General features: G+C 38.8%; 1 long non-coding RNA gene and 1 pseudogene across 1 annotated transcript; one reads left to right on the top strand and one right to left on the bottom strand.

Moving 5' to 3' along the window:
* Positions 1–75,939: 75,939 nt before the first annotated feature.
* Positions 75,940–112,813, top strand: LOC110195627 (uncharacterized). The gene is made up of 3 exons (XR_013485613.1): positions 75,940–76,081; positions 112,366–112,430; positions 112,591–112,813. It is a non-coding gene; the product is annotated as an uncharacterized LOC110195627 (long non-coding RNA).
* Positions 111,755–112,300, bottom strand: LOC110195626 (neurensin-1 pseudogene; annotated as a pseudogene).
* Positions 112,814–144,179: the final 31,366 nt, after the last annotated feature.

The following is a 144,179-nucleotide window of genomic DNA, read 5'->3' as shown; positions in this document are numbered from 1 at the left end:
ATGCTTCATTGGCTCACCTAGTATCACAGATGCTTAGTGTCTGAGGCAGGACTTGAACTTAGGTCTTTGTGACACCAATGCTAGTGCTTTATCTCCTATGCCACTCAGCAAAAAATGGAAATTGGATAGGGACAAATTTGGGTTTGGTCTCAAGAAAAACTCCCTGGACTTTCATTTTGTACCAAAATTGATGGAATGCTTCAAGAGGTAGTGGGTTCCTCCTCACTAGGAGTCTTAAAGCAGAGATTGAATAATTTCTTGTCATTAGAATTGTATAAGACATTCCCACATAGATATAGGTTAGATGACCACTTCTCAACATGTTCTAGAAGGCGGGATACATGACCTTTGAAGGCCCTTCCAACTCTAAGATTCTGTGCTTCTATGCCCACCCACATACTGAATCATCCTTTCTGCCTTCCCAAATTTCCATAGCGTCTATTGGTTAGAATCATTTTTCATATTTACTTTGTGACGGTTCTCATCGTAAAGCCTTATTTGGATGTACCCTTATTTTGATTTTCAGTTTTGCTTGCTAGACCAAATTGTATGTTTCTTCTGGACAGGGATCATATTTTATACTTTGTGTTATGCACACAGCCTGATGCGGTTCTTTGCCTAAAGTAAGCTTTCCATAAACATGTAACGAATTGTTTTTGGATAGTTCTCTGTCCTTTCTTATTCACTGCTAACATGTTCAAGTCTGGATCCCAAAATCACTGAACAAACCGGAAGGATGGGCCAAATCTGTGTAAGCATCATGTTCAATTTAACTGCTGTGCCTTTGCAAAGTTACTTTGGGGAAAAATGTAATATTTGTGCTGCTTAGCTAATAAAAATGACAGATTTGGAAAGAAAGGAGGAATTGCTACAGACCCTGGTATTTTCCACTTCAAAGACAATTATAGCTGTAGAGCAATTGATTGATGGGAAGGGTGGGTGTCGGGTGGGGAGAAACAAACAACTTAAGTGTATGTTTTACTTGCCACATTCCCCAAATGTGTTTATGCTGCTTAAATTTTCTGAACTTCTGAAAGGAATCATTTTCTTAAGAAATATGGCTCCCTCGAGGACTAGACAGCTTTCAGCCTGACTTCTATAGGAAGGTAAGAAAATCCTGTTTGCATTGACTATTTATGAGATGGGCCTTCACACTGTCAAGTGACCAAAGGCGTCTTTGCTTTTAAGATCCTGCAAATGAGAAAAGTATCATTATTTTTTAATGTAAAGAGGATGATTGTGAGTTCTGCAGTGCAATATACAACCTCTGCTGTCATGTTCTCCATGGAATGGGTATTAATGCTATTCATTTAAGAAAGTAGTAAATTTGATACTATATTTACAAGCATAATGTTTTGACACAAAAGCAATATTTTTTGGAAATAAGTCAACTGCTTGGTTGAAGAACATGATTCAATGAAAAATACCTTACTGTTTTAGTGAATCCTTTGGCTCTAGACTTGTAGGTGTAATTTTTTCCCAAGTAAAGTGGGTCTTGTTCCCATTTTTTCTCCTCAATCATGAAAGCAGCTTTTTTGTCTGTTGCTAAGGTTCCCTTCATCTGAAGTACAAGGAGAATAAAATCAAGACTTTCCAATGATCTTTAGTCAAAACTGAGCAGCTAATCTCATGGTAACTGGTGTATTCTGTAACTGGGGTTAGGGTGTGTATGAAAAGTGTGACAAAATGAGCTTTCTGTTGCTTATCTGAAATAATTCAGTTGCAATTAGGTCCTTCTTATAAAACATGAAAATTCATTCTTAATCATCCACTCTGAGCTCAGGTTAAGGAGAGTCTAGAATTGTGTTGTATTGTCTCTGGATGGTACCAGTTCCATGTTCTCCAGAGATGATTTCAACACCAGGTTACTGGCAATAAAAGTTTCTAGGAGCTGGTTGGCCTTCTCATGGGATGCACTTGTCCGATTTGTTTGAGAGTAATAAGATTATCATCACATTCCCTTTTTCTATTCCTACAGATTTTCATCATCTGAGTACTGATGTGGCCAAACACTAAACCTTTTATTCCCTTTGCCCTCTATCAGTGAGTCATTTTCTTTCTTTCTTTCTTTCTTTCTTTCTTTCTTTCTTTCTTTCTTTCTTTCTTTCTTTCTTTCTTTCTTTCTTTCTTTCTTTCTTTCTTTCTTTCTTTCTTTCTTTCTTTCTTTCTTCTTCCTTCCTTCCTTCCTTCCTTCTTCTTCTTCCTCCTTCCTTCCTTCCTTCCTTCCTTCCTTCCTTCCTTCCTTCTTCTTTCTTCTTTCTTTCTTCTTTCTTTCTTTCTTTCTTTCTTTCTTTCTTTCTTTCTTTCTTTCTTTCTTTCTTTCTTTCTTTCTATCTTTCATTTAAAAGAACTCACACATAGCAGGTGCTCACATGGTGGTCAGAAGAAGCGATAATTTTAAGGTCTCTCTGATGAACTTTTTTATCACTTGTGAGACGTGGGAGACACTGGCACAGGATTGTCTAGTATGGCATGCCTGTATCAAAGAAGGCGCCGTAGTCTATGAGCAAAACAGAATTGTGGTAGCTCAAAAGAAACATGAGATGCACAAATTTAGAGGCATCCCACTCCTAAATGGTCATATGAGCCATTTGTCCTTGACCTGTGGTAGAGCCTTCTGAGCCCATATTGGTATGATCAGGCATAGCCAGACACACTATATATTGACCCCAACATTGTGGTGTCATTTTGATACTCTTCAAGCACAAAAGACAAACAACAACAACATTCATTCAACAAGCATGCCATAGTGGAAAGAGCATGAGATTGAAAATAAGACCTCAATTCTAAAATTAGCATTGCCGCTAAATACAGCTAAGTCTCAATTAATATGAATAATGAGTACTCTGATTTTGCTGCATCTATTAGTGTTTGTACTATTCAAAGTTATAATTTTATAAAATAAGATAATTGGTTGCAGCCCAATGGAAATGTGCAGTGTGAATTTGAATAATTGTGACCATGTCATAGGATTCATTATTTGCACGATTTGGGACCTATTTTAAGCTATGGTGACCTTGAGAAAGTTCCTTATTGTTTCTGGGCCTCATTTTCTTCCTATATAAAATAAGTAAGCTGGTTAAAATTGAAGCAGATTTAGGTTTCATGCAAGGAAATACTTTCCAACAACAAAAATTCTAATAGGCCACCTGAAGAGGAAGTAACATCTCTCACTAGAGTTCTTCAAGCAAAGGCTGGCTAAGCTCTCTTTTGTAAAGGGGATTCTTGCTGAAGTGGATTGAATGGCTCAAGGTCTCTTCTGACCCTAAGGGCCTGCGATTCTGTGATTCTCACCCTACTGCACTAGGAAAGAGGGCTCAATTTGGAACCAGGAGACAAGTATAGTAGTGCTTGCTGACCAACATACATTAGGGAAATCACTTAATCTACCTGATATAGTTTCCTTGTATCTAAAGTGAAGAGATTAGACTAGACTATGTTTAAGATATCTTCTAGTTTTAAATGTATAATAATAATAATAGGAAAAAGGAGGAGGATGAGGGGGAGAAGAAAGAGGAGAAAGAAGAAGAGAAGGAGGAGAAGGAGAAGAGGAAGAGGAAGAGGAGGAGGAGGAGGAGGAGAAGAAGACAAAGAAAAAGAAGCTGCTAACATTTACATAGTGCTTATTCTGTGCCAGGCACTGTGCTAAGTGCTTTACAATTATCTCATTCAATCTTCACAACTATGGGAGGTAGGTGCTATTATTATCCCCACTTGACAGATGAGGAAACTGAGGCAGACAGAAATTAAGTGACTTTCCCATTATTACAAGCTTGTAAGTATTTGAGGTCATTTTTGAACTTAGAGCTTCCCAACTCTAGGACCAATGTTCTGTCTGCTGCACTTCCTAGCATCTTTTCTTTTTTTAATTTTTAAATTTATTTCATTTTTAATTTGTGGAATAAAACAAGCATTTCTGTAATATAGGATAATGAAAAAGATGATTATAGAAGAAAATACAAATTTATTATGTATAATCTGCTGTTCCTTTTAGATATATAATAAAGTTATCATGCAAATGTATTTTTTTCTTTTTTCTTCCCTCTCCCCCCCCTCAGATGGCTACTATGAAACACACACACACACAAACACACACATGCGAACACACACGTGTGTGCATGCGTGTGTGTATGTAAAATTATTCCATACTTTATTTATCAGTTCTTTTCCCAGATGCAAGCAGCATCTTCCTTCACATGTCCTTTGTAGTTAATTTGGTTATTTATAATAGTCAAAATGACTTATTTGCTCAAAGTTGTTTTTAAAACAATATTGCTATATCTTAAATGTGCCTTGTGCTATGCCAAGCACTGAGATAAGGATAAAAGAATTAAGGACATGATATGATCCCTGCCTTCTAGTGTCTAATAAGCTGATGAATGAGGTAAGATATATGCAAGAGATAGAGAAATAACAATGCATGATGCAAGGTCATTTGCAATTAAGAGCCAACAACAGTGGTAAAGAGGAACAGTCTCAGGAATTTAGAGAAAGGATATGCCTATGTGTCCTGGAGAGGTTGGAGAGGATCATTATCATGAAGGAGATCGCTGCCTTTTAGAAGGCACTCACATTTAGAAGAACTCACATTGGTGAGTTCATAGTCTTTCAAAGAATCACCTCCATGAAGTACATTCCAGGTCATTACTCAATTTCCCAATCTGTAAAATGAGAATATTCATAGCATTTACCTTACAGGGTTGTTACGAGGATAAAATGATATAATGTGTGAATATTTGTGTGTATGCATATATGACATTTTGTAAATCTTGAAGTACTATATAAATGTGATAATAATAATAAAAATAATAGCATTTACCTTATGAGGTTGTTATGAGGATAAGATGATGTATGGATATATGTGTATAGGTATATAACATTTTGTATACTTTAAAGCACTATGTGACTATAATAATAATAATAATAATATTTACCTTACAAGGTTGTTATGATATAAAGTGATATAATGTATAGATATGTGTATATACAGATATAACACTTTATATACCTTAAAGCACTACGTGACTATAATAATAATAACAGCATTTACAGGGATGTTATGAGGATCAAACAAGATAATGTGTGTATATATATATATATATACACACACACACAGATATATATATAGATATATAGATATCTATATATCTATATATATCTATATATCTATCTGTGTGTGTGTGTGTGTGTGTGTGTGTGTGTGTGGATACATATCAGTTTGTAAACCACAAAGCACTATATAATTGTAAATTATTATAATGGTTTTTATTACCCTTACTTTGCCACACTATTTGCGGTTTTGGAAATAGTCTTATGAAGTAACATGGGCTGGTAGCAAGAACGCTGGAGGTGGCATTAGGAAGACCTGGTTTCTCTAACTGCTGGGGGACACAGTGTGGTATGATGCCAACACCCTGGCTCTGAAAGCAAATCCTTGGCTTCAAATCCTGCCCCTGACAGTTTCTGCCTGTGTGACCTTCAGCAAGTCACTTAGCTTTCCTGGGCCTTTGTTTCCTCTGCTACAAAATGGAGGCATTGGATTAGATGGAATCTGAAGCCCTTTTCAGACTTAAACTATGATCTTACTAGCTGTGTGACCATAGTCAAATCAATTAACCTCTCTGAGCCTTGGGCTTCTCATCTTTAGGATACCTATGGTTACCCAGGGCTGTGGGGAGTCTGTAAAGTACTTCGGAAAATTTGTAACTTCCTGTAAATGAAACTATTATTTCCCACTGCCGTGTTAACCTTTATCTTGATTTCAGAATTAAGGATTTGTTGAACAAACTGTTCTTTAAATCAAGTATTTGGAAATACCTCATTTGAGTTGAGATCTATTATTTATTGTAGTGAAGGAATATTTAATACATAAATGCTTATAAGGGTAGGCAGAGCAATTTAATTTCTAGCTTTGATGGTAGAATCTGATCCAATAGGATATGAACACAATATATGTCATCAAACAGCTTAGAGACATTGGCATCAACTTCTGTGTATGTTCATTGTCTTTCTCCTTAGATTGTAAACTCCCTGAAAGCAGGGGATTCTTTTTTTCTTATTTTTATCCCTGATACCTAAAATAGTTCCTGATGCACAGTATGCACCTGATAAATGTTTATTATATTATTTTTGTGTTATGATATATATGTACTCTCTCTCTCTCTCTCTCTCTCTCTCTCTCTCTCTCTCTCTCTCTCTCTCTCTCTCTCTCTGTCTCTTTCTCTCTCTCTCTCTCTCCTCCCACCCCCGTGCACACCCACCTGCCCACACCCCATCATACACCTACATCTACAAAGTATGTGAGAGTGGAGAAGTGGAACTAAACATAATAGAAGGAAGACAAACTCTGAGTAATTTAAATACCAATGGTAGTTCAAGAAAATAGATGATGAAGCAAATATCACTATTCTTGCTAGAGTAGCAGTAAACTACAAAGTCAGAATATTGCATCCATTGCCAGAAGTGATCACAGTAATGGTGAGTTCACATATATGTATAATGAAGGTCTCTCTTGAATCTAAAATCAAAGGATATCACAGGTTATAAGGACCTTAGAAATCACTAAGCCTAGCTTTCTCATCAAATGATGAGGAAACAGATACAGAGAGGTGAAGTGATTTTGCCCAATACAACTTTTCTATAGTAGGGCATAGGTGAGAATCCTGGCTTCCTGCCTCCTGTTTCTAAAATTTGATTGTTTATTGCAAAAAACTTTAAAGAGTAATTTTATTGATACCCCTCTCATTTCTGGCAATACCTACCCCACCCCCACCCTTCACAAGAATTGAATCCTTCCTTATAACAAAACAAAATGGAATGGAATTGAGCAAAAAGAGTCAATACTGTACACAAAATTCCCTGAATTTCTGCCAAGAGGGATGATGTTTGTTCCATCCTTTGTTTTTCAGGACCACTGTTGGTTTTTAAATAACCTGAGTTTGGTTTCCTCTTCTTCATGCTTTCCTTTATATTGTCAGTCATTGTGGAAGTTGCACTTCCGGTCCTCTGTATCAGTTCACTTGAATCTCTCCAAGTTTCTCAGAATTCTTCACCTCCCTCATTTCTTCCTGCGCAATGATATATTCCATCACCTTTGTACGACACTATGCCTTCTCCAGACCTTCCCCAATTAAGACGTAGCCATTTTGTTTCCACTTTTTCGCCATCACCAAAAGTGCCACTGGAATATTTTTGGTATGCAATAGAATTTAGTTCTTGCCTTGGATCTCTTTGAGGCATACATGCTATAGTGGGATTGATGAGTCAAATGGCATGAAAACTTTAGTCATTTTCCCAATACAATTCCATATTTTAGTATACTTTTATTGTTTGATTTGTTTTGTTGGCTTAAATCAGGAGTTGGGAAGTTATGGTCTGTGGAGTATGAGTATGAAAAACAAGCAAACAAACAATCAGTGGGCTGGATTTGGCCTGTGGGGGGGTAGTTTGCTGACACCTGGTTTAAGTCATTGCAAAACAAAACATTTCAGTCTGTGATTCCTGACCTTGCAAGAATTATACTCCTAAACTCCTACACACACACACACACACACACACACACACACACACACACACACACTCATATATATATAAAATGATATGGTGGTGGAGGCCTTAAAGAGTTTTTACTTGAGCTTTTCAAGAGTGCATAACCAACTACACTTTGCCTGTACCAAAAATTAGGCCAGTTTTTAAGCTCTAGTAGCCATTAAATCATGTCAATTATTCCATAAAATAACGATAGTCTTGTAAAATTAATTGCACAAATAAGTAATAAGGAACCATCAAAGTATATTTCCCTAATCAATCTTTGGACAAAGAAACAGAACTGTCTTGGAAAGAGAGGCTGGACAGAGTGCCCTTTTGGGATGTCAGACTCAATTACCTCATCTGTCAAGTGGGTCTATCCTTTATTGGCTTTACAAGAAAAATTTTACATCGTTCCTTTTCTCAGCCCTTTTCTCTGTCTCCTGCCTCTTTCTTCCCCACCCCACCCCTGAATATATGCTCCTGAAGGGCAGGGGTGATTTCACTATTATCATTGTATCTTCAGCACCATGTGCAGTGACTGACACATGGTAGTCACGCAACTGTGGTGTTGCAGTGGCTAAGAGCACTGGATCTGGAGTCAGGAAGTCCTGAGTTCCAAATCTTATCTCAGATGCTTACTAGTTACATGGCCTTGGGTAAGTCATTTAACCTCTCTGAGTCTCAGTTTCCTCCCCTGTAAATAAGGATGATAATAACAATCAACTTCACAGGGCTGTTGTTGGGACCATGTGAGATAATATATGTAAAGTATTTTGCAATTAAAATACTATATAAGTATTGTAATAAAATACTATATAATTATAATAATACTATATAATATATACTATATAATTATAATAAAATACTATATAAATATTAGCCACTAATAATAATAATAATAATAAATAATTGAAATTGACTTGATTAATAATTAACATGTTAGGAATTTCACAGCTTGTCCACCCCTAAAAAACCAAAACCAACTCCCTGGTATTAGAATTAATGTAGGATAGCATAGTGGGTGAAAAGTGGAGTATATCAAAGGGCAGGGAGGAAGCCAAATTATAAAAGGGGACCATGGGCTGGGAGATTTATCTGCTACCAATGTGCATTAGCCACTGAGTGATTATAAAACACTCATAAGTGCTAAGTACTGGAAACCCATTCAGGGCTATACCAGCTAATACTACAAGAAGGTCTGTCTGTTTTATTATAATGCCATCTGTCAATCAATACCAACTGTCCCCCCTTTTATGTGCAATTTGGGGTGGTATGAAAGGGGGGATAATGAAAAATAATGGGATGGAATTAGCCAAATGTACATTTAAAGCGTATGAAGGCAAAGCCTTTGAATGGTGTGGAGCTATTAGGCAGTGAAAGGCTCATTGCTCGATTCATTTACAATGAGATTAAGCAGAGCACTAGAAACGCAGGCGTAAGGAACAATTGAGCTTTGGCAGGAAGATGGATGGGATGAATGAGCATATCTTTTCCATCTCTAACTTTTCTATTTCTATGGCGCAGGATGTTAGTTCATCACATACAGTCCTTGGAATATTGTTTGCTTAAGGAAAATGACTAAGTGGTTAGCAATTAAAAACCAACATCCTCCGATGTGCAAGGATATCTTGTGTACAGAACTGATCTCTACTGCTGGCTGGCTCCACTGAGTGCCTGACTCCAGAGGGCTTTGGTAGAGTGAGTTGAAGGGAAGTTTTCAATCCAGCTTTTACTTATCTTACACATGTGAGGCTGCCAAGGACCACTTTAGAAAGTGGACCACCCTAATTTCCCTCAAATGAAAGCATTTGGCTTGAATTGGGGGCACGGGAGAGAGCTCATGCGATCTTTTTTCACTTGGACCTTTACCAGACATTTGATGCCATTATTTTCTGCTTCTGGTCATTAACTATCATTCTTCACTTCACTGTAAAACTACTGAGTTATCTATCTGGAAGGTTACTGGCAACTGAACTGATATAATGCCAACTATTTGAGAGGTGGGAGAGAAAAACAGATTTTAAAGCCATTGAACATCAGTGAAAACTAATTTCTTCTTATCCGTTCCCTACATATTTGGCTTGTGACATCATTAAATGTCACCTTGTGTTCTTCTCTGGCCCCATTATTTATGGCCAGCCGAGGCGAAGGTTTACCTTTCTGTGATTGACTATGTGGGAAGAATGGCAGCTATTTTATGGAATTATTGTTTAACTGTGGTCTTTTCTGTGTATTATTTTATAGGAGTATTTCCCTCTTCAGGAAATAAAATGGCATACTGAATGCTGCCATCTGAGTTGGGCCTCACATGGTCCCCACAGCCTCCACTGAGTGAGGGAATGACATTTCATTGGGAAACATGGTCGTATGTAATTTGTTATCTCAAGGTGGCTTTGGTCTTTTAAAAACATTTATCTAGAATTGGGAATCTGAGCTAGATTTTAGGGGCTCATCTTATCTGTGTGGAGGTTCCAGAGTATATGACTAATATCCCTTGGCCCTTGGCAGAGGCCAGTGTCTCCATTAGATACTGACATGTGGCAGCAACTGGAGCTCAAGGTTTGTTTCTGCTCTTTTCCTCACTTGCAATTTTCTCTCTTAGCTCAACTGATATTCAATCCCTGTGAGTTTCCCAAACAAAGAGGAGCAATTATGGGTTCTGATTAAAAAGCCTTTCCAGCCGTGATGTGTGCACATGAAGATAAACATTTATCTGCAACTGTTCTCCTCATGCCCACGGGGGCTTAAGCTCCTCTTTGGTTTGGGCTGCACCAATATTTGCCCTGAAAATGCTTTCTTAGGGCTGGGTGATTTCAGGGTCTGCAAATGAAGATAAGGGCTGAAGGAAAGGCTGGGTTTTGAGGTGGGGGAGCTGGTTGGCAGTGATCAGCAGATAAGCTCTGTGTGATTCCCCGGTATTAGTTAAGGGGAACTGTCCTAGGAAATGATTTTTTTAGTCTTTTGTTCTCATTTTGACAGGGGATGTGGTTGCCTAGGCTAGAGCCAACCTCAGTATCATGTTTCCAAGAACACCTGTTGGGTCATGGATAGAATGACAAAAAAGTGACAACATGGGATCATTCTGGGGATGTCCCAAAAGCACCATTTGTGGATCTGTATGAGCCAGTCAGGTGGTATTAGTCTGTCAACATTCCTATCATAAACTCCTGCTACCCCTAGACCTTGCAGTATCCAAGCGGTTAATCTTCATTTAAGCTTAAAGCTTCATTTAGCTTCTTGCAAAGCTAAAAAAAAGTCATATTTTTTTCTCAGCACACAACATAATAATAGTAATATAGTCAATTCTAACATATCTCAGCCATTTAGTGGAGAAGAGTGATGGGTAACTCTAAACCATCAGTGGTTCACAAATTACTCAGTTTGCCTATGACCCCTTTTCAGCCTTGACTTTTCTATTAGTCTTCTAGATTCTAGAACATAGCTGAAGATCAGTAGAGGAAGCTTCTTGAATTTGTGGATAATTCACTCTCTGATCATTGGTTTTATACACACACATATCCATATACATGTATGTATGTATATGTGTGGTGTATGTGTATGTGTCTATGCATATACACCGACACTTTTTTATTTCTAATGGAATTCATGTTTCTTAAGAGCATGGTCAGTCTTGTTTCAGCACAACTGATGCTATGTAAATGCTTGCTGAATTGAATTGTCATAGTACCTTTTCTCCTTCCCCTGCAACCATCTCTACCATCCCTACTGCCACTGTTATAGAGAATTTCAAAATTACATTCAAGTTAAAATCCTGGCTGTGTAACTTACTGCCTGTGTTATGTGGCCTTAGACAAATCACCTCACTTCTTTGTACCTCAGTTTCTTTATTTGTAAAATGAGAGAGTTGGATAAAAGGGCATTTAAGATCCCTTCCAGTTCTGAACCTATGATTCATAGAAATATAATAGGAGTTCATATTCATATATAGCTTTAAGATTTGGGAAAGTTTATCCTTACAGTAATCCTGTGAGGTAGATAGGGCAAACATTGTTATCCTATTTTTCAGGTGGGGAAAGAGAAGTTCTGAGGGGTTCTGACTTGTCCATTACCACATAAATAGTAAGTAGCTCATGTGGGGTTTGAAAGTGGATCACTCGATCTATATTTTTCTAAAATCATCCAACTCATCATTTCTTATAGCACAGTAGCATTCCATCACAATCATATACCACAACTTGTTTAGCTGTTCCACAGTTGATGAGTATCCCCTCAATTTCCAGTTCCTTGCCACCACAAAGAGAGCTGCTGTAAATATTTTAGGACATATTGGTTCTTTTCCTTTTTCCATTATCACCTCGGGAAATAAACCCAATACTGGTATTGCTAGGTCAAAGGGTATACACCAGTTTTATAACTCTTAGGGCTCAATTCCAGATTGTTCTTCATATAATCTTTTTTTTTTTTTTTAAATGCATCAGTAAAGATGATTAGAGAGCTGGCCTCAGAGTCAGGGAGACCTGGGTTCAAATCCCAGCTTTTCCACATTTCCTGGCCATGTAACCCTGGGAAAGTCACATCTCAGTGCCCCCAGATAGCTCTCTAAGAGTATGTGGCAGAAAATTTGCCAGTCTCCACTGGGGGTTCTTGATCTTTCTTTGGTCATGGACTTCTTTGACAGTTGTTGAAACCTACGGACCCCTTCTCAGAATAACGTTTTCATATGCACACAATAAAATCTATAGGATTACAAAGGAGAACCTATTATCTTTAAATATAATCTGTCTATCCATCTATCTAGCTAGCTATCCATCTAGGTATCTAAACAAATTCATGGGTCTTAGGTTAAGAGCCCCTTCCTATAGGTAGTATCCTATGCTAATGAAATCACAGGTCAGGATCAAAAATAGATTAGGAAACTGAGGCTCAGAATGTTAAATGATTTGCCCAGGTCTCATGACTAGGAAGGGGTAGATTGAGGGAACTGAATTCTGGTCTGCTTATTAAAATCCCATGATATCTTCATAGCAGATATCTGCAGTGAGGATGAATGAGTAGTATTTATTAGCCTTGAAAGAAATAATTTATAACCCTATGTTATTTCATCTAAAACAAAAGAGAGATTCTCAAGCAAATAATATTGACTGCCCTTGTTTTACAGGAATTTTAGAAAGTTAGGATTTTAAAGATCCCTGCCTCCCTACTCATGCTGGCTTGGCTGAAGTCCTGAACATCAAAGGATGTTGAAGAGTTGTGGGAGGGGGCATGCAAGCCCTTTGTGTAAGACCTTGAGGAAAGCAATAACTGGGCTCATTCCCAGCTTCACCCCAGCTTTGTTATATAAGTGTATTATGGTCTTTTCACCTTTCTGGGACCTCAACAGCTCTGCAGCTGTAGGGGTGTTGTGGAAATGAATTTTCAACTGCTTTTGAAACCTTGAGATGAAAGATGTGCAAAAGAATGATCACAGGCATATGTGATGTTAGAATTGGATGCAGCCGTGCTTTGTGCTCAGAGATTCACAGCATCTCAGAGTGGGAAGAGACCTCATAGGCCATCCAGACAATCTGTACCACAACAAAAATCCCCTGTACAATATACCTGGCAGGTGCTAATATAGTCTTGGCTTGAAGACCTGGAATGAGAAGGAATCCACTTCCTCTCAACCTGTTCTGTCTTTGGATAACTTTAATTGATAGCAAGGTTTTTTTTCCCCCTGACGTCAAAACTAAATTTGTTTCTTTCCAATCTTCATTCATTTTCCTTTGTTCTGCTCTGCCCTCTGTGGCCCAATAGAACAGATGTTATCCACATGACAGCCTTCCAAGTACTGGAAAACACGTATCAGGTTACCCATCAGCCCTCTTGTTGCCAGGTTAAACTTTCCCAGTTCCTTTAGCTGATCCTACTATGGAATGATCTGGAGGTCCTCCACCATCTTGGTTATTCTTCTATGGATACTCTACTGTTTATCAGGCATTTAACTTCTATGGACCTCAGTTTCCTTATCTATAAAATGAGGTAGTTACACTATATGACCTCTAAGGTTACTTACAGCTCCTAGATCTGTGATCCTATGAAGAATTATAAGAGCTCACACTGATACAATATTTTAAGATTTGCAAAGTTTTATCTTCACAGAAACGGATAATGCAAATGTTATCCTGTTTTTCAGATGAAGACCCTAAAGCTTTGAAGGACTGTCCTGACAGGTAGTCTTGAGCCTACCTTTGTTTCCCTCTTTTAGTTTTGCTTTCTGGGTTAAATTCCCCTCCTTTTCTCCCTTGATCACTTTCTCTCAACATAGATAGCCCAGGAAACTAACAAGTACACTTCTCTTTGACGTCATCTCTGTCTATTTTCCTGTCTGTCTGCCTATCATCTCTCTGTCTATCTGTCCATCTCTTTTGCCAGTTCTTTGTTTCCCCTCTATCTTCTACATGTGACCCAGGTAGGAAGATAGATAGCCAATAAGAAATGATCAGCAGGCTAATAATAATGGTGATGATGATGATGGTGGTGGTGATAATTTAGATAGTGCTTTAAGATTTGTAAAGTGCCTTATGCTTATTATCTCATTTTATTTTCAAAGCAAACCTGGAAGATAGATGCTATTATTGTTTAGATAGCTAGATGGATAGATAGATAGATAGATAGACTATATTTAAAGATAATAAGCTTTCCTTTGTAATCCCATGGATTTTATTTTATGCATATGAAAACATATTTCTGAGAAGGGGTCTTTAGGCTTCAACAAACTGCCAAAGAAGTCCATGATCAAAGAAAGAACAAGGACCTCCAATGGAGATTGGTCAATTTTCTGCCACTTATATTCTTAGAGAGCCATCTGGGGGCACTGAGATGAGACCATTTTATCAATGAGGAAAATAAGGCAGACAGAGGTTAAGTGACTTGCCCAGGGTCACATGGCCAATAAATTTCTGAAGCAGAATTGGAACTTAGGCTGACTGACAGAAGCTTCATGAGCCTTCTTTTTAAGTGGGAGAAAGATTTTCCTTAGCCTAGAATCCCATTCTTTGAGTCTTGCCATTCCTCTGTTGTGTGTGTGTGTATGTGCGTGTGTGTGTGTGTGTGTGTGTGTGTGTGTGTTTTAAGAACCATGCTCTACATACCTCTCTGTGTTACCTTTATCTCACTGAAGATATATTACACAATGTAAAGAATCATAAAATTTTAAAGCTGGGAGGGACCTTTGAGATTATCTCATTCAAGCACCTCTCTTCTTCCCGCTCAATTTCCAGGTGAGACAGCTGAGATTCAGAGCAGTAAAGTGAATAACCTCAGGTTGCACAGCTCATTAGTGGCAGAGCCAGGTATAGAATCTGGTACCAGCTAGCCCCTTTTCCCTGTTACACTCCACTGCTCTACTAAATAATGATGGCCTGCCCTGGGAACACAATGTAAATTATAAGGGAATGATGTCCACAAGAAAGACTTTTGCAGGTTTCAGTTTCATGATGAAATACCCATTCTATTCAGCTCAGCAGGGTCTGAAATTTACTAAAGCCAGTTTCTTCCCCATGGAATACAACTGGAGAGGTTGAGAACAATCCATTTTTATATATACTCTAAAGCAGTGCTTTTTTTTTTTTTATAAAAATGATTTAAGACACCATTAATATGATAATGTTTCATATTCAGGACACATCCATCTACAAGGCCTGTCCTTTTGAAAGCTTAAGCCAGTTTGTAATTAAACACACTTCAGAACTATTGCTTTAATTTATCATGGAGCATCACAGGATTTGAAACTTTGACATGTGTCCCCTCCCCTTCCTACCCCTTTTCTCTCAGCCTGACCAAAGAAATATTTCCTAGAACCTTGTTCTTGCTTTAAAAAGCCTTCAAAATAATGCTCCCCAAATTACTGAATATGGGTGTTCCATCTCATGTTGATTGTTTTAGATTTGTAGATTCAAAGATTAAGAGTTGAAGGGACCTTAGAAGCTCTCTGAGCTAATCCATTAATTTTTTCAGATGAGGATATTGAGACTTAAGAGGTGATTTCTTTCTAATTGGTCTGAATAGAGTCCAAAATTGCATTTTCCCTTGTTATTTCCTCAAGAGTGTGAAAAATGAAATGGTCATTGAGGCAAGGTAAGAGTTTAACTGCCTTGGCAGAGAAAGCTTCAGATGATATTCATGTAGGTGAAATCCCCAATCATTATAGGATGGGCTAGACCAGAGGTGTCAACCTCCCTTCCTGCAAAATTCCAAGTGTAGCCTGAACTTGGTTAAAATGTAATGGGGAGATGTTTGACAAAATTTATAAAATTATAATACAACACAGATAATGTTGATTTGTGGTTTTCTTTTTCTTTTCTTTTTTTTTTTTTGGTGAGGCAATCGGGGTTAAGTGACTTGCCCAAGGTCACATAGCTAGTGAGTGTAATGTGTCTGAGGTCAGATTTGAACTCAGGTCCTCCTGACTCCAAGGCTAGTGCTCTATCCACTGCGCCCCCTAGCTGCCCCTGATTTGTGGTTTTCTAAGTCAATATGCAGTTCATTGGGATCAATTTCTAATTGAGTTTGATACCACTGGACTAGATGGTCCCTTCCACTCTAAATCTGTGATTCTATTAACAACTAGATCCTGCCTTTTTGCCAAGTCTGTACCCTAATTCTCAAGTTCTTTGTCTATTTCTTCCCACTGTATAAGTGGTACGTTATGCACCACTTTCCCTCCTGTTGATCCTCATCCACATACTCAACACCATGCTTTTTTCTTGTTCTGCTTCTCAAATTTCCGCATGAGTCCCCCTTAGCATGTAGAATGCTACTCCCCCTCTTCCACCCTGCCTCCATACCCCTATGTACTTCTGCTCTGCAGGGAGAGCTAAAAGACTAAAACATTCTCCCTCCTCTAACAAGAAGAGGTACCGAATTTTACCTCTTAAAAAGTAGTAACTTAGGGGTATTCCAGTAGTGACAAACCTTTCCAATGGGTACAACTACCAGTTGACTAGGGATAGTAATATAATTTTATGGCTGTATTAACATAAAGATCATTGCTTTCATCAATATAATTAATGGATTTTGGAGATTTGTATTCAAGGTTATGGAATCTTTGGGTACCATACTCCTTTGAACCCTGCAATGCTTTTGTTTTTCCATGCACAAAATTTATGGTGACCAGATATAAGTTCAATCAATCTATAAACATGCCTACTACGTGCCAGGCACTATGATAAGTGCTAGGGATACAAAAAGAACAGAAGACAGTTCCTGCCCTCAAGGAGCTCACAATCAAATAGGGGAGACAACAAGTAAACAAACATATAAAAAGCAATTTCACTCACATCATTGGTTCTGGAGAGAATTCTAGGTAAAGCATCTTATTTTTTTCACTAGGTGCTTTAGGTGTGTTACTGTCTTCTTTGGCTTTGAGTCTTCATTGCGGAAATACAACTTTACTTAACACAGAATAAATTTCAATAGGCCATGGGACCAAGGAGGGCCCAACCCTTAGAACATGCACAGATTTTCCCTTCCTGGTAGTCCATAAAGGTCTCATACGCTATCCCCTCCTGGTTTTACTACAACATGTGAAGACTTGCTGAGACTATTTCTGGCCATGATAGTTTGAGAGGCTGGTTCTATGGTGGTGAAGAATCTTCTAAATAGTCTTCCAGAATAGCTGGAATGAGGATACATACAAAAGATGCAACACAACATTCTCTTGACCTGGCTATTTTCAATTGAAAAGGAGATGTTTGTTGTGAAATTCTGGTAGAGAGAAAGAGTGGCAGTAACTTGGCTGCCTTATTTCCTTTCCTCTCTACCATAAGTCCCAGGGCATATGATGCCTCTGTCTTTTATCTTTATTCATTCCTAAACTTAGGTGAATGAATATCTGTAGACAGAAAGTATTAAGTTATGATCTTGTGACTTTCCAAAGGTCAGAATAGCCTTCAGAGATTACTTCAGCAATCAGAATTGGTAATAGAGACCCCCAGGACCAGCAACAGTTGTAACTCAGTTTAGTGAATAGTCAGCCCTTAGAATTGCTGTGTTTGACCCAGCCTTGCAATGGATTAAACCATCAGAGGAAACGCTGAGCCCTTCAAGGAGCCAGCCCAGTTGAGCAAGGTAGTAACTCAGAGGAGTTGCTATAGAATAAAAAAAAAAATCAAAAGCATTTCTCATTGTGCACCTTCTCCACATCTCCTTCTCCTCCACACTTGCCACTGTGTTATTTGCTAGGGGGCCTATCTACTTTGCCCACCCCTAGAACTGATGATGATTATAGAACCAGGTTCCATAGCCATGTATAGGAGGAATAACAGAAAAAAAGTTCCCAATCTGATCCAATAAATATTTAGCAAAATGTTATAGGTAATGGGGATCTAAAGTCAAAGTGAATGGTAGTCTCTGCCTGCAGAATACTTACATTCTTTTCAGTAAGGTGGGTTTGGGAGAGTACACTGACTTTGAGTCTTTCTGGGCTACAGAAATGGCCAAGGATTGGGACTGATGAAAGTTAAGCCTAGGAGCCTTCCAGCTGATAGAACTGACCAGAGGTAACGTGTCCTTCAGGGGTTAGGGAATGGTGTCGGAGAGGCCATTTTGCCTTTTTCTCATGTCAGCCTAGGATTGGAACCCTCTTGTACTTTGATAATGAAAGAAGCTTCTGCATATTCACTCAACAAACATTTTAAGATCATGCTGGGTAACATGCAGTCAAATATGGGGAATGCAAAGATAAAAATGAAACAGTCTCTGTCCTCAAGGAATTTATATTTTCCTGGGAGGAAATAACATATACATAGGATTGATAAATACAGATTACAAAATTAGTATAAAGTAGTTTAAAGGAATGGGGTGTGGAGCATTGATAATTGGGCAAATCAAGAAAAGACCTCTTAATGGAGGTAATGCTTCGGTTGGAAGCCTGGAATTCTAAGACATGGAAGGGAGGAAGGAGGACGTTCTAGAAATGGGGTGTGGGAGGTAGCCTGTCTCCTCTGGGGAACAGCAGGTAGTCCAGTTTGAATAGATTGTAGAATAGATGAAGGGAAGTAATGTTAAATAAATTTGGAAAGATATGTTGGATCCAGACTGTGAAGGACTTGAAATGCCAAAGCAAGGAGTTTTTATTTTATTCTAGCCTCAATAGGGAGCCACAGATAGACACAGTGAACTTCCTTGCATATGGAAATGAATGCCTATGATGAAAGGCTCATAGGCAAGGAATTGGCATTTAGCTTTTCTTTCTGACTCACTGGCTCAAACTTGTCATCCAGGCTCTTCACTGGGTTCTCATTTCATCGCACATGGTATGGGCTGTGTAATTTCTATTTAAAAAAAATGTGAATTTCCCTTGGCTCCTTTTACTTTTCCAAAATATTTACCTGAGAATGGTCAATGTTGAATTAAGTACAGAAAATAAATCATCTGTAGGATTACATTTCCATCTCTTGACACAGTTTCATCTGTTTTAAATGCTAATGTGGCAAATTCTAGTGGCTCAGCTTTCCAGGGTACCACCTTTATATTGCATTCATGATTTTCCTTCATGGAGTAATGGCATAGACAGCTGATTCAGAAATTACAGGGCAATCATTCCCTGTAAATTGCTCGTTGAGATAGGATACCACATTCTGTATCTCCTGACTTGTATCTCTCATTAATAAAATTATATTCCATTATAAACAGCCCTGTCCTTAGCTGGGGTTAAGGAGGGTACTATAGAGTAAAGAAAGGTAAGGAAGTAAGTAGGAAGAGGATGTGATGATGTTCATTTTTAAAGGAAGATCTGTCAACAAATATTTATCAAGGGCTTACTCTGTGCCAGGCACTGTGTTAAGCGTTAGGGCTACCTATACTACAAAGAAAGGCAGTTCCTGTCCCCTCAGCATAGGAAAAACATTTATATGCAAAGAAGTAGGATCCTGGACAGGGGTGAAGTGAAAAGTGTGTTGGATTTGAGATCAGTAGATCTGGGTTCGAATCTTAACCTTGCCACTTACTATCCATGTGATCTTGTGTAAGTTACTTAACTCTCCCTTTTCTCAGTTTACTCAACTGTAAAATGAGCAGATTAGACTAGGTGACCTCTGATTCTATGTCCTTTTTTTTTTTTTAACTTTTGAGGCATCCAAGTAATGCAGTGGACAGAGTGTGAGGCTTCAAGGAAGAAAGCATTAAATTTAAATCCTGCCTCACATATTTCCTAATGGTGTGAACCTGGGCAACTCACTTAACCTCATTTGGTGATAACAGTAGCATCAACCTCCCAGAGTTATTGCAAAAATGAAATGAGATAATATTTATAAAATACCTTGCAAACTACATAAATGCTGTTGTTGTTATTCTGAAGTTTGGTTCATCTCTGAACAAGGTAAAGGTGGGAACGACCTTACTCTAGTACCTGTGCAGGATGGAACTACTTGGAAAGCAACAAATGGGAAATGTTTAAATAAAAGTTGTTACAGTTAGTTATTAAAGGTTAACAATCATTCATTCATTCAATGAGTATTTGTTGTTTACCATAGATAATATTCATTTGGTGCTTTCAGTCTGGCAAAGTGACATACACATACTATTTCATTTAATTCTCAAATGATCATGAGAGATAAGTGGTATTATTATCTTGATAATTATCATTATTATCCCCATATAGTAATCCCCATATAATAATAGCTAGCATGTGTGTATTGCTTTAAGGTTTCATTTGATCTTCATGACAGCCCTGGGAGGTATGTGCTATTGTTATGCCCACATTACAGATGAGGAAACCAAGGTCCAGAGAGGTTAAAAGACTTGCTCAGGGTCACACAGCTAAGTAAGGGACTAAAAAGCATTTTAAATCAGGTTTTTCTCATTCCAAGTCCAGAATTTTGTGCACTACTGTAGAGAAGATGATAAAAAACCAAAGATAATTATAGCAAAACTGTGACTGTCCATGGAGAGTAATATGGATTCCCTGAACCAGGGGAGGGATGGTGATGGAAAAAACTCTAGAGATATTAGATCATGAGGGAAGGTGAAATAGTATATGCCTTTGGGAGCAAACTTTTGAGTTAAGGCCAGAAGGAGAGGCTATAGAATGAAAAAGAAGTTCAGAAGCCAGGAGTCCCCTTCTTCTTGATAGGACATGAATAATGCCCAGAAAGCAGAAGCAATGTAGTCTTTATCACAAGTGGACACTTTTGGAGTAGGGCAGGAAGGAAAATGATGAGATCTAGTATAGGATAAGGAAGATGTAAGGCAGGCAGCTGGGTGGCACAGTCACTAGAGTCTTGGACCAGAAATCAGGGAACGCCTGAGTTCAAAACTTGCCTCCCACATTAACCAGCTGTGTGACCTGCCTGATAACTGGATATTGATATTTAGACTCTTCTGCCTAATAACACCTTGTTGAGGACCAAATGAAGTAATCTATGTGAAGTCCTTAGCAAACCTTAAAGAACTGTCTACATTCTATCTACTGAGATTATTGACCATATAGACCTTGATTTATCAGAACCTTCAGCTTAGGAGAAGGCAGCTGTTTATGAAGGCAAGCATGGAGAAACCTTTGTAGGCAACTGCTGGTTCCATCTGGGAATTTCCTCTCCTGCTCCTAGTCTCCCATTCCCTACCTGCCCACCTTACCTTGCCCAAGGGGAAGAGAGAGGATAGGCATAAAAAGGAGAAATAGTATATGTATAATTAGGGGTATAGAAAGCACTTAGGATAAAATGGCATGATGCTATAAATACTTTAAAACATATAGGTTCTTTTCCTTTTCCTCTTATCATCTTTGGAAACAGACCTAGTAGTGATATTACTGGATCATGTGATATATAATCATGATGGAATACTAACTACTATGCTATAAGAAGGAATGAACTTGATGATCTTAGAAAAACATCGGTAGACGTACGAAATAATGAAGATTGAAATGAGCAGAACCAAGAGAACACTGTGTACAGTAACAGCAATATTATTTTAAGAACAACTTTGAGTGACTAAGTCATTTTGACTATTATAAATACGCAAATTAACTACAAAGGACCTATGAAGGAAGATGCTGTCTGCATCCAGAGAGAGAACTGAAAAATAGAAGTATGTATGGAATGAATTTACATATATGTGTATACACATACATATACAAACACATATATATGTATGTGTGTATACACATACATATACAAACACATATATATGTATGTGTGTATATACATACACATACAAACACATATATGTGTATGTGTGTGTGTGTGTATATATATATATATATATATATATATGCATACACACCTTTGTGTCTAATGGTAGCCATCTCTAGGGTGGAGGGGAGGGGAGAAAAAAAGGAAAAAAAAGAAATGACAACTTTAATATATATATATATGTGTATATATATATATATATATATATATATATATACATATATATATATATATATATATATATATATATATATATATTTAAAAAGCTGTTCCATAATAGATTTGCAGTTTTACATGCAAATTTTTTTTCTACTCTACTGTTATGGAAATTCTTGTTTTATTTCTTAAGTTCAGAATAAAATGAATTTAAAAAAATGAAAACAAATAAAATGACATGGTGGAATATAGAAAGGTCAAGACATTTGGGGTTGAATCTTCATTCTCAGAGTCACTAAAAGGGTGAGCATGGGCAAATCACTGAACTCTTCTGGGCTGCAGTTTTCTCATCTATAAGTGAAATTTGCACTATTCATTTCAAAAGGTTGTTATTGGAAAAAAAACCCTCTGCATATCTTAAAGTGCTTTGGAAGTATAAGTTATCATCATTATTGATTTCTTCCTACTCTACCTCACCCCTGGAAAAGTAACATCCTTCGTGCAGTGGATAGAGTGCTGGATCTGGAGTCAGGAAGACCTAATTTCAAATCCTACCTCAGATACTTACTAGCTGTGGGATCTTGGGCAAGTCACTTAATCTCTATTTGCCTCAGTTTCTTCATCTGTAAAATGAGTCTAATAATAGCACTTATTTCTCAGGGTTGTGACACTAAAATGAGATAGCTGTGAAGCGCTTTGTGAAGCTCAAAGTGATATTTAAATGCTACCTATTATTATTAGTCATACTACTACTACCACCACCACTACCATTACTACTACTATGACTACTGACTACTACCACCAATTCCTTGGCTATCCTAATCATTTTTGATAAAATATTTTCACTACAATTGGCCGCAATGTTTATTTTATTTTCTTAGCAGTTGTGTTTAACTTCATGTGAAAAAAAAATTGAGTCATGGATGCAAAAAAAAAGAGAAAAATCAACCACTAATGCACAAAAATGCCTATAATAGATGAATAAATAGCATTCAGACATGACACACGAGCTTAGATATGAAACAAACTACCTCTAGTTTAGAAATGGGAATGAATTTGTACTTTCTAGAAACTCTACTTAAAATGTAGAACTGATATACAAGAAAAATTACTTTTCCAAAAAGTTTATGTTGCTAATCCTCTCTGTGGCACTTGGTCGCTCTTTTTAAATATTTTTGTATTAACATTGAAATTATCCATCTGGGTGGCTTTGGCATCTGCTTGAGTATGAGAGTCTGTTCTGATCTGTCTTCATTAACTGAGGGACTGCAGGACCAAGAATGATTGGAAAATATTAAGAGAGATCACACCCAAAGGTTATGGAAGTCTTGTAAATTTGCTGAATGTGCTACCCTAATCATATGCAAATAGTTGTGGTGTTTTTGGGTTTTTTTGGAGTGAAGTGGTAAAGAATGTGGCCATGTGTGTCATGGTGCAAGAATGGATGTGCCCTAGGGTGCTAACATCTTGGTGGAAATGCTTCCTTCCTGTGATGTCCAAAATTCTTATGTTTCTTGCATTCTTTCATCAGCCTGTACTGCTCGTTGGCGCAGTGGATGGAGCGCTGGGCTTGAAATCAGGAAGATACATCTTTGTGAGTTCAAATGCAGCCTCAGATACTCACTAGCTGTGTGACCCTGGTCAAGTCACTTGACCCTGTTTGCCCCAGTTCTTCCTCTAAAAAGAGATGGAGAAGGAAACAGCAAGCCACTCCAGTATCTTTTCTAAAAAAACCCCAAATGGGGTCAACAGAGAGTCAGCCATGACTGAAAAGCGACTCAACAAACAATAAGAACAACACTGCTCATTAACTGCGCCACTAATGCCAGAGAGCTATTTCTGTGACACTCCTCTCCCAGCTGCTCAGAACATGACAGAACAGAAGGAGCATTGTATACCAACACTAGATCTAACACTTACCACCTATGTGACCTTGGACAAGTTACTTAACCTCTATACGCCTCAACGTTCTCATCTTAGAAATGAATGAATTGGACTAAATGGCATCCGAGAGGCTTCCTGGCTTTAAAATCAGTGCTCTGTCACTTGCCAGCTGTGTGGTCTTGGATGAGTTCTATAAACTCTCTAGGCTTCTACTTCTTCCTCTGGAAAGTGAGGGGCTGGACTTGATGACCTGTGGGCTCCCTTCAGCTCTAAATGAGTGATCCTGTGATCCCCTCCCCCATATCGTGAGGGCTGGGCAGTTCACCCTCCTACTGGTATCACTGCCTGGGCAGTTGGACTGTTCTCTGAATTTCTCCCTCCCCTGCTTTAAATAGAATTAATTGTCCCAGATTAAAAAGAAATTTCTAGTTCCAACTCAAAAGATGACCAAATTCTTATTCTCATCAATGACAAACGCTGCATTTGAGAGAGCTTTTATTCCAAAATAGCCCTTTACTGTGAATTAAGAGCTCTGGGCTTCAGCGCAGTTACTAACTAGCTGAATTACCTCAGGTAAGCCATTTACACTCCCTTTTTGATGTCAATTACATTGGCAATATGAAGGGATTGGGGCATATGACTACTACTGGTCCTTCTGTCTCTGACATCTGGTCATTCTATGATTCAGATAACCATGACACAGTCTCAGTCCTTAATATGTGCAAGATACCGTTCTGGGTGTTGTGGTATAAACAGAGTTGAATAGCACATAGCTTCTGCCTCCAAAGAGTTGACAATCTACTTACAATTCAGTTTGATAAGCCTGTATTAACCATCTAATATGAACAAAGCACTGAGAATCCCAAAACAAAAACCTATTTATAGTCACTACCCTCAGAAAGCTTAAACAGTAATCAAGGAAGATAACATGTAATAGAAAATGATGATAGAAGGTAGAATTTAATGAGGGCAAAAAAAGATACAGAGGAAGGTCCATAAGAACTTATAGTCAATAGTTAATAAACATTTATTAAACTCCTGTGATGCACCAGACACTATGTTAAATGCTGGGGATACAAAACAGAAAGAGAAAAGAACTTGTGAGGGGAGAGAGATCACTTTAGTCATGCAAAAAGATAACTAAAAATGCAAAGTAACTAAGGAGAAGGAAGAATGAGTGTGGCAGATGTGAATTAAACACCATAGAGAGGTATAGTTAAACTAGTACTGAAATGAGAGTTGGGAGAGCTGAGTTGTGCTTCTGTCTCTGTCATTAAAAAGCTATGTAACTTGCCCAAAGACTAAGCCAAGCCTACCAGCTGTTAGTCAGCCTACCTTACCTGTCAGTCCATCTCCCAATTCAATGGGTCCACAAGTCCAGCTTTCCATCTCCTCTACCACAAAGGAGGCCTTGAGCTAAGGCGTGTCAACTCAGTTATTGGACAAAAATTTCATATGGAGGAAGAACACAAGTAAGTTAATGCTTGTGAATTGTCTAAAAATGGCATCATTCTTAACAGCCTCTGGCCCCTTTTCTGTTATTTTCATTGTGAAAGCAGAACACATGATGTAGGACTTAGCATAATTTTGGATTTTTCTTTGTTTCATGTGTTTCTGTGGCCAAGTGGTCAACCTATTGATGAAGAACAAAATATATGGTTATTCATATGTCAATAGAAAGACATCAAGTGGAAATAAAATAGGAGTAATCATATTATCCAATTGTGACTTATATAACAGAGTTGGAGTAGGGGAGTGAACAGCTTTGTTCACTATTCCCATTTACTGCCCCCCAAACTATGGATTCAGATCCTAGATGAATTTCCTAGTATACATTCTTCTTAGTTCTAGGAAGTTGTATGAAAAGATCTGCAATATACATGCACAAATACACATATATATGCATATATACATATATGTATATACATGTATACACACCACACACACACATATTCCCCCCCACCCCCAGATGAGCCCACAGCCAGAGACAGTGCTCTTACAAATTACCCTAGTGTTAAATCTCTGTCTCTTTTCTCTGGGGATTCTGCCCCCTTGATTATCTCTTTTTTATAGCATTTCCAAAAAGTAGACCTAGATTAGCAAATGACGTAAACTCTGCTGATAAAGATAGAATAAATATTTATAAAAAGAAAGGTAAGCCCACTTTCCTTATAAATAGAGGTGAAGGACACAGACTTCCAGAGGGTTTCTCAAGGGGAGAAAGGACATACAGAATTATTGCCCTGGGATCTGTAATCCATGGGGTTTCAGCCCATACCTTCTGTCCCAATACTCCTTGTTCTTGATCAGTGTGGGAGCCTTGCTATGAGAGTCTTGGCACCACTCCTTGTGAAGGCTGCCTCTGCCCACACGTCAGCCTTCCCAGCTCCAAGATGCTTCTTAGTTTCCCTGCTCTGGCTCTGTGCTTTTCCAAAATTTATCACATTCTATTGTCTGAATTAAATTCTTGTCCAGGCTTCTGTCCTCTCCTTTCCTACCTTTCCTGTCCTATCCCACCCTATCCTATCCTACCCTGTCATATCCCACACTGTCCTGTTCTTTCTTGATATTATTTTAAGCTTATCCAATATCTTTCCAATTTCTGGCCCTACCAGTATTTTTTAAGTAATGCCACCTCCCTCACTTTTTTGGAATCATTGCATCAGGTGATGGAATTTCTAAAGATGAGTGTGTATGCCTATATGTGAAGCGTCTTTTGACTGTATTAAATTGGAGCCCTGTGTCCTGGACTTTTGCTGAGCTTAGCTCCTCATGATTGGATATTAGGGGGGAAATCAATAAGGAAGATTTATCTTGCAAAATAACAGAATGCTTTGAAAAATGCTTTGCACCTAGAGACCAGTGGGGAATATCTAATGGAACATATGGTACAGTCCACTTTTTTTTTTCATCGACTTTGTATGAAGTCATTTATAAGGGTTTAGCAAGTTCAAAAGGATTTTAAAGAGCTTTAAAATAATTTTGAAATTGATTAATTTTTTTAAAAAATCAACAAGTAGGGTGATAGTTGTTTTGAGCCTATATACTTTATGGTATATAACAAATATATCTGACAAGAGACTTGCATAATTATTTTGTTGCCTGCATCTTACACTGAAGTCATTTTCCCTTCTATTTATTTGGAAGACTTTAAATCTAAAAATGTGAAGGTACTTTTTACATTAGAGAAAAATGGGTAGACAGAGATATAATAAATAATGGTAATCTGCTATTTAGAGACATCTTAAGTGCATACATAGTTTCGAATGGAGGAAAATTTGACAGAAAATAGCATTAGGAGAAAATAAATATGAAACATACAGGCAAGTCAAGGCTACCTTTGAGATGTCTGACAATTTTGTTTCTTTCCTGAGGCACCATTCTCAGATTAGAAAAGGGTCTTGCAACCTCAGAAAGGAAAATCACCAACCAGCTCAAAGCCCTTTAGCATAGATTCTCCCCAACCATCTGGGCTCCCTTATGGGTCCAGTAGGCAGAAAGTCAACTTTCTGCTCCTTTGCACAGTTTCTATTTTCCACCTTTAGACTAATGTGAAAGTCTTTCTGTTGTCATGGAGAGAGAACTGAGGGTGCCTTTGATAGAGGATTGTTCATTTCTACTAATGACTCCTAATTATTAGTCCCCTGGTATGTGTAGAAATGGGAAATAATGAGCATGTATACCTAAATTGACTAATAAAATCCCCTCAAATATTACAAAGGAAAAAAGAAGGGTCTCTCTAGTTCACTTCCCTTGTGGTATGATAGCACTGTGACTAGTGGAAATCAGAAAATCCATTAATTTATTCAATTAATAAACATTTATTAAGTCTCTACTCTGAATAAGGGTCTCTGTTGAGCAGAGCTGTAACTTGGAATTCTGGTGCTCAGGGGCAAATTCAGTATGTTGTAGTTAAGAGAAGTTGTGGCCTGCCCGCAAAGTATATGACTCTTACTGTCATACTCATGATGAAAACCCCCAACTCCTAATTCCCAGGACACTTGGTGGGGTATGGTGATGTGGGAAGGCAGATCTTAGGAGAGGGGGGGACACTTAGGGATCCAGCCACAAGATATGGAACAAAAGAGGGACCCCTTAAGGGTGGAGCCAAGAGATACGGTCTCAGCAGAAAACAGTGAGGTGGGAGGTGGTCAAGATAGGAGGCCACAGAAAGGAAGAAGCGTGCTTCAAGATCATAAGATCGTAGACTTATAGGTGGAATTGACTTTACAGGCCTTCAAGTCCAGCCCTCTAATTTTACAGGTGGAAAAACTGAGGCAGAGAGACTCAGTGACTTGCCCAGGGTCAAACATCTGCCAGTGCTCTGGGCCAAAATCCCACTTAAACCATAGCATTGATGTTAACTCCTGGGGGCATGGAGGAAGGGGCAGCGGATGCTACTAGCATTCTAATGGAGCTCATTAAATAACTATTATACATAGGGTGTAGGGCTAGACTGAAATCTAATTTCAAGCAAAAAAAAACATCTGGGCCTCAGTTATTCCATCTGACAGCATTTATTTAAGGCCTGATTATTGTCTTCCCTCTAGCTTGGAAGCTCCTAGAGGGAGAGGACCATGTTTTTACATCCATTTATACATCCAGTTTTATCTAGAACCATGAACAAATGGATGCAAAAACATAGTACTCTCCCTCAAGGAGCTTCCAAGCTAGAGGCAAGTTAGATTATGCAGAAAGGATTATTTATAAGGTTCTAGGGTAATCCAGACAAAGTGAGGAATGAGTCATGAAGTCCTGGAGGCCTGCAGAGGCTGGGAAAGACTTCATTGAAAACACTGAGCTGGATCCTGAAGGAAGAGCAGAATTTAGGAGTGAAGAGAAGAGAAGGAAATTTCAGGGAGGGAGGGAGGGGTCCCTGTGAGAAAAGGCCCAATAATATTAATGCAGGAACCATTGGGACAGTGAATGGAGCACTGGGCCTGGAGTCAGGAAGACCTGAGTTCCAATGTGTCCTCAGACACTGACCAGCTGTGTGACCCTGAAACTGAGTTCACTGGAGAAGGAAATGGCAAGCCGCTCTTGTATCTTTTCCAAAAATACCCCGTGAACAGTATGGTCCATGGGGACATAAAGAGTAAAACATGGAGAAACAACAATGGTTACATTTACATAATGCTTTTAGGTTCTAAAGGGATATGTATGTATATATACATATACTCATTTAAGCATTCACAGGACTATTTAGGCAATTGGTGTGAAGTTGGTATGATGGTAAGATTATTCCCATTTTATAGGTGAGGAGACGGGTTTTGAGATTTGGTGATGGCCACATGGCTAAGCAAATGTTAGGGTCAGGATTTGAATTCAGGTCTCCCTGACTCCAAGTTCACCAGTCTATCCACTATATTATCTTGTCTTGTGCAAGTGAGGATATGCATAGTATATAGTTGCTCATTGTGGTCGACATTTATATAATATTTCAAGGTGTGCAAAACCATTTAAATTCATTAAGCAAATAGGCACCTTCACTAGAGCAGAAAGAGAGATCCTGTAGGTTACTAGTGGGAGGTAAAATTACGGGGGCCAAATATTAGGGCCTTGAATACTAGGCTTGAGATTAGACTTTTCCCACGTAAGAACTGAGAAGCCAGTGAAAGCTACTGAGCAATTTCTCTAAGCAAAATGGGCACAGTCTGCTCCAGAGCCAATCACTTCAGACAATCTGGGATTCAGCTTTCTGGGACTTTTAATGCTAGCAATGATTGTCAGGTGACTGAATCATTTGTAACCTTTAACAAGAGGATTCAGTGAAGAATTGGCTGGCCTAATTAAAGGAGAATGGAAGTCATCTCCTTTTTTTTTTTATCTCACACCTGAGATTTCTTTTCTGAAATTTACATGTGTAAGCCTTTGACAACTCCCGAAGGGGTTTATGGTTTGCCCCAAAAGATAGAATCAATTTTATTGACAATTAGTCGCCTATTCATTAAAGACTCATTTTGGGTTTTAGATTTGACTGTATTGGTGTAAGAATCTCAACTTGGTCTCCAGGACTGTTTCAGAGAGTGATAGCATTGTCTGTATATAACCTTGAGCAAAATTACGCCTAGCTCTTAAGGGGAACACAAAAGAAAGAAGTAGCTGGAACCGAAGATTCTTAACATTTCTCCCTCCCTATTTTATAATGGGATCTGAAGGGCTGATTCATTTCGAAGAGACAGGCAGCACTTTGGGCCACAATTGCAGAAGGTTTTGTGGGAAAGAGTCTTTGTACAGGCTGGTAGCCAATTTAGAAAGGGTTCCAAGGCATTGATTTTCAAACGTCAAAAGGTTATTTGTTTATGGTTTTCGATTCTTTCTGAAATCCATGTTCTCCGCATAATGCAGCTTTTTGTGACTCCCATATATGGGCCAGAGACAAGTTGTCTCTGGCAGAAATTTCTCATTATAGAACATTAAAAGGGGAAAAACATCTCAGAAGTGAAAAGGAAAATTCTAGTTGTAGGTAACTGGCCTAATATCACTGCTTTAGTTTTATGAGATGTAAAGTTGAAATTTAAAACAATTCAAACTACAAAAAAAACCCCCACCGTATATGAGTAAATGAGTTTAGGGAAAACTGGGTGAAATTACTTAGGGCTTTACAATCAGTGTCTATATGTATGTACTCATGCCATATCAGCAATTATTTTTTAATATTGTATATTTAATACCTCTCATCAACAAAGCATTCAAATAAGTAAAAAAAAAACACATACAAAAATAAACTCCAAGTTGTTTTCTAATTTGTTAGAGAAAAAAAAGAATAGATATATTAACTTTAATAAAGTAATAGCAATAACATCATATTTGGTTCTATGTCTTCATTTCTCTTCTTCTTCTGAGTACATTATCAGATTTTATTGCTAGTATTGTATATTTTTAGGTCCCAAAACCCCTTACTTCAAGGGTTCTTTCTCATTTTCCTTGCTGAAATTTGCCTCCACCCAGTCAATATCAGTGTTGATCACTCTCTCCTCTTTGTTACTCTCTTCCCACTTGGTTTTCAGGACATCACTATCTCCTGGTTCTCCTCCTACCTATCTGACCATTTCTGCTCTGTCTCCTTTCCTGATCATACCCTCTATCAGTAGGTTTCCCTCAGGGTTCCATCCCTTGGGTTCTTTTCTCCCTCTATACTACTTCACTTGGTGATCTCATGAGCTCCCATGGATTTAGTTACCATCTTTTTGCTGATGATTCTCAAATCTAACTTTCCTACCCTAATCTCTCTCCTGACCCACAATCTTGTGCCTTTCAGACATCTGGAACTAGATATCCAACAGACATCTTAAACTCAGTTTGTCCAAAACAGAACTCATTATCTTTCTCTCTAAACTTTCCCCTGCTTCTGTTTTCTGTAAGGGGCAACACCATATTCTCAGTCCTTCTGGCTAGCAACCTAGGAGTCATCCTGTATCACCCCTTTATTCAAGCTGTTGCCAAGGCTTGCAGATTTCACCTTTTCAACATATCTTGAATACTCTCACTTCTTTCCTTTGATACTGTCACCACTTTATTAGATTGTAAACTCCATGAGGGCAGGGCTTGTTTTTTTTTTCTTTTTGTATCTGAAGTGCTTAGCACAGTGCCTGGCACACAGTAGGTACTTAATAAATGCTTATCGCATTGAATAATGCAGGCCCTCATTAGTTCACACCTGGATTATTGCAATAGCCTGCTGGTTGGTCTGTGTATCTCCAATCCATTCTCCATTCAGCCTCTAAAGTGATCTTCCTAAAATGGCAGATCTGACCACGTCACTCACTTCCCTACTCAGTAGACTACAGTGAGTTTCCATTGCTTCCAGAAACAAATATAATATACTGAAACTACTGAACAGTAGACAAGATGCTGACCTCTCTGTGCTTCATTTTCTTCATCTGTAAAATAAGATTTGATGGTCTCTAAGGTCCCTTCTACCTCTCTGTTATAGTCCAATGATCCTCCTCTCCAACTTGACCAAGAGTAGTCAATAGCTCCATTTACAAGCACACATGCTTACAAGGCTAAGATTATGAATAATTTACAAATTCATAGAATCATGTATCTAGCACTGTAAGCAATCCTGGAGGTCATCCAGTTTAAACCCTCATTTTACAGATGAAAAATGAAATTAGTGGATGGTTAATGACATGCCTTTGAATGCAAAGAAAGTAACAATATCGCAGGAGGATCAAGAGTTCTCCATAGACTACCTAGTCTCAGTCATAATACAACTCTGGGTATATCTCCAGTGGAGGGTGCTCAAGGTTTGCTTCCCACCTTTGAGGTCCTTTCTGCCACACTTTTGCACAATGTTGCTTATTTCCTGAAGGTCTCCTCTCCGCTCTAAGCAGGCATTACTGGTCAATGTTCTCCACTCTTGCTCTCTGTCTCCCCCAAATGTCCTTCCTGACATTCTACAGCTTCTTGCAACTGGAGATCCTTCCATTCTTCTTCCCTTTGCAGCCCTACTTCCTGTAGCTCTCCTTGTTGAAGTTCTTCTTGGTTGGTTCCCTTTCCATCAACTCTCCTCAGCTCTCAGGGTACTCTTGTTTTCCCTTCAGGTCAGATCATTCTATTCTAAGGTATGCTATTCTCAGATTCTAGCAAGTAGCACTCATTACCTGTCCAGTGGACCCTTGCTTATAGGGAAGAAATCTCCTGCATGTTTATAACCTGCAAAGATTACTAAAGTATGTCTATAACATATATTAATAGATGTATGTATAAGCATATAGCTATTTGAAGTGTTGAACTACACATATGTACGCAGTATTATAGTTTTAGAGATGGAAGGGAACTTAAAGGACAGCTAGTTCATTTGCAGATGAGGAACTGAGGCAAAGAAAGAATTGATTTTGCCAGGGTCATATATCTAGTAAAAGTCAGAGGTGGGATTTGAACCCCAGTCTTCTTGGCTGCCAGTCTAGACTTTTATCTAGTATGCCATACTATTTCTTTAGCACGTGGTCCCCATATCCTCAGGCATATTACATAATTTTTGTTTTTCCTGAGAGTTTAAGAGGATACTCTTTCCTTTCATCTCCCAAATCAACCTTGGTCTACAACCTTGTGGAGACTCATGGTGACTCATCACCATTTGATTCTACTCTCTTCTAGCATCCAGAAAGCATATTCCCTACTCATTTGAACACTTTCTGTGGTGTCTAAGGGTTCTGAAGTAGTGACCTGTCTCTCTCTGTTCCTCTGTCCCACATCTTTCCCCTTTGCAGCTAGCCTCTGTTACTCAAATTGGAAGATGGTGCTGCCACTGGCTCTTTTGGGCACAGGAAGTCTCCCATTTGAGAGAGGAGAAATCTGTAGTTCCCCTACCCTACAAAGCCACAATCAATGTGTATATCCAGGTTGCCACATTTAAACTCAATAGTCATATAATATCTATTACAATAATGGATGGGTCATATTGGTACTGTCAATTCCCTTTCTTCTGATTGGCACACGTGGTCTCAAACTAAAGTCAGTGTTCTAAGCACTTTAGGTCTTCTCATGGTTACTTTTAGGATGAACACGCTTCTTGCCTTCCTCTGTTGATCATCTCTCCTCTTCCTCATTTCTTTTCTTCATATTTAACCACTTCAAAATTTTTCTTCCAAAGCTCAAAGTGGGAGGTTAGATTTGATACCCTCTAAGGTTCCTTCCAAGTGTAAGAATCCCCAACTCCAGAGCATCACATTCTCACCACCTCAAGCTTTCCTGAAAATAATAATGTGGAAATGCTTAACTTGTTATCTCTTCTAAATAACCAGTTTCTTAAAATCATATAATTTTAGAGTTGGAAGGAGCTTGGTGGCCATAAAGTCAACCCAGTATATTCAAAAGAGTCTTCACTATAACATACTAAACAAATGCTCATCCAGCCTTTGCTTAAAGACCTCCAGAGAGATGTAGCTTGTTACCTCCTGAGATAACCCATTCCATTTTTTCCATAATTCTAATTGCTGAAAAGGTTCCCCCTTTAATGTAGGCCTCTTTACAACTTCCAGCAATGACTTTTACCTTATGGGGCTAAATAGGAGAAGTCTAATCCTTAAAGATAACTATCATGTCCCTCTGCTCCCCTCCTCCCAGTCATCTCTTTTCCAGGTAAAGTATCCTCAGTTTTCCCCTCAAAATGTTGCTGTGATGGTAGGGAGGGGGAAGAGCAAAGTGAGGGACTAGAGAAGCATGGAGGGTAGGTTGATGAAGTATCAGTAGAGAAATGTTCTAGGTGGATAGAGGGATCACTCTTATAGCTGAATGCTAGATCCCTCCCTGGGATCATTCTTTATATCCTCAAAAGACCTATACTTGGATTATTGGGATTCCAGCCCTCTATCTTTGGTATCAGTTAGTCTCAAGGTTCTCTGGGACCCTAAGATACCCTAGCTCAGCTGATCTGGTCAAGAAATAGAAACCTTTCTTCCTTAATCTTGATGAGACATCAGCTGAGATAAAATAAAATTCCTTCATAATTCAAGAGAGAAATAACATGAAACAAGAACTGAGGCAACACTTACGTGGTTAAGTTTGATTTAAACCTTTCTGATGATGGCTATTAGTCCCAAGGTAGTCCCACTTTTCACCCCTCAATTCATCTCTACTCACATCATCAGCCACCCTTCCAAAAATGGTATGAGAGAGAGCAAAGAAATTCAGAATACTACTTCTTGCCTCCACTAATTTGACAATTGAGTTGCTAAATTCCTAATGGTTAATACTAGGCCAGGGAAGTCTAGGTCTTACCTTCTCTAAGGGTGCATTAGGAATCTGGGACATTAACTTTTATAGGATCTTGAATGGAAAGAGACATTAGAGATTATTAGCCCACCCCCTTCATTTTATATATATGAAAACAGAGCTCTAGTGAGAAGTGACTTGTCTAAAGCCATACAGGTAGTAAGTAGTGTATCCAGATATCACTGCCATCTCAATTTATTTTCCACTGTACCATGTTGTCTTTCATTACACGTCAAACATCCTGGCAAACAGCCAGGTACCCTGCTGGTGGCCTGAGGTGCATGAGGAGCAGAAGGGAAAGAGGAAAATGCAGAAGGGGGAAAGTCATGCTTTCATAATTTCAACTGCTTCTATTCTGGGCTATACTTTTCTTTTGGAGTTGATGAGGGGACCAGGTTTATTATCACACCTCAGTTCTCCCTTTATACATTACATCTCCAAAGTGCCTTTGTGTAAAACAGATAAAATCATCTTCTTGGTGATTCACATTAATGTCATTTATAAAATGTTGTGGGATAGACTGCAGTACTTAGTAGACTGTAATAAAGTTGTATCTCTATTGATTAATGTTTAATTAAATGCACAATTACAAGGCATTTGTGTCTTATTACATGCATTTAGGAAACTACAAACTCTTCCCTACCTGCTGTCAGAGCCCCAGGAGAAAATATGAACCACCTCTTCCCTTAGATATTTCCAGAAGCAGACTCCAGTAATTTGAATAAACCCAGCCAGATATCCTGGAGGAGACTACCATGAACCAGGAGACAATTAGAGTGAGAGTGGACTGCTCTCCTAGTCTCCAGATGTTGAAGAAATGCTGATAGAGGTGGAAGAAGCACTTCCTACATGTTGGGCAACATAGCATAAGATGGTAATGTTAGGATGAGTCAACGTGGAATTGAGCAGAGGCATCCACTTATAAGATACAAGGGGAAATAGTTCCAGTAGGATGATGCTAGGACTTATGGGTGTTGGATAAAGATCATTGAGATTACTATATAAAAGAAAGCTTTGAAGATGGAGAAGAATCATACTGTGGGCTGAATGTGATCACAATAGAGCTGTCCAATACGCAGGTTGAAATGTGACAAAGGAACTTGGGAAAGAAAAGATGGCTTAATATATAGATCTAGTAGTTATCTGCATAGAGATGGTTGTGTAACCCATATAAGTTGATGATATCACCTAGGGAGGGTGTGGAGAGATAGGAAAGCTGAGAGCAGAGGGCTGGAGTACCCCATCATGGATGATGGTCATCAAAAGAATACTAAGAAGGTTTATACAGAGAGGCAGGAGAACCAGAAAAGATAAGCATTGTGAAAATCCAGAGAAAAGAAAGTTCCCAGGAGAAGGAAGTGAACCACAGCTTAATGTAGTTCAGAGAGGTCAAGAAGGAAGAGAAATGAAAAAAGGTCGTTATAATTTAGACACAAATAAATCTTTATTTACCTTGTAGAGAAATTTTGATTTGGCAATGGGAATAGAATATAGTTTGCAAGAAATTGAGAAGTGAGTGGGAGCTAAGAAAATGGATTTAAGTGTAGGCATTTTTCCCCCCTAGGAGTTTGTACATGAAAGAGGAAGAAAGATATGACATGATAATTTGAAGGCATGGTAAAGCCAAATAAAGGCTTTTAAGAATAGGGGAGATCAAGATATATTCAAAGGTTAGAGCTAGAGTAGATGATTGAAAAGGCAAGCTCCCAGAAGAGATGAGAAGCAATGTGATCAAGGGCATAAGAAGAGGAGTTATCATTGATAAGGAGAAGAGATGCCTCTTTCTCTGAGGCTGAGGCAAGGGAGGAGAAAACAGGGTATAGCATTGAATTGTAGAACTGGGGAAGATATGAGGCTCAAGTCTGGAACAGATTCTGTGGAGAGTGCAATAGAGATTTAATGATAAAGCAAGACTGAAGATCTGCTTGCAGCAGTGAGAGTCTAGTTAAGATTAAACAACCAATTTGTAGTGGACTCAGGGTGGTGGTGTGACTTCATATGTTTAGGTAGTATGTGAGCAGGAGAAGAAAAGGTTAATGGTCAGGGCAATCTAGAGTTGAGGTTGAGAAAGAGATCAGCAGTGATAGGACAAAAGAGAAAGGGACTCAAGGATGGAGTATAGTATAAGATTCAACCTGTTACTATAAGGTCAAGATTCTGTTGGAAGGAAAATGAGGCCAGGGTAGAGGTAACGGCTTGGAAAAGCAGGGAAAGGTGGAGTGATTGGATGTTATGGTGAGTAGAATGGAGAGTAGATTTAGTGTGGACAAGGGACAAGAAGAAATGGAAAGCTATGGGGCAGGTAGAGGAATTTCAGAGTTATGGATTATGGAGGTGGAACACTGGAAGGTAATGGAGATATCTGGAATATGACCATACCTATGTGTAGTTTTAATGGCATAAACGTGCAGATCATAAGGACTGATGAACTAGAAAGCAAGGGTATTTGAGGGCATAATAACATGCAAATTGAGGTCCCCAAGTATAATAGCAGGAGCTAGGGTATGGAGAAAGACTCATGTACTGAAGTCCTTTAAGAAAGGTAAGAGAATGTCTAGCAGGTGCTACCACCAGAATTGAGGATTGGTTAATTAATTTTTCTGGATAGAATCAATCTTAAAGGGGAAAAAGTTGCTAATTATGAGTTCCTGCATGTGTATGTGTGTGTGTATGTGTGTGTGTGTGTGTGTGTGTATACATCAATATACATGCATACATATACATACATGTATATACTTGTATATTTACATATATAAAGTTTATAATGGATATTATTATTTTGTAGAAGTAAGAAGATTGAAAAAGAAATATCAAGTCAGGTGAAATTAAATGGAGGGGAGAACATTATAAGTGTTCACCCAATCCCAATTTGTTGAATCTACAGTGTTTTGTTTATATGGGGGGGCAGGGCAAGTGTTTACTCTATACATTCATTGAATTAACAGTGGATAAATCAAGGAGACAAGTATTTAATAAACACCTACTATGTGCTAGGCATTGTGTTAAGTTCTGGGGATACAAAGAAATGCAAAACAATTCTTGTTCTCTCAAGTAACTTACAGTCTAATGGCAGTTATATATGAATAAGATATAGACAGGATAAATTGAGGATAATCAATGGAGGGAAGGCACTAGCATTAAGAAAGTCCAGGAGAAAGTTTCATCATTCCACATTTCTTGATGGACAGGAAGATGTAGATTCCTTCCCAAAATGTGAAAGTTGAGATCCTGGGGACATTTCTTGACTTTTATTTATAAAACCACAGAATTTTAGGACTTTTAGAATTTTAGGAGAACACAGAGAAGAGCAAATCTCACTTCATAGTTAGGGAACTGAGACTCATAAAGGTCACAGGACTTCATCAAGGTCATACAGATATCTCCTAACCAGAGCTGTAACTAAGGTAAGAACACTGGGGCTTTGTATCAGTGTGCCAATATTTAGTAAGCACACTTCCTTCATATGGAGATTCTTTGTCCTGACATGCCTTATGTTCCATGATACCAGTCATAATGAGCCATTCTCTCCTGAGGACTCACTTTACTTCACTGCCATATCTGCTTTTAGGAGGAAAATGCCTCTTCCACTCCTGTTGGCTCCTCTAAGGATTTGTGGGTTCTAGAGATGGGGCCTAGTCTCTCCATGGGCCCAAAGCATCCCCTCTTTGAGAAGACTGCAGTTGACTGGATTGTCATCTGTGCCCTACCTCAGCTTTAGTGCTTAACTGAATTTTTCGTGGCACCACCTCAATTGTCCCCGCCCTAGTTACAGCTCTCACCTTGACTCCCATTCCAGCATCCTTTTCTGTATAGCATGCCTGCTTCCCTATCAGTCCTTCAAAATTAAGGAGCTAAATGACTACTTGCAGCCCCATAGCAATTCACCTCCATGAGCATGGCTAGGTATGGGGTGAAGGGAGGAGAAAAAGCTACATGGTAATTAAAAGCCTCTATTTTTCTGTGTCAAAGAAGATGCATTGGGACCTTGGCAGAATACTTTAACCCTGTTGAAGTTAATTAGGTCCACAATATTTAAAGTTTATTCCTTTACTTTGGAGGACTTGTTCAAAGTGATTTTGACCTTTGATAGGAAGGGATTCCTGTGCTCATATTAAAAGTAAGCTATTTTTTTCCACATATATTCTGTCCCTTGGTAAAAACCAAGTTGTTGTGGAAAATCTTACATCTCTTAATGGTTGAGAGAAAATTCCCTCTTCAGGCTTATGCTTCTTATTCTGCCTCCTTTTTTAAAAAATCGTTTTAATGGATAACTTTATTCCTGGCTCTGACCTTGTGACTCAGCCTTGATTCAAGGGGGGAAACCACACGATGCTGGTGACTGGTACAGTGCAAGAGAGCCATCACCACACTTCAGTTCTGGAATATTTTTTGGTTTGTTTTATTGATGACATTTGTTTCTTATACCATGGTTATTCCTAGATAGTACCCTACTTCATTTTCCATTATTATACTCCCCATTCCCCCTTCACAACACCTTGAATTGTTACAGAAAAAAAAGTTAAGCTGACCAACAAAATTGCCATGTTTGACAGTGTATATGCAGCTTTCCCAACCCATAAAAGTAGCTCCAATCCCAGCCCCTCTACAGGGAGGAGGACACTGCATTTCATCATCTATCCTCTGGGACCAAGACGATAGTTACATTTAATATGAGTTCATCTGCCTTTTAGCATTATTTTCACGTACATCATTGTAGTAAAGTCATAGAAATATTCACTAAACACCTGCTATGCCCAAGACATTGTGCTAGGGGAAACAGACCAAAGGAAAAATAGCTGAAGAAGTTACATCATATGGGGTGGGGGTGGGGAGAGAGGATGCATATACACAAATGCATGCAACCCAACACAAAGCAATTTCAAAGGAAAGAGCAAGTAAGCAACTGGAAGGATTGGTTGGAAAGGTCCCGTGGAAGAGGAGTCTCAATTCTGTTTCAAAGAAGGCTAGGATGCTAGTCATCATGTCTAATAATCCATTGATTTTCCTTCTTTGTTCTGAATCTGTTGACACAATCTTCTTGGAGTACCGTTGTGAAAAGCAAAGCTATTCACCCTGGAGAGCTCTAGTCCTGCATCCCTGGAGGGCAGTTAGGCATGGACTCAAATTCCAAGTAAGTCCCAAAGAGATGATGTCACCTGGTTATTAGTTTATTGGACACTGCGTTGGCTTCTCAGAGAGGGGGACATTAGTAGAAGATAACACATTTAACATGGGGCTAAGCTCTTTTCCCTCTTTGAATCTAGATTGGCTTCCTAGCAGAGGTGAAATTCCATTTCTTCTTTTAGTGAGATGAACAAACTCTCTTTCTGACCTTCCATATCAAATCTCTTTAGTGCCTAGGGAAGTATTCAATTCAATTTAATTCAACAGATGGCTATTTGCTAGCTATTTTAATTGATTTAATGAATACCTACTTTAGCTTTTAATAGCTATTTTAAGTGATTAAAGCTTAAAGCTGCACTAAGACTTTTGGAACACCCTGTATATACATACATATACACACATACATGCACACATCAATACATATGTACACATATACACAAACATGGAAACATACATGCAAACAAATATTCATAAATTCATATGTACGTACTGCATATTTAGAGTGGTGGCCTAGAAGGGCTAGTTTGGTTTGGAAAGTTGGTAAATAGAGGGAGAGGAAAATTGATTGACATATTCTTTCCCGGGGCAAGGACAGAGTTGATTTTATTCCAGTTGGGTATAAGTGTGGGTGTGGCAAGGGTTCTGGTAAGAAGATGTGAAGGGAGTAAAATGAAGCATGGCTAGAGCCAGGCGTGGTTGTAGTGACTGATTATTGTTTTTGGTGCTCAGTCATGCCTGACTCATCGTGACCCCATGGCCATAGCATGCAGTATGCTTCTATCTTCCACTATTTCTTGAAGTGTATCCAAGTTCATGTTCTTAATTTTCATGACTATCTATCCATCACATCCTCTGTCATCCCCTTTTCCTTTTGGCTTTGATTTTTCCCAACATCAATGTCTTTTCCAATGAGTCTTGTCTTTTCATCGTATATTCAAAATGTTTAAGCTTCAGCTTTAGTATTTGATCTTCCAGTGAATTAATTTCTCTAAGTATTGACTAATTTCAGCTCCTTGCTATCCAAGGGACTCTCAAAAGTCTTCTCAAGCACTGCAATTTGATAGTGTTGATTCTGCGGTATTCAGCTTTCCTTGTAGTCCAGTTTGCACAACCATACATTACTACTGGAAAAGTCATAGTAGTTACTGAGGCAGCCCCCCAGTCATGGCAGTGGAGCTCCAAGGCAGGAATTGGGAATGAAGCTGGGTCAGCCCTCCACGGCATGGTTTCTGGTCCAGGCAACACAACTTGCAATGGAGAAGATGCCCAGCAAGTGAAGTCAGTCATGTTTGGAGGACTGGAGCTACCTGGCAAGAAGAAGACTGTTCCTAATGTCAGGGAATTTACATTCTACTAGGAGGTATATACTTCTAGATAAGGATGATACAAGATCACCTTGAAGTTTTCTTCAAGGTCTCAGTCTACTAGGAAAAGAACTTGCATCCATGGCAACATAATTCAACTTTTTAATTTTCCAGGACTGAAGATAATTGGCTCCTTAGAGACCTAAATACTTATACTCTCAACACAGAAGTCAGAGACAATATCTGCTAGTTATCAACAGATCAGCTCCCTTTTGGAGTTGGGGAAAAAATTAAAAAAATTAAAAAAAAAACAGAAAAAAAAGTTTGCATGTAGCATTTTGCAAGAGAGGCCCATTAGGAACCTAAAATGCTTTACAGACCAGACCCAACTCTTCTTATCTTTGCCTGCCAGGTGAGTCAGGCAAAGGTTTGTGTGGAATGTGGGATCAGACAATGAAACCCATTGAAATGCAGTGGAAAACAACCCAGGCTGTTTGTCTAGAATCACAGTCTGTTTCATACCCATTGCTTCTATGGTCATCAGGAAGCATTTAAGTGAAGACAATGTTGACTTTGTCGTGAAAGCTGTGGCTTCTAATCTGGGTTCCCTGGTTGACTTGTTTTGGGCTTCTGATAAATCTGTGTTCCCTGATCCCAAAAGTGGAGTAAAATACCTATTATAGAGAATAACTCTCAGTCTTGTGATGAGGAATTATTATAAGATTAGCTTCATAAGGGTCAAGGAGTTTGTGAAAAGATTAGTATGGAAAATACATGGAACAGGAATGTGGAAAATAATCTACATATTGGTTTACCTCATATAAGGAAATAACGTTAGAAAACACAGGAGCAAGGGACAGCGGGGTGGCGCAGTGGATAGAGCACCGGCCCTAGAGTCAGGGGGACCTGAGTTCAAATCTGGACTCAGACACTTAACACTTACTACCTGTGTGACCCTGGGCAAGTCACTTAACCACATTGCCTAGCCAAAAAAAAAAAAAAGAGAAAAAAATAAGAAAACACAGGAGCAGAGATTGGAATGGGAGGAAACATGGCACAGAGAATGATGGATTTAAAATAAGATGGGTTCCACTTGTGTGGCCTTGGGTAAGTTATTTAACCTTTGTCAACCTTCATTTCCTCATGTTTAAAATGGAAGAGTCAGGCTAGATGACCTCAAATGTTCCCTTTGGCTCTAAAATTATGATTCTGTAACTCGTGAGTTTTTTTTTCAAATCTAAATATATGATTTTGTGATGCTATATGTGGAAGGAAAAAGCAGTGAGAAACCCTTTCCAACACTAATAGCCTCCACTTGCAGGCCTCTGGTGAGGGAAAAGTATCTACCACCCCACCCTGATCACCCATTGCATTTTGAGGTCCCTGTAATTGTTAGGATGCTTCTTCCTGTCATCAGACCTAAATCTATCTCTCTGTAATTTCCACCCCTTTTTCCTGTTCTGCCCTCTGGGGCCAAGCTGAATAAGTTGAATCCCTGTTCCATTGCAGCAGCCCTTCAACTATGTAAAGGCACAATTATATACTAGTCTTTAGAGTTTTTTTAAAAGATGTTTTTATTGTTAAATAATCATTTTGACTTCTCTTATGGAATGATTCAAAAGGAACCATAGGGAGTCAGAAAGCCCTGAGTGCAAATATTCCTTTAGACCCTTTTTAAAAGCTGTGTGACTCTGAATAAGTCACTTAGCCTCAGTTTTCTTATCTGTCATATGAGGGAGTTGGACAAAATTCTCTAGAAGGTTCCTTCCAAAGAACCTTATTCAGCTTCAAAGTCTGTCAGCTTTCAAGATTTGGTAACATTTATGCAGTATGTTGTAGCCAATAGGAGGCTGAACTTGGAGACAGGTTCACCTCTTACCTCTGCTGCTTACTTGGAGTGCTGACTGTGAGCACTTCTCTCTACCTCAGTTTCCTCATCTGTAAAACCATGTCCCAGAGTGGTTGTGAGGCTCAAATGAGATTGCATATCAAAAGTATTTTGTAAAATTTTAGGTGCTAAATGAATATCAGTCAATTCTAGAATTGACCTAAAGATAAATACTTTTTTCTGGAGTTGGGTGCACTGGAATGAAAATGGTTGTTCAAAGCTGACTCTTTCAGGTAAGCTTCTGTTTTAAATTACATTCTATTTTTTTCCAATTAATAAACATTTATTTTTCTGTCTCTCTCACTTGAAAAAAAAGAAAGAAAAGAAAAACCAAACATTTGGAACAAAAATGCCAGCTAAGAGTCTTAGGTGAGGCCATATTAATCAATTTGCCCTGTCTAAATTATTTGTGAGCTCACTCATTCTTTGGTGGGATTTGAGTGGTAGAATCTTAAGATTCCTAAATAGGGCCAAGTGGCAGCCGGGTGCTCTTCAGGCCACTCCTCACTTTCTTGGACTTTCTCTCCATTTCCCCCTGTTAGAGTAACTTCATCTCCCTCCCTCCCATCCTCCATTCCCTGATTTTCAGTGTTTTTTTTTTTCCTTCTGCGTTGTATTCCCCCCATAGAATGTAAGCTTTTTGAGGACAGGAGCTACCTTTCTTCTTTCATTTGTATTTCCAGTGCTTAGCACCATGCCTGGTACACAGTAAGCGCTTAACAAAAGCTTATTGACTTGACTTGGGTAAAGAGCTAGACTCAGCTGAGTGTGTGATGCATGCTCCTGGGGAGGCTGAATCTGATGCATTGTTAGAGGTTGGTCATTCTGAGCTAAAGTTGATGAAGTATTCACACTGAGTTCAGGGCCAATGTGATGAGCCCCCAGGAGTGGTAAACCTGCCCACAGCAAAAAACAGAGCAGGTAAAAGCTGTAGGGCTGCTCAGCAGGGGGCCGTGTCCATGAGTAACCACTGTATTTCTACCCTGAGTGATATAACGAGATGCAATCTCTGGAAGAAAAAAAAAAAGAGAAGTACTGGCCTCAGGAATTTCAAGTCTTGACTCAGATATGCATTGGTTATGTGACCCTGGGTAAGTCATTTCAAATTTCATTGCTCTAGGCAACCCCCTAAGACTTGAAATTGTCGAGGCATTACCTGTTTGCAGTGGTGGATGGGAATTTCCTCCCAGAGATTTCCTTAGACCAATAAAATAATAAATCTGGTTGTAAAAAGTACAAATATGTAGAAGTGTAAATAGGACTGGATCTTGAGCCACACTGCTATAGGCTGGGTAGGAGTTCAGGCTGGTGACTTGGTCAAAATTTCCTTAAGGCCTAGAGATGTGAAAGATGACCTCCTCTCCCTAAATATTAAACCAGCTGCTTACTTCTTCCCGAGCCCCTCTGCCTAAGTACCAGCCCTAGATGGCAGGAGCATGTGGGCAACCTATTTTAGCAGAGAGCCATGACTTCCCCCACCGGCTGTGGGGAATCTGCTGGCTTCAGGGACAGCAGCTGCTAGTATTGTTATGTCCCAAGTGGCAGAGGTCTTTATTTTCTCTTTTCTGTCTTTCTCCCCTCCAGCCCCCCTCTATCCCCCTGTCCTGTTGTGTCAGAAGGACTCTTTCCCCCCTTTACAACCAGGTCATTGCTGACAGCAGCCTGCTCCCAGGCTGCCCAATACCGGCTTCTCCAAGTGACCCTTTTGTTTGCTTCAGGTCACTGGGGCAACCTTTCCCACGGGAAGCCAGAGAGATTGCTCATTACCATGAGTTGGCCTTGTGGGGAAAGGGAGCAGAGAGGCTGCTGGAGAGAAGGCTGTGAACAATGTTAACCGACCTTTAGAGCCGTCAGCTCCAGGACAGCTCTTTCAGCGTTCAGGCTGCAGAAGCCAAGTCCTTGCCAAGTTATTTAAATCTTAAAAATTCAGTCATTAAATAGGCCAGTTATTATGCCAGATTACAGGCTACAGAGGGAAGACCTTATGTCTCTCTTCCTCCCACCCCAACCTTGCTCCATCCTTTCCCTCCTCTACCCAAACTTCCTTGTGAAGGCATTGCCATACTTTGGTCACATGGGCTTGAAACCTTGGAGTCCATTTTGCGTCTGACCTCTTCCTCATACCCCAATGCTAATCACTTGCTATGTTTTATTTATTCTACTTCTATATCCCTGTCTTTCCACTTACACAGTCACTACCTCAGGTCAGGTCCAAATCACCCCTCACTGTGACTATTCTAATTACTTCCTAATTGCTTTTCCTACCTCCCTATTCAAACCCATTTTTAGAGTTCCAGATCAATAAATCAACAAGCATTATTTAAATATCTATCTTGTGCCATACGTTGTGCTAGCAGCTGGGGATACAGAGATAAAAAAAAAAGATGAAACAGTGCCTGCCCTCAGGGTATTTACAGTCTATCTGTTCAGTTCATGTGTATATATTCATCTATTTAGAACATATACGCAGTAAATGTAAGATCATTTTTAGAGGGAAGTCAGTAGGAGCTGGGAGTGGCATCAGGGGCATCAGAAGGCTTCCTGGAGAAGGTGGCTCTTGAACTAAGTCTTGAAGGATACAAATGATTCTAAGATGTGAAGGTGAGGTGGGAATGCATTCCAGGCACTAGGAATACAAAAGCATGTGGATAGGAGTGGGAGTGTCATATGTGAGTAACAGTAAGAAAGCCAGAAAATTTGGCTGGATCATAGCATAATGTATCTCAAGACTGGTAGATTGGGGTCTCAGTTTATAAAGGGATTTAAATTTCAAGCAGAATAATTTTTGTTTTCTTCTAGAGGCAATCTGGAGCCACTGGAGTTATTGAGTAGATGAGTAACAGTCAGATATATGCTTTGGGAAAATCAGCACAGAGAATGAATCAGAGCAGGCAGAGCCTGGTATTAAAACCATTTAGGTCTATTACAACCACTCACATGGGAGTTGGAAGCAATATCAGAGGCCACGTAGAGTAGGAGGAAATGGTATTGTGCATGGCATAAGCTAAATTTTGAAGTGGATTAGGTTTATATTCATGGCTCTGAGCCTCCGCCTCCAGGTACCAGGTACTCTACTTTAGATGCAGAATATTAAAGTTGGAAGGAACCTTTGATATCACATAATTCAACCCTGCCAATTAGCAGACGATAAAAACTGAGTACGAAAAAGTGAAAAAATGACCTGGCATAAATTCATATAATTATGAAATGATAGAACCTGAATAAGGACTCAGGTCTCCTGATTCCTGTTTCATGGCCCTTTACTCTAAACCATATTGCTTCCTCTTCTCCCCTTGTGCCATAAATTACTGTCAGAACGGCTCCGGTGCCAACCATTTGCACATTGATCTGCATGCTAATCCATGGGTTTCCTCTCATAGAAGTGGTTGCAATCTCAATTTCACCTCTAATTTTGGAATGAAAGGGCTAGGTTGTGCAATAAACAGAGTACTGTGCCTGGAGTCAGGAAGATCTGAGTTCAAATATGACCTCAGACACTTACTAGCTGTGTGACTCTGGGCAAGTCACTTAACCTCTGTTTGTATAAGTTTCCCAATTGTAAAATGATGATCCTGATAGTACCTACCTCACAGAGATGCTGTGAGAATCAAATGAGATATCTGTAAAGTGCTTAGCACACAGTAGGTGTTTAACAAATCTTGTTTCCTCTCTATTTGCTAAAAAAAATTCTAGGCATTGTCTGGCAGGATTGTGAAGTATTTGTAAGCAAAAGGCCATCTTGACACCTCTAAAATCACCCTCTTTGGGTTGATGCCTATACAGACCAGCATCAAGTCCATCTCCTACAGGAAAACAAACAAAGAAACAAAAAAGACAGAAAGTCTGGGGTTTCTAGGCTGCCTTCAAGGATTTCTAAATTGAAGCTGTAAACATAAGAATGGTTGAAGAAATGGTCTGAGTTTCCTGAATGTATGCTTATTGAATTTTGAAAGTGTCCCCAAGTAAACCTTTGTTCTTATTTACTATTTATGTTACTGTTCATATTTAAATCTGACACTAATCTAAGACTAGTATCACAGAATCAAAGAATCTCAGAATTAGAAAGAAGCTCAGTTGTCACTTATCTCCAAGAGAATCCTGACCTGGGCCATGCAGGCTTTACTCAAAGACCTCCAATGAGGAGGAACTTTCCAAGGCATGCTATTCCGCTTTGGGACAGCCCTAACTGACAGCAAGTTTTACTTTATGCCCAATTGCATTTGCATTTTTGGGGCTTTCTCACCCATTCCTCCTGCTTTTGCCCTCTGGGGCCAAATACAACAAGGCTAATACCTCTTTCACATGCAAGATGTGAAGGTAATTGAAGACGTCTTGATATCATAGCAATTTTCTCTTCTCAAACTAAATATCCCAGCTGCCGGTAATGGATATTCATGTTCCATGGACTCAAGGCCCTTCATTATTCTGCTTGCTTCTTTCTGGACACTATGATTTTATCAATGACTTTCCTAAAATGTGTTGTCTAGAACTGAAGAGAAGAGTGCAGATGATTACTTCTTTATTTCTAGAAGCTATTCTGCTCTTAATGAAGCCCAAGGTGGAGGAGCCAAGATGGCAGATCAGAGGCAGCAATGTAGCTGAATTCTTTTAATGTTACCCTCCAAACAACTTTAAAATAATGCCTCAAATCAGATTTTGGAATAGCAGAGACAACAAGAGGTTAAGATGAGACATTTTTCTGGCCTAAGAAAACTTAGGAGGTCAGCAGGAGACGTATTTGGGTGGCGGCCTGTCCAGAATGCACATGGGAGATAGTAACAGTTGTGACAGCATCAGTAGTAGCTTTGGGACCTCTCAGACCAGAGGGGGTAAGGGGGCCAGATAACTGGTCAGAAAGAGATTACAGGGGACCATTTGCTGGCACTGGATATAACTGCATTGATTTGCAGCCCTATTGCCACACACAGTTCTGGGTTATAGTTTCAGGGCAGAGAGGAATGCTGGTGGTCAGTCACAAGGGAATATAGGTTCAAGGCAAAGAGGAGCACTAGCACTTGCGGCTGCAGAGAACCAGGGCCCTTCCTGAGTAAAACCAGAGTACAGACCAGGAAAGCAGCGAGCATAACTCCCCCAGGATCATAGCACCAAAAACTTGCTGGTCCCCAGAACTAGCTCTGAAAACAGTAGCACAAAAAAGCCTGAAGCTTGGGGGAATGCCTTCCCACCTCTATATGAACAATGCCTAGATTTAACATGAAGTTCAGATTCAAGAAATAGGCTTCAAAAAATGGGCAAACAATAACAATATCAACAACAACAAAGAATTTGCCCATAACAAGCTGCTACAGTGGCAGGGAAGACAAAGCCTTAAACTTGAAAGAAGACAATAATGTGAAAACAGCTACAAACAGAGCATCAAAGAAAAATGCCAATTGGACCAAAGCCCAACAAGAATTCCTGAAAAAGTTGAAAGAGATAAGAGTGGTAGAGGAGAAACTGGGAAAAGAAATAAGAGCAATGTAAGAAAATTATGAAAAAAAGAATTAATTTCTGCTGCCAAGGTGGCAGAGTGAGGAAGGAACCTTTTGAAGCTTTCCCAAATTCCCTGCCAAACAATTAGAAAACCATATCAGAATTTATTTAGGAGCAGGGAAGCAGCTTAGTAGCACAGCAGAAAAGGTCTGTCTCACTGGGGTGAGAGGGCAGCAAGCTCCAAGAGCAGCAGCAGCAGCAGCAGCCAGCCTCACAGCAGGGAGCCTGCAGCAAGGCTCCAAGTCTGGAGCAGTCCACCACTAAGGGCCCACCCTCCTGCATTTAAACCATCAGCCCTCTGGGCAAGTGAGCAATCTGCGCAGCTCAGCAAGGGCCCACCCCAGCAACCCCACCCCTAGCATAAGCCACCAGCAAGTGTTGGTCCCTCATTGCTGACCAATGGTGAAGTCCCACCCTGGGGCTGACCAATAGTGAGACCTCACCCCTGGGGCCAGCCAGCAGAGAGACCCTATTTCCATAGCAGCCCAGAAGCAGGGTCCCACCCTGAGGCAGATTAGCAACAAGATTACTCCTCTAGAACCAGCCACCAGAAAGACTGTGTTACCATAGTAACCCAGTAGCAAGGGTCCACCCCTGGAGCAGGCCAGTAGCTAACCAGTATACCTAGGGGAAACCAACGGGGAGGCCCCACTCACCCCCCAGCACAAGCCAGAAGGGAAGCCTACCTTCCAGTGAAACAAGCAGCTAAGCCCTGAAGCCCAGTGAAAGCCAGCAGTAAGACCCTGATACCTAGCACAAAAAGCTTGGGACAGTCAGGACCAGAGCCCACTTCACATAAAAGCACCAAATCACAAAGATGACAGAAAAAATGAGCAAAAATAAAAAGAACTTGACTATAGAAAGTTACTGTGGTGACAGGGAGGATCAAGGCATAAACTTAGAAGAGGACAATAGTGCCAAAATGGCTAAATATAAAGCCACAAAAAATGTAGTTTGTCTCAGGCCCAAAAAGAATATCTGGAAGAGCTTAAAAAGGACTTTGAAAACAAAGTAGAAAAGTCGAAGAAAAATTGGGAAAAGAAGGGAGAAAAAGCAGGAGAATTGTGAAAAAGAAAAATCAGTGCCTGGAAAGAGATAAACAAAAATTTACTGAAGAAAATTACTCACTAAAAAATAGAATTGGCCAAAAGGAAAAGGAAGTACAAAAGGAAATAATTCCTTAAAAATTAGAACTGAGTGAGTGGAAGCTAATGACTCTATATCAAGATATCATAAAACAAAATAAAAAAGTTAAAAAATACAAGAAAATGTGAAATTTTTCAGTGGAAAAAAAACTGATCTAAAAATAGATCCGGGAGAGGTAACATAAGAATTATTGGGTTACCATGATAAAAAAAAAAAAAAAGCCTGGACAGTATCTTTCAAGAAATTATCAGTGAAAACTACCATGATATATTAGGGCAAAATACAGAGGGCAAAATAGAAATTGAAAAAATCCACTGATCATTGCCTGAAAAAGATCACAAAGTGAAAACTCCCAGAAATATCATAAGCAAATTCCAGAGCTTGCAGATCAAGGAAAAAGGACTGCAAACAGCCAAAAAGAAACAATTCAGATATCACGTAGCTATAATCAGGATTGCACAGAATTTGGCAGCTTCCACATGAAAGAACCGCAGGGCTTGGAATATGATATAGTGGAATGCAAAAGAGTTAGGCACCCATCCAGCAAAATTGAATATAATCTTTTGGAGGGAAAAATGGACATTCAATGAAATAGAGGAATGCAGAGTTAGTTCAATATTAGGAAAACTATCAGCATAATTGACCATATCAATAATAAAACCAACTGAAATTATGTGATTATCTCTACACATGCAGAAAAAGCCTTTAACAAAATGCAGCTCCTGCTCCTATTAAAAACACTAGAGAACATAGGAATAAATGGAGCTTACCTTAAATGATAAGTAATATTTATCTAAAACCCTCAGCAATCATTATCTGTAGAAGGGGTGAGCTAGAAGTCTTCCCAATACAATCAAGGGTGAAGCAAGGATACCCAGTCTCACCTCTATTATTTAATACTGTACTAGAAATGTTAGCTATAGCAATAAGGGAAGAAAAGGAAATTAAAGGAACTATAATAGGCAATGAGGAAACAAAACTCTTTGCAGATTCTATGATGTTATACTTAGAAAATCGTAGAGAATCAATTAAAATACTTGAAATTATTAAAGACTTTAGCAAAGTTGCAGGATACAAAATAAACCCATATAAATCATCAGCACTTCTATATGTTACCAACAAAGTCCAGCAGCAAGAGATAAAAAGAGAAATTCCACTTAAAATAACTGTAGGCAAGATAAAATACTTGGGAGTCTGCCTCCCAAGACAAACCCAGGAACTATATGAAGACAGCTATAAAACACTTTTCACACAAGTAAAATCAGATCTAAACAATTGGAAAAATATTAATTGCTCATGGGTAGGTCAAGCCAATATAAAAAAATGACAATTCTACCTAAATTAATCTATTTATTCAGTGCCAATCCAATCAAAATATAAAAAAAATTCTAGAACTTGAAAAAATAATATAATTCATCTGGAAGAGCAAAACTCAAGAATATCAAGGGAATCAATGAAAAAAAATGTGAAAGGAGGTCTAGCTGTACCAGATCTCAAACAGTATTATAAAGTAGTAATTATCAAAGCAATCTGGTACTGGCTAAGGAGCAGAGTGGTAGATCAGTGGAATGGGTTAGGTACAAATTACATTATAGTAAATAACCATAGTAATCTGATATATGATAATTTTGGGTGCTAATTAGCTCACAGTGGATATAAATAGCAATTACTTCTGTTTTGTCCAGAAACCCTGAGGATCTTTCCCTTCCAGATTGCTTTTTTTTTTTTTTTTGGACTAGGTAAACAGGCCATTTTCTGTCTCTTTTCTTACCTAGCCTTAATCACTGAATGGGCATTACCTCAGTCAAACTGAGATCAGTTAAAGACCTTAGCCTAAAAAAGTCAAGGTTTCTCACTGCATCCAAGGCCATCTCCAGTCATCCTGATCTATACCTCACCCCTGCACCCAGGTGGCTCTGGAGGAGAAAGTGAGGCTGACTTTGCACAGCCCTCCCTCACTTAAATCCAATTCACTTGCATGTCATGGCATCATCTGCCTGATGGAATGGTCCTTCTTGAGAGTGAAGGACAAACAACAACAACTCAAAGATTCAGACTTTTTGAACAAAAACATTTGGGAAAACTACAAAACAGTTTGGCAGAAACTCAGTAGAGAGCAACATCTCACACTATATATCAAGATAAGGTCAAAATGGGTACATGATTTCCATATAAAGGGTGATACCATAGCAAATTAAGAGAGCATGCAATAGTTTATCTGTCAGATTTATGGATAAGGGAAGAATTTAGGACCAAAGAAGATATAGAGAGCATTACAAAATGTAAAATTGATAATTTTGATTATATAAAATTAAAAAGTTTTTGCACAAATAAAAGCAATGCAACCAAAATTATAAGGAAAACAGAAAACCGGGAAAACATTTTTTTTTGCAACAAGTACCTCTGATAAAGACATTATTTCTCAAATATATAGAGAACTGAGTCAGATTTATAAAAATTCAAGTCATTCCCCAATTTATAAGTGGTCAAAGGACACGAACAGGCAGTTTTCAGACAAAGAAGTTAAAGCTATCTATAGTCATATGAAAAAAATGCTCTAAATCATTAGTGATTAGAGAAACACAAATTAAAACAACCACCTCACACCTATCAGAATGGCTAATATGACAAAAAAGGAAAATGTTGGACGTTGGAGGGAATGGGGGAAAATTGGAACACTAATGCGCAGTTGGTGGAGCTGTGAGCTGATCCAACCATTTTGGAAAGCAATTTGGAGCTATGCCCAAAGAGCTATAAAACTGCATAATCTTTGATCCATCAATATCACTGCTAGGTCTATATCTAAAAAACACCCCCCCCCCCAAAAAAGGAAAAGGAACTATTTGTACAAAAAATATGTATAGCTGCTCTTTTTGTGGTGGCTAAGAATTATAAATCAATGGGATGCCCATCAATTGGGGAGTTGCTAAACAAGCTGTGGTTTGTGATTGTAATGGAATATTGTTGTGCTACAAGAACTGACAAACAGTATGATTTCATAAAAAAAAAAAACTTGGAAAGACTTACAGGAACTGATGCATAGTGAAGTGAACAGAACCAGGAGAACATTTTACATAGTAATAGCAATATTGTTCAATGAAGAACTGTGAATGACTTAGCAAATCTCAGCAGTACAATGATCCATGACAATCTCAAAGGACCAATGATGAAGCATACTATCTGCCTCCAGAGAAAGAACTGATACTGTTTGAATACAAACTGAAGCGTGCTATTTTTCATTTTTTCCCCTTTGTTTGAGTCTTCCTGTACAAAATGATTAATATGGAAATGTTTTACAAATGTTTCTAACCTATATCTGATTGCTTACCAATTGCTTACCAAGGGATAGAACTTGAAACTCAAAACTTTCAATAAAAATGTTAATATGAAAAAATAGAAAAGAGAATTAACAGCTTGGTAAAAGAGGCACAAAAAACACTAAAGAAAGAAACACCTTAAAAACAGAATTGACCTAATGTTAAAAGAATCACAGAAACTCACTGAAGAAAAGAACTCCTTAAAAATAGAACTGGGAAACTAGAAACTAATGAGATATCAAGAAAGAAAAAAAAACAAAGTCAAAAGATAAAAAAAATAATAGAAAAAAAGGGAAATAATTAATTGGAAAAACAACAGACTTGGAAAAAAAAGGTCAAGGAGAAATAACATAAGAATTTATGGACTAACTTAAAACTATGATGAAAGAAAGAATCTAGACATCATATTTCAAGAAATTATCAAGGAAAACTGCTCTGATATCTTAGGTCCAGAGAGTAAAACAGAAATCGAAAGAATCCAACAATTATCTTCTGAAAAAGATCCCAAAATGAATACCCCTAGGAATATTATAGCCAAATTCCAGAGCTCCCAGGAAAAAGAGAAAATACTTCAAGCAAAGAAACAAGCAAACAAAAACAAGCAAAGAAAATACTTTTCAAGAAAGGAAAACTTAACTATTATGGAGCCACAGTCAGGGTCACGGAAGATTTAGTAGCTTCCACATTAAAAGAGTAGAGATCTTGGAATATGATATACTGGAAGGCAAAGGATCTAGGATTACAACCAAGAATAACCTACCCAGAAAAACTGAGTATAATCCTTCAGGGGAAAAATGGACACTTAATGAAAAAGAACTTCCAAACATTCCTGATGAAAAACCAGAGCTGAATAGAAAATTTGATATTCATACACAAGACTCAAGAGAAGCATAAAATGGTTAACATGAAAGAGAAATCATAAGGGACTTAATAAGGTTAAACTGTTTACATTTTCATATGGGAAGATGATCCATCTAATTCCTAAGAACTTTATTGTTAGTAGGGCAGATAAAATGAATTTATGTAGACAGAAGTCATGGGTGTAAGTATGTTGGCATGATCTCCAAAAAATGAAGGGGTGAGAAAAAGGGATTCAGTGGGAGAAAAGGGAAGGAAGAGGTAGAATGCAGAAAAATTTTGTTACATAAAAAAGCCACGCAAAGAAGAGCTTTTAAAGTAAAGGGGGAGAGGTGGCCAGGAACCTTAAATCTCAGTCTCATCAGAATTGGTTCAAAGAGGTAACAGCATACATACACGCTTACAGGAGGCCGTGTTTAGAAGCAAAATAGACTTTTGACAAGAGACAGGAAGGAAAGAGAAAGAAGAAGAAACAGAAGAAAATGGGAGGGATGGAAAAACACAGTAACCATAACCAGGACTGCAAATAGGGTATTCTCATCAGTTGGGGAACAGTTAAGCAAGCTGTGGCATATGATTTGATGGAGTACTACAGTACTGTAAGAAATGATGAGGGTGGTGGTTTCAGAAAAAACATGGCAACATCCATATGAACTGATGCAAAGTGAAGTGAGAAAAAGTGGGAGATCATTGGGCACAGTAACAACAATGTTGTAATGATGATGTACTGTTAAAGATTTGGCTACTCTGAACAAGCCAATGATCCTAGACAAATCAAGGGACTTATGGAAAAATGCTATCAGCCACCAGAGAGAGAGCACTGATGAACTCTGAGTGCAAATTAAAGCATAATTTTCTTACTTTATTTTTCTTGCTTTTTGGGAAATATGCCTAATACAGATTGATGTTTGCATGATTTCACATGTATAATTTATATCATATTGTTTGCTTTCTCAGTGGGTGTGGGAGGGAGTGGGATGGTGGGTGAGAATTTGGAACTCAAAATTTAAAAAGAAAAGAATGTTAAAAATAAACAGAAATAAACAATAAAGCCTAAGATAGTATTAGTTTTTTTAAGAACTTCCTGCATTTAGACAATTCCTTCTCCACTTTTGGCCTGTGAAATTAATTTCTTGAACCCAAGTGTAAGATTTTCTATTTAGCTTCATTGAATATCATAGTATCAGATTAATTTCAATGCTGTTGTCTGGCAACTGTCTGGATTTTGGCACTTTCATTTTTCATGCTAGTGATGTCTTCTCCTTCCCCTACCACCCAATCCCAGTCCTAGTCCTCATTCTCTTTCCTATTCTGTCTGTGCCTAGGGCCACATATCAATATGTGTCCGAAATAAGACTTGAACCCTGGGTCTTCCTGGATCTGAGGCCAGATCTCTCTATCTCCAACATCAATCTGCCTCTTCCAAGAAATCTAAGGACAATAAAAGGGCTGTCTGACCTTTCAAATATCACTGACAGCGTTCACCAATAACATCTGCTAGTTTATTATACCTGAGTATGTGCTTCATGTCAAGAGATGACTTGAAGTCACCCAGAGCAAAGGGCTCTCTTACTATGTCTGTCCTGTCCTATGTTTGTCTGCCAATGGGCCACCAACTATTTTTAGGTTGTCCTTTTCTAGTTCAAAGGCCATTCTTCTTGGCAGAGAAAACAGAAGTGAATTGAGTTGAACAGCTGTACCTTCTCTTCTCTCAGTCATCAGTCATCATCCTCCCATCCAGCTTGGGCATAAGTCCTATCCCTTCTTTGATCTTCCCTGTTGAAACTTAAGAAAAGCTTTTATTGTCCTTAGATTTTCCAGAAGAGACAGACTGATGTTGGAAACAGAGATCTGGCCTCACATGCAAGGAAACCTGAATTCATTTCCCATTTCTGGCATATATTGACTGTGTGACCCTGGGCAAGTCACTCAACTTTTTACTGCTCTGAGCAAAAGTCTAAGACTATAAGTTTTATGGAAAAAGCTGATCCACACTGGTAGAATCAGTTTTGTTATTCAATAATTCTCTATAACCATGAAATAACAGGCTCAGTGCCTCTGGCCTTCCTTACCAGTCTAGTTCACTCTGGGCTTTAGCACTGTGGACACTATTTTTATAGCACACTGCCACATTTTGGGATCATATTCTGTTACTTGTTCTTGCTTCCATATTCTGCACAGATCTTTAAAAAAAAATCTAAGTTGATTGCCAAGTTCTCTGACACCCAATTAGTCTCTTCAGGTGATTTCCATTTGTTCCTCCTCATCAGCATGGTTTTCCTTTTAGAAACAAATGGAAAAACTTTCCCTTTATGAAATATGCATACAATATCCCAAAGCCCTACAGAGGAATTTCACACTAATAGGGCCTGGAAAAACTTTTGTTTGTTTGTTTTTATCAAGGCCTGTAATTTCATCAGAATGCGAAGCTCCTGGTCCTGCCATGAAAACAGAAAACTCCTCAAGCTTTAGCTTTAGGGGCGCAGAGCAACTGAATGATTTGAACGTGATCACAGACAGTATGTGTCATGTCAGGACTCAAATGCATGTCTTCCAAAATTAGTTAGCTATCCATTGAACCACACTGTTCCAGAGAGTTATGGAGTAGAAACAAAAGTAGAGAGAGGGTACCATTTTCCATCCAGCCACTGAATGGCTGTGCTTTAATTAGCATTTGCCCAGCTAGTGACAATTTTAATAGTTGTGCTAATGCTGCCTGGCCTGATGCTGATGTCAGCATAAGTAACCATTAATAGTGGATGCTGCAGGACACTTGATGCCAGTTAACTACAAGAAGAAGGTCCCAGGATGTATAGTATTCTCTGCTGTTTCTCATACTTGTGCTCTATCTCCCTTACTACCTACAAGAGAAAATGGGGGAAGGAGAAAGGGCTTAGCTGGTGGAGAATAAAGTGGAGGGACAAATGGGCCCTAGTCTCTCCACAAATGCCCTTGTGCTGCTGTACAATCCAAACTAGTAAACATGTGTTAGTGCCATGCTAGGTTCCAGGGACATAAGAAGAAAAAGAACATAATTGCTGTCTCAAGAAACTTATGCTCTCCTAGAATGTATGTTTTGGATGCTATCAGTCAAAAGTAAACATACTTGTGTGAGTGGAATTTAATTATAGGGCATCCAGTCTTCAGATTTTCATTCCCAAAGAAATGAACTGCCAAGGACATGGACCATGTGGGACCATGGTGTCACCAAAGTGCGTTTGTAAGTGTAAAGGACCCCAAACCAATCATCATTAACGTGTTCCAGTGGCCCACTGTTTGGAATTTGGATGGGAGCCTTTACTTGTCCTCCATGAACAACAATGTGGAAAAGTTCAGAATAGGGAGCCCAGAGATCACTAGGTGAAATGAAAGATGTTAGACACTACAGTACCATGGGGAGGGCTGGTTGAATGCTCAGTCTACTTGGCATGATTTGAAGATTACCATGGTCTTTCCTTTTTCAGAATATAACACTTATATGCCTGCCCCAAATTCCCACTATGAGTCATTCCTTGGGTTAGAGCACTGATTCTAGAAGACCCCTATTGAAACTTATGAAGGGTAGCCCTAGACCTTCATAATACCTATTGATACAGTAGCAGTGCATCTTAGGAGCATGAACCATGATTTAAAAAGTGAGAAGGAAAAGTATGGAGCTTGGCTCAATGACCAAGGTGTTCAGACTGAGATTTGGCTCCATAAAGATCCTATATAGCCATGGAGCAGCACAATTGGAGAGGGTGTCACGAAAGAAGTGAGGAAGGCCCTAAAGGAAAAAAGAGAAAGGGGCCACTGAAGGTAAATTCCTCACTTTTGAGTTTCTACTGTGGTTGGTGGGCAGAAAGGAATTCTTGGCTAATCCTTTTCCCTTTGAAAATGACTTCAGGAAGTTTGAATTGCCTCTTAAAGATGGTACTTCCTGTGACTGAGATTCCTCATCTACGGCCATAGCCTTCGCCATGATGAAGAGAAGACAACTCTGGTTCACCCTGGCTGACTGCTCATTAGAATCAATAGTTCTTTAATAAGAACTCTAAGGAAGTGCTCTAAATAGAAAACAAAATTGACAAATGTAATTGTAGCAGGTGTGTCTTAGCCAGGGTATGGCCAAATTCCTTTCCCCTGAGTAATGTCTCAGTCTAAAATCTATCCCAAGGAATTGTAGACACAACTAACAGATGTATGATACCAGAGCTTTGAGTCATGTGTGTGTGTGTGTGTGTGTGTGTGTGTGTGTGTGTGTGTGTGTGTGTATGTGTGTGTGTGTACTGGAAGGAATCTCGTCAATCTTATTGGCCATGTCTGTTCAATCATGCCACCTGCCTCCATCAATCTGCCACTTGGGGTAGGTGGTGAGGTGGGGAATGAGGGAAGAGTAAGGAAGGAAAAACAAAGTTGGGGATGGGATCAGAAAAAGAAGGTGGAAAGACCACAATGAAGTAATTTGTACCCATTCGGAAGTAAATTTTGCTTAATTATAATGTGGAGAAAGAAAGTAATTGTACTTTCCAGGTTTATTTTTTTTAAATCTTCCTGCTTTGATCCTACAGTTTAACAACCAATATTAATGTTTTACAATGTGCAAAGTGCATTCCATACATTATCTCCTTTAAGCCTCACCATAACCTGGGATATCTGTCCAATGGATGTCATTCATTCTCTCCATTTTCCAGATGAGGAAAGTGAGTCTTAGAGAGGGTAAGCAATTTGCCTACGATTGCACATCTAGTAAGTGTCAGAGGCAGAACTGTAACTGCAAAGCTGTGAATGCAGGCTTTCCTGATGCTGAGTCCAACATTCAATTATTTCATAGAGCCATTTGGGGAAGCACTATGGAGGAGACCTCTATAAAGTGGTGCTGAGAGATTCTTTAACCTATCCCCAACCCCGTAAAAAGTCTCCGTTATCTTTAGAGAAAGAACTTACATTGACCTTACACAATCTAGTCCCAACTTTCCTTTTAAAAATGCATGGCCTGCTAAAGCTACTTTCTCTCCATCCAAACTGCTTTGCCTTGTTATCTCCTTTCTTAAATCTAGCCCTTTATTCATGCTGCTACTTCCCCCTTTGAATCAGTTAATAAGTCCTAAATGCCTCCAGTCACTCTTTCTCTTAAGGGAAAAATCTTTCTTTCATCCTGATTTATCAGGGGTGCTATATAGATCTCTGCATTGGATGAGAGGCTGGGATAGATGACCTGTGAGGTTCTGTCTACTCTAGGATTCTACATTTCTAGAATTAGTTCATGCAGATTCATGTACAGAATGCTTTAACAGATAAATTCTATTATGTATGAGTAGTGACTAGATTACTGTACTTTAAGTCTTGCAGACCTGCATTCAAATCTCACCTCTGACCTTTACTGCATGAATTGGGCAAGTCTCTTAATATCTATGTGACTGAGGCAACTCAGATAAATAGATGACAGATAGGTAGACAAGTAGATAGATAGACAGATGATAAATGATGAGTAGATGGTAAGTGATAAATGGATAGATAGATGATAGACAGACAGATATGAAAGATGAAAGACATGAAACAGTTTGAACTCTGGTCACACCTAGGGATTTACCTTCTAAATATGGAATGAATCATAGAACTGTAAAATCCTGAATTGAAAGGAACTTAGAGGTTGTCTATTTCAACCTCTCATACAATATAGGAATCCATCACATAGCATGTAGCATCTCTGAAAGACTACCAGTTGGACTTTAACTGAATATTTCCATTGCTTGTCTCAGATGCAGGCTGTTCTATAGCTAGACACATCTAATTCTTAGAATATTCTTTGTAATGCTGTCTCCCTGAAACTTCTACACATTGATTCTAATTCTTTGGAACAACAGAGAAGGAGATTCTTCAAAGAAAGGAAGGAATGAAGGAAAGAAAGTAGGAAAAAAGGAATGAAGAAAGATTTAATCATAGAAATAACAATTTTGTTTTGGAGTGATTTGAATGGACAGGGTTATAGGCTTTATTTTTAAATTAAATTATTTCAATCAAGGAAAATCTATCCCTTTCACTTTGCTTCTAGTCTCTACTGAGAAGAAAAGAAAAACAAAGCCCATTTTTTTTTTCACAAACATGTGTACTAAAAACATTTTTTTTAAATTCCCATGTTGGCCATGTCTAAAAACTGTATTTCAGTTTGTACTCTGAGTCCATTATCTTTATATCAAGAGGCAGATCTCACATTTCATAATGGAGTCCCCGGCATCTGATTAGTGATTGCATTAATGGAGTTCCCAAGTCTTTCAGAATTGTTTGTCTTTAAAAAATTGCTGTTGTTACATAATTTTTTTTTTTGGTTTTACTAACTTCACTGTGCATCAGTTCATATGTCTTCCCAGGTTTCTCTGAGATTATTACCTTCATAATTTCTTACAACATAATAGTATTTCATCATGTTAATGTACAATAGTTTGTCCAGACTTTCTCCAATTGATGAGTACTCCCCAACCACTTTATAATTCTTTTCCATAGCAAAAGGAGCTAATGAAAACATTTTTTGTATTTCCTGAGTCAAAGTCTGTTCAGATTTGGATCAATTACTTTTTAAATTTACTCTTCTCCCTTTTTTCCTTTCATTCTTGTTTTCCTCTTGATTGGCATATTCTAACTGTATGTTCTTCCGTTCTCTAACCATTTTAGATAAGAATGAAGTTCAAGACTCAGCTGCTTCCTCACCCCATCCTCCTTGTTTGTATGGATTTCTTCTTGTGCATCTTTATTATGTGATATAATTTCCCCCACCTTTCCCCTCCCTCCTGTTCCTCTTCCCCATTTTTTCCATTATTCTTTTAAAATCATTGAAATATAACAGAACTACTCTCAGATCCTCTATCTATATGGACTCCCTCTTTGACCTCTGATGATGATAGGGTTCTGAAGGGACACATATGTTTGTTTGAATACAAACAGTTTATGTTAGTTTAGTTCTTAATGGTATTCATTCATTCATTTTTCAGTTCTTTGTTATTATTCGTTCAAGTTTACTTTTTATATTTCTTTTGAATCTTGTGACTGGACTTCAAAGTTTCTATGCAGCTCTTTTTCTTTCCATCATGAATGCTTGGAAAAAGAGATAGTTTTATCACATCATTCCCTATTCTGATTCCTTCAATTTCTTTTTCTTTGCTTATTGCTATTGCTAGGATTTGTTTGAAATAATGAAGAGTGAAATAAGCAGAACCAAGAGAACATTGTATTCAGTAACACCAATACTGTTTTAAGAATGGCTTTGAACAAATAGGTTATTTTGTCTATTATAAATCCCCAAATTAAGTATAAAGGACATATGAAGAAAGATGCTGTATATATCCAAAGAAAGAACTGACAAATGGAATTATGTATAAAATAGTGCATATATTTGTGTGTATATGTGTATGTAGACATATACCTATATATACATATACATACATACACACATACATACATACATACATACATACATACCTATTTGTTTCTAATGGTAGCCACCTGTAGAGCAGGGGAGAGGGAAGAAAACAAAGAAATTTACATGATAATTTTGTTGTATATTTGAGAGGATTAGCAAATTGTACATAGGAGATTTGCAGTTTCATGTATAATCATCTTTTTATTATACTATGTTATGGAAATGCTTGTTTTAGTCCATAAATTAAAAATAAAATCATGAATGCTTAGAAATCCTCTGTTTCATTAAAGGTCCATTTTCCCCTGTAGGATTATATTCATTTTAACCAAGTAAGTTATTCTTTGTTGTAAGCCTGTATCTTTTGCCTTCTAGAATATTGTATTCCAAGCTCTTTGATTCTTTAAAGTAGTGGCTACTAAATCTTATGTAATTCTCACTATGGCACTTTAGTATTTAAATCTTTTCTTTTTGTAGCATTTTTTTAAAAACCTGGAAACTCTAGATTTTGGTTATAATGTCTGTAGGAATGTTCATTTTAGGATGTCTTTTAGGTGGTTAGTGCTGGCTTTTTTTTTCTATTTTCACTTTGATCCCTGGTTCTAAGAGATGTGGGCAGTTTTCCCTTTACTTGTCTGTCACTGTTCGCAGACCTGGACCGTAAACATGACTCACTGTGATTTTTTTCTTAGATTTTTTCTATCCAGATCGGTCTAGTGCATTTTTAAGATCTGTGAGGAGGAAAGAGCTCAGCCTGAACTACTTCTTGCTATTCCACTATTTTGATTGTATATTTTTATCTAAACCTTGACTTGGCCTGGAAATTTACTTTTCTGGACCTTAGTATTGTAAACTTTGACTAAAGCGAGTTTATAGTAATGGAATCATAGGAAATAGAATGGTGGAATTGAAAGGAACCCCAAAGATGAACTAGTCTAGCTCTCACTCAAAGTATCTATAACATCCCTGACAAATGGCCATCCTGGTCATACATTTCTTTTAATCCTCTAAAGCTTCCAAACCACCCTGAGAATTGTTTTTACCTAGGGATATTATAAAACAATTTAATAAAAGGATTGTTTAAAACCTCTGAGTGATCAATTATTGGACATCTAGATGGTACGGTAGACAGATCGCTGGCCTGGAGTCAGGAAGACTTATCTTCTTGAGTTCAAATCTGGCCTTAGATACTAGCTGTGTGACCTTGGGCAAGTCACTTAACCTTGATTGCCCACTTCTCCCTGGCGTAATAGTGAATATAGTTTATTACTCTCAGAGTGGAAAAGGAACCTACTCCCATTCAGACTTTGACCCATATTGAAATTTGGGGCCAACTCTGAGGTTTACACATCTCTCCTGTTTCTGCCTCCCACTCTGAATGACCATTTCTCAGGTCTCAAATCTGTATACATGGTGCAGTGATTTATCTAGAAGTTAGGATCCTGAGATGACTCTTTGGAGGGGGCAAAGGGAGTGGGCACAAGCAAAGAGAGACGAGTTAGACAAATAGATCTCTTATACAAGCCATGGAGAATGAGAGAAAAACAGCACTGGTACCTTCTATCTCACTTCCCAACATTGATCATTTGTCTCATAAGAGAAATTTTCTCTTTATGGGTTTATGGCAGCCTGCTTTCAAGTAGGGTTGAATTATTGTGCTGATTAACCTCTGACTCTCAGCTTCCAGCAAGGTTCTGATTATACTCCTCTAAGAGTTAATGATCTTTCAGTGCTTTGAAGGTTGTACTTATCTTTGACCTGACTTTCCCCCACCCCAATCTGCAGTTAGATGGCCACATAAAAATTGCTCAACTGGATGATTCCCTTTGGCTGGTGATTGTCTGTGGGCCTGGCGCTGGTAGAGTGGCTAACCATACCCTAGTATTGCTTCCACAACAGCTGTTGGTAGTCTCTTTTCTATACAGGATGTCCCCAAAGTCTTAATGCAGGTTTAAGCTATCGAACAACTCAGAATCATTCAGGGAGAGGATCACTGACTGGATTTGTAGTCTGAAGGCCAGGGTTCAAATTTCGGCTCTGCCATTTACTTCCTTTGTGACCTTGGCCACATTGGTTTAACCTCTTGGAAGCTTCATCTGTAAAATGTAAGAAAGTTAGACAGGACTAGATCCAATAGCCCAGTTAACCCTAAGTCTGTGCACTTGATGGTTTAGGTTATTATTCTTATTTTAAAGATAAGGAAACTGGGGCTCAGAGAGAACTTATCTAATGTCATGCATGTAATTAGTGGCAGAACTGAAACTGGAATCCAAGTCCCCTGACTCCAGATTTTTAGTTCTTTTCATTATATGATGATTTGTTTAAGCATCCCAGAAAAAAGTCACCAGATCTGAAGACAGGTGGTAGGTAATATGCGAAATTAATACATATGTAAAAGGATTAATTTAAAGCTTACAAAGTGCCAGCTGAAAACATACAGAAAGATCAATTCAATTCACCAATCTTTTATTAAACTATTGTATGCCAGGAAGAGAGCTAGGTACTGGGACACAAGGACAAAAATGAAATGACGCCTGCCCTCAATGAGTCTCTGTTCTATTAAAGAAAAGCAACATGTACACAGAGAAGTAAATACAAAATATAAACAAAGCAATTTTGGGTGGGGTAGGGGAGAACACTAACAAAGGGGTCATCAGAAAAGGCCTGGTGAGGGTGGCCCTTGAGATGAGTTGTCAAAGGAGCTAGGGATTCTGAGAGGTGGCAATAAGGAGAGAAAGCATTCCAGGGATGAGAGACAGAAACAGGAAACAATAAAGACATGGAGGGCGGAAATGCAACATCATGTATGTGCATGTGGGGGTTGATAGCCTGCATTTGGTGTAACTGAGCTTTTGTTCAATTGTTTCAGTCATGTTCGACTTTTGTGTCCTAATTTGGAGTTTTCTTGGTGAAGATACTGGAGTGGTTTTGCCATTTTCTTTTCCAGCTCTTTTTGCAGTTGATGACACTGAGGCAAGCAAGATTAAGTGACTTGCCCAGGGTCACACAGCTATTGTCTAAGGCCAGATTTGAACTCAGGAAGATGAGTTTTCCTGACTCCAGGCCAGCGATCTATCCCCCATGCCACCTAGCTGCCCCATAACTGATCACTCAGAGTTTTTAAACAATCCTTTTACTAAGTTGTTTTCCAATATCCCTAAGTAAAAACAATTCTCAAGGTGGTTTGGAAGCACATAGAGTGTTAAAAGAAAATTTTTTAAAAATCTGGCAAGAAAATTAAAAACAATTAGCTAGGAGATTTCTTCAGGTCTCCAGAGTTCTTTTCAAAGTTTGAAAAATGACTTTTATGCTCCTCTTCCCCAAAAGGCCCATAGCTGGATCTTAGATCAATCTACCCGGGGGTAGCCAGGTCTGTAGCACAACTGCCTTGTGTGAAACAGTCTCACCTGTCATTGCGGCAGAAAGTGTATGTGTAGGGACAGGGATTAACTCTCTTCTCCCCAATTCTACCAGTATATCTTGGACCACCACAAGGGAACAGCAAGTCAACCAGTCTGGATGAAATGTAGATTCCATGGAGGTAGTGGGTGGGTGAGCACAATATAAGATCATTCTTTAAGTTAGATTGAAGTCAAATTGTAAAGGGCTTAACTGTGTAGAGAATGAATTTGAAAGGGGAGAGAGTAGAGTCAAGGAGGCCTATTAGGAAGCTATTGGAATAATCTATGTGAGAAATGATGAGGTCCTGAACAACAATGGTACCTGTATGAGTAGAAGGGAGGGGACATATGTAAAAGATGAGGAGGGATAATAGACTATGAAAAGTATCTGCAAATACAAGGGAATTTCAAAACATTTGAATGAGTCTTCAAGGTTAGGAGAGAAAAAAAGATTCAAATGGAGCTAGGTATTTTAGGGAGAGAAGAGCAGAGGAACAGACATTACAGAGGCCCAAGAAACTGTAAACTGGGACCTAAGCCCCAACGGAAAAAAGCAAATGAGCAGTAGTCATGAGAAGACTAAACAAATAGTCCAAAATATCTCAAAGGATGGTAGCTAGAAGGATAACTGACTTATTGAAAATTGGGCTGTAGTTTCCCTGAGAACAGAAAAAGCCAGTGTGAGGGTAGTGACATATCAAGAAAAGAGAACCTCAGTTTACCCCAGAACAACATTGAAAAAAAAAAACTCATCTGCTTTAAACAAGTTAAACCAACACAAACTTTTAAAGGATTTAAGGAAAACCACTTTCTACACAAAATGTTGACCTTAATAAGACCAAGTTTCAGTCTTTACAACTAGGAAGTAAGGGCCAATTTCCAGAAACATGCATAATTGACAGAATATAGTTGACATTTTCTCCATTTATTTGACCTCCAGGAAAAAAATGAAGGTCTTTTCTGTTTTTAGTTGCATCTTCATTTTCTCCTTTACCATTTTAGCTTTATGAGAACTTCTATTAATGAAAAATTGTGCACTATTAAAAAAAAATCCCTTCATTTTCAGGTGAGTGCAGGAAGAGCCATTACTAGGAGGGGCTGCTTGGGATTTTTCTCTGGGATGTTGAATTCAGATGGTGTTGACACTGCTTTGGTGTGTCAACAATGGAGAATCAATCCACAAGCCTTTGTTAATTACTTATTATGTGTCATGAATTATGCTAAGTACTGAAGATTCAAATACAGTAAATGAAATAATCCCTACTCCAAGGAGGTTATATTCTCTTTTTAATTAATCACCAAGAGTAGGAAGGGGGAGGGTTTAAACCTGTGATTTCATTGAAATAAGGAAATTTGTTCATCTGAAATAAGGAAAATGTGTTTATCAAGGCAGGTTGGCACCTTTTCTTGAACTCGTAGTCTTAAGTGACTCGTCAATGGCCATGCAGCCAATGTGCATCAGTGACAGAGCTTGAGCTCAGGTTTTCCTGATTCCAGGGTCAATTCTCTACCCACTATACCATGCGAACTGAATAATTGATCAAAATAGGCAGACATCAGATGAGTCAGTGGAGACGAGCTCATCACCCATTCTATCCTATACTCCTACTGCCAGCTCTGTATATTCTCCTCTGTCTTGTCCAACACTCTGTCTTCACAGTTGGTGCCCACTCAGTGTCCTGAGATCTCTGCCTCATTTCCATGTGATGATATTTTGCTCTCTCCCACCCCAAGAGTTTATTTTATTCCATTTAGCCCCGGGTACAGTTTGTGTGGTACAAAAATTCCACTGTAGTTAAGTGTAGGACTGATATTTTGGTTCTATGTTTCTAATTAGTCTGCAGGAGTTCTATCTTCAGGGGATCGATATGTGAACCATTTGGACAATATCGCTTTGTGCCTGCTGTGTAAGAAAGATAATGTACCTTTTTATCTTGAGGGAATTAAGCCACTACAGCATATATAATTATGCAAATATTTAAGCCACTTAAATGGTATTGTCAGTAAGGGAAAGGGAAATAGGAGTTTTCAAAAACAAATTCACTTTTATTACAATATGGTTGCAAGGTTACTTCTCCATGTATCTTGGCTGTGAAATAATCAATAGGACTTACTCAAACCACAGCTCTTAAAATAAACTAACATAAAACTCCAAATAATAATACTTCATATTATATAGAGCTCTATACTGTCTACTGTAAAGTTTTCATGCAGGTTGACCCCAGAACAACTAGGTGAAGGCAGTATCAGGCTGTAAGCTCTTGCAGGTCAGGGATTTTGTTATAGTGGAATTTTGTACTTCCCTAAGGACATAGCTGGTGCTTTGTGCACCCCAGGTAAATAACAACAACAACAGCAGTAATAACAATAATGATGACAATAATAATTATATTTTGTTATTTATGCCATAGTATGAGAAGAATATTGGTGACTAAAAAGAGTGGGCAGGAGTTTCTTCCAGGGAAAAACATGGGGTCATTCAAAGGATTAGGCAGTTTACCAAAGAAACCCAACCTGTTCTACTGCTATTTAATTCTGGGTCTAGCTCATTTATGATACCTTTATGATACCTTTATGATACTTTTACAATGATTGTTCAATATAGATGTACTGATAGATGAATTCTATAGGTTGTCTATCCAAATACATATATAATGTGCACAAAGACCATTCTTAATTCATAAATTAAAAAATGCATTCATTCATTTATAAATGCTTTTATTTGTTTATTAATTTATTTGTTAATTCATTTATTTGTCCAAGGGATTTTTCTTGTGCAAATAATTAGGTTGGACTCTTTGGAGTGATTGTGGATCTCATTTAGAATTCTTTGTTATTTGGGGGGGGGAGTGGAGAGGGAATTGGTTGAATCAACACAATGTCTTCCACAATAGAGGACCTCAACAGCTGAAGAGAATTGGCATTCAATTTGGACTTTGCACTGGACATCTCCTATGACAATGGCAAAGAGTCTGGTCAAATATGTATCACCTGATTTTATTTCTTCCTTGATATAAAAGCATAAAGAAACCCAAGTCACTTCTGTTGAGGCATCTTATATGATTTTGACATGCAAAGGGCAGTGTTTTATTGGAGGAGAGCCTTGAAACTGGCATTTGATGCTATCAAGTCCACTGCCCCCAAAGAATAAGCACAGGGAGACTTCCCATGTTAATCAATAAAATGGTCAAAAACCATTTATTAAGCACCTGCTATCTGCCAGGCACTGTGCTAAGTGCTGAGTATACTTCCTACAACTTTCAATTATATGAAGCTAAAAATGTGGTGTGATGCACAACACTGCTTCTGAATGTCTGCTTATTTCCTGCTCATAAATTCATTACTAATGCTCTAAATATGTATATCAATTATTCTCATAAAATTTTTGGTGGATTGATGAAAAATAGGAAAATAGGAAAATAGTTCAGTAGTTACGATATTCTTTCAGTTGTCTTTCTGTTTAATAATCGTAATATTTTTCAGTGCCTTTGGTATCCTCCATTCTTTTAGAAACCTTTGAAAATTGATCTCCATTTTGAAATTGCGCTGCCTTTGCACAGAGCTCCTGTATGTGTATTTGATCCAGTTTAACTTCTGTTCTCATTTGTTTTCTTCAGTGCCATACCAACTTCTTCGCAAAGCACATATGAGACTAAGATGACTTTGGTGACTCAATCGACCTAGGTGGAGAACAGTGTTATAAAAATCTTTATATTTGCCATGTTCATCTGTTTCTTTCCTCCTTCCAGTTTCATCCTTAAATGCTTTTTAGGTGACTTGAGTTAGTTGGGTTTTTTCCCAAGCTCTTTCTAAACATGCTTTTGCTCCCATTGCTTTTCACTTTGTGAGGTGATAGAGCACATAATCGTCCATCATCTTTCTCTGAAAGATTTTATAGATGACTTTACATTCTAAATGAGTAATACCCAGGCTTGCCAGCTCACTCCATTTGGCAAAGATATTGACTGTTTACTGAATGAGACTAGGTATATTGGATTCCTTGTTGTGGCAATTTATTTGTATCATTTACACTTCCTTCAAAAATAGTTATAATCAGTGTCAACATCTGTTCCTCCTTCCACTGATAGCTTGTTTTAATAGGTCATAGGGTTGTTTTAATTTAATTTTTTCCTCATTTTTAGTCTTTTAATTTTCAACTAATCTTGATCTTTGCTTTAAGAAGTCAGTGGTCTTGATGGTACACGGATGTTTTTGGAGTGAAATTCTCTGCCCTGTTAAAGTAGAATACATTTTTTATTACTATCTACTTTCCATGTACAGGACCTCAAAAGTCTCAAGAATATATTCATGATTTATAAGTATGTGGCTTCTGTGAAAAGGATAATCTAAAAAAAACCAAGGCAGCATCATGGAAAATAAAGGGTTATAGATTTAGAGCTAGACAGGACGTCAGAGGTCCTTGAGTAGACCCCTTCCCCCAACTCAGTTTATGGTTGAGAAAACTGAGGTTTAAAGAGGTTAAACAACTTGTCCAAGGTCATGAACAATGCAAATGTCAGAAGTAGAATCCTAACCTAAGTTTCTTGATTCTAGACCCACTGGTCTTTCCAATGTATCTATGCCCTTCTAGATATAGAAAAGAAAAGGGAAAATCAGTAGACTGTTCTATGGAGTAATAGCAAAGATCTGTTTATAAAATAGAATCTCATAACCTGTAGGAAGACTCCATTAAAAAGATCTTTAAGAGGTCAAAGCTAATAGGAGAATCATTACAAAGTAGAGATTGTGGTAGCATGGCATAAGAGAAAGAATACAGGACTAGATGCCAGAAGATCTGGGTTCTAGGCCCAGCGCTGAAATTTAGCATCCGTGTGACCTCAGGCAAGTTATTACATCCTACTGGGCATCAGTTTCATCAGCTGTGAAATCAGGGTATTGGATTGGATGATCTTTAAAGTTCTTTCCAATATGACCTTCTATAACTCTGTCTAACATTGAAGCCTTCTAATGAACTGTCTACAGCTATATCATTGTGAAGCTTCCAATTTCATGTACTCTTAGAAACTCGGCATGGTTGGGTCTGGTCAGTGCTTAGATAGAGCCTAGCAGGAATGCCTACTGCTGCTATAGCCTTGAATGTGAAATGGTGTATCTTGGTGGATAGAGGAAGACTTGTCCCCGTCCTGACTCTCATGCATTCTGGTAAATATGTCCATGCTACAAATGCTGGCACTTTCTACATTCTGAGAAAGTCATTTCCCCTCTCAGGGGTCCAGGCAGAGAATGCGAGTATCAGAGAAGTTGCAGATCAGCATCTGTGGAGGGAGTTTACCAAACCAGGGAGTTCCTTAGATGGCTGAAATCATGGGTCTCTATCGAACTATCCCTGAAACAAGCAAATAAATAGATAAATAGATGATTAATTGACTGACTGAGTTACAGAGTTAGGATAAGAATTGGCTTAAAAGATAAACCATGCACTAGAAAAGAGAAAGGGCTTGGATATAAGTGAAGGGGAAACATTGCTAATAATAGCTAACTTTTATATAGTGTCACTATATGTCAGGAACTGTACTAAGAGGTTTAAAAACATCTCATCTGATCTTCATGACCGTGGAGTACTGTTATTCCTATTTTACAGTTGAGGAAACCAAGGCATATAAAAGTTAAGTAACTGCCCAGGGACATTCAGCTAGTAATTATCTGAGGTTAGAGTTATATTCAGATCTTCTTAATGCCAGGCCCAGAGAGCCACCTAACTGTCTGCCATAACCAACGACAATATATTAATCAGATTTCCAAGACATTGATGTACCATGAAGATGTAATTTTTGTTGGTTTTGTGTGATGGTGGGAAAAGAATGATATAAGCATAGTAAATGGGTGTAATGTATAAATATCTTTTTATAATGAAAAGCCTCTGAGAATCGAACGAGTGATTACCAGGAAAGCCTTGAAATAATATGAACTGCTTTGCAGACACCTCCAAGGAATTGGCATTTGTGTGACTTTATATACCCTTCAAGAGAAAAGTTTAAATCTGCATTGAAACTTTATGATTCCCTTCCCCTGTTTGGTGGATAGGATTTATGCCTTCCCGATCCCATTCAGAGCACCATTCTCTGAGTTTCTGGCTTTGGTTCAAATCAGGTTTTATTGGTATCTGTTACTTGGTGATAAGCATTTGGATACTGTTTAAATGATGAAAATAAACCTTTAATGAGTTCACATACATTTTAGTTTGTCTCAAGGAACTCAGCTTCCTTTTTTTTTTTGTTTATTCATAAGCCTTCAGTAAAGATGCAGCAGTGTTTTGGTACAGAGGGGTCCTCTCCTGAGTCCCCTCAGCTGCTAGACCCATTCCTTTCTCCACATCTTAAAATATCTTTGTTTTCATTTTTATATAGTTTGTGTTTACTTATATGTGTACATGTTGATTCCCTTGATAGAATTTAAGCTTCCTGAGAGCAGGGACTGGTATAATTTTGTCTTTGAATCTCTAGAGCCTGACCTATGGAAGGTGTTTAATAAACACCTGTCAATCCATTGATTTTGAGTAACACAGAACAAGATAGAAAGATCAGATTTCTGCTTTGCAGAATTACAGATTGAGAGAATCACAGGACTTCAGTGCTGAAAGGGATCTCAGCAGTCAGCAGCCATCTGAGTATAGTCTGTGGTTAAAAAAAAATCCCACCCTTTGTATCATTTTTTCCGTTAGATTTTGAGCTCCTTATGGACAAGGATGTTGTTTTAGCCTTTCTTTATATCCCCAGAAATTACAGTGGGGACTTATCTTATTAGGATCTGGGATTGAGTCCCTTTCCCCATTTTACAAGTGATAAGTCAATCAAAGTAAGAAGCATCGGAGGTCTATGTTAATGACAGGATTCCAAATGAAAATCACTAGGCTTGAGACCTGAAAAACCCCAGGAAGTTCTTATATAGCCTAGAATAAAGCTCCAGGGGAATCAATAACTGAGTCCAGGCCATGTAAAACCTGGACAACCCCCTTTTACCTGGACCTCTAGTTATCTACTTGAGAGTCTAGGTATCTTGTGAGTTAGACTCCTCCGTAGGCAGCTGGTGGTACAGCTGATAAGGTAGGGGGCCTAGATTTAGGAATACCTGAGTTCAAATCAGGTCTTAAATACTTACTAGCTATATGATGCTGGGCAAGTCACTTAACCTATGTTTGCTTCAATTTTCTGAACTGTAAAATGGGAATAACAACAGCATCTATCTCATGGGATGTTTAACATACTTAGCACAAGGCCTGGCACATAGTAAATGCCACACGAATACTTATTCCTTCCTCTCTCTGGATAATAGTCCAAGAGTCCCCATCGATGTGTCTCATATCATAGCCATAGCTTACCGTAGCCATAGCCATAGCCAGTCAATAAGTATTTATTTCTTAAATGCTTAGTATGTGCCAGACACTGTGCTAAGTGTTAGAGATATAAAGAAGGGTAAAAACAGTTTCTGCATGCCCTGAAGGATCACGCATTTTAATGGGAATATACTTGGTTCATAACATACTTATATGTAAATAACTTAATAATATAACATTTCCCCCATAAATGTTAGTTCACACTCCCATGAGTACACATATACTTAGAAAGAAGAATGGACTTTCACAGGAATTATGTGTGGGACATTAACACATGGGAACACATGGGATTTGATATGTGATGAGAAGGCAAATAAAGGGAATATGTGTGACCAGAGGACCAGTGGGCCATCTTCCCTGTGATCTGCTCTCCACCAATCTTGTTTTCTAGTGCTCCTCACTGAGCACATCTTTCCCACTGTTCTTTGCCTCACTGACATATCTCAGTCAGGCACTGCTCTTCACTGTTGTTGGTTGATCAAGGACTCTCATTATTTTTAGAGTCAACCAATATCCTGAAACAAAATCCGCTAAGTATATTGTGGTTACAGTTCTTTTGCCCACTCTATTAATCATCTTCACCAGCCATTTGAGGGGTGCTGAGGTTAAAAAGTCTCTTCCCTGAAGGGGACAGGCTATCCACCTGCTCTTTTCCTCAGATATAGTCATCTATTGATGCGCTATCTTCAGGTTTACCTGTGACAACCCACCGTGTCCTGGAGGTCCTGTGATTAGTAAGCCCCTCTCCTACAGAGAAGTCTAAAGCTATCATTGATCAGGATCCATTTTCTTCAATTATCTCAACCAGAGTACTCAGGCAATAATTGGGCAGTCCTGCTCTCTTCAGCCAGTTTACACACACCTAGGCTGAGACTTGCTTTTTTCAAGTGCCCCACGCTTCTTTTGTTGACTGCTTCTCTTCTTATAAACTCTTTAATAAAATGATTATATATATGTTTATCTCCCTCAGGCCTCTCAGTTCAACTGTCACTGAGGGGCAGCTAGGTGGAACAGTGGTTAGAGTGCTGGACCTAGAGTCAGGAAGATTTGAGTTAGAATTCTGCCTCAGACTAGCTATATTACCCTGGCCAACTTTCTTAAGCTCTCCAAGCCACGGTTTCCTCATCTGCAACATGGGGATAATAATAGCACCTGCCTTTCAGGGTTATTGTAAGGGTAAAAGGATATAATATACATAAAGCTTTTATAAGTGAAAGTATTATATAAATGCTAGCTATTATTGTTATTATTACTATTACTACTTACAGTAGTCGGGAATTGATTTTAATTTTTCAAGATTTCCTAATATGTCCTCAGTTGACATAAATCTCTTTGGGCTCTTGTTCTTCTTCCTCAGAGAGAAAAGGAATTGATAGATAACTGTAGTAAGGAAAAAAAAATTAACCTCCCCCAGCATATTCTCATTTTATGTGAATAGTAAGGGCTGAATTGACCAGGTAACTTTTCTGAAAGGCTGTTGACCTTTGTCCTACTTTCCCCACCTATCCATTACAGTCTGGTCTCTCTCTTTCTCAGCTGGCTACACTTATTGTGGGAATTTTGTTAATACCCACACGGGGGGCAATTACCATTCCAGAATGGCTGGTGTAGACTAAGCAACATGGAACTTGTACTAATATTCTTAGGTTTTGAGAAGACCTATAAACTAGTTGAGGAGAGGACATCTGGAACTTAGGAGATGCTGGGGTCCACAGCTATGTGGCAGATGTAATATTAGGTATTATATTATTTCTCATATTGATTATAGGCAAAATTCAAAACATTGGATGGGTAACTGTCAATTATGCTATGGTCATGATGGCTTAGTGAAATATGACAATTTAGGATGGTGGCAGTGTTTTCCAGGAGTTGGGGGCTCAGAGCTATTCTGATTGGGTAAGTGCAGACTAATCACAATCTTTAGCTTAAGAAGATGAGTATGGTTACCTAGAGAGAGGTCATTACCCAGTCCTTTCTGAGAACCATAGAGAGCTTTTTCACAACCCTGACATTCTCTGGAATGGAGTATGCCTCACTTGTCAGGGTGAATGTGGGACATCCTAAAGCCTTTTCTTTTTGGTGAATAGGATTGTGTTAGTGACTAATAATATTCCCTAGAGGTTAAATACCTCTTTGTAACTTCTACGTATTGTTGCTCCAAATTCTGCCTTCTGGGATCAGAAAGCACAAGCCCAATCCCTCGTTCAGGTGATAGACCCTCAAACACCAGAAGTCAGCTGTGACATTTCTGTCTTCCCTTCTCTAGTCTATGACTACCCCCTAGTCTTCATGTGATCCCTGAATGGCATGAAATCAAGGTCTTTAAGTGAGTATGCTGCTGTCCCTCTACCTTGTTGCCCTTCTTTGGACACCTTCCGCATGTGTTTTCTTTTTAGACTATTGGGCCCCAAACTGAGCCCAACAGTCCTAATGTCATTTGACCAGAGCAGATTATAGCAGGAATATAGCCTCTTTGTTTCCAGAAGCTATATCTGCCTTAATGCAGTCCAAGATCTTCAGTAAGGACTGTGGATATATTTGTCATGGAAAAGAAGTACCCTCAAGATTGCTACATCCAGTCTCTTTTGCTGCTTTTGTATGAAATCCATACTCGGCTAACACTTGACTCTGCAATTCTGAAAATGATGCACAATATTTCATTATTCAGATGAACATTAGAATAGTCTACTGCTGTTTTTTGAGATTGTGCAATAAATTGGAATCTAGAATATTTGGGGGATTTTTTAAAGGAATTTATTTTTTGAGAAACATAAGCAATTTCTTACTTTCTTTGGTTGGATTTGGACAGTTGCTTGTAGAATTTTGCTAATTATAACCAAGCTGATTGGCTTACATATGCCCATGGTAAGTCTGGTTTGGACTTTGTGTTCTATTTGTGTTCTAGACCATGTGTGTGCTTGAAACCAACAAAAATAGCTATTCATTTGCTTCCATGGGAAACTGATTATTCCAAGTTTGATTTTCAGAAGCCAAAGATCTCTCTCTTAACCTTTATGTGCCTTATTGTAGCTGTTAAAACAAAAATTGGCAATGTCTTGTAAATCCCAGTTCCTACAGTGCCCTTTCCTTATTTTTGGCTCTAAATCTTACCAAAGCAAAGTGATATTACATACCAACCTGACTCTGAGATCAGAAGATTCCTGTGGAGTGTTTATTTCTCTCCAATCATAAGATGTATTGTTAATGTACACTGGGAATGGTGAAAACAAACAGACCATTTCTGAATGCCTTTTACAGTGAAAATATCTAAAGTGACTTAAAAGCCAGACTAGTAAAAATGGAACAAAGCTGCAATTATTTTCAAAAATGAGTCATACTTAAAGGAAAAGAAATTCCAAAATAGAAAATACTGATAACAGAGGGTATCTTTCCAGCTCCATGAATAATGAAGCAATGATTACATTGCCTAAGAGTGTCTGCTTAGAGTCTTAAGAGTTCTTAGTCACCCCAAACATTCAGTTTTGTTATGAAATAGAAGGGGAAAAACCAAAACATAAAGAAAAATATTCACTTGATTAGGGTAGCATAGCACATCACCTGTGTTCTGTACCTAGTATTATTTAAGAAATCATTGATTTCCCCCAAATTCCTGGAAGTGGTTAGAGCTCAGACCTATATTCTTATCTCCACATTAGGTGATACAGCAGATTGAGTGCTGGACCTGGAGTCAGGAAGACCTGTAGTCTCAGATATTTATTGTCTGTGTAACCCTGGGCAAATCTCTTAACCTCTATTCTCCTCATCTGTAAAATTAGATTAAAAATAGGACCTACTTCCCACAATTGTGAAGATCAAATGAGATAATTATTATAAAGTGCTTAGCATAGTATCTGGCACATCATAAGCTCTATGTAAATATTGGTATTATTATTTTCAAAATTCATTATGTCACATTTAATCTCAGTGTACTCTAGCACAATTTTAAAATGTCAGTAATTTCCATATGAACTCCTAGTGTGGGATGTCCCTGCACTAGTCTAGATCTCAACCTGCCTATGCCTTAATAGATAAGCCCTAGGGAATTGCCAGAACCACAAAGAGATTAAATGACTTGCCCAGGGTCCCCCTGATTATAATTGTTAGAGGGAGTTATTAACAACTATTTTGAAACTGTTGACAAACCTGAAATTATGATGTAACCAAGATTTCTAGCCAACCCTAGAGCACTTTACATGAGGCTCTCTTCATTGGTGGAGAGAATACTGACATGGTACTGTGTGAAGGGCAGGGTTGATGTGAGTCCTTTGAAGAAGAAAGGTATTTTTTTCTTTCCTCAAGAGAGACACTTGTGCTTCCAGACTCTCCTTGGGACCAAATCTAGAAAGAAGAAAGAAAAAGGCTATCTTTCATCTTTATAGGTGAGGTAGGCTCCTCAATATGTCCCTGACTTCTAGCATGCCTCCCAACAGATCCTCTGGCCTTTCTCTAAATGGATGTGAATGTGCCATCTTGAATCAAATCAGAGCTGCTGATCTTCTTTTACAGCACTTATATTCCTGCCTTGCTAGTACATTATAGCTGGTCTAGCAGGCATTGGCCACAGATGCTTAGGAGGCTTTCTTTCAAAAGACCATTTCTGTTCACATGGCAGACCCAAGCTCATGATGGAAGGAAACAAACATTTATTATGTGTCAGGCACTATGCTGTGGGGAGCTAGGTGGTACAGTGGATAGAGTTCCAGGCCTGGAGTCAAGAGGACTCCTCTTCCTAAGTTCAAATCTGGCCTCAGACACTTACTAGGTGTGTGACCCTGGTCAAGTCATCTAACCCTGTTTGGCTCAGTTTCCTCATCCATATAATGAGCTTGGAAAGGAAATGGCAAACTACTCCAGTATCTTCGCCAAGAAAACCCTAAGTTGGGTCATGAAGAGTCAGACATGACTGAAACAACTTAACAACAACAGGCTAATGACTTTACAAATATTATTTCACTTGATACTAGCAACAGAGAGGTAGGTGCTATTATTACCCTCATTTTAAAACTGAGAAAACTGGGGTGGAGCCAAGAGAAAACTGAAGTGGAGTGAAAGCAGTGACTTGCTTGAGCTCTCCCCCAAACCCCTCCAAATACCTGTAAAAATGGCTTTAAACAAATTCTAAAGCAGCAGAACCCACAAAAAGACAAAGTGAAACAAATTTCTAGCCCAAGACAACCTGGATGGTTGAATGCAAAGTTATATTGCACTGGACTGGGAGAGAAGTGCAGTTCTGTGTGGGTGCACAGGCCACTGCGAACCTGGAGCAGACCTCAGAGGACTGAATTGTGGTCAGCTTTGGCGGCTTCCAGACGTCTCAACCCACGAACACCAAAGACAACTTAGAAGGTCAGTGGGAAAAGTCTCTTTCTGTGGTGAGAAAGAAACACAGGGTCCCAGCCCCCATTCCCTGAGCTCAGCCTGGGGTGGCGGCTCCCTCCCGAGCTTCTGGCCCACAGACTGAGGAGGAATAGAGTGGATGATCAGAGGGTGATTGCAGGGATCTCTCTCCTGGTGCAGGATTCTCCTGCTTTGCCTATGCTTGGATCTGGGTCACAGTTCTGGGCGGCGGTCCTGGGGCATGGTGGAGCTTGTAGTGGCTGTGAAAAGGATATCCTCCTCACAGTGCCAAGACAGAAAAAAGTGCTTGTGGTCACTCATAGATCAGAGCACAGGCCAGGAAGGGAGTAAACACCTCACCCTTGATCATAGCACCTTGGAAGAACTGAAAATTTACAGGTCCCTAGAAGTATCTCTGAAAACAGCTTCACAAAACCCCTGAAGCTTGGGACAGTACATTTTCCACACTGGAAACAGACCCATACCTTAACAAAGAGTTTATAACTCAAGTAATTGGCCAGGATCATGAGCAACCTGAGGAAAAAGAGTCAGACTATATTATCTTACTTTGGTGACAAAGAAGATCAAAATATACAACCAGAAGAAGACAACAAAGCCAAAGCTCCTACCTCCAAAGCCTCTGAGAAAAATATGAATTGGTCCCAGGCCATGGAAGAGCTCAAAAAGGATTTTGAGAAGTAAGTAAGAGAAGTAGAGGAAAAACTGAGAGTGACACAAGAAAATCATGAAAAACAAGTCAACAGCTTGCTAAAGGAGACCAAAAAAATACTGAAGAAAATAGCACCTTAAAAAAATAGCCTAACCCAAATGGCAAAAGAGGTCCAAAAATCCAATGAGAAGAATGCCCTAGAAAGCAAAATTGGCCAAATGGAAAAGGAAGTCCAAAAGCTTGCTGAAGAAAATACTTCCTTAGAAAGTTGAATGGAGTGATTGGAAGCTAGCAACTATATGAGAAATCAAGGCACTGTAATACTAAACCAAAGGAATGAAAAAAAATAGAAGAGAATATGAAATATCTCATTAGAAAAATGATGACCTGGCAAATAGATCCAGGAGAGAGAACTTTAAAGTTGTTGGACTATCTGAAAGCCATGATCAAAAAAGAGCCTAGACATCATCTTTCAAGAAATTATCAAGGAAAACTGCCCTGATATTTTAGAACCAGAGGGCAAAATAGAAATTGAGAGTCCACCGATCACCTCCTGAAGGAGATCCCCAAAGGACAACTCCTAGGAATATTGTAGCCAAATTGCAGAATTCCCAGGTCAAGGAGAAAATATTACAAGCTGCCAGAAAGAAGCAATTCAAGTATTGTGGAAACACAGTCTGGATAACACAAGATTTAGCAGCTTCTACATTAAGGGAGGGAATGGAGTATGATATTCTGGAGGGCAAAGGAGATAGGATTACAACCAAGAATCACCTACCCAGCAAAACTGAGTAAAATCCTTCAGGGTAAAAAATGGTCATTCAATGAAATAGGGGACTCTCAAGCATTCCTGAGGAAAAGACCAGAGCCGAATATAGAATTTGTCTTTCAAATACAAGACTCAAGTGAAACATGGAAGAGGTGAACAGGAAAGAGAATTCATAAGACACTTGTTAAGGTTGATCTGTTTACATCCCAGCATGGAAAGATGATATTGGTAACTCATGAGTCCTTTGTCAGTGTTAGGGTAGTGGGAGGGAAAAAATTATGTGTATGGATAGATAGATAGATAGATAGATGGATAGAGGGCACAGGGTGAGTTGAAGATGAAGGGTGATATCTGGAAAATAAAATTAAGGGATGAGAGGATTATACTGGGAGAAAGAGAAAGGGAGAAGTAGAATGGGGTAAATTATCTCACATGAAACAGAGAAGAAAAGGCTTTTACAGGGGAGGGTAAATGGGGGAGGTGAGAGGGAATGAGTGAATCTTATTCAGGATTTGGCTTAAGGAGGGAATAACATGAACAATGGGGTATGGAAATCTATCTTACCCTACAGGAAAAAAATGGGGAAGGGAACAATAGATCAGGGGGTTGATAGAGGAGAGGTTAGATTGGGGGAGGAGATAATCAGAAGCAAACACTTCTGAAGAGGGACAGGGTCAAAAGAGAATAGAATAAATGGGGGGGTAGGATAGGATTAAGGGAAACAGGACTACTATGGAAGTGTTTTGCATGGCTACACATCTATAATCTGTATCGAGATGCTTGCCTTTTCAACGAGGGTGGGTGGGGAGGGAGGAAGGGAGAAAATTTGTAACCCAAAGTTTTAAAAACACATGTTAAAAAAAAAGAAAAAAGAAAATGCTAATTATCTTAAACATGGAAATAAAATAAAACTTTCCTCTAAAAAAAATTGAGAAAACTGAGACAAACAGAAGGTAAATGACATACATGGCTAGTAAGTATCAGAGATCAGATGTGAACACATCTTTCTGATTCCAGGCCTAGCACTCTGTCCACTGCCCCATGTAAATGCCTCGTGAGCACTTGCTCTGTCAATATTCAAACTCTTCTTATGTCTTGATATAATCTCCTCATCCTATATTCCTGAAATTTCTCTAATATTTGAATTTTATACCTGGTTCAGATTAGATTATAAACTCCTTGAATTTGAAAGCAAGGACTGTCCTTTGCCTCTTTTTGTATTCCCAGAACTTATCAGAGTGCCTGACACATAGTAGGTGCTTAATAAATACTAATTGATTGAGATAAGACCCTCATTCCAAGACAGATGGTACTTTACCAGCCTCAAGTGTTATTGGCTATAAATGTGTAACCTGAATGGCTTATAACCTGTCTTTTGGTTGAAGGCAGTTTGTTGGGTAGTGGCTTGAGATCTCCACTGGAAGTCAAGAAGAACTTATTTTGAAGTTTACCTCAGACACATTAGCCATATGACCCTTGACAAGTCAACTTTTCTTTGCCTCAATTTCTTCCTTTGTATGGTGGAAACAGTAATAGCATGCATTTCATGGGGTTAGTAATAGATTAGACCAGATTCAGAGCTGGAAAGTGTTTTAGAAGCCATCGGCTCGAAGCTCCTAATTTTACAGATGAACCATAGAGAGGGTCAGTGACTTGCCTAAGGTAACACAAGTGATAAAACTGATATTTAAAGCCAGGTCCTGTCACCTCTCATCTCAAATGCAACACACCTTCCATTGCTTCCTTCTTTGTGAGGATCAAATTTGTATTTTTAAATTATCTGTAAACTTTAAAGTTCAGTATAGATGTTATCCTATTTTTATTATATTATTATATATTATATACTATTATATTTTTATTAATGTATCATTATTTTATATTAATATGTTATTACATATTATTATATTTTGTATTTACACTTTGTGTTCTGAATGATTTGTCCTTAATACAATTGCAAGAACACATTTTCATTTGAGAGAACTTATTGGAAACTTCTGTGATACTCGCCTGTGATTGGATTAATCTGTCATGTGAAAGCTGACTGTTTCAAGACTGGAGTTTGTGCTGACTCATGCTCATGAAAGGCTATACCCAAAGTTGACTTCTTAAATCACTGTGGTCTATAAGGGACATCTGGGGAAGTGCCAGATATCTTATTCCCAGACCAGATTTATTGCAACATTGAGACTCTTTGCCAACACTATTGGTAGAGTCTGTCTGTAAGCTAGATGGTGGTAGATATATGCAATAATATTTGCTGTGGAAGGATGAAGGCTGAGCATACTATGAGCTGAAGCATGTGTATTCTTGCTGAATACACTTCACCAATGAAAAGCCTGATTTAAGCATCAGTGATTTTGCTTTTTAATGGAAACTCAAACCTTAATTGACCATCTCAGTAACCTATACTGGATCTGAAATCTGAGCCTACATGGACCATTGCACTTCTCTTACTATGATTTGAATACGTCATCTCTGCTGTCACATTTGAACATCTTGAGAGCATAACGTATAGTCAGAAAGAACAAGACTTAAAGCAAAAACACCTGGGTTTGATTGCCAACTGTACAGCTTATGAATTGTCTGACCTTAAGCACATTCCATGGTCTCTCTGGGCCTCCTGATTTATCATCTGTGGAATGGGGATATTAATATTTCATTGTCTTTTGTAAAAATCAAATGAGATGATTATTTAACCCTAAATCTTAAGGTTTACTTAAAAGTTATAATCTGAGCTCTTATTATTTTGTATTCTCTATGGAGCCTAGAGTATTGAATGCATTAGTTCAATAAATACTTGTTAGTTGAGTGATTCCTCTTGTTCTGCCTTAAATGAAAAGAAGAATTTGGTTTTGGGAAATGAAAACAACTTATTTATTTTGGATACATTTAGATGTCATTGTTACATGTAAAAAATTAGTTAATTATAATCAAGTTGATTGATTTACATATGCCAATGACATTGAATAGCTGTCAATCATCTTTTGATAAAGGCTGTGGCAAAATGAGATGATGCCTTGACTTGTCCCTGGATGGATCTTGGGGTTCAGTTTTAATGGCACCACCCAAGACCAAAAATAGGGATGACTACTATCAAAGAAGTTGCCCTTTGACCTTTCTGCACTGATGCTTTTCCAAGCTTCACCAAGCTTATCCACTGGAAAGAAACACATAGGCAATTGAGGTAAACATCTGTATCTTATGACATAGTAATAGCTAGCTTTGATATTGCATTTTGAGGTTTGCCAAGAGTTTTACATATGTTGTCTAATTTGATCTTACTATAATGTAGATAATTTTAGTGTACAAACTAGCATGTTGTATAGCTGGATGGGTAGCCCACACCATCAGTTGGTGCACTAATATAATACCTAGGAGAGACAGTGAGGATGGACAATGAACCAGGCCCAGAACGGAATAGGAGGAAGACAGTAGGCTGGTTGCATTTGGGTAATGATATGGTGCTTGTAACAATGCCAAGCGGTTGCCTGAAACAAACAAGCAAATGAATTTTTAAAAATTGCATTAAAAAAAATTCTTGTGGTGAGGTTATATGGTTATGAATTACAGGATGTCATGGTCATTGAAGCATCAAACTTGTGGGTGAACCAAAAGACAATGGAGAGATGTATTCTAGGTATAAAGAAGGTATAGTATATAAGCAGGGATGACTTACATGTAGTGGCAGGAAAGGCAGAGATGTCATGATAGGAAAAGAAGGTAAGCCAGCTGGATAACAAAAGTGGGAAATAACAGATGGACTAGCCCAGGTGTTGTACTTCAAGCCACATAAAGAGAAAGGTCAAGAGAAGGTTGCTAGCTCTTTGGATGGATCCCTTTTGGAGTATTTGTGGGAGGACACAGAAAGCAGTATTACAGAAGGAGGGGGCATAAATAGACTTGCAATCTATACTATGGGAGGGAATGCCCACATCGGTGAGATCCATTGATGTATACAATGTATTTGGGTATGTTACCAATGTAGTCTTCTGTTGCTCCATCGCTTTGGCTCATGGGTACAGCACAAAAGCCTTTAGAAGTTCTGTTCTGCTGCATCGTGCTCACCAGCAGATTCTTCTAGCAGGACTGGAGTTCTCTTGGCTGGTCCCCTTCACTTTTACAGTCTGTTCCAGGCTAAGATGATTTATATAATTCCCTCGGCTGTTAAGAGGTGCAGTGGATAGAGTGCAGGACTTAAGAGTAACAAAGACTTAAGTTCAAAGCCAGTCTTAGACACATCCTACCTGTGTAACTCTGAACAAGTTACTTAACTGCTCTGTGCCTCAGTTTCCTCATCTGTAAAATGGGGATAATAACATCACCTACCTCAAAGGGTTGCTGTGAGGGTCAAATGAAACAACATATGTAAAGTGCTTTGAAAACTTTAAGCGGACATATAACTGCTAATTGTTATTATCATCATCATTGAGTGCAGAGATTATTTACACTTTTGTCTTTGTTTTAGAGTTTAGCACAATACCTGGTACACAGTAGGTGCATAATAAATGCTTGTTGATTGATTTCTGGAGAAGCAAATTTCTTTCTTGTTCCAGGTTATCCCTCATTTTAGCTACTGGCTAAAACTGTCATCTCCCTCACCAACTCTCTTACCCTTTCCTCCCATCCCAGTTCTCATATTAGGAATCCTTTCTTCAAATGGTTGTCTCTATCCAACTTTTGATACGGAGAATAGGAACATAGAGATCAAGATGGAAGGGACCCGAGAGGCCATCTTGGGAATCTGAGGCTGATAGAGGTTAAGTGATTATACAAGTCACAGAGGCGAGAAGAGGTTGTTTAGAAGGTTTCCTGAGCTCTGGCAATTTCAATCAACAATCATAATTAAGTGCCTGTTATGGCCAGGCGTTATTCTAAGTGCTGAGGATACAGATACAAAAAAGATAGTTCCTGCCCGCAAGGAGCTTACAATTTAATGAGGGAAGACAGTGAACAAAAGAAAGCTGAAAAGTAGGGATGGGATGACCAGCAAAGATAGCCAATGCTGAGGGCACAGTGGAGAAGTGAGTCAGAGAACTCCCTGGGTAGTGTAGCCACTCGAGAAATGACGAGATGTCTGAGTTGGGCTCTCTCCATATATGGACGTTTAAAGTCATCTGTCAATCAGAAAGATAGAGGTTAGTGATGAGGGAGGGCGCCAAGGCCTGGATGATGATAATAATAACATTAGAATGAGCTTCCTGGGGCATCGTGTAAAAGTCAGAGAAGGCCCAAGATAGTGTTGTCAAATTGTATCATACTTCCTAGAATATTCTGTCCTCTCTCTCTCTCTTTTTTTTTTATCTAAGGTTTATAGAAGAGATTTTTTTTAGCTCTTTCCAGTCCTCCTTAAATTTTATTATCTATTTATTTTCTGAGGCTGAGACTCCCTAATTCACTTGGGTTAGAATTCAGTTGCTACTTATGGGCCAATCCCATTGCTAATCATCCTGGAATCTTTGACCAGCTCCATTACTGACTTCCACTGCTTCAGTCCTTCTCAGGCATCCTGTGGTCCCCGATTTTTGAGGCTCACCATATTGGTGTCAGATTAAATTCAGATGTCCAATCAATTTTACTCCTGCTGAAGCTTAGACCTCCCACACTCAGGAGATCCATCAGCCTCTACCTCGCCCAGTAGCTGGAATTACAGATGTGTGCCACCACACTGGGCCATCTCGTTGACTTTTCAACTACATGGCTCACTGCTAGTGAATTGTTCCTTAGACACTTTCTCTCTTTGGTTTTCATGACTGATTTTCTTCCAATTTCTGTTAGCTCATAATTGTTTCTTTTAATGAATATTTTTTCCTTATTCTCTCTAAAGAAGGATTGTCCCTCAAGACTCAGTCCTGAGTCTTCTCCTCTTCTCTCTAATTATTCCCTCCCTTCAAGAACTTATCTATCTTCATGACTGCCTATGACCTTTATGTTTATGATTCCAAAATCTATGACTCAAGACTTTATAGCTCTTATAACTTCAAATTTTAGCAGGCTATAGAGAAGTTGTGCAGTTCTACTTGGCAGTTCTGAGCACTGGGAGCCATGTTGACTTGGGTTTAAATCCCATCTCTGACCCTAGTGATCATGGGAATCATAGTACCTAGAACTAGACTAAGAAAACTTAGGTCCTTTAGTTGCCCCTCTTTATTTTTAAACAAATGAGGAAACTTGGGTCAGAGAGAGTTACTGATTTTCCCAAGGTCACCCAGATAGCAAGTGGCATATCCTGGTTTTGAAACCAGGACCTTTGGATTCCAAATCCAGTGATCTTTTTTTTTTTCTTGTACCACTATATAGGGAGCTGTAGAGATCTCTTTGCTCTATACATTCTATTTTAATTCAATTGAACACATATCAATTATGTAAATATTATATGCCAAGCACTGTGCTAGGTGCTGGGGATACAAAAACAGTAAAAGCAAATAAATAAAATAATCAATATTCCACATCTTCAAAAATTCTACACTTTGCTGGAGTAGTTTATCTTCTACTGGCTGCCAGATATATTGGAATTTTTTCTAGCCTTCTGTAGTTTCCTCTTCTGAAATGGGCTTTGGCAGTAGCTGAAGATTTGTTCAAGGAAAGAAAGGAAGCTGTTTCTAAAAGTGAAATAGTAGGAAGTGGCCCAAAGAAAGCCTTCCATAACTCATACAACGGATGGCTCTGTAGTACATTTAAATGAAAGAGAACCAGAGGGGCATTCTATGTGACCCAGGCTTTGCTAACCAGGAGTATCTATTTCCTGCCGACCTTCATTTGGGACCATTTATTTTAGACTGGTAATTGCTTTTTGCTTATTTTTCCTGAGTAAAAGTTACGGGTTTATGAGCAGTGTTGGTGGGTTTGATCCTCTTCAGTCATTCTCAGCTGGTACCTTTTTGTTATTAACCACACACATCTAAGGAGGAAGCTGCCTGAATGGCAAGAATACAGCTTGTGCCTGGAGGTGGGAAAGACATTAACCTGTAACCCTGGGCTTCATACAGATTATCTGGGCAATCTTGGTGTCATTTTCTCTGTGTTCTACTCAAAGGAGCTAACCAGTTTCAGACATCATGATTAAAGGCTAGCCAGCATTTGTATAGGGAAGGTAGGTGGCACAGTGTATAAAGCCCTGGACTTGAAGTCAAGACTTCTCTTCCTGGATCCAATTTTGGCCTTAGACACTCACTAGCTGTGTGATCCTGGGCAAGTCACTTAAACTTGTTTGCCTCAGTTTCCTCCTCTGTAAAATGAGCTGGAGAAGGAAATGGCAAACCACTCTAGTATGTTTGCCAAGGAAGCCCCAAATGGGGTCATGGAGAATTGGACAGGACTGAAATAAATGAACAGCAAAAAATAACATTTATAGACATTTCAAGGCTTATACATCACTTTCCTCACATAACTCCATAAATTATAAGTATTTTTACCATTTTACAAAGTGGGAAAGTGAGGCTCATGATCACATAGGGATATCAGAGGTGGGGTTTGAATAAAGGTGTACTGACTCCATGGCCAGAAAGATTTCCACTAGCCAGAGGCTCCCCAAGTGGGTGATACCACCCCCTGGGGGTGTTGGAATGATGGGGCAGTGGCAGTAGGCTTGGTTGCAGTTGGGGGGCATTGAATAAAAATAAGGGGATTGTGGAAGCATAAGGAAAGAACAGAAGAAAATTTTGAAAAGCCATTCATACATATTTCATCTGTTGTGTAGCAGAGTTAAAGTTGCAGTGATAACATTATTTTCCAAATAAACACACAAAATGCAAGTTACAACTGATCAATGAATAAGTCCTTGGACAGGTCTTAACAAGTAAGTGTTGGCAGGCAAGCATGTGGTGCATTGTCGGGAAGTCCAGCATGCATCATCAGGAATATGTGCATGTAATGACTTGTTTAAAATACAATGCTATCCAGTTACATGATGTAATAATTATCATTAAAATTTCAATGCAGGAAAAAAACTCACAAATTCACAATAATAAATTATTAAATGTAAGATTTGTCATTTAAAATATTTTGTATTTTTTTAAAATGTCACAAATTTTTTTTAAAAATTAAAGCATTAAAGAAAATAGATTTCCAGGGGTGCATGGAGTAACATTATTTTTAGAAGGGAGCAGTAGGCCAAATAAGTTTGGGAACCTCTACAATAGACCCTGTTGATGTTTGTTGTATGCTTGTCCTAGAGCATTGATTAACTCCTTGTGGTACATTAAATACATATACATACACATATAAATGCATACATACATGTGTATATATGTATATATACATGCATATTATGTATGTTTCTGATGGCTTTCTAGGGGCAGCTAGATGGTACATGGATACAGTGCCAGGACTAGAATCAGGTAGATTTGAGTTCAAATCTGGCCTTAGATGTTTATTTAACTGTGTGACCTTGGGCAAATCACTTTACCTCTGTCTACCTCAGTTTCCTCATATGTAAAATGATAATAATAATAACATCTACCTCCATGGTTGTTGTGAGGATTAAATGAGATAATCGTAAAGCACTTAGCACAGTATCTGGCACATAGAGAACACTATATAAATTTTAGCTATTATTTATTTGTTATACATTATATATGTATTTATGTATGTACATCCATCCATCTATATCTGTGTATATTGATAGGATTAGAATATGTTGATATATTGGTATGCTCTGAAATTTATATATAAAGAGAGTAAAAACACCTAATATGTGGGATATAACCCAGGGGAGAGGGACTCAAGTGGGTCAGTGATTCTTAGCTGAGGATAAGAGAATTTCTCTTCTCTATTGGCCTTCTGCCATGTCTTTTAGCTTAGCTCTGCAAAGTGGAGGCTCTGGCTGAGCTCGCCTGGAAGCCAGGCCTAGGTCTTTGGAGCTGAGTCAGGAAGAAGCTGTTGGGTTCAGGTGCATGATGAGGCCATAGGGGATGGTTATCATTGAAAGCAGGAGTTAAAACAAGGCCACAGCAGGTATAGCAGAAGGAAAAACACTCCTTATGGAGAATAGGGCAAGCAATGGTTGGCGCTGCTAGAAGCTGTTTTCCACAGCAGTGAAAGGAGTGGCTGGTAAAGGGAGGTGTGCTTGGAGCTGGTGGCCATTTTCTTTCATTCGACAGAAATGGAAGGCTCCTGATGTAGACCAATAGAGAAGATGGATTGACATGCCTATTAGAATGATAGCACACTGAAGGCAGGAGTCCAGGGTGCAAGAGGAATTGCATCCATCCAGCCAACTGGCAGAGGGACTTCAAATCTATCAGTGCCACTCATAGAGAGTATTGCTATAAGAGGATGATGCTGGTGATCCCCAAACTGACCCATGCAGTCCTGTAGAAGCCAGAGTGTACCCTAACACAAAGCTAGATTGACATCCCTACCTATTGGGACCAAGCTGCGGAGGCAGGGGAGCTCCTGTGAACAACAGTGATCTTTGTTCTGTCTTTGTTCATCTTTATGTGAGACAGGTTTTAATTCCCTTGGGTTTCCTTGTAGGGTTCAGAGCCCAAGTTGGCCCCATGTATTCAGGGAAAAGAGGGCTTTGGGAGTGGAAATCTTTTTGTTTTATTTATTTATGGGATGGGACCTGGTCTTCTCAGTTCCTAAGGGTAACCAATGTGTGATATAAATTTTCCATGGACTCTGCCAATTAGAATGTGCCTAAATTTATCAGCTGAGACTTTCCCTCTCATGATTATAACCCAAGAAGGTAGTTCAATGAACAGATAAAGCAGAGACACATTGAGCAAAACTATGCTTGGTATAATGAAGAGTATAATGATTATAGTGAGTAAGAATGGACTAGACTATGTTGGCCACAATCTGAATAACATAGGTGGAAGAGGAAACCAAACCATAAATGCTATACCTGGTCAGAAATAAGAATAATATACTTCTTGAGAGGTAGCCGTGGTATAAACAGTAAAAGGAGAGACTGAGTAGCTTTCAAAGAGGCATGAATGTGGAAGCCTTCTGATGTTGGTGAAGGAGGGCCCAGAGCTTGGAGGCCATGGGAGAAGGGGCATCAATGTGGGGGCTTTTTGCAAGTTTACAAAGGGAAGGAAGAACTTTCCTGGGTTGTAGCCTGGGGTATCCCCAGCTCTGCTTGGCTTGTAGAAAGGATGTCTTTGCCTAAACCCTGGATCCCCATGCTCCATAATCCCATTTGGAGAAGCAGATGCTGGGAGAATAAGCATGGCAACTCTAGCTGGTCAAACTCATGTCAAGGCCACACCTGGGAAAAAGAAAATGAGGAAGGGAAAGAAGAAAGGTAGGCTAGACGTCTTACATTGTGTGCTGAAGACTAGGGTGTACTATAACAACTAACGTAAACTGTATAACAGTTACCTTTTTAATCTGAATTTTGGCCTACCCTCACCTCCATCATATGTTCTTTTTGCCTTTTCTCTTAATTCTAATACCTTCTCTGTGCTGATAATTTTCTATTTATCCTGTGTATGTATGTGGTTGTTTACATGTTGTCTCCCCCATTAAACCATGAGCTCTTTGAGGGAAAGGACTGTCTTTTGCCTTTCTCTGTAGCCTCAATGCTTAGCACAATGCCTGGTACATATAGACACATAATAGCAATAATAATAACTAACATTCCCAACAATAACTATTTAAGTTCAAGGACCTAAGAGGTTAGTAGGTCATTTTCTGAGTAGTAACACAGCATTAGGAAAAGAACATTGGATTGGGAGTCAAAAAGATGTGGGCTTGAATCTCACCTTTTCTATTTATTAGACACTTAATCACAACCTCTGTGCTTCAGTTTCCTCATTTTAATCCAGTTCAAGGGACACTTGGGAGCATTATGAGCCTCATAAAGGTATGAAAATATATTAGATGACCTCTAAGGTCCCTCCCAGCTCTGTCTGATCTTTTTGCTTGACTAGCCAGCTCTTCCCTTTTCCTTTTCCTGCAATGGCTGGTAGCAGATGTTCAATAAGTAGGTGACACACTAAAATTCCCTCCTCCTGGTTCTGCACAAAATCATACCAGGCATGTTTTTGGCAACATACACCATTCACATTGTAACAACACCTGCTAGTTCTGGGGCCCGATTAAGGTCTGTCAGTATTTCCATTCTTGATGCTTTTTCCAGGGGATATAATTTGGATGAGTTCGGTTCCTCCGGTTTGTAATTTAGGACATGGGATGTCCACTCAGATATCATGGCCTTGTGATTTAAATTGGTTCTGATTATTTCCCGTTAAAAACATGCTAGCCTTTGTTTCTAATTTTGCTGCAGAAAGTTGGAGGGGGAAAAAGCATGACCTTTTGGAACAAAAGAAGCAGTAAAAGAAATCACAGCATCCAAATGCAGGATACCAGTAGGAGCAAATGTCTGCCTGAGGAGTGAGGGGATTTAGAGCAATGGGACACCGAGAATTTTAGCATATTTACTGGGGAGAAAGAAGAAGCCTGGCAAATCCCAAGGGAAGTTAGGATTCACCCCTATAGTACAGGCATAAAGAGTAATTTTAACATGAGAATTCTTCCAAACCTAGAAATATGGTACACCTCTTTCTTTCATAGTTGCATTCTTGTGAAACTCTCTTAAAATTTCCTCACATAAGATCTTATTTCACAGGGTAAAAATAATAGCTAACATTTATAGGCAGCTAGGTGGTGCAGCAGATAGAGCACTAGACTTGGAATCAGGAAATCTCATCTTGAAATCCTGAGTTCAAATCTAGCCTCAGATACTTGCTAGCTGTATGACCTTGGGCAGGTCACCTAGCCCAATTTGCCACAGTTTCCTCATCTGTAAAATGATCCGGAAAAGGCAATGGCAAGCCACTCCAGTATCTTTGCCAACAAAACCCCAAATGGGGTCATGAAGAGTCGACTGTTACTATAACACAATAACAAAAACGTTTATACAGCACTTTGAGTAGCTTTACAAATCTTCACAAATATTATCTCCTTTTATCCTAACATCCCTCTTGGGAGGTAGATGATATTATTAACCCTTTTTTAGAAATGTGGAAATTGGGGCAGACAGAGATTAAGTGACTTGCCCAAGGTCAAACATCTAGTAAGTGTCTAAAGCTGGAATTTCCCTATTCTAGGGCCACCCCTCTTCCTACCGAACCATCCAGCTTTCTAAAAACATAGATCTGGGTAGAACTGGGAGGGATCTTATAGGCCATAGCATCCAAGCAATTCATTCTATAGATGATGAAACTGAGGTGCCAGGAAGTGATGTGATTCACTTAAGGTCATAGACATATCTTTTATGATAGACATTGGAGACAGGTATCATCTAAGCATCAGAGGCAGAATTTGAACTCAGGTCCTCTTATTCCTGTACTGTATTCCCTCCTACATAAAGCATTTTTCAGCTAACAACATTGAGTGATGACTTCATCTAGTCCATACTGAAAGGAAGGATTGGGGGAGAGGTGGTGGGAGGACAGGGAGTCATAACAACTCTCCATTACGATAAGACCATTGTAGCCTCATCAGTCCCTACTGACCCCAACAGCTGAAACTTGGGGTGTCTCAGACACCCAGAGGAGGTTAGGCCTGTGGACAGTGTGGTGAAGGCAGGAGAAGGATGGGAGAGAAGAACAGATGCATAGGCCCTTTCCTAATTTCTACTTCCCTTGCTGAGGGCCCCCAGGCCAGGTGCGATGAAGATAGTTGGAACAAATGTTTCTCATTGTCTACCCCAATTCATTCTGTAAGGTAGCTTCCTTATTGGCCTGCCCTGGAATGAACAGTGCCCAGCTTTAAGTGTTTTGCCTCAGCCTTTGAAGTCTGGATGTCAGCAGAAAGGAGTGACAGAGTAAGCAGGGATCTCACCCCAAGGAGGAGATGGCCAGGAGACTTGAATTGAGGCCAAGGAAGAGATAGGCTTAGAACAGGGGTTGTTTCTGCAACTCCAGGTATGTGTATGGGTAGTTTGGGGAACTGACAGTCTCTCTCTCTCTCTCTCTCTCTCTCTCTCTCTCTCTCTCTCTCTCTCTCTCTCTCTCTCTCTCTCTCTCTCTCTCTCCCTCCCTCTCTCTCTCTCTCTGTGTCACACACACACACACACACACACACACACACACACACACACACACTCCTGTTTGAGCAGATCAGCAGCTCCCCTACCATCGGGATTCAAACCCACATCTCCTTGCAACTGTGCTTTTCTCTTTCAGCCTACCCACCTCATCCCAAGCGCCCCTCCCCTCCCCCTTCAAGGAATGTCTGCCTCCTTGCCTCACCTGGCTTAATTGTCATGAGGAGTGTTCCTTCTGCTCTGGCCTAATATTTAGTCTTGAAGTTGGATTACTATGAAGGAGGGCATGAAACACAGAGAAACATGTATGTATGTGTGGAGGTGTGGATGGTGGGGAGGGGGGATAAATGCATCTAGACCATGATCATCTTATCCTCCCCAGTTAATTCCATTTCTTATATTGAAGGGGGCACCTGTGTCAGATTTCCTTCAGGATTTTGCCTGTTTTTAATCTATAACTGGGTCATACCCTTCCCTATAGCTACCATTATTTCATTTTAGCATCATTCCTTTGTATTTTGAAAGCTTTCCTATCTTCAAGAATGCTTTTGAAAAACTGCAAATAATCCTAAAAATGGGACACATATTAATTTTTAAGGGCTTTTATATCAAATAACACCTCAGCTGACATTAGCAAGAATGGACACAAAATAATGCCTGGGGGAAGGGAATGGATACTAGGAGTAAGGATGGGTACCTGTTATTTCATTTCCCAAGGCTCAGTTTCTTCATTTGTAAAATGTGTGAGTTAGAGGGGATGTTGAAGCAGAGCTAGGGGAGGGATGTTAATTCAAATTAGCTGAAATTTTCTTTTTTTATATTATCTTAATAATTTTAAATATTTTCTTTTTTCCAATTATACATAAAAACAATTTTTAGCATTTTAAAAAAAATTTTGAATTCCAAATTGTCTCCCTCCTGTTTCCCCTCAATTGAGAAGGCAAGCAATTTGAAATAGCTTATACATGTGTGGTCATGCAAAATATATTCCCTGTTAGTCACATTGGAAAGAAAACATAGACCAAAACAAAAACAAAAAATAAGAGAAGATAAAGAAAGTAAACAAAAGGATGCTTTACTCTGCATTCAGACTCCATCAGTTCTTTTTATGGAGGTGGATAACATTTTTCATCATAAGACCTTTGGAATTATCTTGGATCAGTGTATTTCTCAGAATAGCTAAGTCATTCACAGTTGATCATCACATGATATTACTGTTACTGTGTACAATGGTCTCCTGGTTCTGCTTACTTCACTCTGCATTGGTTTGTGTAAATCTTTCCAGTTTTTTTCTGGGAGCATCTGCTCATCATTTCTTTTTCTTTTTTTTTTTTTTTGCTTTTTGCTTTTTGGTGAGGCAACTGGGGTTAATTGACTTGCCCAGAGTCACACAACTAGTAAGTGTCAAGTGTCTGAGGCCTGATGTGAACTCAGGTCCTCCTGACTCCAAGGTCAGAGTTCTGTTCACTGTGCCACTTAGCTGCCCCTGCTCATCGCTTCTATAGTATTCCATGACAATCATATACCACAACTTGTTTAGCCATTCCCCAGTTGAAGGATATACTCTCAATTTCCAAGTCTTTGCTACTGCAAAAAGAGCTACTACAAACATTTTTGTACATATAGGTCCTTTCGCCTTTCTCTTTCTTTCACTTCCTTCCTTTCACTTTCCTTCCTTCCTTCCTTCCTTCCTTCCTTCCTTCCTTCCTTCCTTCCTTCCTTCCTTCCTTCCTTCCTTCCTTCCTTCCTTCCTTCCTTCCTTCCTTCCTTCCTTTCTTTTTGGGAGTACAGACCTAGTAGTGCTATTTCTGGGTTAAAGGGTATGCAGTTTTATAGTCTTTTGGCCATATTTCCAAATTGCTCTCTAGAATGTTTGGATCAGTTCACAACTCTACCAACAGTACTTTAGTGTTCCAATTTTCCCACATCCCCTTCAACATTTGTCGTTTTCCTTTTTTGTCATATTAGCCAATTTGGTAGGTATGAGGTGGTAACTCAGAGTTGTTTTAATCTGCATTTCTCTAATCAATAGTGATTTAGGAATTTTTTCCTTATAACTATAGATAGCTTTGATTTCTTCATTTGAAAACTGCATGTTCATAGCCTTTGACCATGTATCATTTGGGAAATGATTTTCATTCTTATAAATTTGATGCTGTTTTCTATATATAGGAGAAATGAGGCCTTTTTCAGAGAAACTTGCTGTAAAAGTCTCTTCCGAAGTATGATTTCTGTGTATTTCCCTCCATCCTATTTTTTCCACTTGTCCTTCTCTATCTCCTTTCACTCTCTCCTCAAAAATGTTTTGCTTCTGATCACCACCTCCCCAAATCTACTCCCCCTTTCTATTATCCCCCTCTATGAAAGCCCCCCATTGCCTTCCACTCCTACTTCCCTGTAGGGTAAGATAGACTTCATTACCCAATTGAACCTATATGTTATTTCCTCTTCGAGCCAGTTATGATGAGAGTAAAGATTAAGCATTGTCCATCACCCCCTCAACCCTCTTCCCCTCCACTGTAAAAGCTTTCTCATCTCTTTTATGTGAGAAAATTTACCCCATTCTGCCACTCCCTTCCCCCTTCTTTCAGTATATCCCTGTTTCTCACTCCTTAATTTAATTTGATTTTTTATTTTTCATAGCATACTGTCATGGTCATCTCACACCCCTGCCCTCTATCTATGTATATTCCTTCTAACTGCTGTAGTAATGATAAAGTTCTTAGAAGTTAAGTATCATCTTCCCATGTAGGAATGCAAACAATTTAATCTTATTGAATCCTTATGATTTCTATTTCTTGTTCATCTTTTTATGCTTCTCAAGTCAATTTTTCTATTCAGCTTTGGTCTTTTTGTCAGGAATGCTAGAAAGTTTTATTAAATGTTCATTTTTTCTTCTGAATGATTATAATCAATTTTGCTGGGCAAGTGATTCTCGGTTGTGATCCTAGCTCCTTTGCCCTCTGAAATATCATATTGCAAGTGCTCTGATTCTTTAATGTAGAAGCTGTTAAATCTTGTGATATCTTGACAGTGACTCCATAATATTTGAATAGGTTTCTTTTTTCTGGATACTTTCAATATTTTTTCCTTGACCTGGGAGCTCTGGAATTTGGTTGTAATATTCCTGGAAGCTTTCATTTTGGGATCTCTTTCAGGAGGTGATTGCTGATTCAATTTCTATTTTACCCCCTGGTTCTAGTATAGCAGGGCAGTTTTCTTTGGTAATTTCTTGAAAGATGATGTTTAGGATCTTTTTTTTTTATTATGGCTTTCAGGTAGTCCAATAATTCTTAAATTATTCCTTCTCAATTGATTTTCCAAGTCAGTTGTTTTTCAATGAGATATTTCACGGTTTCTTCTATGTTTTCATTCTTTTGTTTTATTGTTTCTTGATGTCTCATAGTTATTAATTTCCACTTGCTCAATTTTGCTTTTTAAGGAATTATTTTTTTCAGTAAGCTTTTGTGCCTCTCTTTCCTTTTAACCAATTCCACTTTTTAAGGAACTTTTCTTTTCAGTGGATTTTTGTACCTCTTTTACCCTTCAGCCTATATTGTTTTTTAAGATGTTATTTTCTTCAGCATTTTTATATGCCTCTTTTACTAAGCTGTTGACTCTTTCCCCCCACCCCATGATTTTCTTGTATCACTCTCATTTCTTCTCCCAATTTCCCTCTACCTCTCTTATTTTAATTTTATAATCTTTTTTGAGCTCTTCCAGGAATTTCTTTTGGGCTGAGACCAGTTTACATTTTTCTTTGAAGCTTTGGATGTAGGTGTTTTAACTTTGTTGTGTTTTTCTGAGTTTGTGTTTTGATCTTCCTTGTCACCAGAGTGATTTTCTACAGTCAGGTTCTTTTTTTAATTGTTTTTGTTTGTTCATATTTCCAGCCTACTTCTTGACTTTTAACTTTATGTTAAAGTTGGGCCCTGCTCCCAGGGTAGATGGGGCACTGTCTGAAGCTTTACGTTTTTTAAGCTGCTGTTTTTAGAGCTAATTATGGAGGGGTCTACAAGTTTTTATTTCTTCCAAGGTGGTATGATCTAAGGACAGGTGTGGTCACTGTTCTCCTGGCCTGTGCTCTGATCTGTGAGTGATTACAGATACTCTTTTCTGCCTTGGAATTGTGATCAGGTTCTCGCTCCCCTGTGGTCATATGCTCTAGTTTCCTAGTGCTTCTACGTGGCCTGGGACTATGATCTGGAGCCATATATAGGAAATGCGACAGAGTCTTGCACCCAATGTCAGCAAAGGGTCCTTTATAATCTTCTGATTAGTTGTCTGACTGCCTTATTATCTGTAGCCTTAGAGCTGTAGAAGTTGCTGCTGCCGTTTCAGTTACCCCCAAGGTCTGCTGCAGGCTTGCCTTGGTGGGACCTGTGTTGGACTGAGCTCCGTCTCACCCAGCAAGACGGACCTTTCCTGGAGAACTTCTAAATTGTCTTGGGCCAGAAAATTATTTTACCTCATCTGTTTATTGGTTTTGCCATGCTAGAGTTTGTTTAAAGTATTATTTTAAAGTTGTTAGGAGGGGAATTTGGGACAGCTTAAGTGAGTCCCTGCTTTACTCTGCCACCTTGAGTCTGGCCTTTACCTGACACTTTCTAAAATTGTCCTCTATCATTTGTTATGGCATGATTATGTTCTATTGCATTCATAATTATCTAAGAAGTAATTTGATCCTACCCCCCCACACACTTTTACTTCCTTTTCAGAAGAGCCTCTAAGTTCCTTTCTAAATACAATGTCCTCTGATATGGACAGTGGGAAGATGCAAAAGGCAAACTATTGTAAAGTATGAGTTTTGTCTAGGAGAATGGGTAAGGAAGTTGTCTGTGATAAATTATAATTTTGTGGAAAAATCTACCTTTCTCCTTCATAGTGTATTCTTTCTGATTCTAGGATGGCTTCTCCAGCTTTGGATTGCCACAGCAATCTCTGTCTCTACATTCTACCTACCACTATGAATATTTTCTACCTGTAAACCGACCACATCTTAGACCATGTCATCTTTCTCCCATAAAATTTCTTTTTTTATTCATCTTTTTAAAAAATTCTGAACTCACCCCCATCAAAAAAAAAGAACCTGATTGTATTGTCTTCTGAACTTCATTATGTATTAGTGATTATTTTTTGCATCATTATTGCTAATTCCTCTTTGATTTGACTTCTCTTAACTGAGATAATGAAGAGGAACGACCCTTGTAATGAAAGAATACTCAAACAAAATGAATCCACACAGTGGCCACATCCAAAAATATATGTTTATACACCTTGTATTGGGAGGTAGGTAACATGTTTCATCAAAGGTCCTACAGAGATATGGTTTTTCAGGGCTTTGATCAAAGTTAAATCTTTCCAAGTTGTTTTTTTTACAATGTCATTGTCCCCAGATAAATTGTTCTCCTGGTTCTTCTCACTTCACTCTCTATCAATTCATATTATCTGGTATTCTCTGAAATATACTCTTTTGCCATTTCTTACAGTGCAGTAATATTCCATTACATTCATATATGACAATTTATTCAGCTGTTCCCCAATTGCCTGAGGCAATTTAAGGCATGCCATTAGATTCTAGTTCTTTTCTTCTTCTACCTTTTAATTCCTCCTTTAGGAACATGAGGTTTGTTTTGCATCAGACTATTTCCTCCCTAATATTTCTGCCCTTTTAATTCCCTTCCTCCCTATCCTGCTTACTTCCCTGTTGAGTTTGTTTTATTTCTATGCCAAATTGTTTGTGTGTTTGTATGTTTAACCCTCCCTTGTCCATTTAAGATAAGATTGAGATTCATCTGATGGCCACCACTGATGCCTTCCATCCCTTCTACCATGTTTTATATTCTTCTCATGGACCACATTATGAGAAATAGCAATTCCACTCCCTTTTTCCTCCTTCCTACACAAGTGCATTCCTTTTACTCTCCTTTCTTAAAATCCTGAGAACAGTAGTGATCCATTCACAGATGCTTTGGGTTTTTTTTTTTCATATTTAACTCCTACAATATCCTTTGAAGTCATTAAAGTTCTAAAGGAACATTTGTTTTTTTCTCTCCTCTTCCTCATTGGAGTATTATCATTACACTATCATGTAGCCTTTTCCCAATTGCTCAAATAAATGTACTTTTCTAGATTTCTCTGGACTGTGTTTATATTTCAAAGTTCTTAGCTCTAATATTTTCTTCAGTGCTTAAAAGTTTCATATTCTAAGATCCATGTTTTTTTCCTTGCAGGATTCTGTTCAGCTTTGCAGGGTAGGTAAGTTATTGTTAGTTATAAGCTTTTGCCTTGTTGAATTATATTCTAAGATCATCTCTGACTTTTAGTTGAAACTGCTAGGTTTGTGTACTCCTGACTGTGCCTCCTTGGTATTTGAACTCCTTCTTTTTGGAAGCTTGCGATTATTTTCTTTGACCCAGGAACTCTGGATTTTGTCTATGACATACCTGAGACATTTCCTTTTGGGACTCCTTTTAGGAACTGTTTTGTGAATTCTTTCTATCTTTACTTGGCACTCTGGTTCCAGGAGATCTTGGAAGTCTTCATTTATAATTTTTCAAAGCACAATTCAGGACTTTTTAAAAAGTCATGATTTTTAGGGTCATTCTCAAATTATTGATTCTTGACCTGTTTTCCAGGTCAGTTGTTATTTTATTTCAGTTACTATGTTATTTTGTTATTTTTTATATTTCCTTCTACTTTTCAAAAAACTGTTTTGGGTTTGTTCTAGTTGTCTCATGGAGGCATTGAATTCTGTTTGGTCTATTCTAATTTTCAGTCATTCCTTTTCTTGGGTAAGATTTGCCATTTCTAAACTACTTAATCTCCTTCTAATTCTTTCCTTAAGAGCTTTCGCTTTATTATTTTTTTAATCTCTTGCTTCATTTCTTCCAATTATTCATATCGTCTTGAGGAAAGCATTTTTTCCTTTGAGTCTCTGCTTTCAGTTGTTATGGGATTAAATTTGTGACAGATATAGGTATGGACAGATACTTATATCTATGTCTATTAGTGCTGGTTAGTTTTCTTTGATTTACTTATCTTTCCATCTTCATTCCTGGATTAGGTCTACTCCTCTGGCTGGAATTTTGAGTAGTGGTGGTCAGCCATGTGTCATATAACCCTGGTTCCCTTGGGTTGTTGTGCTGAACTCTGCTTCTTAGTCTTTAGTCCTCTCCCCCCCCCCCACTCCTGGGTCTTTGAGGTTCAGAGTACTGCATATTCAGGGCCTGCTTTGGCTTCTCAAGACACAGTGTTAGGGACTCACAGACTTTGGGCTGGGGTTTGAGCACAGCAGAACAATGATAATCATTAGCTGCCACACCCTGAAGTTCCCAAAGTTCCTACCTTGGGGCTTTCTGATCTCTTTGGGGCTTTCTCTCTTCCCAATTCTCTGGGTCTGGCACTCACTTTTGTTGAGTGGGCACCTTTCCTATTTCCCCTGGCCTTCTGGATGACATTTGTATATTTCTATGGTAGAAGTTATCGTTTTGCATTGGATTTCTTGACCAAATTGGTGAACTTCAGGGTTTGGTGGTAGAGGTGTGAAGGAGCTGGGTGAGCTACCTCCCATTCAGATGGCCATCTTGGCAGGAAGTCTTAATAACTGACACATGTCATCTTTGTGTCACCTATAATATGTTGCTCCAAATCATCTCCCTTGTGATGTGCATTTCCCATCCCTTTTCTAGAGTGTTAGGGAATACTCATCAGATTAGTGTGGGGAGCATCTACTAGCTGTTGCAGTTGTGCCCTGGAGGATCATTATTTTTCATAGACTAACAGATGACACCCCCCCAATACAAATGCAGACCCCAAAACATCCTCAAGAATTTAACAAATAAACATTTTGGTAACAGAGCCTCATCACAGACATAAAACAGTGGCCCATAAAAATCTAAGAATAGAGATTACTCTTCTGAATACTGATACCTTTTAAATTATGTAGCATGAAAATCTCCCAGATCATAGAGTCCTAGTAGAAGGAATTAAACCCATGAGAGAACAAGATGAAGCTCATACTCCTATGGATCTCGCTGCTGCTGGAGTTGTCTGGAAGGTGCTTTCTTTAAGCCTACAGAAGATAAATTTATATCCCAGCAATTTTATTCAATTACAGAAAGTAATCATTTTCTCCATCTATGTAAAACTCCATGGGACATTCAGCAGAAAAGAAAAATGGGAAAATAACAACTTGTCCTTGGACTATTGAATGTAAGAAGACTGGCAACAACTGTAATAGCAACAATCACTCCATTGAACATGATGTGAAGAAAGATCTTTTCATCACTGTGTTATTAACAGTCATAACAACTGAGAAGTAGGTTGGGATGGTAGATCAAAAGCTCTTGCTGGAGTCCGGATGACTTGGGTCATCCTGCCTCTGACATATATTGGTTGTGTGACCCCGGCTAATTCACTTAACCTTTCAGTGTCCCAGGCAACTTTCTAAGTTATAGAGAACAATTGTTTTTCTGCATTGACAAAGGGAGTTTCCTTACCCGCGAGCCCCCTGTTTGAATGAAATCCCAAATTCAAACTTAAAAAAACAGCTAGCATGTCTAGAGTGCTTGAAGTTTTGCTAAGCACTTTACAAACATCACCTTGTTTGGTTCTCACAACAAATCTGTGAGATACCGTAGGTGTTCTTAGCATCCTCATTTTAAGAGATGAAGAAGCTGAGCCAGTTGGCCAGAACACAGAGAAGCATCCAGTATGACAGAAGACTTTGCAAGCAGAGCTCCTGAGCACCAAAGGCATTATATCAATCCGTGTGTGTGTCCTTAGCTGATATGTTTCTCTTGGCGTATCCAAATGTGCCTTTAGGCTATATGTTCTAAATTGGTACATTTATAAAGGTTTCTGCCTCTCTTTATCTAGTCCTCAATACAAAATAGTATAAAACCTAGGGTTTGGGGGTTATTCTGATCCGTTTGGCAGAGCTGGACCATTTTGTTCATTCTATAGTTACCTTCCTTCTGTTCTCTATATATATGATATATACCTTTTTTTCCCTCCTCCTCCTCCTCTCTCTCTCTCTCTCTCTCTCTCTCTCTCTCTCTCTCTTTAACTACCTCCCCAGACCTTCTTGGTGGCCTAGATTGTTTTTTGTATTTTTGCCTTTCTTTGTATCTCCAGTGCAGTAATAATAGCTAACATTTATGTATTATTTTAAGGTTTACAAAGTACTTTATACATGTTATCTCATTTGATACACATACAGCCTTTTCAGTCATTCAGTTGTGTCTAATTCTTTATGACCCCATGGACCACAGCACTCCAATACTGTCTGTGGGGTTTTCTTGGCAAAGATACTAGAATAATTTGCCATTTCCTTCTCCAGTGGACTAAGGCAAACAGAGGTTAAATAACTTACCTAGGGTCACACAGCTAGTAAATGTCTGAGGTTAGATATGAATTCAGGTCTTCCTGACTCCACAGTGACTTGCCTAGTGTTACACAGCTAGTAAGTGTTGAAGGTTAAATTTGAACTCAGGTCTTCCTGACTCCAGGCCTAGTGCTCTTCCCATTGAGCCACCTAGCTACCTCTGCCTGGTACATAGCAGATGCTTAATAAATGTTTCTTATTAGTTGATTGACTGTGTGTCCTCTGGCATATCCCAAAAGAGGACAAAAAGACCTGAGTGGCTATGTCACAGGTTGGACGTTACCCTTGCAATATCATTTGTTTTTTATATCAATAAATTACAAATAGATTCTCTGGGAGCACAATGTATGCCTCTGTTCTTTAAATCACAAATCCAGTGGTTCCACTTTGTGTAAAGTATTTAGTTTTCTTTGGCTATTATGGGAATAATTTGAGTAGGGCCATGCCTATCCAGTGACACACTGGTAGATATTCTCTAGCAGTGAGTCCCATAGAGTAAAGGAAGCCTTCCTGGGATTTAATCTTTGAGTTAAGAGTTAGGAAATGAGATTGAGGCAGGAGAAAAACAACAGAAGCATTGGATGTGACAGACTCTTGGGGGAAGGGGGTAAAAGGCTATTTTTACCCACATGCAAATTAAATTAATCCAACATGATAAAGTATTTGGCATTTTAATGCAAGAATCTGAGAGGACTTTTTGACATTGATTTATGAACCCTACAGACATAAGTCATAGACAACAGCTATTTTTGGGTATTTACTTGGTGTCAAGCTTTAGGGGAAATACAAAGATGGGTTAAAAATTATCTTTGCCATCAAGGAGTTTACAGTCTAGTGAGGGTAAGAAGACATATGTATAATAAAAAATATAGATTAGTGGCAGTGTGGTATGATATGTATAAAACTGGTCTGAGAGTCAGAAATGCCTATCTAAATCCTGCTTCTGATGCATACTGGTTGTGTGTGACCTTGGGCGAATCATTTAAACTCTCAGGACCCTGGACAATTCTCTAAGATTATGTATTATAGAAAAGATACTGATGACCATTGGTAGGTAGTTTCCTCTCTTGGGAGGTTCTGTCCCTATCCCAACCTTGTGTACAGTGCACTGAGACGTTTTTGCTTAGAAGCTGGTGATCTGCTTTGATGGAGGGAATTTCCGCAAGGGAGGAGTCCCTCGTATCAATGATATCCCAGGTCCAATGCAAAAAGCAAAAGAGTGTGATGTGATAAATGCCTTAGGAAGGATATGGAGTGCTCTATGCATTTGGTAGCATGAGAGAGCCTTTACAGTTGGATTAGAGTAATGGGGGAAAATGTCAGTTGATCTGGGCAATGAAGACAAAAAGTGGACACACCTAATGTGAAAAGGAAAAGAGAAGAAATGCACAAATTGTGTTTGTGTCTAGGTAGGGTTTGGGGTATATGCATGGGAGTAGTGGAAGATAAAGGATGAAACAATGTCAGTGGGAGGTCATTAATGATAGCCTAAGGATTTTGGACTTCATTTAGCAGAAGCTAAGATTTTTGAATTGGGCAATGACTTGATCAGCATTGTGCTTCAGGAAAGTTAATTTTGTCACAGTGTGCAAGTTAGAGAAGTTGGAGGTAAAAGAGAAGTAATGAGGCTATTTAGTTCAATTCAATTTAAAAAAAGAAGAAAGAATGAAAAGAAAAGAATTAAGAAACTAGTGTGTTCCAGGCACTGTAGGTACTGGGTACCAGGAAGACAAATTTTAAAAAAAATAAATTATACCTATTTTTAAGGAACTTTTATTGTCCCTGGGTTGGTGGGGAGGGTTAATATCACAACAGTCTAGCAAGGAAATGATACAAGTCTCAACTAGAGTGGTAGAAATGGAAATGAAGAGTAACAGCAGCTATGAATGGTGTGGACAATGATGACTCTTCCTAACTATGTAGGAAATAGGAGAGGCAGTATGGTGGAATGGGTAGAGTTGGCTTCAAGCCTGGAAGATATGAGTTCTAATCCTGTGTGTGACACATATTGGCCATTTGAAACCTAGCAATGCTAGAGGAAACTCTAATATTATGAATTGCAGAAAAGGGTCTGACTTGTATTGGTAGAAGGAATTTCTTCTCCTGCGAGGTCTAGTTCTTATCCCAAATTCTTTGATAGGGAAACTGAGATGAACAGCTCTGTGTCTTCTTGATATCTATAAATAAATCTGAGACAAAGTCACCACCAAAGTGCTATTGACTGGTTAAAGTTTCTTTCTTCCCATTACGTTTTAAACGTCAAAGTGTCTGAAGCTCTCTACAACTGAACAAAGTGAAGAGAATTGTAAACGTTGCGTTGATGTGATGAAATATGTGTAATAAATGTATCCTGATCCCACCAAGCCTTAATGTACTGAGATGCTTAATGTTCATAAAATCAAGTTTTTCTTTTCTCTGCCCATTTGGAAACAGGACATGCTTTTGAAAAGGTTAAAGCTTAATAAAAACTGCTTTGTAATTGGAACGGAAAATGTAAGATTGGGAAGAGCAGTCCATATAGATTCTGAGGCTTTGCTTGTGTAATAAATTGAATAAGAGTTTATATTTTAGTAATCTGTGGGTCCTTTACAGTCAAATACATGAAATGGAATTTGGGATAGTCACCTTTAGAATGAACATCCCAACAAAAGACCATTCATTTGTATCTTCCCATTCAGCATGACTTGTCCCTCCCCACCCCACCCCCACCCAATGCATTGGAAGTCTTTCTCTGATACTTTTAATATTTTGTGGATACCTGTGCTTCACCTGAACTATATTGGTGTTTTAATAACTCGTTTTTATGACATGGCATGCTTATTTCCCTTTCTGACTATACATGGCACATTTGATGTATTTTATGCTATTTGTCTGGTGCAAGTTATCGTCTGGCAACATGTTGTAGCCGGTGTATATACTTTATGTGCCTTTCCGTTTCCTTTTGGTTCATTTGTAACTACAATTCTGCAGAGATCATAGAGTTCCACGATTTGTGTGCTTAGGACTAGAATGACACTGAAAGAATATCGATGTTAAAAATAGAGTGGACTTTTGTCTCAGGGGAAAACTTTAAATCATTTAAATCACTGATCCAATCTGTGATCCTCCCATCCAATCCAATCTGCAAGTTGCAACATAATTGGTTGCTAATACAATGTGACATAATGGCATGGCATAATCTGGATAACATTCTTCATCTACTTTGTTTTTCTTACATAGATTATCTGTCTGATCTCTTTTACAGAACAATGCAATTGACTAAAGAGGGCCAATAGTGTTCTCAAAAGTTATTTGTTCTCACTATTATTAGCAGTGGAAATAGTCTGTATGGACTCCACTTTCTATGTACTGGATGTGTTTTGTGAGAAAGTGGAAATGCATTAAAGACAATTAAGGCACAAAGAATGGCTAGCCCTGACTGAAAGCAAATATAGGTAATCTATGATCAAGGTAACACAGTTTTAAATACAATATTAGATTAATTTTTAAGATATCAGAAAGACTTAAAGATTCTAACAAAATGAAATGGATAATGGATGGTTTTAAAACAAAAATAAGGCAACCAAAGAGACATTGGCATCTCCTGACTGATTACTCTTTCATTTCTGTAAAAAATTTTTGTGAACAAATGGTCTATGCATAAACAAAACATGTCCTTGATGAAAACATTGGTAGTTATAAAGTTAGAAACTATAGAGTTGTTAAAACTTTGCCCTTAACATTCTTTGTATTTTCTCCTCAATGTCAATGATGGTCTGCTTAACTTGATCAGCAGAATGCCAGTCATTACGTGAAATAACTGCTTAATAATTCTTTCTGATTTAATAAAAATTAAGAATTAGTATACTTTAAAGCCACTTTAATCCAGCCTCCTCTAATTCATATTTTTTTTTAATAACTTGGATGGGGCAAAGCTGAAAAAAATTTACTTTTAATCTATCTAAAACAAAAACAAATGCTAAGCAATTCTCATCTACTTATATAAGCAGGTCTTGTGCTTGGCAACATTTTCTTAAATTAATTTGTTACTGTAAAATTCTGTAAAATAATGAGACTGCATTTCCTAAAATAAGATGCAGTAATTTAGCCTTTTTAAAATGCTTGTTGTCGAGCCCTCTCACTCATAAATCTGAATTAGTGAGATTTCACTATATAGACATCAGGCCAATTTACTCAGTCTCTGATTTTCATTTTCATTTTGAATAGACCTTTGGAAAGGCCCAGCCAAATTTAATTGAATTTATTCCGAAGCATTCAACTCCCAGATTACTACAGGAATTTCTACATCTTTGTATTATTTTCAAAGAACCAACAGATGATAGATGGAAGTTGATTCTGTGGATGAACTGTGTAGATTGTTTGCACAAAATGAAGATGACTATATGTTTGAAAGAGAAAATTTAAAGCTAAATAATCCATACTTCAGAACTATGTCATCTCTGACTCTGCTGTTCTTCAATTTATTTCCATGAACATTGGGGTCATTTTTCTATGCCTTTTCTTGTACGGACTGTATAGGTTCAGGCTCGGCCATTTGGTATCTGCATGATCAACTATTTTATGACATTTAAGCTTAAACAAGCTATTCCAAAGAACTGCAGTTTCATAAGACAACTAATAATTCTTCTGCCTTAATAGCTATGAAGAGCAAATGATACCTCATGAAAAATCTGGAGATGTGATTTTTCAGCATAAGAGCACATGGCTAAAAGCATGCTTTTGTTCCCATAGATAGACTCATTTTCTCTTCAGCTATCATGAAGGAAAGTTGGTAAAATAAAGCTTCTTTGTCTCATGACTGTACATCTGTTGCGTATTTTCTCTCTCCTGTCCTAGTTTTTTCCACTTCTGGCCTAATAATCATTTACACAGCTACCAGGGAGGCAGGTTCCAAGGGATTCTGACACACAGATGAAGAGGCTAGGGATGAAGTAACTGACACCAAATTCTACTTTCCGCAAATGCTTTGAGTTATAAATTGAAAAAAGGTGTTGGATTTTTCTTTTCTTTTTTTTTTTCTTTTTTGCCTTACATGTTTTTCACACTTAGGAGTTCCACAGGGTGTCAGAATATGCTATCACTTCCCCTAACCCCCCATCTCAATAATGGCTGTAGGATCTAGTACTAGGCATAGAGTCAGGAAAACAGGGTTTGAGTCCCTGGCCTCTGACACTAAATTGCAATGTGACTCTGGGACAGTCATTTAATCTCTTGGGAAAGTCATTTCATTTCTTTAGGCCTCCATTCTCTAATCTGTGAAATGATAAATTTGGATTATATGATACCACAGGTTCTCTAAGTCTATAATTCAATGATTCTGTGATATCTGCATCCCTCAGACACCAACCTCAAGCATTTATGCCTAAATCATAGATGTATAACATTTTTTTTTAAGTCGGCAAATAAATGGTTGGCCATGCTTCGTGTGTCAGGGGAGGGAATTTCTCCACTAGGAATTTCCTTACACTGATGAAATCATAGATCAGTAGCCAATAAATAGAAATTCTCCTTTAGATGTAAAGTCTGGACTCCCCTAAGAAAAAGGAGGGCTGGGGGAAATAATACTGTATGTCATATTTCCCTGTAATTTATGGGATACTTTATCTGATATGAAAGGCAGTGAAAATCTGCATAGTTATCAGGTGTCTATATACACATGCACAGACATTGGATAACAAGAACAATGAGAAGGATTGCTTAAAACAGGGAGGTTCATTGAAATGTGACTCATGACTGGAATACAGCAATGAAAGGCCATACATTATTTCACAAGGAACATATAAGATAATAGTTGGGGAGCCCAGTACACAAACAATAGATATTCCAATGAAGAAAAGTAGAAACCAGAGGGTGCAAACATAGATCATAGGATTAGGGAATTGAAAGCTGAAAGATCATCAAGTCCAATGCCCTCATTTTACAAATGAGTTAACAGAGCTCTGCCTATGGAGGCAAAGTGACTTTCCTAGGATCACGCAGCTAGTATCTATTTGAACACAGGTCTTCCTGCTTCTGAGTTCAGTATTACAGCCACTTAACCACAGTATTTTTATGAACATCGTGAGAAAGAATTTGAAGAGGGAGAAACAGGTGATATTGTGGTATGAGATCTTTGCTCAAAAGCTAGACAGATGACCAGTTTCCAGGGATGACATAGAAAGAGGATTCTTGCTGTGTATGGGTTAGAACAGATAAACTTTTTTGTTCCTTCAATGCAGAAACAGTGTGGTAGAGAGGACAGGACTGGCTTTGGAGTCAGGAATCCCTAGATGTGAATGCCACTTCAGACACCTACTAGTTGTGTGACAGTGGGGAAGTCATGTAACCCATCTGAGCTTCAGTTTCCTCATCTGAAATGGCACCCAGGCTCACCGAATGCTTTGGAGGCTTAACTGAGATACTATCTATATAATGTTTTATTGTTATTGTTGTTGTTTTCAATTGTGTATTGTTCTTTATGACCCTGATTAAAGTTTTCTTGGCAAAGGTACTGGACTGGTTTGCCATGTCCTTCTCCAGCTCATTTTCCAGATGAGGAAAACTGAGGCAAACAGAGTTAAATGATTTCCCAGGTCACACAGCTAGTAAGTGTCTAATGCCAGATTTGAAGTCAGGAAGATGAGTCTCCCTCCCTCCAGACCTGGCGCTCTATCCACTGTACCACCTAAACTTTAAAATGCAATGCAAATTACAATTTCTCTTTAAGACGAAGTCATAGACATGGCTAATATGGAAATATGTTTTGCATGACTTCACATGTGTAATTGATATCATATTGATTGCCTTCTTAATGGGCAGGGGAGGGGCTAGTGGGAGGGAAATAATTTGGAATTCAAAATTTTAAAAAAATTACAAACTAATAAATAAACAAAACAAAACAAAACAAAAAACTAAGATTGAGAGGAGTTTCCTTTTCCAGGAGTTCTCTAAACTAATAAAATCCCAGATCCAGTCCCAATCCTCATTCCATGTTATTCTAACTTTATCATTCCAGAATGTTATTACCTAAAGCAGTCTTTCCCTAGACTGGTCAAAGGTACACGTACTTCATATGTTTCTTACAGATTTTCTGGATGGGTCTCCAGTCATGTGATGCTGCTACTGCTTACCAGTCCAGACATTTTTCACATGATTCTGAATCTTAGGCTGCCTAAGTGGAAGCACCCTTCCCTGGCCTTTTTCTGCTCTTTATTTATTAATCCCAACCGCACCTCTCCATTGTCTCTATTTTATTCTAATTTCCTCATTTGATGTACCCTCTGGCATTCCCCATCCTATTAACAAACTGCACTTCCAAATGAATTTGTCTCCTCCCTTCAGAAATTACTTTGCATATATTTGCATTAAATTTTCTAATTATGTTTCAATTCTGCTGGGAGAATGTAAGCTTCCTGAGGGCAAGTACAGTTATATTTTTGTCTTAATATCTCTACCACTTAACACAGTTCCTGATAGATACTAGATCCTGAATTAATTTTTGATAAATTGAATTCAGTGATGCCATTGAGATTGACTGACAAGTGGATTAGACTCTTCTAGTTAGACTCACTCCCCCAGCCCTGAGAGGGGCAGGCATTAGATATGCTGGACCTTTGTTTACTTTCTTAGCTTTCTCTCTCCCACATCTTGTCTACTTATGTCCCTCTCTTTGATTTTCCCTGACTACATTATGTATGGGAGACTGCAGAATTATTATGGAAGAAGAGGACACTCACTGGAAGTGAGAGTAAATTCCAACTTACTAATTTTTCATTTTAGCAGCTATTTGCAAGGCAAGCCTCATGCTATAAGGGCCTGCCAGATTCAATGCCATAGGCGTCATGGCCCAGTGCCCCGACAGCAAATCTCTTTCGATGGCATTTATCAATGCACTCCCTCAGCCATGGACTCAACAATCCCTATTTCTTTCTGTAATATAGAAAGAGACGTGGCATAGAAAGTCAACCTAGAAGCCAGGAAGGCCTGTCTCTGGTACATCATGGCTGTGTGATTCCGGATTAGTCATTTAACTTCTTAATACCCCAGACCACTCTCTAAGACTATAAATTGCAGAGAAATTGCTGACTTACATCGGTTGGTAGAAGGACTTTCCTCACCTGAGAATTGCCTATGGTAATAGAATCACAGGCCCAATTCCAATCTCTAATATAAAAAGGATCCTCTCTCTCTCTCTCTCTCTCTCTCTCTCTCTCTCTCTCTCTCTCTCTCTACTTCATGCATATATATAACACATATATATGTGTACATATATTTGTATATCTTATATCTATATGTATGTACATCTATGTTGGCATCTATATCTATATTCCAATGTGTCATATTCACCAACTTTTCATTCTTTATAAAAAAGTATGTATTTTTTTTTTATCAAGCCAAGGAATTCTATATATTCCAAGGTCCTGCTACATAAAGAGTACTGAGTTGTGCCCAGGGAGTCTCTACAACTCTACAATATGAGAATATTCTAAAATCTAGCCTTAAAGAGACAATGGCATCATTATAGCAGGAGAATCAATTATTAATGTAGCACAGAAGATTTTATTCTTTTCTCGAGGCTATAGCTACCTGGGCTTATATTGTTTGATGTCCCCAGGTCCTCATAATGAAAGCTAAGGACCTCAGGCCCCTGGAGTTGGGAAATTTCAGAAACTTGTTTATGTCTATGGCATTAAAATAGGATGGTTATACTTCTTTGAAATAGCAGACAATATGATCCATATGGAGACTTTTAAAATGTTTCAATCATCTTCTGCATGAAGCCTTTCCTGATTCTCCCAATTGCTTATTTTTTCCCTCCTAAAATTCCTTGTTCTTAAATACTTTTTGTATTGTGAATGTACATTCACACATACATACATGCATACATATCTACACACATGTGCCTATGCACATACACATGCATGTGTGTATATTCATTCACTTCATATTTATGCCGTATATATGTGATATATATATATATATTATATATATAATTATATATATATATATACATATATATATATATATATATATACATATATATATATATATATATATATATATATATACTCATTCATATATTTATTTATCCATTCAAAACTAGCAATATTAAGTTGGTGGAGATTTTTGAGAGGGTACCACAGTCATCTCATCTATTTCACGGCCCAATTTAAATCCATAGATAAAATTGAAATGCAAAGGGAGGAAATGACTTCCTTGCAAGGAAAAGAAAATTTGTTGCCTATGAAGGAAAACCATTTTCAGGTTAATATCTTCATAAAGATTTCTTTTTGGAGGAAGGCTTATTGGAGGAAGTCTTTATAAAAATATGACAGTATTATTTAAACTTCTTTCAGTAGCTAAAGTCAATTATTGGGATATCTTGTCAATAGAATATAACAAGATGTGGGTTACAGATGAATCTCAAATCTATGACTTTCAATGAGTCAAGATGCAAAAGAATGACACTGGCCTGGGGAATATACACATCAGAACAAAATCCCTGGAGAAGGAAAACAAATCATATATGGTGTGCGGTAATCAATCACTTAAAGCTGGAAAGGGCCTTAAAGATTATCTAGTCCAATTCCCCCATTTTCTAGATGAATTGTACTGAGGCCTAGAGAAGTCCTCAAAGTTATCCAGTAAGTTAGTGTCAGAATAGGGAATAGAACTCCATCTAGGTGACGCCATAGTGGACAGAGTGCCAGGGCAGGTGTTCTCTTCCCGAGTTCAAATCTGGCCTTGGATACTTACTAGTTGTATAACTGGAAAAGTCACTTAACAGTTTCCCTCAGTTTCCTCATCTGTAAAATGAGCTGGAGAAAGAAATGGTAAGCCATTCCAGCATTTTTGCTAAGAAAACCTCAAATGGAGTCACGGAGGGTCGTACGCTACCGAAATGACTGAACAATAACAACTTCCTGATTACTAGTAAGTATACAGTTCTTTTATTTGTTTTTTGTTTGTTTGTTTTTTCATTTCAACTGTGATCCCTCACCAATACTATGTAGAGATATTAATATTCTTAATTTTTTGGGTCATATTGTATTGGGTGATTTTTAGCATTTTGCAAAAAAAAAAAATCCAAGGAAATATAGTATCCATAGGGTAGGGTGATAAATTTGAGTTTAATATGAGGAGCTTTATGTTAAATAATGCAATTAAAAGGTAATTCTGTAGATCAGAATAAGGAAAACCATTTTTTTCATGAATATAGTACTTGACAATAACTTACACTGTTCAGTGGGGAATAGAACTAAAATAGTACTAAGAAAAAAAATTAGAGAAAAACTAATAAAAACTGAAACCAGACCACATTATTTTCCAGTTGTACACTAACCATTAGTAAGGTTGGTCTAAAATTGTATAGCACTTTCAAAGAACACAGAAAATGACAGTGAAGTCGTGGGATGGCAAATAGTATTTCCATGGGGTCTCCTGGTTTAGTAAAGGGAAATTGCCGTTCAGTTGTTTCCATCATGTTTAGCTCTTTGTGACCCCATTTGGGGTTTTCTTGGCAAAGATACTGCAGTAGTTCACCATTTCCTTCTCTGGTTCATTTTACAGATAAGGAAACTGAAGCAAACGGGGTTAAGCGGCTTGCCCAGGGTAAACTCAGGTCTTCCTGATTCCAGGCATGCTGCTCTATTCACTGTTCTACCTAGCTATCTAGTAAAGAGAAATACATGTCATAAGGAGAAGAATGTATGTGCTCTCTGAAGCCTAAAACAAGTGGCTGTGAGTTCTGCTCTGCTTTCCCCCAGAGCTGGCTCCAGCCCAATGGTATGTAACAAGCCACATTCTTGCCGTTACCAAAAGTGATGTTCTCCCATTTAGCTGATATGTCTAAATTACAAAAGCAGGTAGGATAAAGTTTCAAGTCTCTGATAAAAATTGAACGTTATAAATTCTAGATATCTTGGTTTCTCCTTGGTATCTTGGTTTCTCCTGGGCCTGGAGATTTTGTGGTGGGTTTGATGTCTGCTATTCTGTCTTTGAACTTCTGCTGAAGGCATTTTTCTTCTTTGGGGTAACTTTTTGCAAAAGCAGACATCAATATACCTGTGGCCATGGTCTTCCCTCCAATAGAAAATAAAAGGGCTCCTGACATTTTACAGAAGTCTAGTGCTCCATTAAACTCTGTGGCCTGCGAATCCATCATTACAAAATGTCCTTCTCCAAAGACGTTGATTTGAGGGACATGGGAAAGCCCACTGTCAGAAATTACTCCTGAGATCAGGAAGACCGTGCCAGAGGTAAGTCTGACCTTCCAGACAATGGAGCTCCACCCATGAAGTGATCTCAGGATCTGAAAATCATCCCCGTGCTCCCAAATGGAAGCTGTGCAGTCCTCACAAAACCGATGCAAGCAGGATTGGACTTCATAGTGCTGATATCTTTCCTCAGGCATTTTCTGCACCTGTTTGGTGTCACAGATGTTGGGAGAAGAACTCATTTTTCTTGGCTTTGATTGCATCTTTCTCTTCCTTGTATCCACCCTTTGGATTTTCTCTTTCTCAGGGCTCATCTTTCCGAAACCTATTTCCCGAGAATCCCCAGATCCACAGGACAAGGACAGCTACAAGGTAGACTCATATCTCTTGCTGGGGTCCCCTTGCTGCGGCCACCACTCTTTCTCCCCCACCTCTTACTGTATATATTTTTACTTTACTTGTTGACACCATGATTTGATGTTATGCTGCTTACAAGTAAGCATGGCTTCATTCTTTGTGTTTGAATCCCCAGTGCCTAGAACAGTACCTGATACACAGTTGTGCCAGGAAGCAAATACTTGTTGATTGACTGACAAATTGATTCTTGAAGACACAGAAGCACTGAAGGACTTTTGGAGAGAAAGGTGAAATCATCACTGCAGGACTTGTCCGTTCTTAATGAGATTCCTCACTGGAAGCATGAATTGGCATTGTTGCATGGGTCTCATGTAGAATCTGAAATAAACTCACTCTAGGCATGCTCCAGTTCAGTTTAGCAAATATTTATTAAGTGGTATTAAATACCTTTTGTGTGTGTGCCACTGTTAGAATGGGGAGATACAAAACCAAAAATGAAGGAGTCCCTGTCTGTCCTCAAGGAACTTTCATTATGCTAGCAAAAACCAAAACAGAGAAGTAAAGATAAAATAAAAAAATAAGTAATTTGGGGGAAGGAGGCAGGCAGATTAGTAACAACTGGACAGATCGGGAAAAGCTTCTTCACATAAGAGGTGGCACCTTAGTTGAGCCTCAAAGGGAAACAGGAATTATAAAAAGTAGAGTTGAAGAGAATAGGGGACAGGTGTATCAGGCACCAAGGAGGAAGATGGAGTGTCATGTACAGAGAATGGCATATGGGACAGTTTAGTTGCAATGTGGAGATAACATTAATGACAACAGTAACGACTAGCATTTATATAGCACTTTAAAATATGCACAGTGCTTTACAAACATCTCATTTTATCCTCACAGCAGCCCCTGGGAAGTAAGTGCTATTAATTCCCCCATTTTACAAATAAGGAAACTGAGGCACACAGTGGTTAAATGATTTGCCCATAGTGACACAGTTAGCAAGTATCTGGGTCCAGATTTGAACTTGGAACTTCCTAACTTCAAGTTCAGCATTGTGTGCACTGCTCTACCAAGCTGCCATGAGAGTTTAATGGTAAGGTGGAAATATGTCTGGAAAAGTAGAGTGCAGCCAGATTGTGGAGGTCTTTCTACCTTAAGAAAATCTAGGGGCAGCTAGGTGGCGCAGTGGATAGAGCATTGGCCCAGAAGTCAGGAGGACCTGAGTTCAAATCCAGCCTCACATACATAACACTCACTAGCTGGGTGACTCTAGGCAAGTCACTTAACCCTAATTGCCTCACAAAAAAAAAATAATCTAGTATTTTAAAACTGGAATTATAAAATTAAATGAAACAAATAATAAAACAAAAATTAGGGAATGATACAATATACCTAGAATGTATTGTACTAGTAAGAGAGAGCAAAGTCCTAGGGATTAATAATAATAATAATAATAGTTGATTTTAGAATAATAATTGTTACAATAACATAGTAATAATATAATTGCAAGAAGAATAATTAGTAGTACTATAATACTAGCTAACAGTACTATAACTAACATTTTTACAAAGCTTTAAAGTTTGCAAAGCTGTCTACCTTACTGTGACCTTTGAAAAAGATATTGTAGGTATGATTTCCTCTATTTTGTAGATGAGAAAACTGAAACAGGGAAGTAAAGTGACTTGCCCAGGGTAATACAACTAGTGAGCATCAGAAATAGGATTGGAACTCAGATCTTCCTGCTTTGGAATTCAGCCCTCTGTCTACTACAAGCATGAAAGTGTTTCTTTAGGAGGCATTAACTGCCTGAAAAAAGATCCAGTGTTAAAAAACATGTAAAATTCATGTGTTGGGGAAGCCTTTTGTTTTGAAAATAATAAGAAGGGAAAATAAGTGGGCCCTAGAATTATAACAGACCATGAAACCTTGTTCATTGATTCAATGTAAAAAGTACTTGCCTTCCATTAAATGGGTTCCTATTTCATATACAAACCCTCCATTCCACTTGGGCTGCTACCTCACTATCCTATAAGTACTCTATGTTTGTTCTGATCCCTGAGTCTTTGCTTGTGTTACTTATTTCTCTTTGCTCTTCCATCTATCCAAATTTGACCCATCTTTCAAGGCCTAACTGAAATCCTACCTTGTCCATGAAGCTTTCACTGAATATTCCACTCATCCATTTTTATCTAGTTATTTTTATTTCTTTAGACATTTCCCAATTACATGTAAAAAAAAATTAACAACCACTTAAAAAATTTGAATTCCAAATTATCTCCTTCCTTCCTGTCTCTCCCCTCTCCTTGACAAGGCAAGTAATTTATTTTGATTATACATGTGAGGTCAAGCAAAACCATGTTGCAAAAGAAAACAAAAACAAAATAAGACAATAAAAATAAAGAGAGTATCAAAAAAAGTATGCTTCAATCTACATTCAGAATCTTTCAGTTCTCTCTTGGGAGGTGGATAGCATTTTATGATGGATCCTCTGGAATTGTCTCAGATCATTGTCTTGATCAGAGTAGCCAATTCTTTCATGGTCAATCATCCTTACAATACTGCTTTTACTGTGTGCAATATTCTCCTGGTTCTGCTCACTCCACTCAGCCATTATTGATATTACTCTTCTCTGAAATTCTTTAGCAAAAGATTTCACAGCTAGAACTTCTTGAAGTGTGGGACTAAATCTCATAATTCTTCTGAATTCCCCGTTGTACCTACAACAGTGTTGAATCGTTCATTCCTTTCGATTATTCTTTCACACAAGATCATAGATCAGGAATTGCAAGGCACCTCTGAGGCCATCTAGCCCAACCCTGTCATTTCATAGCTGAAGAAACTTAGCCTATGAAGGGCAAGTGGTTTGCCCATGGCCCGCAAGTAGCAAGCATCAGAGGCAGGACACAAGTCCATTTAACAAACACTTCTTAAGTACCCTTTCTGCAGTACCCTTTACTGAGCATTCATTTCTTATAGTCATAAGCTACACACGTACATATCCTCCACACAGCTGCTAAAATGACTTTCTTAAACATTGACCTGACTGTGTCAATCCTCTTCTCAAAAATCTCCCATTTAACTGTCTTGCTAACTGCTCCCCATACACAGTATTTAATGTCTGGACTTTATTTTCTTCTCACCTCTATCTCTTTAAATTGTTTTTAAAATAAAATTTTACTATTGTTTTATAGCACCTACATTTCTCAGTGTATCCCAGAGAGCCATCCCTTACAAAAAAGAAGGAAAAAAGAGGAGAAAAAGGTCATTAAAAGCAACCAATATATTGAAAAAAAATCAGACACCATTTTCAGTGTTCCAGTCATGCCAGTAAACATTTATTAAGTGCTTACTATTTATCAGGCACAGTGCTAAATGCAAGGGAAGACAGATATAAGCAGATGGAAAGACAGTCCCTTCCCTCCAAGAACATTCATTCTAATAGGAGAAGACAACACATAAAAGGGAACTAAAAAGGTGTTGAGTGTTGGGCAGTGAAGGTTCCCATCGAGGAAGCATGGTAGAGAAGGTCCTTGGGAGATGAGTCTTTAGTGCAGCCTGGAAAGGAATGAAGACATGGTTGATCTGGATTGTATCCTTAAAAGGGAGGTTCTGGTAAGAGCCAGGCAATTAGAGAGAGAGAGACAACAGGGTGAAAAGTTAACTTACAATATAGTAAGTGGTCTAGAGTCAGCTTCGAGAGTGAAGAGGTCTCTATGGCATGGTTGAGAAAGTCTTGTGGAGACCATTCCCTACCCATAGATTCCCTCCTCTACAAAGAAGGGGGTGGTGTGACAGCTTTTCTATAAAATCCTTATCTTCATCCCAATAATATCTCAGCAGTAACCTCCTACTTGAGACTTTCCTTGATTCCTTACTGTTCTTGTTGTTCATTACTTGAAATTAATTTTTACTAGTCATATTTTTACAGAATCATGGAAACACATTTTGCATTTACTTATTTGTGTACAGATAGATGTGTTCTTTTTGAGGGCAGGGCTAATTCTTTTTCATTTTTGTTTTATCTCCAGGTGCCTTATACATGCTATGTGCCTAATAAAGATCTGTTGTTGTGTTGAAAAAAATACAATTCAAACTAAAATATAGGTGTAGTGCAGATAATCTTTCAGTATCCTCATCCCAATTTTCACCCCCACTCCCACTCCCACTGATAAGGCAGGTCCCCAGAGCTTGGCTATGTCTCCTTCTCTGGATTCTAGGAATAACTGGAGAATGATGAGTACTGAGTCTATGAAGCTATTGGCTTGAGCCCTCACCAGTGTGCTTCCTCTCAAGATTATCAGTTGAGAATTAATTTAGTCAACCAGCCTGCAGCAACTTTTTAGAAAGAGATATTTACTAGATATTACTGTACCAGTACAGTAAGCGTAGCTTATACAAAATATTCCTCCACAAGGCTATGAAATTGAGTAATGTGCAGGAATGCTTACGGGTACTTAACTTCCATGACCCTGAATCTAAGATGAAGCAATTATGAGTAATTTGAATATTATCATCCAGTTAGTCTGAGGGAAGTTGGCTGGACGATGTTGATGGAAGGAAGTTGGCATGCTTTGTTAAGCTCTTAGACTTGTTGGAAATGCTGGAATAAGTAGAACACACATACCATTTGGTGCCAGGGGAAAAAAAGGAGATAGCAGTCTGACAATTCTCTCAACCAAACTTGATCTTAATGACAGAGAACTATTCAAAGATGAGAGAAATATATTCTTGTTCTTGACTCCTGCATAAATTCTTAGTGGGCCAGAGGACATCCAGAGAATCAGTCAGTCAATAAACATTTATTAAGCACCTTCAAGATTCCAGATACTATGATAAGCCCTAGAGAGACAAAGAAAGTTGGGAGGGAACTGATCCCTGATCTCAAGAAGCTCAGTGTCTAATGGGAGAGACAATTACATATAAACAGACCATGTACAGGATAAATTGTAGGTAACCAAGACAGGGAAAGCATTAGCATTAAGGGAGATTAGGAAGGACCTCTTGCAGAAGGTGCAATTTTAGCTGAGTCATGAAGGAAGCCAGAGAATCCAGGAGGTATAGATTAGGAGGGAGAGAATTCCGGGGACGAGGGAAAAATGGTGAAAATGCACAAATCAAGAGGAACTGCGTGGAGGTAGTGCTGAATCACAGAGTACTTAGTGGGGCATAAGTTGTAAATAGACCTGAAAGGTGGGGGAAACCAATTATTGGAGGTAATGAAGAGCAAATGGAGCAGGGGTGGAGAACCTGCATCCTCGAGGCCACATGTGGTCCTCTAGGTCCTCAAGTGTGGCCCTTTGACTCAGTCCAAACTTCACAGAACAAATCTCCTTAATAAAAGGATTTGTTCTGTAAAACTCTGACTCAGCCAAAAGGCCACACCCAAGGACCTAGAAGGCCACATGTGGCCTCGAGGCCTCAGGTTCCCCATCCCTGAATGGAGGGTCACGGTAGAATCACATTCATCTAGTCTAGCATATTAGCTGGTACCTTGCTATGACAAGGACTCACTGAATGCCCACTCCCACTATACCAAGATGGTAAGTGACAGAGAGGTTTTTCCTCTGTGAAAAGAAGCTACTCTCCACAGCTCCCAGCCCTTCTGAACTAAGGAGAAATATAAGAATGGTGAGAACAGCCTAAGGAATGAAGGTTAATACGGTGAGTTGCAGAGCCAAAAGAGGTGTTATGGCAGGTGCCACCTGCGAGCAGCAGCAGAGAGGCCCTCGGTGCTAACTGTTGTAGAATCATGAGGAACAGTGTCTACCCTTAGCTTCCCTTAGTGACCTTAAATCAGCAAGGTTATGGTCGTCTCTGGAGAAGGGTTGTTTATTGGCAGTTGTCAAAATCATCATACATCTTCAGCTGGAAAGGCCATCTAGTTCAACCCTCTTCTTTTATAGAGAAGAATAACTGAACCCAGGGAGTTTTAGTGACTTGCTCAGTGTCACTAAAGTAGCAAGAGGGAGGAACTAAGATTTATAAGGAAAGCATGGGGGGAGGGATAGTTTTCAACAGAGGGACCAAGAAGAGACACAAACCTGGCCCTCCCCAAAATGAAAGTCTTCCCTAAAGCCCCAATGCATTCAGTCTGCCAATAGATCGTGTCAGTGGTGAATGAGATCAGGAAAGAGGAGAGCCTGGAATGGGCTATGCTAGGGGTAGGGGTGGGTTGGGGAGGACAGCAGTGTGAATGCCTAGTTGTCCCATGTTGTGATAGATGATACATGGGTACCTTCTCATCCGTGGCCTGCCGTAGGGGTGGTTTTGGAAGCAGCACTGTTCCCAGGATATAGGCTTTGCCTAAGCCCAACTGAAGCTATCCCCATCCCCAAGGACTGTCCTTGTCTGGAATGTGTTATTTATTGAGGATATTGGCTTCTGGCAAAGGTAATGAGGGCACTGGAGTTTTGTGCCTCTGCTTAGACGCAGCAGAAGACAAGAATGGGAACATCACGGGAAGCTGCTTCCAGACTTCCAGCACCAGGAGTCCCAAGGCATGGGGCTGAGAATTAGGATTCTTTCATTACAACTAAAACCAAGTAAAAAAAAAAATGTAGATGTGAATTGAACCAACATTAACAAAAGCATAAAGTCCCATGACGATTCATCTTTGGAGTAATTTTGAACAACCAACTATCATCATTTTTGATATGTGTATGTTAAGCCCTATAGTGACATGCTAAAAATATGTTAAGAAATTTAAAAAAATAATATGGCTGTGGCTTGAACCAGCTTTAGATCATTATACTATTGTTTCCAAAATGAGTTATTAGATTCTAAAGTTTTCAGAGCTAGAAGGGACCTTAGCAACAACTAGTCCAGTGTTTTATTCCACAGATGAGGGAACTGAGTCCCAAAAAGGGATATCACTTTGCCAAGGTCATACAATTGAAACTCAACCCATGGATTCTGACTCTAAGTGCTGGTACAGAATCAGCACTTAATACAGATTTATTAATTGAATTGTATAAAACCAAATCTCTTTTTTATTATTGAATCAAATCTGTTGTTTCAAATCCCACTCACATCACTAAGCAGGTTACGCCATAAAGTTATTGTTGTTCAGTCATTTCATTTACATCCAACCCTTCATGTCACCATCTGGGGTTTTCTTATCAAAAATAATGTAGTGATTTGCCATTTCCTTCTCTGGCTCATTTTACAGATGAGGAAATGAAGCAAGCAGGGTTAAGTGACTTGCCCAAGGTCACACAGCTAGTAAGTGTCTGAGACCAGATTTGAATACAGGAAGATGAGTCCTCCTGCCTCCAGGCCCAGCACTCTATCCACTGAGCCAACTAGCTGTCCCATGGTATAGGGAAGATCTTTTAATTTCTAGTAAGTTCAATATAGATAGATATAACCCACAAAATAAAAGGTCTTTGGGAGGTCTTTTATAATTTTTATGAGTGTAGAGAGGTCCTGAGACCAGAAAGTTTGAGAAAAACTGCTAGAAAGTATAGCCTCGACATGATTGTCTGTATCTTTTACTTATTTCTAGTATAACAGGAGGTGATTACAGGAACTCTTGCCTAATTTAATTAGGTTAGATTATGACCCTTTGTCAGAAGAGAGTGTCTCTTGGATATCCTTACTGAACCTTGCTGAGGGACACATTCCTTACTGCTTTGACAACAGGAACTTCTGATCGGTCCCTGTAGCCAGTGTTATGTACAAAGATGATTAATGATTCAGGAGAAACATATTTTTGTTAAGGAACTTTCCCACTCTGTTGTCTATGAGAGTGAATCCCACTCCTTGGGATGGAATGGATGTGTCCCTTGTACCCCTAAGCTGTAGTTCTAGTGGGGAGGAGGTCAAGGAGAAGGGGAGAACTGGCCATCTTTCACTGAACCCCAGGTTCAAATTACTTTGTGATTCCATACCCCTAAAAGTCCCACCAATTAATTTCCCTTTAATATTTACCCAGAAGACAGAATTAACTATACAGAGGAACTTAATGAAAAATCATAGTAAGAAACAGCAATAAAATGTTTACCCATGAAACACTGGGTTTGTGGCCCATAATAAACCCTCTCTCAGTGGGGACAGTGTAAACAGAGAGAATACAATTGGAGAGGCACACACTTAGGACATATGTGTGGCCAGGGCAGACTGATGGAGTGGTGACTAACTCTGCTCAGGCTAGAGAGCTGCTAATGTTTCTGCTTGCACTGCCATTTTTCTCTTTGTCTCTAATGGATGTGCCTGTGCCCTGCTGGCCTCCGAGTGCCTGACGGATGCTTCTTTACTGGACGCTGCTGGACGGGGCTTCAGTGGACACCATCAGACACTATTCTGCCCCACTGGAGTTTGTGCTGGGCATTGCTTACCTGTTGTCTCCCTTCCGGCTTCTGGCTTAGCAGAAATTACCATCTAGGGTTTGGTCATGCTCTTTTAGCCAGCTTTGAGAAAAGGCAGAGATTCTCAATGACCATGAAAAGCCTCTCCCTTAAGAAGATTACATCTGAGGTCTTCCCATAAAATGGGGAAATTTGATAGTATTTTTATTTTGTCTGCTATCAAACCTAGACACAAAGCACTCAAAGGTGTGCAAAAACAGGTGAGCTGATGCCTGAATCCCAAGACCTGTAGACCCTCAACCTAATTGTTAAGGCTGGAAATGTGTATTTTTCAGGATTGCTAGTTACAGACCTGTGCTCATAAAAGGAAACACAAAGAGGAAGGCAGCCAATGACGAGCTCTATAGTATTTGGCTTACTTAGGATAGCCCATATGTCCTGCTGCCATATGTGTGTGCCTCAAGCTGCCATTGCTGCTTCAGGGAAGTGGGGTGGGGAGCCTGAATTTCATACCTTTGCTGAAAATTGAAGGCAAAGAAGCACTGACAAGAAAACTCAATGTAGGGGGCAATGTGGCCTAGATGGTCAAGAGTTATCTTTGAAGTTAGGAAGAACTGAGTTCAAGTCTCACCTCTGACACATGCTGGATATGTGACTCTTGACAAGTCAGTTAAATTTTCAGTGCTCTAAGGTTTGAGGTCTGAGATGTCCTTCAGACCTCAAGTTTCAGAGAAGGTGCCCACCTGCATTGGTAGAAGGAATTTCCTTATCTGGAGTTGTCTGAACCAATGAAATCATTGGACTAGTCCCTATCTTGTCAAATATATCTCTGGAGAACCTTGGAATGTTAGACTACCTGCATTCAAATCCTGCCTCAGATACTAGCTGTGTGATCCTGAGCACGCACTTGCTTAGACTCAATTTTCTCATTTGTAAAATGAGAAGGCAGGTCTCAGTGGCCCCCCAAGGATCTTTCTAACTCTAAGTACGTGATTCTATAAGATCCAAAAGAGAGGGGGATGGGGGCTCACTCTTAGGGGCTATAGAGGGGGAAATTTCCCTGAACACTCTTCTTTGAGTCAGGCCCCAGTCATTGTGGACCAGTCTGGAGCCCCCAGTGTCATTCCTATAAGGGGCTAGCGCATATGTCTCTCAGCAAGGCTAGCATGCATGTCCACCTCTCCGACAAAGTGGTTTGGGGGGCTGGGGCAGATCAAAATGAACAGGGGCTCTCCTGCTCATCCCTGCTATCCTATGCTAATACACTACAAGTTCCATGATGACAGAGACCAGTTTGGATTTAAACTTTGTATTTCCCTTGGGAGTACAACGTTCTACACATAGTAAGCTCTTGACAGTTTCTTTAAAAACATTCATTTGAAATTATTTACCTTGGATCACCCAGTGAGTGTCTTATCCAAGACAGATTAACCAAAGCTCAATTCCAAGTCCAGCAATTTTGCCCTGATGCCCCCTGCTAGACTGAATGGTTCAAACCACCTACATTCCCAGTGACTCCCTGTCAATAAAGAGGGAGTGAAAGAAACACCTGCCTCAGATTTCTCAGCTCTGGTAAGAAACCCACAGGGGAGATACCTCCTTCATCTTTTGCTAGTTACTTGCTGCACATGGGGACAGGAGTTGTAGCCTTAGAAACAGTACCTGCATAGGAACTTTGTGAAACCTAGGTCCAAATCCTGTTCTTGACACATTTTGGTCTTGTAACCATGGGCAACTCACTCAAACTCGGTTTCCTTTAGAAAATGGAAAATACTTAAAGTACCTACCTAACAGAACTGTTGTGAGGATCAAATGAGAAAATGTTTGTCAATTCCTTTCTGAACATGAAAGTACATATTGATGTTCGTTACTAGGTATATTGTGAGAGGCAGCAAAAGAAGTCTTTGTCTTTTAACCTATAAACTGCAACTCCAAGCTCTCAACCCCAAAACACACTGGAAATTTCCAATCAGATTTTCACCTCCCATTAGACTGCTATGATAACCTCCTAATGAGTGTCCTCATCTTTTGTCTCTCTCTCCTCTCCTTAATCTACCTTTCACATAGTTGTCAAATTGATAAACTGACGCACAGGTCTGAGCTCTGGCCAAGAAACTTCAGTGGTCCTCTGGTGTCTCTAGGATAAAATAGCCTCTGTCCCATAGCCTCACCCTCTGATTGGCTGGTTCCTCCCCCAAACTCCATTTAAAGAAAGAGGCCGGGCTAGTCATATCTTCATTCCACTCCATGCTCCACCCTTGATTCTACGGGGCTTTTTCTGCAATGTCCCAGAACCCTCTTCACCCTGGAAGCTCACTCCACCCCTGGTCTCATGAAGGTGCTGGAACTAACTCCAACTGGCTTGAGACAATCAACTGTTACATTTTCCTAGCGTGCAAACAGAGCAAGTCAGGGTTTGATTTGCTGTTTGGCCAATTGTCTGGACTTTAAAAATGCTGAAGAAAATCTTAATGATGCAGATTAAATTTCAAAGCCTGTCTTGTATGTTGTTGCTTCAGTCATGTCTAACTCTTTGTGACCCCATTTGGCAAAAATACTGGAGTGTTTGCCATTTCCTTTTCAAGTTGAGGAAACTGAGGCAAACAGGGTTAAGTGACTTCCCCAAGGTCACATAGCTAATAAGTGTCTGAGGCCAGATTTGAACTCAGGAACATAAGTCTTCCTGACTCCAGGCCCATCATTCTAACCACTCTACCACCTAGCTGCCCAATATGTCTTCCTCACATTTTTTTTTCTTTCTGAAGTAAATATTTATCAGTATTTCCTACACTTCATGAATTTGAAGTAACTTCTGCCTCTTTGGATTGGCTGGTTCCTAGCAGAGCCTCTATTTTCAAGAGGAAGCCTAGGCCAGATATGCCTTCATTCCTCTCCAATCTGCTTTCCTGACTTTCTTGGTCTTTATCTACAATGCTCTGTTCTGATTACCTTCCTCTCTGCTCCAGCCCGTCATCCCTCCCCATACAATTTCTTCTTACATGAAGCTCTGTGACTCGTCTTTCTGCTTATACTACACTTGTATTCCCAAGGCTTAGCACAGTGCCTGACCCGTAGTAACCACTTAGTAAATGTTTGTTGACTTGATTCCTCAAGTAATCTGCCCAAGGTCATCTAATAACTGTCAGTGATAATTAGAACTCAGAGCCTCTGTTCTCACTAGACCATAGGTGGCTCCCATGAATTTAGGAAAGATTTTTTTGGGAACTATAATTAATAGATTCTTCAAGGAGTTTCTAGAGATTTTATAAAGGAAGAAGCTGAGGCAAAGAGATAAAATTACTTACTCCAAATCACATAATGCATTAATGGGCCTTGATGGGGATGAAATCCAGACATGATGGCTTCCAGTCCCAATGCTCTTTACATCGCGAAACTGCTGCTGCAGAGCACTTTTCTCATAAAAAATGCATTTATTGAGGTCCAAAACGCTCTTATCAAGAGTCTATCTTTGTAGACATTAAAGATGAAATAAACTCTTGGAATCTTTTCAGGTTATTCATTTTTTATGTGGTGTAGAGACACAGCTTGGTATAGTAGAGACAGTACTAGACCGGGGTCAAGTGAGACTGGTTTGAAATTCTTCCCTTAACATCAGAGTGAAATCTCTAAAAGTAACTGAGACTCTCCTGGACTCAGTTTCGCCCTAGCTTAAAGTCACTGAGACTCAGTTTCATTATCTGTGAAAGAGAGAATAATTTCTCTAAGACTTAGTCACAACTTAAGATTGTTGTGAAGAACAGGGGAGATTATAAGGTAAAGCTCTTTGTAAACCTTAAAGCTTGAAATATACATATATATAATACATATGTACCCATATTATACATGTATATACACATATGTATATACACAGATATATGCATATGAGTATATATACACATATATTTATAAATGTGTTCCATGATGTCATCACTGCAGGGAATTCCCTCCAGTGATGCAGATATGTCGGTCAGTCAATAAGCATTCATTAAATGCCTACTAAGTGCTGAGTACTATACTAAGTGCTGGGGGTGGAAAAAAGACAAAAAACAGTCCCTGCCCTCCAGGAGCTCACAGTCCCAAGGGGGAGACAGCATGCAAACAGCTCTGAACAAACAAGCTATAAACAGAAAATCAGTTGGAGAAAATCAATGGAGGCATCTACTCTGCAATTTATAATCTTAGAGAGTTACTGTTGTGGGGGGGAGGCACTGTGCTGAGTGCTTTACAAATATTGTCACAACAAACTTGGAAGGTAGGTGCTATTATTATCCCCATTTTATAGTTGAGGAAACTAAGGCAGAGGAAGGTTAAATGACTTACCCAGCCTCTCCTCCCTACCTCTCTACTCCCAGCTAGGAAGTGTCAGAAGTTGGATTTGAACTCCAATCTTCCTGATTCCCCGCAGAGCACTCTATCAGCACTATAACATCTAGCTTCCTGTAAGAGATTAAACAGTTTTCCCAGATTCGCACAAGCGGTATTTGTCAGAAGCAAGATTTGAATACAGGCCTTTCCAAATTTAAGACCTACTCTCTATTCACTACTCTAGGGCAGCCTCTTGCTTGGATACATATCAGGTATTACTGTTGCCTAGTTAACCACTATAATTCCTCTTCAGGAACAAAGAGTTGATGTTTCAGAGCTTGGCTGTGATCAAGCAGTGGGTTGAGGGAAGAGGGAAAAGTCTGGATTGCCCTTGTTCTTTTTCGCTATTAAAGGAAAAGAAGATTGGAGAAGCCAAAAAAAAAATCCCCAATGCTCATAGGGACAGCCAGTGAAGTAGAATTCTTCTGAATTGTGGGTGGGGAGAGTTAATATTCACATACTTTAAACAGGCTTATTTCAGAAAACACTATTCTAATTGGTTATGGGATCACAAGAGGAATTTTTTTTCTTTCCTGCTGAAAGGCAGAAGGAAATGATGAATTAAACACATGAACAAAGCCCTAGGACCTAAGAGAGTCATGTTAATGAGAGACAGATCTTGGGTGTCTGGTGATTTATTGAAAGTGGCTTGTTTCTGGGGATCTGCTCAAAGACACACAATAATGCAATATCCACCAAGCAGAGCTTTGATGAAGCATCAATAATGATTTTATACTATTTTATAAATTGTCTATAAAATTTTATTAACTATAAAAAGTCTGACCATGCCCTTCCCCTGCTCCAAAAGCTTTATTGGCTCCCTATAGAATTCTTCTTTCTTCAAGATACAGCTCAGGCTGTATTTCCTAAGAAACTTCTTTCCTGATCCCTTTAGCTGCTAGTCCTGACCCTCCTGCCTTGTAGTTAACTACTTTGTAATTATTTGCATTTATTCTATTTATAAATATTTTGCATATATTTATATGCATGGTTTCTGATGTATAGTAGAGATTTAATATATGCATATCGATTGAGTGTTCCTAATATGTGACATTTCATCTCCCATCATCATGTCTTTTCCTAGTGCTCCCCATGCCTGAAATGCTCTCCCTTCTCACCTCTGCCTCCTATAGCTCTTAACTCCCTTTAAAGCTCCACTGATTCCTTTACTTGTAATTGTTCTCACACCCTGAAATTGCTTCATATTTATTTTGTGTGTATTTTGTGTTTGCTTTTCTGTTTAAATCTTATTTTTCCATTAGAAGGTAAGCTCCTTGAGGGTAGGGACTGTTTCATTTTTATTTTTGTATCCACTATGGTTAGTATAGTTCCTGGCATATAGTAAACAATGAATGATTATTGAACTGAATTCAGCTGAACCATTAGTCTCCTAGGTACAAGGCATGACAGAGTCTCTGCTCTCAGTGAGTTTAGCTAATGGGATAGGAGCTGCAGCATGAACACAAGTCAAGGTATATGGCACACTGCATCGTGTATGAAGAGACCAGTCAATGAAGTCCATATCGTATTAGCTTTGGGAAATGATGGAAGCTGGATTCTCTCTGAGGTGTCCATCCATTGGTTGGTGAGTACTGAGGGATCCATTTATCCTAATGTTCCCTAGATACCTTTTCAGGAGAGGTGTCACAATGAGATCTGGTTTTGCACATAAGAAATTCTTTATCTTGGAGACCGAAAAAGAAAAAGAAAACCCTTGTCAGAAATATTGATAGTCCAGCAAAGCAAATTCCCACGTTCACCATGTCCAACATTGTGTGTCTGATTCTACATTCTCCAGCGGTAACATCAGCCACATGTACCAACAGAGCCCCTGCAGAAAACTCAGCTGTGTGAAGTATTCACAGAAGATATATGATCTTGGTTATCTGGCGAGGGTGGTGGCTTGGGTCCCCTAAGGGTTTGACTTTCTGCCCTTCAAAGGCATAAAAGATAAGCTAAGTGGTGCAAGTGGATAGAGTGTCAGACTTGGATCAGGAAAACTTTCATTCAAATTCTCCCACAAACACTTTCTGGTTGTGGCATTTAATTTTTCTTAGCTTCAGCTTCCTCATCTGTAAGGAGGGAATAATAAAAGCACCTACCTCACAGGGGCATTGTAAGGATCAAATGAGAAAACATATGTAAAATGCTTTGTAAACCATCAAGAACCATATAAATGATAGCTATTATTGTTATTATTATTATTCTCTACTCGGAGAGAAGGAATTCTAGGGAGACTCCTCAAATATTATTTGCTTCTGATATAAAATACTTGGAAAAGCAGCCCCATTTCCCTCTCTTTCTCAATATCTTCGACCTCTTCTGATAATACCTCCCAGGTACCTTCTACCTTTATATCTATCATCCTATGAACCTCACAATGACACACTGAATCAAGAATTTTATCATTGTGGTTCCACTCACTATGGGTGTAGCTCACAACCCAGTTACACTTTCTTACCATCTATGATTCTTATCTCTGGCATTGTGGTTAAAAAACTGGTCCTGAAGTCGGTGCTTGCTTCTGGTACTAACTGTGAGATGTTGGGAAAGTCACTTAAACTCTGTCAGTCTTAAATTCTTCATCTGTTAAATGGGGATCATGAGAGATCTGGTATCTAGAGTTATTGTAAGCTCAAAAGAGATAAACTGTATAGGGTTTTGCAAATTTGAAAGGTTATATGAATGTCAGAGATGATGAGAAGGGGAGGTACTGGATAGAGGGCTGGTCTTGGAGTCAAGAAAATGTGAGTTCAGGTTCCTACCTCTGCCATTAATACCTATGTGGCCCTGGACAACTTGCTTAATCTCCTAGTATCCCATATGACTCTAAGACTATGTTGTAGCTATATTGCCAATCTGTATGGATGCCAGGAGTTTCTAAATTGGGAGCTCACCACCCCAATGTAGTAATGGGTCCAGATCAAAAATGTATATATAAATTCCAGTTACTTTTTTTTGGTAGCACTCATGGCCTCCTGATTCATGGGCTTTCCAAAAACTGCCCCAAGTTATAAGTACTTTCTAAGCCATGATTTTCTACAAATTATAGCTGAAGAGTCCTCATGGATGTCTTTTACTTGTCAGCCAGTGAGTTCAAAGCAAAGGTATATAATGAGATAAGGCAGCAAAATATTTAGATCTGGAAGGGTCCTTGCATGTCATTATTTTGCAAAAGAAGAAACTGACGCCCAGCCAGATTAAATGGTCTTGTCCAAGGGTTACCCAGTGAATAAATGGGAAATGATAAGTTTTGAACCCAGGTCCTTCTAATCTAAATTCAATGCTCCTCCTATTGTACCATATGGTCTTAGTGAGTTAATAAAACAACAGCCTCCTATTCCCTTCTCCTTTCCCTAAACCTTGAGCTTGCTCATCCCTGAAAGTCACGGTGGGAAGAGTAGGAATATATAAGAGGTCAAACATGAGGCATAGACCACATGATGGTTTCAATAAATCATCCAATGAGGAGCCACCTAAATGGATGGAAACTACACTCAGGTTTTCTCAATATCTCATCAGGATCAAGGCAGTGTTTGGGCCATACATCTATTGTTTCTTCTTTCCAAATGACATGCTTTTGGGGGCATTTGGTGATGTCTTCTAGGCAGAGCTCTGTGTCCAAGTCACCACTGGTATTATACTACAGCCTGTTTCTGCCCACCGTGCAGCTTCCTTATTGTCCCCAGGGTTACATGCAATTTGGATTCTTCTGAGATCATGGTGTTTTGTAATTCACAGCCTCACAGCATCACTGGGGGAATACTGGTGTTTAAATGACAGGCTTTTTCATCAGCAAAGAATTTTGTATCCTTAAAATAGCCATATGTTTTCCCAAATGTGATCCTGGATGGCTTGGAGGAATGGAAAGAAGACTTATTCTGGAGTAAGAGGACAGGATTCACTTCCATCTTTTGATGGTTATTGTATGTGTGACCTTCAAGGCAGGGCTGTTCCACAATAGAGAGAGCGCTGGGTCTGTAATCAAGAAGACCTGGGTTCAAATTCAGCATCAGACACTTACTATCTGTGTGGTCCTGAGCAAGTCACTTAAACTATGTCTGCCTCAGTCTCTCCAACTGTAAAATGGAGATCATAATAACACCTCCCTCCCAAGGTTATTATGAGGGTCAAATATGATGACATTTGTAAAATGTGCTTAGCACAGTGCCTGGCACAGAGTAGATGCTTAATAAATGCTTGTTTACTTAATTGGAAGAGCAACTTAATCTCCCTGGGAAAAAGTTCCATTCCATTCCATTCCATTCTGATCTGTTCTGTTCCATTCCATTCTCTTCTCTTCTCTTCTTCTCTTCTCTTCTCTTCTCTTCTCTTCTCTTCTCTTCTCTTCTCTTCTCTTCTCTTCTCTTCTCTGTTGCTTTGCACTGTGTTGCATTGTATTATTACATCGTATTATATTACATTGCATTATATTATATCATGCAATATTATGCTATGTTGTGTTATGTCATATCATATTATATCATATTCCTTAGATTATTGCATGGACTGTCTTGTGCCTCTTTGTATCTCTAGTGCTCAGCAGACTATCTAGCACATAGTAGGTACTTAATAAATATTTATTGAATTGAATTATATATAAATCAAAAGATTTGGACTAGATAACCTCAGAAGTACCTTCTATCTCTAGCTCTACGATCCCACCATGCCCAGTTTCTTCCTTCTCTTCACACTTGGACCCAGAACAAAGACCATTCTGATCAATTCTTGGTTGCTTCTTTTTGATGGTTACTCTTTTGCATGAAATAGCTTATTGATTCCTCATAAGCAATCAATAAATCAATCAACAAACATTTATTTGAACACAGGTTACATGTCAGGCATGTGCAAGGCACTTGGAAAGAAGGAAGGAAAGAAGGAAGGAAAGAAGGAAGGGAGGGAGGGAGGAAGGGAGAAACCCTGACCTCATTGAACTTACATTCTGTCAGGAATTCTGTCTTGCATTGTATCCTGTCATCAGTACGGGAGACAAATACCATGCATTCTGTATTCCTGCTTCTGACCTTTTCCTGGTATGCTAGAGATGAGATAAGTCCTTCTTAAATCTTACTTTTTAGCTTAAGTTTCTGTTTCTAAGGAACTGTCTTTCCCCAGCTCTTCTTCCAGCTCTTCTTACCCACTTTTGTAGATGCCCTGTGCAAGGCCAAGCAAGGTAAAAATGCATTTTGAATCAGTGATCAAACCCATAGTCCAGAATCAGATTCAGGTATGTTTCCTCATCTTTTGTGAACTAGCTTCAGTGAAAAAAGACCAACTCCATTAGTACTTTTCCATCTGGCTCCCAAGGGCTATAAAACCTTCTCTGCCCCAGGGATATTTAGACTGCTCAGCATCAAGGAAATGTCTGCTTGCTGCCAAGCACCTTTGATGAGCGAGGTCTACGGTACACCTCAGAGTACAGGAAGCTGAGGAATGGGGTCAGCTGTGCTGAATGTCGAGGTGGTCGTGTGCCACTTCAGGGCTAATGGGAATGGGCCATAGGCCTGCTGATTTCCATTTGGTACAATGCATTCTTTAATAATGATATGTTACCTTACACCTCTGTTTCTTTTGTGTAGATGTTTCTAGTACCTTGTGATTCAAATTGGAGCACTAACCAGCTTGTCTGTAAAGGTCAAGAAAAGCACAGTCTATGATCTTTTCCATTCTTTTGGAATCGTTCCCTCTGAAATATGTTGAAAATTGACCCTGAATGCCTTAAAAATCCTCACCTTTAGCGTAGATCTCTTCTGTCTCTATTTGGTGATGTCTGGTCCTGCTGTCTACCTTCATTTTTTTAAGTGTCCCTGACGTTCTCTCACATAGTACACTTTGGTATAAATTCAGCAATGTTACTGGCATTGCCAAGGGAAGGAACTAGAAAAATGCTGTCCTGATTGGTTCCATTTCAATTCCATCTGTTGGGCTTCTTTTAACTGTATTTGCCATGCTCTTGGGATCATCCAGATCTTGTGCCATTCTCTCTTCACATATTCTCGGTTGATCTACACTGTTATGTGAGATGATACTGAAGTTAGTCTTCCATTTGTTTTCCATTGTAATATTTTGCAAATGAGCTTATACTCTTTTTTTCTGGGTAATCATCTTATTAATCATGTTAGCAACAATTAATAAGAGGGGTCAATGATACTCTCAAATGCCAAAGACCCCTCATGGTACCCACTTAATGCTTATATGCCTTTGGAAGAGTGGGTGTTCTTTTTTAAAAATTAATTTATTTTTAGTTTTCAACATTCACTTTTATAAGATTTTGAATTCTAAATTTCTACCCCCTCCCTCTCTCCTCCCCAATGTGACATGCAATCTGATATAGGCTATACATGTATGACCATATTAAACATATTTCTACACTAATCATGTTGTGAAAGATGAATCAGAACAAAAGGGAAAAACTACGAGAAAGAAAGAACAAAAAACAACAACAAAAAAAGAGAAAACAGTGTACTTTGATCTGCATTCAGACTCCATAATTCTTTCTCTGGATGTGGACAGCATTTGCCAGCATGAGTCTTTTGGAGTTGTCTTGGATCGTTGCATTGCTCAGAAGATCTAAGTCTAACAAAGTCGGTCATCGCATAGTGTTGCTGGAACTGTGTAAAGTATTCTCCTGGTTTGGATGAGCTTATACTCTTGACAGATGTTACCCTTGTCAGCCATAACTCTTAACCTGAGGCAATTTTGGTCATTTTCCAAGTTGGTGGGGTGGGGGCATGGGAGAAAAAGTCTGGGATGGTCAGAGAAATTTAGTGACTTACTCTGGATCATATAGCCAGAATATGTCAGTCAGGACATAAACTCAGGACTTCTAGGCTCCTGGGCTAGCTATCTGCTATTCTATTCTGCCTCTTAATAATAATAATTATTATTACTAATAATTATTATTATTAATAATGCCCATTTATATGATTCTTTCCTCATAGCAGTAGGTAGTACAAATGTTATCTTCATTTTACCATTTTAATAATAGCTAGCATTTATACTGAGTTTTAGGATTTGCCATGCCCTTTCCGTATTTATCTCATCCCTCAAAACAGCCCTGTGAGGTTACTACATGTATCGTAGTCACCATTTTACAGGTGAGGGAAGGTTGAGGGATTTGCTCATGAATACACAGCTATTAAGTATCTAAGAAGGGATTTTTATCATCCAATAAACATTTATCAGTGCCAACTATGTTTCAAGGCAGCTAAGTGGCACAGTGAACAGAGTGCTGGGCCTAGAGTCAGGAGGACCTGAGTTCAAATGTGACCTCAGACATTTACTAGCTATATGATCATTGATGAGTCATTTCACCTTTTTGAGGCTCATTTTCCTTACCTGTAATAGTAGAAGTTCTTTAAATGCATTCTTCCTTGAATGCTTCCTTCCAGCTCTCAATATATGGTCCTGAAATAACTATGTCCTTATGACTTACTCAAGGGTAGCTAGGTACTACAGTGGATTTGGAATCAGGAAGACTCATCTTTCTGAGTTCAAATCCAGCCTTAGACACTTATTAGCTGTGTGACCCTGGGTAAGTAACTTAACCCTATTGACCTCAGTTTTCTCATCTATAAAATGAGCTGGAGAAGACGATGGTAAACCAGTCTAGTATTTTTGCCAAGAAAATCCCAAATGGGCTCATGAAGAGTCAGATACAACTGAAACAAGTGAACAAAAGAATATGTCAGGTACTGTGCAAGGGCTGAAGATACAGAAAGAGGTAAAAGACAGTCCCTGGTCTCAAGGTGCTCACAATCTAACGGATTTGAATACAAGCTTGTCCATGTCAAGTGCTGTGTTCCATGCACTCAATCACACTATCCCTGAAAACAGGGTTCTTCTGCTTCTCTGTTGCACATGATATTAAAGGGAGGTCCCCTATTCAAAATGGCCTCTGGAGACTTGGGCCAATGGAGCCAAGGTGATGAGTTTGCTCCCTGTAGGGCCTAGTTACTTTTGTTCTGTTCTAGGATTCCACACTGTACCCTAACCCTGGAATCAGTTATCACACAGGTTAACAATGCTACTGATCTCAGTGGGGATTAAACAAAAGAGAATGCAGAGATCAGTACAAATCTGTCACTTCTATCGGATATTCAATGCAAACACATGTTTTATCCACGGTTTGTGAGAAGCATCAAATGAACACCATCACACTTGTGAATTTGTCAGTAATTGATAGGAATACCAATAAGGAAAGAGCACAGGATTTGGAGAGAGGGGACTTGGGGTCAATTCTTATCTCTGATGAAACCTATTAGAAACAAATAGATCATAAATTTAGAGTTGAAGATACCTTGGAGGGCATCTTGTCCAACACCCTCATTTATGTATGAAGAAACTGAGATCTGAAGAGACTAGGATTTTTTTCAAGGTCACACAGATAGTCATTACCGCAGGCTAGATTTGAATCTGGTCCTCAGATTCCTGGCCATAAGCAAGTTACTTAACGTCTCCCAGCCCATTTCTCCTCATGTAAATTGGGGTTAATGATAATTATACTACCTCCTTTGTAGGGTTATTATAAGGAAAACATTTTATAGATCTTTAAATGCTATGTAAATGTGAGTTATTTATATAAAGATGATCTTAAATTACCCGTTTGATTGATGTATTGCAGCCGAATAAGAGCGCTCGGATTTCTCCACACTTTTACTGCAAGCTTTAGACGTTAGAAAATCGACCTTCCAAGTACTCAGCTTGGGGTGGGTGTGTTTTCTTCTGAAATATTCGTCATTTTAAAGTGCTCGCATGTTTGTAGCTTGGAGAGAGAACTATTGATTTCAATATTCTCATTGTCACAGGCAGAGGGAAAGGTGAAAGGGCTGGAACATATGGAGGTGGAGTCGTGGTTAAGTACTCACTGCAAATACTGATCAGCTGGAGACCAGAGGCAATCCAAGCGTTGGCTGACTTTGGGAAACTTCCCATACTCCTCCCTGTGTTGTGAGTACACTACATGTTTGATACCGGCTGGCGCGTTCATGTATAAATAGTCATTATATGGATGATTCATCCTTACTCTAAGCCAGGAATAGCTGAGGTCAGGAGAGGTAACAGCATTTTCATACTTTTTTTGGGCAATAAAAAAAAGAAACCTTTTCCTAACTTTTAGTTTAAAGATGAATTTGGATGCATGTAGCTTCAAATGTAGGGGCCCAGGATGCCTGATGTGGGTAGATTGGACATGGAACTGGGTAGAGGCATGTTTGTCAAATTTGGTGAGGTTTTTTTCCCCCTACTTTGGTTTGGGTGCCTCTCTCCAGTATGTATTGGTGCTTTTATCTTCTGAGTCAATAAATCTTTAATGATATGGTATCAGTGATCTGCCTTTATGGCAAGGATGAAAGGGAGCTGAAATTCCTTCTTAATTCATGATGATAATAATAATGGGAACAACTGACATTTATTTAGTGCTTCTGGTTTTCAGGGACAGGAGAAGGAAATGACAAAGCACTCCAGTAGCTTTGCCAAGAAAACCCAAATAGGGTCATCAAGAGTTAGACACGACTAAATAACACTAATAAAATTGGATTCTCAAAGGTCTGTACATCTGTTACTTTGGTTAGGCTTCACAATAGTCGTGTCAGAGAGGTGCAACCCCTTTTACAGGTGAAAAAACTGAGGCTGAGAGAGGTTAAGTGACCTACGCAGTCACACAGCTAGCTAGTAAGTATCTGAAGCAGGCAAGGATTAGTCACTTGGAGTCCATTTAAAAAACATGTCTGATAACTATATTTCAGTATAATTGGTTTTTTTTGGTAATCATACATATTTTATTTTATTCATTTAAAAATATTCTGAGGAGTTCATAGTCTTGCCAGACTGCCAAAAGGGTCCATGACACAGATAAGATTAAAATCCCTTGAACTAAGGTATTTCTGACTCCAAGGCCAGCACTCTATCCTCTGTACCATGTGGCTTTCCTCAGCATTTATCCTCTAGGAATAGGATGAAAGCCTTAGCAGTGGACATCTGTAGCTCCCTTATGCCCATCCCTTAGGCAGAAGCATCAAACACTACCATATCGACCTCAGTATCTACAAAACTCCCAAGTGTGGCTCATACTACAGTGTAATTGGGAAATGTTTAACAAAATAAACAAAAGTACAATACAACATAGGTAATGTTAATTCGTAGTTTTCTAATTCAATAGACACCCGCTGGAATCCATTTCTATTTGTGGTGAAACCATTGCCTTAGAACATCTTCACTCAGTATATCATTATGAAAAATCCAGGAGGCATGATTGAGTGAATGAAGTATCAGGATAACATGGCATGCGCAATGAAGGGGAGGTAGAATGACATGAATGGAAACAAGCAAAGAATGTGTTTTCATGGCAAAAATCAAGTAGAGAATTAATGACTTAAATTTATATAGTGATTTAAAGTTTAATGAGTTTAGAGAGGTAACTTGGACAGTCAGTGTTTGTTGTTGTTCAGTCTTGTCTACTCTTCATGACCCCGTTTGGGGTTTTCTTGTTGAAGATACGAGAGTGGTTTGGCATTTCCTTCTCTAGCTCATTTTACAGATGAGGAAACTGAGGCAAACAGGGTTAAGTGACTTGCCCAGGGTCACACAGTTAATAAGTATCTGAGGCTGGATTTGAGCTCTGGTCTTCCTGACTCCAGGCACCACATAGCTATCAGTCAATCCCCAAGTTTTATTGGACTTACTACTTACTAAACACTGTGCTGTGCGTTGGAGATACAGAGAGGAAAATAAGCAAAACACACACACACACACACACACACACACACATAAAAAAAAAAACAAGTAAAAAAACTAAAAACCAAACCAAAATAAAACAAAATGTCCCTGTCTTCAAAAAGCTTGTATTCTAATGGACTATATGTAGGGATGGAATCAGGAAGGCTGGGTTCACATCACACCTCTGGCACTTACCATTGTATGACCCCGGGCAAGTTGCCTAACCTCTCTTGTCTAGACAACTTTGTGGGATTTTTCTATTAAGTCAAAGACCAAATATGGTCTTTGTTGGTGGAGAGAGTTTTCCATGCTGACAAAAGTATGTGCTGTTCCCATATTTCAATATTAAAATTTAAGACATTTCCCCATGATTACCCTGTAAAGTAGGTTGTACAAATATTATTACTCCTATTTAATAAATGAGGAAACTGAGGCCAGGGAGGGAAGTAGCTTGCACAAGATTGCAGAATCAGTATATAGCCATGTGGATATTCAAACCCAAGGGTATTGATTTCCAGTCCCCTAGAATTTTATATATAACAGACTGATTCCTATATATGTACACCGAATAAGAGTAAGAGAAACATGCAGAATTTGAGCAAAACCCTACTAATGCATAGAGACTGAGGGGGGATCTAGGACTGGGTATTAGAATAAAGTTTACCTTTCTTTACCAAATTCTATATGATGTCAATCAATAGTTAAGCAAATTCAATCAACAAATATCAGACACGATCAATAGATGTTATAAACTCTTTTGGGAGAGGGATATAAAGCATGGCACCTGCCTGCAATTAACTTACATTCTAAATAAGAGTTTGGAGGTTTACACACAAAATATCATAGGAAGAATGTTTCAAGTTTGTAAGATCACTTCCAGGTCTTAAACTATGTGCTTTTATGCAAAGTTATAAGAGAATAGACTTCTCAAATTACAATGATGAACAAATGAGTTAGTGAATGAATGAAAGAAAAAAAATAAGCATTTACTATGTGCCAAATACTGTGCAAAGAACCGGGAATATAAATACTTAGGAGGTAAATGTTTACCAGGTTGAAAATGAACACAGCTCTTTCCCTTAAGGAGCTTACATTCTTATAGGAGGAGACTGGGGTAGGTGAGGTGTATTTTCATTGGGAAAGTTTTAGGGATGGTAAGTAAATCCGTATGAGGGTAGATTGGATATACTGTTTCCAGGAGCAAATGGTGATATTTAATTATGGTTCCAGAACTGGAAAGGGGGAACATGGCTGGGAGGGGTGGGCAATGTGGCAAGCAGTAGGCAACTGTCAAAGATGCCAGGGAATAAAGTGAAGCTATGGGTGGGGTGGCTTAGATATAGTGAACCATTCAAGAATGGGCCGGGGGGAGAGTAGGAGCTCTATACCTGAAAGGAATAAGTCTTCTAGGGCATAGTTTCTGGCCAGGGGTTGGAGAGGCAGGATGGCTTTCCATAATAAAACACATAATAAAATCAATGCTGCTATTTGCTACTAGAAGGGATGTCAATTTACCTCTGTATGATTCCACTTATACTGGTCACTCTCTCCAATGATCGGATCATTAACGTGATGAGTTCATCCTTTACCATCCCTGTAACTCTAAATCAAGGAAAAGCTGAGGTACAAAGATGGATACATATAAAAAAATGATGAAAACAAAAGGATGGAGAGAGATGAGCATAACTAAAACTAACTGTGGCATAATGGATTAGGAATGAGACAGAGGATGGGTAAGACCAAACTGTAGAATAGGAGTAAAAGACCGAGAGCAATGTATAGAGGTTGAAAGCCACACAAGAGCAGAATGGAGAAGATGAGAAGAAGAAAATAGGGAGAGAGATATGGAAAAAGCTCCATCGCCTCCACATTGATTGAATAGAACAGCAGGGAAAGTGCTTGAAGATGTTGCCAGGGGCCTGCGATTTGGAAATACCCTACACATTGCACTCAGGCTAATCTGGCTTCACTTTTTTTTTTTTAAGGCAATTGGGGTTAAATGACTTGCCTAGGATCACACAGCTAGTTAGTATCAAGTGTCTGGTCTGAAGTTGGATTTAAACTCAGGTCTTCCTGGCTGCCCCTCTTTTCTTTTTTTTTTTAATGTAGTTTTGACAGTCTGCAGAGAAACATTCCTTTTTTTTCTCTCTCTTTTTTTTTTGGTGAGGCAATTGGGGTTAGGTGATTTGCCCAGAGTCACATAGCTAGTGAGTGTCATGTGTCAGAGGCCTCAGGTCTTCCTGACTCCAGGGCCAGTACTTTATTTACTGTGCCTGCTAGCTGCCCCACTCACCCTACTTCTAAGCAAGAGCTGGAAAATTAGGCAAGTTCAAATAAGTTTTCTAAATGCTCCATTCTTGCCAGTGGAAGATAGATATTAAACAGAACTACAAAAAATTGTTTTCTGCTCTTACCCTGACTTTTAGCATTTACGCTATTGACTATAGAAAAAAAATGCAAACTCACTGGTATGGCATGTAAGGTCCTCTACAATCTAGTGATATGTGATGTATAAGGGGACTAGATAGACTGGAGAAGGCTTTTTTTTCTGGCTCATTGCCACCACTAAGGTTCAGCATGGCTTGCCCTCATCAGAGAAGGTGCTGTGCTCTGTGAACAAAGAAGAATTGAAGTAGCTCAAAAGAAATGCAAGATGCCCATATTTAGAGAATCTACCCCAAATGTTCACATGGACTATTTGTGTCCAATCTTTTAGGGAATGAAGGACAAAAACTAGGCCAGCACAAGGTGATTTGAGAATGTCAGTATTCCATACCATTCCCAGAGACTAATCACCAGACTCAAAATGTAAATAATTTTACTTACAGATTATGAGAAATATAACAAAGAATAATAAAAGGCAATCCATCCAGATAATTGATTATCAGAGCCCTTAGAAAATGCTGAAGAAAAAAAAAAAGAAAATGATAAAGCTAGGTGGCACAGTGGATAGTATGGGTCTTGGAATCGGGTAGATCAGAGTTCAAATCCTGCCTCAGACATTATCTAGCTGTGTGACTCTGGACAAGTCACTTAACTTCTGCCTGTTTCAATTTCCTCATTTGTAAAATGGGTATAATAACAGCATCTCCCTTCTAGGCTTATTGTAAGGATCAAATGAAATATTAATTGCAAAATGCACTATATGTGTTATGCATCACCATCATCATCATCATCATCATCATCATCATCAATTATTCCTCTTTGTACTTTGTAGATTAGGTTTTCTCTCCAATTCTGTCTAGGATAAGGACAGTTTATTGTATATTATGAGTTCCTATACCCAGTACATGGGTATGATGCCTCCTAATCAGGTTAAAACTACTTACTGCGTCAAAATGAGAACATATCAATTCTCTTTGTGATTGTCCACAGGGATGCTGGGTAGAGTTATTCTAATGACTTCTCCCCAACACAACAAAAAAGAGAAAAGGAACCATGTACTTTCTCCAACTCCATCCATACCATTGGGAGAGATTGTAGGTACAAGCACACTGCCTCTGACCTGCCTTCCCAGCCTTATTTCACACTGATTCTATCCATTCACACCACCTTCCCACAAGACTTCCTGACTGATTGCTCCCTTCTCTTGACCAGCTGTCCTAGGCTCTGTGCACTTACTCAGACAGTCTTGTATACCTGGAATGTGCTCACTGCTTATCTTCCCCTGTTGAAATCCCCTTCAGATCAAACACCACCTCCTGCCTGAAGCCTTCTCTAATCATCACTCTGCTGTGTCTTCTCTCCCTCCTCAATTTTTTCTAGCTTTCCCCTTTGCCCTTATCATAATTATTTGTGTGGCTGAATCTGCTGATCTCCCTGCCCTTCTCCCTAGTAGATTGTAGTATGCTTTTACAAAGGCATGGACTATGCCATTAAAAAAAAAAAACACAACAACTTTGTAGCCCAGAGCTAATTAGAATACCCTTGTGCATAGTAGGTACTCAATCAGTCCATCAATCAATAAGCACTTACTAAGTGATTATTATGAGCCAGGTGCTGCTTATTGAATTTTAATGTAAACCCATTTTCCTACGATCAGGATAATTGCTTTGGGTTTCCTCCTTGGCCCTATTTCTCACAGAGACAATGCCACACCTGACTGGCTCTGCACCACAGGTAATTTACAAGCCCTAAAGGAGCATATTCATTTGAGTTCCTTGGATCCTAGAATCACAGAACTAGAGCAGGTAGAGACATCAGAGTCCATCTAGTGAAACTTCTTCATTTTACAGAAGAGGAAACTGAGGCCTGGGGAAGTAAAGTGACTTGTGAAGGTCACACAAATGGTAAGCATCCTCAGAAGTTAGGTCTTCTGACTACAGAGTTGGTGTCATTGGTGTCAGTATTCTGCTGAAAAGATGCCTTTTTGTAACAAGAAAGGGCTTAGGGACATTGAAGACTCCATGTTATTTCCCCAGTGAAATCTACCCTTTGGTCTCCCTCCTTCATAATTCTGAAGTCAGTTCATTTCCCATCTTTAATGCTGGTCCAGGACAGATGTACTGATGAACTGACCCAATGGGCTGGCCACCAATTGGCATAACTGGATAATAAGGAGAAGGGAAGGGAATAAGCATTTATTAAGTACCTACTAGGTTCTAGACACTCTACGAAGCACTTTGAAAATATTTTATTTGATTGACTTGGCAATAACCCTGTGAGGTAGGCACTATTATTTTTTCTTATGTTTTTCTTAATTTATTATTATTTATTTATATATGATGTAAATTGTATGTATTTAGATATATTATATTTATATTATATAAATTTAATATTTATATAAATATATTATACATTTATTATTATTAACTATAACAATCACTTCCATGTGCTTTTGAGTTTAAAATTTTTCTCCCCCTTCTTCCCCACCACCTTCCCCAAGACAGTGCACGATCTGATATAGGATACACACACACACACACACACACACATTTTTATTAAACATATTTTCAGATTAATGATGTTGTAAGTAAAAATTAGAAACAATAGGAGGAACCACCAGAAAGAGGAAACAAACTGAACAGAAGAGGAAAAAAAATAGCAAACAGTATGCTTCGATCTGTACTCAATTCCATAGCTCTCTTTGGATGTGGATAGCATTGGTAGGTACTATTACTAACACCACATTATGTTAAGGAAACTGAGGCAGGCAGCTGTGAAGTGACTTGCCTTGAATTACAAAATAATGTCTAGGGCATTATTTAACTATTTTTCCTGTGTTCATACATATGTACACAAATAAGTCTATAAAACTATGTCCATGTATACATATCTGCACATAGTACACACATGTACATTGCATTGTATATGTATAAATAGTTGTATGTATGTGTATATGTATGCATATTATATACATACATACATACATACATACATACATACACATATATAAATAAAATAACTGTTAAACTAGCTATTTGATCAGAACATGAGCCACATAGAATTTATTATGGAAACCAGGATACTTCATTTCCCTTTGCCTAAAGCAGGTTAAACCAGACCCTATCCCCTGTTCACAGTCTGTATTAAACAACAAGTCTATAATTAAATAATTCTTTCATCTGTGTGTTGAAAAGAGGCAATAGAAGCTGGTGATAAATTGTGAACCACTTTATGCGTGCTATTCAAATATTTTCCTCTGAGAAGAATGCAAAATAGTTTATCTATTCTCAATGGATTGAAGTCTTTAAATATCTTCAGTCAGGGAAAGAACTCACTCCAGTAGTTTCTTTTCATTTCATTAACGTTTTCTGAAAGCTGGGAGTTCTTGAACAATATTACTAATCCAATAATTTATGCCAATTTTCATCTGGAGGTAGGAGGCAGGATATTTGACATCAGTGAGTTCTTTCTCTACTATTTCATGTTATCAAGGTTATACAGCCAGTCAGCCAGGCACTGAAAAAAGAGAGGGGGCGGGTAAGCCCTATATGACTGTCATCCAGGCTCTAGCAACACTATTTTAAAGAACTAAGAAGGGAGGTTGATGAACTGGAAGAATAAAAGATGTATATGCTGAACAGAAAACAATCACATTTGAAGTGACTAATGAATATTAATCATTTCAGCGAGAGTGATTTCAGATTTTGTCACCTGCTGCATAGAAGACCGCAATTGTGCAGTCAAGAGAGCAAGAAGAAGGCTGAATCCATTAACAGATTTTAAAAGAATTTGTGTCAGAAACATTGCTATCACAAGATGTTATTTTTAACCACTGCCTCTCATGATTATAAACCGTTCAGATTTTGAGTCAACTACTTTTCATTAAAAATCTTGATTCAAACATGGAGGAACCTAGGTGGGCTTATTCAAGCTAATGCATTTTAAGCAGTTTTGGAAATTAGAAAAGTGAAGAAGAAACATTATGAATGATACAAAGTGGCAAATATATATATATATATATATATATATATATATGTATATCTATATGTATATGTATATATAATTATTCTACTCCATCCAATATGTGTGTAAAGGATCACAGGAGGGTTAGGACTGTTAATTATGGTGAATGGTTGGAATAATGATAATAGATGATGATATAAAGACCAATCTATTCAAATATTATTTTGTTTACAGTTTCTCTTTAAGACAGAATGGTCTTGGGGCAGCTAGGTGGTGCAGTGGATAGAGCACCAGCCCTGAAGTCAGGAGGACCTGAGTTCAAATCCAGCCTCAGACCAAACACTTGACACTTACTAGCTGTGTGACCCTGGGCAAGTCACTTAACCCCAATTGCCTAAAAAAGCAAAAAAAGAAAAAAAGAGAGATGGTCTTTGGATGATGATGAGGATGAGGATGATGATGATGATGAAAATTACAATGATGATAAGCATTTATATAGAGCTTAAAGGTTTGCAAATGGAACTAGAATTAGCAAAAGCTAGGATGGTTTCATTAAGGACAAGTCATACTAGATTACTATCATTTCATTTCTTGAAAGGGTAACTAGATTTGTTCAACACAGAAAGATGCTGAAGACACAATAGCCTTCAGTTATAGTGAAGCATTTGAACAAAGTCTTGTGGATCAGAAGGGAGAGAACTGTGTTATATGGTACAGTTAGATGGATTAAGAACTATTTGAAAGAATAGACATAAAATATTAATTAATGGCTCTATGTCAGTTTGGAGGGACTTTCCCAGTAGATGGTTCTAGGAGTCTATTTTTGATTTTGTGATGTTCAATAGTTTTATTAACAATTTTGATAAAATCTCAGAAGGTCAAATTTTCAGATGATATGAAGCCAACAGGGATAGCTAATGGTGTTATATTAAATGCATTAAAAAAAACCCCTCTGCCTATTTAGAATTATTCATATGAAGGTTGGATGTCTACTTTGTTGGGTTTGTTGTAGAGACAATTCCAGGTATGAATGGCCACAGAAGTACCTTCCAAATCTGAGACTCTAGGATTTTGTCTTTCCTTTATATAATTTTTGTACAGAAAAAATACTTGTTATTTCTGATTGATGATCTGAAGATTGACATTCCATACCATATCTGTTACATTCTAAACTCAACTCAACTAGTAGATTGTCTCCCCAAGAATCCTGCTCACATAGTCCCTAAGAAGGGAAAGAATGAGGAGGAGAGGAAAAGAAAGAAGGAAGAGAAAATATAGTATTTAAAATTATTTTATTAAATATGGTACATCAAAAATGGTTTTGAATGTAAGCAGAGGAAGATGTTCTGCAGAAATCAGGCTGGACGGCTCCCTAAGATGGACATGTAATAAGTAGAATCTTGAGAGTTTATCAGCAGATCACTGCTACTGTATCTTCTCCATTCCAAGATTTGAATAAATAAATGTATAGGTATGACTGCCACATTCTGAGTTCCAGGAGTCAAGCTTTTCTTGCCTTCATCAGTGTCTCTTTTGCTTAAAAGAATACATTCAAGCATCGAATTGGCATGTAAAGTCTTTCACATTCTGGCCTTAGCCTACTGATTTGCTATTCCTTCCAACTCAGAACTTCATCTCCATATCTTTGTAAAGGGTACACTCTATTTCAGAAATGTATTCTCTCTTAATCTTGGACTCTATGATAGGACCACTGTGTACCAGGGTTCTACCCTCAACCCCCCAAAGCATGAGTTAGGCTAATTGTCCCCTGAAAGACAACAAATCTCTCTGGGGACTTCATTGGTCCAGGGGCCCAATGCTCAAGCTGCTACCTCATTTGATACAACTTCCTGAAAGCCTCTGGACCTATTGGCTTGACTTTTTGGTTACTTACAGTCATAAAGACTCCTTGTGGCATCAGGGCACTTCAAACTTGGCAAATGTCCCAAGACTGTGAAGTCACCACACCCTGCCTTGCTGACCAGATGATTTTCCATATGGAGGCTAACAGAGCCAAGCTAAATGATTTACTATC

Source organism: Phascolarctos cinereus, unplaced genomic scaffold (genome assembly GCF_003287225.1).
Source record: "Phascolarctos cinereus isolate Bilbo 61053 unplaced genomic scaffold, phaCin_HiC Scaffold_4;HRSCAF=312, whole genome shotgun sequence".
Lineage (NCBI taxonomy): Eukaryota > Metazoa > Chordata > Mammalia > Diprotodontia > Phascolarctidae > Phascolarctos > Phascolarctos cinereus.
This window is presented reverse-complemented; position numbering and strand designations above follow the sequence as displayed.